We start from the raw sequence: 121,896 nt of genomic DNA on the forward strand, positions 1-121,896 counted from the left end.
AGAGCGTGCGCCGTTCAATTCAGCGTCGATGTCAGGCGTGTCTCAATGGATCTGGACAAAGTTTTGAGCATCTCCTGTAGTGGGCGTCCAATTGTTACATGTGACCAAATCACTGCAACGCCATTTAGTAACCCCGGATCGCCTTTGAGACGCCTGGTTCCTTTGTGATTACTGATCCCTGTTGCATGCCCGATATGTCTTGTCAGGTTGTAAACGTTATTTTGAATCACCCTGTATAATTCTTGAGCACAGTCAAATTTTTTTGCACTGAGCATTAGGTTAATGTTCAGATGTGAGTTGAAAATACTTGTAACTAACCACCGATACATCTTTATCATTAAAAGTATCACCCACATAATCTATCTTTATCTAAAAACATTAATACTCTTTTTCCATTTCTCAAGCTAAGAGAAATACTTTAAAGTTCGTATCGTTGTTTCCACATTATTAGCTAGCCCTTTTTTATCTTTCCACACATTATTCCAGCAGTTTTCATAGTTCATTGTCAAAAGTAACAGTTTATTTTGTTTCATGTTTACTTCTCTTGTACATACAGCAATATGCTTTATGATTATATGAATTGAAATGTAGAAGTTCAAGCTAAACAACTAAGCAATTCATCAACTATAATACATCTGAAATTTCTGCCTTCAACTACTTCACTTACGTGATAAACGTGTCATGACAAATGAAACAACGTGCTAGTCCAAGATTCGGAACCAGTTTTCCGTTTCATCATGAGCAGTTGCCTTAGCTAGTAAACCAATGTGAAAACACCTCCTGCATTAACCCAAACATTTAATGTCATTTATGTTTCCCCTCCGTTTCTCCGAAAAAAATACCAGAGGTTCTTTCTTTCGAAATAGCCCCATCAAAAGGACAGATATCATGGAGGGACATGGCTTATTCCATGAGGTTATACATCAAATGAATATAATTCACTGAACTGAAATTCATGAACTGCTCGTGATAAATAGGAGATCTGGGTTTGAGACCAAATCTGGCACAGATTTAAAACGATAAATTCATTACATAAGCGATTCTATATTTCTTAACAGGTGCAACTGATACCATTTCATAGCACTTAATTTCATTGATTCCTTAGATATTGCTTCCATTAATTTTAGTTTAATGACTTTAGTTCAACTGATGTATAACGAAATACACTATCTGATAAAAAGTATCCGAACTCATATTATTGGACATTAACATGGCGTGTGGCCACCCTTCGCCTCTTTGATGGTTTGAACACTCCACGGGGAACACTTTCATGAGATGTTTGAATGTCTGTGGAGAAATGGCAGTCCATTGTTCCTCAAGAGCCGAAACCAATAAAGATAGTGATACAGGACGTTAGGGTCTGAAACGAAGTCGACATTCTAACTCAGCCCAGAAGTGTTCCATTAGGTTCAGGTCGCAACGCTGGACAACAAAGTCCACTTCAGGAATATTGTTGTCTACAAACCATTCCCTCACAGATGCTGCTTTACAACAAGTTGCATTGTTAGCTTGCGGCCGGTGTGGCCAAGCGGTTCTAGGCGCTTCAGTCTGGAACCGCTCGACCGATACGGTCGCAGGTTCGAATCCTGCCTCGGGCATTGATGTGTGTGATGTCCTTAGGTTAGTTTGGTTTAAGTAGTTCTAAGTTCTAGGGGACTGATGATCTCAGAAGTTAAGTCCCATAGTGTTCAGAGCCATTTGAACCATTTTTTGCATTGTCAGCTACACACACAAAAAAAAAAAAATCATTGTCTCCGAACTGGTCCTCTACTGTAGGAAGTACACAACGCTGTAACATGTGTTCATATTGTTCTGTATTTAACATTTTTAAGCTGAATAAGGATACCACAAACTAACCACGATAAACACCGCCATGTTGTAACACCAACTCTTCTGTACTTCACTGCTGACACTACACATGAAGGCAGGCAACGTTCTCCAGGCATTCGCAAAACCCAAACCCTACCATCAGATTGCCACAGAGTACAGCACGATTCATCAGTCCCAATCACTCGTTTCCAGCCATGCAGTGTCAACTGGCGTCGCTCTTTGCACCATCTCAAGCATCTCTTAGCACTGACTACAGAAATGTGTGGCGTATGGAGAACTGCTCGACCACTGCAACCCATTCTTTTTATTCCCTATCTGGACTGCTGTTAGCACTTCTTAAGTCGCGAGTGATTCCCTCCGCTGATTTCGTGCGATATTTTATCATTGCCCTCCGCAATGCTCGGCGGTCCCTGTCCATCAATACATGAGATCTGCCTAGTCTTGGTTTAGCTGCGGTTGTTAGTTCGCGTTTCCACTTCATAATCACATCACCAACAGTCGGCTTGAACAGCTTTAGTATTGTTGAAATGTCCCTGATAGATCTGATACTCAAGTAACATCCATTGAGTAGTCCACGTTCGAAGTCACTGAGTTCTCATCACCAAGCCATTCAGCTGTTACTTCTCTATGGACAACTCAATATTTCACAACTCCTTTTACACTAGCGGGTCCATCTCTCGTGACATCTAGTGGTCGATTTCGCATACGTAAGTGTAATAATTCTGACCAGATAGTGCACTCTATGCATCCTCCCGTATAACCTTCATGGCTGCAATGTAAGTCTTTATGTTTTCTGAATGAAATGTCGTATACTTTACTCGAATGATCTACTACATTAATTTCTTTGTCCACACAAATTTATCTAATTTATCAGAGAATCATATTAACTAAATCCAAGGGCGTGAAATTCGATAGGAAGTTTGTATATTAACTTCGTGACTACTCATTTAACATGATTTTAATTAACCTAATATGCATATTTTACGTATGAGTAATTTTTTAAGAATCTTATCACATACAGAATAATTTTTAAATTATTGATAACAAAGTTAAAGAGAATTTTTTCAGCATCTTGTATTTTCCTACTTTTTTATTGTAACGATCACAATTTCCAGCTCTTCTTCCGCCAGGAATAACTAGGGATCTGTCAATTAATTTTCTTAACATCATTCATCTACGTATTGTAAATGGGTGTAACCAATTTATAATTATTCCTTGACCGAATGCTTTACTACAATAATCTACATCTACATCTACATTTATACTCCGCAAGCCACCCAACGGTGTGTGGCGGAGGGCACTTTACGTGCCACTGTCATTACCTCCCTTTTCTGTTCCAGTCGCGTATGGTTCGCGGGAAGAACGACTGCCGGAAAGCCTCCGTGCGCGCTCGAATCTCTCTAATTTTTCATTCGTGATCTCCTCGGGAGGTATAAGTAGGGGGGAAGCAATATATTCGATACCTCATCCAGAAACGCACCCTCTCGAAACCTGGACAGCAAGCTACACCGCGATGCAGAGCGCCTGTCTTGCAGAGTCTGCCACTTGAGTTTGCCAAACATCTCCGTAACGCTATCACGATTACCAAATAACCCTGTGACGAAACGCGTCGCTCTTCTTTGGATCTTCTCTATCTCCTCCGTCAACCCGATCTGGTACGGATCCCACACTGATGAGCAATACTCAAGTATAGGTCGAACGAGTCTTATGCAAGCCACCTCCTCTGTCGATGGACCACATTCCCTAAGGGCTCCCCCAATGAATCTCAACCCGGCACCCGCGCTACCAACAACTAATTTCATATGATCATTCCACTTCAAATCGCTCCGCACGCACACTCCCAGATATTTTACAGAAGTAACTGCTTACCAGTGTTTGTTCCGCTATCATATAATCATACAATAAAGGATCCTTCTTTCTATGTATTCGCAATACATTACATTTGTCTTTGTTGAGGGTCAGTTGCCACTCCCTGCACCAAGCGCCTATCCGCTGCAGATCTTCCTGCATTTCACTACAATTTTCTAATGCTGCAATTTCTCCGTATACTACAGCATCATCCGTGAAAAGCCGCATTGAACTTCCGACACTATCTACTAGGTCATTTATATATATTGTGAAAAGCAATGGTCCCATAACACTCCCCTGTGGCACGCCAGAGGTTACTTTAACGTCTGTAGACGTCTCTCCATTGATAACAACATGCTGTGTTCTGTTTGCTAAAAACTCTTTAATCCAGCCACACAGCTGGTCTGATATTCCGCAGGTTCTCACCCCGTTCATCAGGCGACAGTGCGGAACTGTATCGAACGCCTTCCGGAAGTCAAGGAAAACAGCATCTACCTGGGAGCCTGTATCCAATATTTTCTGGGTCTCATGAACAAATAAAGCGAGTTGGATCTCACACGATCGCTGTTTCCGGAATCCATGTTGATTCCTACAGAGTAGATTCTGGGTTTCCTGAAACGACATGATACGCGAGCAAAAAACATGTTCTAAAATTCTACAACAGATCGACGTTAGAGATATAGGTCTATAGTTTTGCGCATCTGCTCGACGACCCTTCTTGAAGACTGGGACTACCTGTCTATTTTCCAATCATTTGGAACCTTCCGTTCCTCTAGAGACTTGCGGTACACGGCTGTTAGAAGGGGGGCAAGTTCTTTCGCGTACTCTGTGTAGAATCGAATTGGTATCCCGTCAGGTCCAGTGGACTTTCCTCTGTTGAGTGATTCCAGTTGCTTTTCTGTTCCTTGGACACTTATTTCGATGTCAGCCATTTTTTCTTTTGTGCGAGGATTTAGATAAGGATCTGCAGTGCGGTCTTCCTCTGTGAAACAGCTTTGGAAAAAGGTGTTTAGTATTTCAGCTTTACGCGTGTCATCCTCTGTTTCAATGCCATCATCATCCCGGAGTGTCTGGATATGCTGTTTCGAGCCACTTACTGGTTTAACGTAAGACCAGAACTTCCTTCCTAAGATTTGGATCGTATATATTAATTCATTACAGTTAATGTATTTTGGTTTTCTCGCACTTGGGTTATTGTTAAAATAAACTGAGCTGGTTAGTGGCGTTTCTTCATGTGTGGTTCCACCTGATTCAAAGAATTTGTAATCTTTAGCATTATCAGTCAGTAACTTCACTAAACCATCTGTAATCACAAATGTCTTATCGTTACTTACAATGTGGTATTTATCAAATTCTACTGCTAATTAGCCCATATAAGGTACGCCAGTTTTAAAATATATTCCAAAATACATTAATATAGTTGGACCTATGTATTTAGATTCTTAATAATATTCATAATTGTTATTTTCTCATCAACTGTAGCATTGTATGTACAGTATTTCAGAAGAAAATTCAGTCATCAGTTGCACAGTTATTTTTATTTTACTTTACCAGTTTCGACAGATTAATCTGTCATCTTCAGAAGCTTAATGTTGGTTTATCAGATGTCAACATCTTCATCACAGAAGCATAATGCCATTACATATCCAAAACTGTACATGTTGCATGTGATAATTATACCCATAGATCGATGATTTACAGTTAACGTATCAAATTTATTACAACCACAGATTGATAATTTACAGTAAGTGTAGCACATGAATGTGAAAAATTTACTGTACATTGTCAATATGTGGTTATAATTATCACACACAATACGTACATTTTTGGACATGTAATGGCATTATACTTTTGTTAAGAAGACATAACTGATGGCTGTATTTTATTCTGAAATATATTTAGGTTGTGGTATAATTTTATTTTTACTCATTCTTGCTTCATATTTCTTTACACAGTGTATTGTATTTCCTCAGGCTGACTGTCTTTATTTATCGATGGTACAGAAACGTTCGAAACGTAAGTATCTTTACAGAAGAAACTCTCTTCGAATTTTCTTTTTGTAGATATTGAAGAGACTGGAATCGTGCCTACAAGAAGTTCTTGATGATGATATGGAAGTAATTATTTCTCAGTCTCTAGATTCTATTCATTTGAATTCAGCATGGTATGCAAAGCTTCACTTTCTTGCTTGATGTGCTCAGCAGTAATTTATAACTGGTTGATCATTTTTTTGTATGTCTTGTACTTTGTCTTACTCAATACCATATCCTTCCCTTTCATGTTGATCATCATATTTGGGTTCATATTCGTGTTTATTTTGTTGTGTTAAAATAATTTTAATCTTGTTATGACATTTCTCATTATTATATTTTCTCTTCTGGTTTATTCTAAACAGTTCTAACTCATCTTTCTAGCCCTTACTGTACATATTCTTTAATTTTTCGGATGATTTAGCAGCAAGTAAAAATTTATTATAGGCATCATTCTGGTTGATCTAATCTTGCTTAAATATGTTACGTAAATGGAGAATCCCCAAGTAAAGTTGTTTCGCACAATGTCTTCCAGAACACATTCATCGAGCGAATCATCTATACGCTGAAGATTTCATATTATCATGATATTTTTTGTTATTATTTCTGTCTTTTGTCTTATTTTTAGTCTTTTGTCTTGACGATCTAATCTCTTGGAGTTTACACATAGGTGTTTAATTTTATTCCAAGTCAATGAAACCAGAGTTGTAATCGCAATTGAGTTCCATCCATGCTGTCTAATTATTGCCTGCTTACTGAATACATTTCGATGGATAGTTCTGCCATGGACCTCAATATCTGACCTGCAATGAAAGTTGTCTGCAATAGCTGTCAAGTATGCCTATCAGACTAGTGATTGGCTTTAGTACCATCTTCACATTTCCCTGTCAAAATAACATCGTTAACTGTGGAACTAGGCATACGTAAGTTTTGTTAACTCCGTCTGACGGAATGCCCGAACTGACATACGAGTATCCCTACCGCTTTAGCTCACTCAGTTTTTCCCGTTGATTCATTGCGACAGAAATTTTTATATGACGTGTCTGCACTGATATTCTCTCAAATACAAAGGAAATCACATCGTGTATCAACATTGGAATAGCAGGAATTGTGTATCCACATTGTGAATATGGACACCCAGTTTATTATCAAGTGACATTCGAGAGCCTGTTGATGTTTTCTGCCAGTATGTAGGATTGTTTCTGAACCTCGGATGGGAAAAAAACTGTGTTAATATTAGTTTTTTTTCACCGTACGTTATCAATGGCTACTTCTCTGTTAACAGACTGTAAATTTAAAACTATTTCATGCAACGTTTTTATTTTATTATTTGACACTCTAATGACTGTTAAAATTTAGCCATCATGTTGCGAAAACCCTTTACTCATCTTTTTTATGTCGTTATAAAATGTTGTATCTAGAAACAAGTTGTCGATGGCTGTCTTATCTAGTTTTAATTCAACTATTTTTTTGAAGAACTCGACGAAGGAAGATACCATTAAATCCAGTTTCTGTCAACAGTGTTCAACCAGTCTGTCACTGTTTCTCATGAGATACTCGAGTACTTTTCCAGACTACGATAGGCACACACATGAAGATAGAGCTCCACAGTTCCATGGCTAACATTCCACATAGAAAACATATATTATCATATAGACGAATCCTTACATAAGCAGATCTTTTGCAGACGGCATTACATAAAACATTCAGTCATAATGGAATTGTTCTAATTGTTCGAATCACTATACTTCACTGTAATAATATTCCTATTGTATTTGTTGTGGTATTTACTAAACCCTGATAGTGTCAAACGTAGATAGTTTGCTAATGAATAGAAGTCTGTCATTCCTAATCCACAGCACAATAAATCAAATATTTTTGTTCCTTTTAGTGCATATATGTGGCGAAGCTATTTCAGTAAGACAAAAGTATATCTAGCAAAACCTGGACCCGCTAATAGGTTTAATGAAATTGCAATTTAAAAAACGAGGCTCTGGCAACACTGTAACTGTGTACAGCGTGGCCAAGATCAGGTAGCATGAACTCGGCGCCGTGTTGGAGCTGTCCCTTTAGCTCAGCAAGTCGAGGCAATTCCGTGCGCAAAGTGCATGCAGATTCGTAAATACTCGAGTCTTCTTCGCGTTAAATTTTTTTCAGTTAAAGCATGACACCGTATCCAGTTTACACCTCCACAATGCGGTGTCTTGTGTATTTCTTACTGTTACTGTTGCCTTTACTTAAACATAAAGAGTCGGCCGCTGTGGACGAGCGGTTCTAGGCGCTTCAGTTCGGAACCACGCGGCTGCTACGGTCACAGGTTCGAATCCTGCCTCGGGCATGAATGTGTGTGATGTCCTTAGGTTAGTTAGGTTTAAGTAGTTCTAAGTTCTAGGGGACTGATGACCTCAGATGTTAAGTCCCGTAGTGCCCAGAGCCATTTGAACCATTTGAAACATTCAGACATAACATGAACTTCTTCCAGAAGTAAACGACCATTTTGTTCCTTCCATAACACAAATAAAACCAATAGAAAATATTAGTGGATACAGCAACATTGTCTGTATCTAATGAGGTACAAAAAACACAACAGGTAGGCTAGATCAGATTGTACATCATGTTACGCGTAATATTTCCATTCGGTACATCTGAGGTCCAGCCTTATCGTCAAAGGACTGGTATCTATACGTAAAAGCAACACTCACTTTAGAAAATATGTTCATTTGCAAACACTTCGCCACTCACTGGGTCATACTTTGCTGGGTCCTATGCAACACACCTTCATCCACCCTTGCAGAAGAGGCATGCATGCGATCTATTAGGCCGTGTACATCCATGGGTGAAGTACTATAAACTTATTACTTTTAGCGTCCCCATAAATAAAGATCTTGTGCATTTAAATCCAGGGAACGTGGAGGGCAAAACATTGGACCTTCACGACCAATCCATTTCCCTGGAAACGCTTCAAAAAATGGTTCAAATGCCTCTGAGCACTATGGGACTTAACATCTATGGTCATCAGTCCCCTAGAACTTAGAACTACTTAAACCTAACTAACCTAAGGACATCACACAACACCCAGTCATCACGAGGCGGAGAAAATCTCTGACCCCGCCGGAAACGCTTCATTTAAATAGTTACACAGATTCATTCCAAGGTGTGATTTGCAACATCATGCTGAAACCATAGCTGTCGCCGAACACCAAAGCGTTAGGCAAAGTGTTGCAAAGAAACGTACCATACATGGGCACATTCAACTCGTCCGACGATAGGTAAGGGCCCTAAACACTCCTCCCACGATTCCAGCCCACAGGTTTATGCCAAAGCGTGCCTGAAAGCCACGTTTACTGGTAATTTGTGGCTTGTGTTCCAACCGGTAATGGCTATTGCGTAGATTGAAAATACCTTCGTGGGTGGAGCTAGATTTTTCAGTCCATATCACGTTATTTATAAAATATCCGTTATCTTCCATTTGATACTAAAGCCATTCACAAAATTGTAGTCGTTTTAGACGGTCTTCTAGCCGCTGGCGTTGTGTTAACGGCGTATAATGACATGGATGCAGTTCTTCGCCGTGCAACATTTCAACAAACAGCCTTGAGGTATTTAGAATTGCCCTGGAATATCACGGGTACTTCACCAAAGTGACTGGTGAACGGTTTCAAGAATCACGCCATCTGTTTGTGGAGTGCGCCTAGTACTTGCACCTCCTCTGTCCATTACTTGCGAATGAAGACGTTGCTCCAGGCAACGAAAAACATTCTTATCGTGATGGCAGCTTTCAGGGCACCGTGCAGCATTCGCACGAGCAGTAGCAGTTGCAGCAGCAGCAGCAGCTTGGTTATCGGTGGAGGAGGAGGAGGAGATTAGCGTTTCACGTCCCGTTGACAACGAGGTCATTAGAGACGGAGCACAAGCTCGGATTAGGGAAGGATGGGGAAGGAAATCGGCCGTGCCCTTTCGAAGGAACCATCCCGGCATTTGCCTGAAGTGATCTAGGGAAATCACGGAAAACCTAAATCAGGATGGCCGGACGCGGGATTGAACCGTCGTCCTCTCGAATGCGAGTCCAGTGAGCTAACCACTGCGACACCTCGCTCGGTTTGGTTATCGGATGCACCCAGCACCAAATGCATATCGACGTATTCATCGTTTGTGTACTCCATCGGGAAGCTGCTTTACATCAACTAGACAGGACTAGATGTGGTAGTGCATTGCGCAGTTAATAGACGCATGTATGCAGTTTAATGGATCCCACTGTCATGTGACAAAATTATGTCCTGCTTATAAACTAAGAGTGCTACAGAACGGATATTAAAAAAATAACCTGACGAGGATTTGAACCATAGCACCACGGTGGAACTGGGTTTGTTGTCTCAGCAGTCTACTCAGTGAGCTACGACTGCCGGTACAGTAGCTTTACGGAGTAAGTGATTCATGTTACAAAAGTACATACAAATTAAAATCAGCACTCGCTTGATTGGGTTTGACCATGCAACTCATTGACTAGTAAGACAGCTAGCCTGAACGAGAACAGCTTATGAAAATGACTCGCAGTCCATATAAGGTTTATAAATAATGTGTGAACTCCATGCGTTTATCACATCACTGTAGATGTTTATAAGTAGCTGGCGTAATCGTGGACGCATTTTTGACGTTATCAGCTGATAATAACTTCTTTCACACCGAACAGCCTGACGCAAAGTACACAATAGCCATGTGCGTTCGTGTTCGCAGGGAGCAATGAACATGTTCCACGTCTATCAGTTTTATCAGCGCGGGGATAACTGCTCGAGTACCTGTCGACCAGGTATGATGGACAACGCTCACCCCTCTGTAATTGTTATTTACGTCAAAAATCCCTACGCTAATGTCTCAGCTGCACATCAATAGCTGCCCATCAACGCTTTGCAGTTTATATCGCACGCGTGAGTTTACGGTTATCTTTATTCAACATCTTTCAGTGTTCCATAATGCAACAATTGCTCAGCTTTATCGCTGAAAACGTAAATGTCATGTAATCGTTCGATGTTCTAAACGAAGAGGACATTAGTTTACCGCCTGACAGATCAGACTAATGGCTGTTGAGGGGATTTAATGTTCTTGGACATAGTAACTATCTCGTTCGACGGAACATAAATACACTTCTTCAGAAGCCAGCATGAATCTCATACCGAAATTAGAATTCAGTCTTGTCTAGCGTTACATTTTCCTATTCCCGTTTTCGCTTTAACTTCTCACCGACATCGGGGTTTTTAGAAACGCGCACTAGCTCAGTTAGAAGGGAAGTAGTAGGGGCTGATTGTGTAGTTTTTTGACACAGGAGCTCGGTTAAATTATTTCGAGTAACCAGTCATCTTAATCAAGATGGGCGGAAGGGAATTCATTCCTGCTCCTAACCAATATGAGCTCATCGTCTTAATCACTCATCTACCTACCTCAGGAGCTCGGTTAAATTATTTCGAGTAACCAGTCATCTTAATCAAGATGGGCGGAAGGGAATTCATTCCTGCTCCTAACCAATATGAGCTCATCATCTTAATCACTCGTCTACCTACCTCGTTATTAATCTTTTCTCCCGGATCGATCTGTTTGTGGCTTTAAAATTACTCAGAATACGTGTATAAATAGGACAACTTCTAAAACCATTTCATCAACTCTCGACACAATTTCTCATCCTTCGAAGCCACTTATATAACAATTTTTTTCAGTATATTTAGATAGTTGGTCATATTAAACGTCATCCGCGTCTAGATGCTCGTTATCTGTGGCAAATTGGCATCCAGTCAGCTGCGATTTCGTTTGTGGAAACAAGACACGGTGTTATTGCACTGAGTAATAAAGGAGCATGTTCAGTACTTTAGGGACTACCACAGCGAAATGTGTAGTACATTACTGTCTTAATCTTTATTCTGGAGCCTTGTCTAGATCAAAGAACCAACTGTCGGATCTCGATGATGGGTGGTTTAGTCATGTGTACAACTGAAAATGGATATTCCTCCTAGTCACTATTTCTAGAGACCAGAGAACCGCATGTTCCATTATTTCTCTTACCTCAAATTTAAAAAAGTAGTCTATTGACAGACCAAGATTTTCTGTCAGTTACTACTGCACACTCCTCGTCATACATTAACACTAATAGTCTAGCAACATGGTTGGAAGACTGTACTAGTGAATTTAGGTATGGTACCCACATCTGTAACAATTCCTATCATATTGCGAGATGTGCCAAGTCGATTTTATTTTTTGCTCCGCCAGACAAGACGCAGCATCAGCTCCTGCGCCAAGAAATGTAGTAACTTCAAATAATAGAACATTCTAACTTAAATGAGGTACTACCAAACGCAGATTAAGGCCTATAAACCGTAGCTTCACTCACATCGGTCATCCTCCACTTGTTTCAACGTCGCAGTGCAACTCTTTAGTGGACGATGAAATATTCGAGCTGAGCGGAGAATATGCTCAAAAATGAGTTACCCTCCTGAAACATATGAACACGATACGACTGATGCACCCAGTCTTATCCACACACCAGGAGACTTTTCCTGGAACCACTGATCCACTGTCAGCCCTCGAGAAAACCTGTGCTGCAGTAATGATCGCCGCTCTCGTTCCCTGCACTACATTTCTTATCCATGTGCACTTACGTACATACACAATATTTCTTCCCCTCCAGTAGAATGAAGCAAGAGAAAACTGTTTGCTTGCATGCCTCTGTGCGAGTAGATATTAGTGTAATTTACCTTCACAGCTTCTATGGAAGCGATATGTTGACTGCTGATGAATGTTCGCAGATTCAGTTCAAATGGTTCAAATGGCTCTGAGCACTATGCGACTTAACTCTTGAGGTCATCAGTCGCCTAGAACTTAGAACTAATTAAACCTAACTAACCTAAGGACATCACACACATCCATTTCCGAGGCAGGATTCGAACCTGCGACCGTAGCGGTGGCCCGTTTCCAGACTGTAGCGCCTAGAACCGCACGGCCACTCCGGCCGGCGCAGATTCAGTGTTGCAAATCTGTTCTCAGAGGATATTAGGCGTATTTCTTCAATTGTCTGCCAGTTGCAATTTTTCAGTATTTCTGTAGCACTCTCTCGCTGGGTAAGAAGCCTGTGGCCACTCGTTCTGCATTTCCTTGTGTAAGTTTGATATCCCCCTTCAGTACGTCGTGATATAAACGCTGAATACCGGCCGTATTTCATTGGTGCTAACATATGTGCTTTTGCTTTCGCAGAGAAAAAGCGTATTCACAGTATCTGCACGAATGGAGGAAGTAACTGCCATGTGTGATGGGACACTAATGTATTATGATGCTCAAAACTATCTGGACGACTTCAATTGCATTCCTCCTGATATGTCTGCAACCCACATAACATAACTTCCTTGTACGTCCTGCAACCTCTTTTCGGTACAGTCGTTTGACTATACAAAATGGCTACTACAAGAGACCACAAGAGAACATTAGTCTATATGCCAGTTAACCCAGATGCAAACTAATACGACGATACAGCAAATATCTAGATACATGTTATTAGAGGTGACACAGTTTTTAACTCTCGTAAAATGAAATTTATTACTAAACTGACATACTGAACCAGAACTCGGGACTCCTATCCAGCAACTATTGTCAAATGGTTCAAATGGCTCTGAGCACTATGGGACTTAACCTTTTTTTGGTCATTAGTCCCCTAGAACTTAGAACTGCTTAAACCTAACTAACCTAAGGACATCACACACATCCGTGCCCGAGGCAGGATTCGAACCTGCGACCGTAGCAGTCGCGCGGTTCCGGACTGAGCGCCTAGAACCGCTAGACCACCGCGGCCGGCAACTATTGTCCCTATTAATTAAAACCAAATACATTAAATATTGTTTCATTCACAAATAACAAAGTGTGTGCATGTTTAAATTTGAAATGATGTGACATAAACAACCGTGTTGGATGGGGATTCGAACCCATCACCTAATCGGATTGTTAACTTAGCACAGTCAAATATTAGATAGCATATTTTTTCACCAGTAGCGACGTGACTGAAGCAGCAATGATGAAACGAAAAATCTTTGCCTTAACGAGATTCGATGCCGGCATCTACCGCCCTTGTTTTCCAGCCACAAATAGACGATAAATATCAATTTATTTCATCAGTAGCGAAATGTGCGCATGACTGAACCACAATTAACGTGATTGAAAGTTACGTGCTGACTTGGAGTCGAAACCTGTATATGTAGTCATCGTTGGCTACACACGAAGAGACGTTAACTATTGAATTATTTTTCACTAGTAGCTAGGAGTAGCATGTATGAACCTGAAATGATGCAATGAAAAGTTTCGTGTTTGACTAGGAGTCGAAACTGGCACGAAGAGACATTAAAAATCGTAATTATTGAATCTTCCTGGCAAATTAAAACTTTGTACTGGAACGGAACTCGGATTCCGAGCCTTTGCGGTTTTGGGGAAAGTGCTCTACCGACTGAGCTACCCAAGGATGACTCAGGACAGGCCCCCTCTAACTCCCCCGTTCACCTCAAAGCTTATTAACTTCCAAAATGCCTTCTTAATCATAATTATTTTCACCAGTAGTTTGGTGTGCAGATACTACAGCTTGAAATGATATAACGAAAATTTTCATGCGGTACCAGGTTTCGAACCCAGAGACAATCCTTTCGTGGATGTCTGCCTGTTAAAATGGTTGCGTGGAGTGGGAATTGAACCCAGCTCTTAAAACGTACTAAAAATACAATTACTCCAACCACCGAGCTCTGTGTACGGCTCACTCATGATTTTATCGCAGTGGAGTACGCGCAACAATGGCTCAGAATCCTGATTTTCCGGAGGTGGATTACAGCCTGTCAAATATACTGTATGCCATTCCTCGTTCGACCACATCGCTATTCGCCAGCTGCCTCGGCGACCAAATGCGTATGTTGCTGCAACACTCCTGTGTGCAGACTTCACAACTCATGGCGAGTTGGGCAAACGAGCTGCCTATGAAATCCTGCTGCCAGAGCTGGAACATTCCCGACTCGCCGCAGTGGCGAGCTGAGTTTGCTCATACTGTCGCCCAACACCTAAATGACCGAAGGTCGTGCCCTATCACAAAAAAAGCTGGGCAGAACCAGTATAAGGACACGCCACTCAGATCCTGGCAGTACCTTCTACATCTATATCTACGTGATTACTCTGCTATTCACAATAAAATGTCTCGCAGAAGGTTCAGTGAACCACCTTCAAGCTGTCTCTCTACCGTTCCACTCTCGAACGGCGCGCGCGAAAAACGAGCACTTCAATTTTTCTGTGTGAGCCCTGATTTCTCTTATTTTATCGCGAGGATCATTTCTCCCTATGTAGGTGGGTGCCAACAGAATGTCTGAAAAACACCTTTGTTTTAATGATTGTCACTCCAATTCACGTATCATGTCTGTGGCACAATCTCCAAAACGAGCCGCCCTTCTTTGAACTTTTTCGATGGCATCCGTTAGTCCCACCTGATGCGGATCCCACACCACACAGCAATATTCCAGAATAGGGCAGACAAGCGTGGTATAAGCAGTCTCCTTAGTAGACCTGTTGCACCTTCTAAATGTTCTGTCAATGAATCGCGGTCTTTGGTTTGCTCTACCCACAACATTATCTATGTGATCGTTCCAATTTAGGTTACTTGTAATTGTAATCCGTAGGTATTTAGTTGAATTTACAGCCTTAAGATTTGTGTGACTGACCGCGAATCGAAATTTAGCAGATTTCTTTTAGTACTCATGTGAATAACTTCACACTTTTATTTATTCAGGGTCAATTGCCACTTTTCGCACCATACAGATATCTAAAACATTTTGCAAATGACAGCATCATCTGCACCAATCTAATAGGGCTACTCAGATTGTCTCCTATGTCGTTAACACAGATCAGGAACAATAGAGGTATCTATAACACTTCCTTGGGGAAGTCTCGATGACTTTCCATCTATTGCTAAGAACTGTGACCGTTCTGACAGGAAATCACGAACCCAGTCGCACAACTGAGGCGATATTCCATAGCCACGCAGTTTGGTTAGAAAACACTTGTGAAGAACGGTGTCCAAAGCCTTCTGGAAATCTAAAAATATGGAGTCAATTTGACATCCCTTGTCGATAGCACTCATTACTTAGTGAGTATAAAGAGCTAGTTGTGTTTCACAAGAACGATGTTTTCTGAAACCGTGCTGACTATGTGTCAATAAATCGTTTTCTTCGACGTAATTCATAATGTTCGAATACAGTATATGTTCCAAAACCCTACTGCAAATCGACGTTAGTGATATGAGCCTGTAATTCAGCGGATAACTCCTATTTTCCTTTTTGTGTATTGGTGTGACTTGTGCAATTTTCCAGTCCTTAGGTTCGACTACTGCTCAACCTGAGACATACTCCGCGCTAGCAGTCGGTCCTATGCGGCCAAACCATCTTTTTCTACATCTAGCCACATCTTCCACTAGCTGCTCGTCTACGAGACAGTGCTTGACCAGTTGATTCTCGGGCTTGGCTTGACCAACAGGAACCACCTCCAGGAAGACTTCAGTCGGCCCCTGGACATCCCCAAGGAGTCCTGGTATTGGCGAATGTGCACCGGCGTGCAATGTGCCTGATCAACCACCGAAGTGGCCAGCTGTTCAGCACACACACTTGCCGGACACCTGGCTAAAGTCTCGCATCTGCATGTCACGGCAGCCGCTGTTAACTCGCTGAGTAAGCAATCCTGTCCGGTGTCCGCGCACTGTCGCGGACAAGCACGCCGCTTTGTGCTGTGCTGAAGTAGCAAGTGCAGCCCGGGGGTCTAGGAATACCACAAGACGCTACCATCAACCCCTGTATGAGCGTCTCACTGAACAACATAGAATGTTACTGCTAACTGAACTCTTCTGATTCCAGAGCTGATAGTACGCAATCCATCGTCCGGCGCACGTCATCCATAGTCGACCATCGTGGCATTAATGGTGTCCGCACCCCCACAGCTAGTACACTTGGTGTCAGAAGAAAAAAAAATGTTCAAATGTGTGTGAAATCTTATGGGACTTAACTGCTAAGGTCATCAGTCCCTAAGCTTACACACTACTTAACCTAAATTATCCTAAGGACAAACACACACACCCATGCCCGAGGGAGGACTCGAACCTCCGCCGGGACCAGCCGCAAGGTCCATGACTGCAGCGCCCTAGACCGCTCGGCTAATCCCGCGCGGCGGTGTCAGAAGAAAGCCAGTGACTACAAGCTACATCGTGCAACAGCAGTCAGCATTGACATCTCAACGTGGTAATCAGAATGACCTGTATTGACTTTTTTCCATCCGAGTGTTTTGGTAAATGTTTGATTGTTTGGATTGGGTTGGATGGTTGACTGGAAGGTGCGACTGGTGAAACAGATTCATTCAGTGATTTGAGTTACTTTACGGGAAGCACTAAAGAAACTGATGATCCAGTTAGGTGTGAGCAGTGTAATTTACTGGGCAAAGTGCACTGTGCGCCCAGTCTATAGCTGTGACCTGTTTTAAATACAGAGGACCTGAGTATTAAGCCACAGAACGTACAAAATGCACACGATTAGCCCTCAGGAGAAGACACTAGAAGTGTCTGTAGCAGAAAGTGTTACAATGATATTAGTATTAAGAAATTTCCTGTAGTACTTTCTTTATTATAATTTTCCTATTGTAGACACAGGCTTTACAATGAGCAAACCAGGCAAACTAGGAATTACCACCACTGAGGCAGTTCAGGCTTTTCAAGAACAGATGGTACAACTGTGGGCAGATAATAAGGATTTGCAGAAGCAGGTAGACGCATTAAGAGCTCATAGATCCTCGTACAGTATGTCAGTACCCATCCTAGATGCTAGTACCACTACCCTAGCTCCTCCTTTTTCGGGTAAAGCAGGAGACGATGTGTTAGCGTTTGTGGACATCGTGACAGCTACAAAGTTGAGATATTGGTCAGAGAAACAATTATTACAAATGGCCAGCTTCTGGAACTGTCATCTGCTACGTTGATGACGAGTCGATCAACAACACGAAGACACCCAGGTGCCGCATTTTCTTCTCTTTTTTATGACTTGCCGTTCTATATCCCGCCAGCGTTCGGCAGTGACATGTGTAAAAGCTGTGTGCTTTAGTTCCAGTATGTCTGGCAGCTTAACAGTCTTGTCATTTCTCGCGTCAAAGCCCTTAACTTGACTCCAGATCAGTTCTGTTGGGTTCATATCGTAATGGTACAGTGGCAAATGTAAAAATGCAACATTTGTGTGGTGTGCTCGGTGCTGTGAAAATGAGTGGAAACATGCCGCAGACACGTCACACCTGTGTCAAATAAAACGTTTATTTCCTTCCATCCACTAAGCCAGCTAAGTGAAGTTCCGCCCCGAAACAAGTTTTAGATGTGCTAAAATTTAATGGGCGCGCCGCTCGCCGTCTCTTAACAGCAGGTTACCATTCGCATTCTTTGCCTTTCTATCAGGCCCCCTATTCGGTCTAGAATTCTGTTCCTCTTGGCTAACTCTTGAACACTTCTTACACTGCAGCCGACAGCAGTCTAGCTGTACGTGGTGTGACTCTGCCTCGTGATGACTGGATGTTGTGTGCTGTCCTTAGGTTAGTTAGGTTTAAGTAGTTCTAAGTTCTAGGGGACTGATGACCTAAGATGTTAAGTCCCATAGTGCTCAGAGCCATTTGAACCATTTTTTTGTACGTGGTGTGACTGACCACATCGATAACATCGATGTCATTGGAAAACATCTTCCTCTTATTGCAGACTCCGGTCACCATATCGATCTTCTCCAATGCTGTTGCCATTCCCATGGCTCCAGCAAAGTTTTTTTAGGAAATTTTGCCGTAAAATTTTTAGACACCGGGTTCCAACCCCCGCAGATATGTGTCTAACGTTCTCTGTTCTGTTACTTGAAGAACGACCTTATTGGGTGGCCCGAGCGAGGTGGCGCAGTGGTTAGCACACTGGACTCGCATTCGGGAGGACAACGGTTCCAACCCGCGTCTGCCCATTCTGATTTAGGTTTTCCGTGATGTCCCTAAATCGCTTCAGGCACATGCAGGGAATAAGCAAGTCCTCAGTACTTTAAATGTCTGAGCACTCCGTAACTCCTCATGATTCATTACATGTCACAGCTTCACGCTGGCGGGATATAGAAAGGCAAGTCACAAAAAAGAGAAGAAAATGCGGCGCCTGGGTGTCTTCGTGGATTCTGTTGTTGATCGACTCGTCATCAACGTAGCAGATGATAGTTCGAGAACTGAAATGTATTTCTCGGATTCGGATAAGGAAGGGGCTAAGAAGAAAATGTTCAAATGTATGTGAATTCCTAAGGGACCAAACTGCTGAGGTCATCGGTCGCTAGATTTACACACTATTTAAACTAACTTATGCTAAGAACAACACACACACCTACGCCCGAGGGAGGACTCGAACCTCCGGCGGGAGACGCCGCGCAATCCGCACATGGTGCCTCAAACCGCGGGCCACTCCGCGCGGCGAAACAGCTAAGAGATTAACAGACGACTGACTGTAATTAACATATTCAGTGCCTTCAGTATTCAGCAATACTGTGGAACACCTGCAGTATGCTTTTGCATCACACATAGTTCGCTCAGAAAAATCACCCTAAGTTTAAGTCAGGAATTTTCATCACTCTTGTTTGTAATTAGAATACTGTGTTAGATCAGAATGTGAGCATTTTATGCTTTCCGTCTGGTGACCTAACAAGCGTGCGGTAGTGCTGGAGTTTTTCTGAATATTATTTCATTCTCTTTAAAAATTAAATGACATTCGAAGCTATATTGTTTTTCTGCTCGTGTCTTTTTACGTCTGAACTGCAACTGCTCACATAAATTGCAGGTTAGTTGGACCAGCTGGCAGGCCAGTGTTGTCCAAGTTAAATACGCCAATGATATTCAAGCAAATGCGGAAGAATACATGGTGTAATGTTTACATAATGTTTATTCTTGTGATAAACGGAGTATAGTAAGCCGTTGGAAAAATTTAGATGAACAGTATAGATCCTTTTCACAGACACCAGCAAAAAAACGTTGTGTGCTGATAACAGTACATCATTTTTTACAGTACTTAGGAATGGTAACTATCTCAAATCATAAATACGATACAGTGGCTCAGGTTCCGGCAAATAATTGGTTGTTGAAGTTAAGTGTTCCATAGACTATGGTTATGGCTCAAGCCATCAACTTCATTTCAAAGTTAATGAAACAGTTTTGTCTTTTACTGCGTAATCGTAAGTTAAGGACAAGCGCGTTACATCCAAAGATGAATGGGAGATCAGAGCTACTTCATCAGCGAATAGGGAAGATGTTCAGTCATTATGTTAAACAGTCATCATAACGATGTTACCATACTTTGTCACAGCATATAATTCTAAGTTTCACGAAAGTACCGGCCTATCACAGTATGAGGTAGTAAATAGCCTGAAAATAGGATCACCGTTAAACATAGTGAAACCTAAAGTAGGGAAGAATTGAGAGTCAGTACGGAATTCCTCAAAAAATTTGTGGTTCGTATGGAAGCGAGTACAAATTCCCAATACAAAAGCCCTCGAACGTCAGGAATGGATAGGACAGTAAAATGCGGAGTTACCTGAATACTGCACAGGACAGTAGTTGATGTTAAAGAGCCCATAAACCCTGGAGGGAGAGAGAAAGAAATTCTTCTCTTATTATCAGGGTTCACATGAAGTGATTGAAACTATTTCACCAGTCAACGTGAAGCTACAACTTCCTCTGTTGTACACTTTATTTCGATCCGAAATGCTGTGGTATCGTATCCCAATACATGAGAGCTACTAGTAAAGTTATGGAGATAACAATATAAGAATCGTTTGCAGGGTTTAAAAAAATTGCTGGAGTAATAAATAGTAACAAGAATTCGGAAGCTCTCCATCGCTGCCAACAGTCATATTCCAGTAGAGAGCATCTCTGAATGCACAAAAAATTGCCAATATATGTGTGATGTATTAATCACTTTTGGGACACCTCAGACTCTTTACCACCATTACCAGTGCCACTCTCAAAAAGAGAGAGGAGGTAGAAAGAGATAGGCAACATAGGAAGAAGAGCAGCCCATCCCTACACAGTCTATGACACGCAGTGCCTTATGCATTAAGAACTAGGGCTAGGCCAATGTAAGGAGAAAGGTATAGAGGATTAGGACTTCTAGCGTTTTGTAATTTCATTCTTTCATGAAGAGTTTTGTTGTTATTTGTGTGTATTTTGGTTGAGATGTTAATTTACAAGTTACAAAGGCTGGATGAATTTCATTCTTGTAATAAGTTAACGGTTATTTGTAGGATATCATGTGTGCTGTTTACTTTAATTAATTTATCGTGTTAGTATTGCAATTTGGGAGTTTATTTTCTTTTGTAATGAACTCTAGATGATACGAGATGGTGTTTGTTTATTTTTGAATAATTATAGTCAATGTGCTAGTACTCTATGTATACCAATAGTAGGTACCAACACGAGATATGAAAATTATGCGATTCACCTGTATCCCGTACGACGGGGGCTTTTACGAAAATTCGTAAATATTGGGATGAAGGAAATTTGGATGATCACAACTAACAGGAAGAGCCAGGCATTGATGTCAGCAGAAGGTATGCAGCAATGCCACAGACAGTAGGTTACGGAAATTTTGGAAATTTGTGGTAAGGTACTATGGGACCAAAGTAGAATACGGTATGCCTTTCCAGGGCAGTACAAAGTGTCATGGAAAAATGCGAAATAGAATTGTTTCTCAGGGGGACTAATATAGATTTCTGCCTGTGGGACAACCATGCAATCTAATCATATTTTCAGAAGACAGGACATCACTGGGTATACTCATTATATGACCCAGTTGTAGTTATCAGCACTTGCTACGAGCAGGAATGTTCAAAGCGAACAGAATGTTCACTACGAGCAGTGGGATACTACTGAATGGGGCAAAGTGTTACATCTCGGGACCTAGGTTTCTGCTTCCAGTAAAAATAATAACGACTACAGTTGTAAACCTAACACATAAACTATCGTATTTGCCCAATAATCCTCTACAAATACTGCCAACTAGGAACCTGACCTACCTGAACAATATCTGGGATCCCACCACACTTGGTTCTCTCGACTTATAGCTATACAGAAGTGGCACATAGGATGGAACAGATGTTCCACCATATTCAACAATACCACAGCACGCACCAGCACAGGGTCATGGTAACAAGAATCTCCTCTTCGGGTACCATCTTAACCCTGGTCTTCACTTGCGTAGCATATGTCCATCAGTGTCAGAAAAGTAGTCACCCTACTGAGATTCCAGTCTATTACATACCGACCGAGTGGATCACCGCTGATGTTTGAACGGTGTGAGATACCAGTCTACATGCATCATGTGATGGAGTGAACAAAGAAGAAAGGTCAGTCAGTATGGAAGTATAAAGAAGAGTGTAAGAGACTACAAACAGTACTATGTTACTTTAAGTACACGTTACGCAGCGCCCTGGTATTTGATAAGCTGAATTCTCATGTGGAGGGAGGAATGTGGCGGCTACACCCCTCCACGCACAGTTAACAACCCATGGGGAGGCGGACTGAGTTTCCTCACGTCAAGGCCCAACGCTATGCTACCTTGGCCGCCTACGTGAACGAAGGTGGGACCCTGTCACAAAAAATCTGGGCAGAGCTACTGTTAAAAAACCACCACTCAGATCCTAGCAGTACCTCGTCTTCGACCATTGCTGATGCTAACACATACTCCCCACCAGCTGTTGATTCCATGTGGGCCAATCAGCTTCATCTACATACACCTACATCAACAGCTAGCTGTTGGTCTATGAGTCACTCCTAGATTATTCCGGGGCCCAAGTGGGTGCCACTGTTCCAGTGTGGCTTCACCTATTCTCTGGGCGCCAGCATCTGTGCACCAGGGCACCACGCACTTGGCCGCCTGACGGAGCTACCGGCTGTCCAGTACACACCCATCCCTGCCTCCTGCTGACTTAAACTTCACATCTTCAGTATCGCAACAGCCGCTGCTTATCCACTGAGGCAGCGATTCTGCCCAGCGTCCTCAGGCAGCTGTGGCCAAACATGCTACCGTGTGCTATGCTAAGGTACCAGATGCTGCCTGAGGGTCGACGGATACCACCGAGTCACTGCCATCAATCTCTGTGCGAGGGTCTTACTAAATAAAGACTGTCGCTGCTAACTGAGTTCTTCTGATTCCGTGACAGCCGGGGAGCTGACAGTACGCAAACCATCGTCCTGCGCATGCATCCAGAGACGACGATCCTGCCATTAATGCTGTCCGCTCGCCCGACACTACTACAAGTACTTCCGACTTTATTTTGTGATCACTGAGCCGGCCGCGGTGGCCGTGCGGTTCTAGGCGGTGCAGTCCGGAACCGCGGGACAGCTACGGTCGCAGGTTCGAATCCTGCCTCGGGCATGGATGTGTGTGATGTCCTTAGGTTAGTTAGGTTTAAGTAGTTCTAAGTTGTAGGGGACTGATGACCTAAGATGTTAAGTCCCATAGTGCTCAGAGCCATTTTTTTTTTTTGTAATCACTGAAAAAATCACTTAATGGTCATTTGCATGAAATAACAACTATGAGGAGTGAAAATTTCTACAGAAAATGTTGCTTTCCACTTGAGCTGTTCAGGTATGTATCTGCTCGTGGTCTATTGGTAAACGCTGCGCAATTTAAATGCAATACCCACGATATCGAGCACATTCCTCTCTTTAAAACCGTAGATTATCGGATATACTTGCATAGGCAACAGCGTAGTGACCATTTCTCATGCAGCATTTTATTGTTATGGTCTTCAGTCCAAAGACTGATTTGATGCAGCTCTCCGTGATACTCTCTGCTGAGCAAGCCTCTTCATCTCCGAGTGACTACTGCAATCTACATCCTTCTGAATCTGCTTAGCGTATTCATCTCTTGGTCTCCCTCTACGATTTTTACCCTCCACGCTTGCCTCCAAAACTAAAATTGTGATCCCTTGATGCCTCAGAACGTCTCCTACCAACCGATCCCTTTTTAGTCACGTTGTGCCACGAAGTTCTCTCCCCAATTCTATTCAGTACCTCCCCATTAGTTACGTGATCTACACATCTAATCTTCAGCATTTCTCTATTGCACCACATTTCAAAAGTTTCTGTTTACTTCTTGTCTAAACTGTTTATAGTCCATGTTTAACATCCATACATGGCTACACTCCACGCAAATACTTTCAGAAAAGACTTCCTGACATTTAAATCTATGCACGATGTTAACAAATTTCTCTTCTTCAGAAACGCTTTCCTTGTCATCGCCAGTTTACATTTTACATCCTCTCTACTTCGACCATCTTCATTTCCTAATATAATTCCCTTAGCATGACTTGATTTAATTCGACTAGATTCCATTAACCTCGTTTTGCTTTTGTTGATGTTCATCTTATATCCTCCTTTCAAGACAATGTCCATTCCATTCAACTGTTCTTCCCAAATCTTTGCTGTCTCTGACAGAATTACAATATCATCGGCAAACCTCAAAGTTTTTATTTCTTTTCCCTGAATTTTAATTCCTACTCCAAATTTTTATTTGGTTTCCTTTGGCGTTCAATGTACAGATTGAATAACACTGGGGATATGCTAAAACACTGTCTCACTCCCATCTCAACCATTGCTTCCCTTTCGTGCCCCTTGACTCTTATGACTGCCTTCTGGTTTCTGTACAGAGTGTAAATAGCCTTTCGCTCCCTGTCTTTCACCCCTGCCACCTTCAGAATTTGAAAGAGAGTATTCCAGTCAACATTGTCAAAAGCTTTCTCTAAGTCTACAAACGCTATAAACGTAGGTTTGCCTTTCCTTAATCTAGCTTATAAGATAAATCGTAGGGTCAGTACTGCCTCACGTGTTCCTACATTTCTACGGAATCCAAACTGCTCTTCGCCGAGGTCGACTTCTACCGGTTTTTCCATTCGCCCGTAAAGAACTAGTGTTAGTATTTTGCAGACGTGACATATTAAACTAATAGTTCGGTAATTTTCACACCTCTCAGCACCTGCTTTCTTTGGAATTGGAATTTTTATATTATTTTTGAACTCTGGGGCTATTTAGCCTGTCTCATACATCTTGCTCATCAGATGGAAGAGTTTTGTCATGGCTGGCTCTCCCAAGGCTATCAGTAGTTCTAACGGAATGTTGTCTACTCCCGGTGCCTTGTTTCTACTTAGGGCTTTCAGTGCGCTGTCAAATCCTTCACGCAGTATCATATATCCCATCTCATTTTCATCTACGTCCTCTTCCATTTCCATAATATTGCCCTTGAGTAGATTGTGAGTTAACGAGCATTTCGCTTTCATTTAAGTATATGGCCGAAAGAGTCAGCCCTCGGGAATTGTGAAACGAACCCTGTCGTCCAGGACCGTGTGCCACAAAGAGCGCAGATTCGCTATGAGATGGGGAAATTCACAGATGTCTATTGTGCTGAATGAGGCTTAAGCACTGTAGTGTGCGAGAGGGACAGACGAGAACCTATGTCATAGGGAAATGCCGTAGAAGCCGCTTGTGGCCACGGGACGTAGCAGTGTGAAATATGGCGGACCTAAGATCAGCCATAAAGGGAAATATTTATGAAAAATATTTAATTCTGTAGTAATTCAGGGAATGAAGCGACAGTAATTTTAATCCACCATCTTTCTTAAATTTTCATGGTGATCCCAAAAACTTGAATATGGATCATATTGATCATATCTATGATAGTTTAGGATTTACTGTTAAAATGAAATTTACAAGTTTTGTAACAAAACCTGAATGCTAAAGTCTGAACGCTTTGGTCGATCTTAACGATCGACATATCATATGGAAGCTCATCATTAAAATGACATGTTGTAAATATCAACTCTGTAACATCATTTGTTAAAAAGATATAAAAAATTTAAATTATCAGTATTTTCAGTTAAGCATCAGATCATCATTTCCTCCACACAAAACACATTGAACGATGACAGCATGACACCTTATTGAATCATTAGGTAATAGAATATTTGTTGTAAAGTTTAGTGCATAGTAGTTACTTTTGTTCTTTATTTATTTATCAGAAAGCACATTGGTGCAAGACTGCTGGCCGTGACATTCAAAGTTAAAAGGAAAATGTATTGGTTTTATGTAAAAGAATTTGCAGTTTATTAAGTAATGAATATTATTGTTACTTTATTTAGAACGTGAAAGTGGTCAAGCTTTGGTTATTTAAATATGTAAAAATGTAAAATAATGTAGAATAAGCTGTAGCCTATCAGATGGACGGCTTCAGAAAAGGGGACTGTCCTAGTCAGTTGAGCGAGGATCTTCGGCGCGCGGGAAACGCGGCCGTAGACGGGCAGAGGGACAGTTCTGGTCTAGACACCAAAGATTACAGTGCAGGTGCAGACGCGAAAGCGGACAGTTCGGCTGGAGACACCAAAGTGGACAGTGCTGGTGGAGACGCGAAAGCCGACGGTGGGACTTTAGGTAACTAGGAAGTGAAACGACTTAGAAAATTTCGCGTTGTGTGGTATCGCGGGAAATTGTCTCTGAGCGGTGAGCAGCCGCGCGCCTGGTGTGAACTCAAAGTTTTCGCGTATATAACTCGTATTTCGCGATGAGATTGTGAACGATCGAACTGTGTCAAATAGATATGCGTTCGAGTGTAATAGTAATTCTAAATACGACCACTTCCGCTATTATTTTGCTTTTTGAATAGACATTATTCTAACCAAATCGCAACTGTATGGCCTACATCATTTATGGGTCGTTAATTTAGTTCCAGATATTATTATTACACTTATTATATGTTATATTAACTTTGTATTTCGCAAACTTGCCATCAGCCAGACAATTTAACCAAAGGGTCACAAGTGTCTAATTTAGGGCGTGTAATACGACACGTTCGGTTCAACCCCTAGACAAGTTTCACCCAAGACAATACGACGAAGGGGAACCATACACGAGCCCGAAAGTATTGCGACAACACCGCTCTCACCCCGAAATACCGTTACCCAAGATGGCGGCGAAGATGTCATCCAACCCCAAGGGCCGGCATCACCCCAAAGTAGGTCACTCCAAAGTACCGATATCCAAGATGGCGTCTGTGACGCCAGATAAGATGGTGGATTTTGATGGTAAGTTTGAATTTTGGAGGGAAAGTGCCACGCCCCCTCCCCCAGAAAAATGGCGCGAAGTTCAAATTCCAACATGATGATGTGTCACACCACACTTATCTCTACCAAGCAAAGAAAATGGCGGGAAAAAGGACTTGTCTTTATTATTTAACCAATTTCAAGCTTGCGTGTTCTCCACTGGGTCTGGACTCCAACTGGCTTAATTCATATCGTCGCCACTCAAGTACCGTTATTCAAGAAGACGGCACCCACTGTGTTCACCGCGAGCTCCAGAGCCCAACTGACTTACTTCATATTATGCCCACCCGACTGCTTACATCACAGCCTCAAGACCGCACCATTATACTCGCGCCGGACATAGTCTTCTGTAAATATGCTAACTAAAGTAACACCCACAGAGCACATCTAACCTATCAATTACATAAGTACTTAATTCCATTTCAATTTTAATCATATTCAATAAGTCAATTTTCAAGATCAAATCAGTGCGGTGTTCATTCATGACCTAGAACCCCCCACCCCTACAATGCTGCACTCCTATTGGCTACTGCATTAGTCACGTGATTCAACTTCATATAGGTAAGAAAAGGGGTTCACTATACTTTCAACTACCTAGTCTCAACTACTTTTCAAGGTCCAGACAGCCACCTCTTCCTAGGAACCAGTGCCGAGTTTGAATTCTGGCCATAAAGAAAGATCACTTGGGCTTTCGCTACCAACCTAAGAAAACTGTTACAAACAAAGCTCACCCCCACTAACCTAAGCCTCCAGTGCGCAACCACTTCCTAGGGGGTGCTGGTAAAAGGACTCAGCGCGCACTAGGCTGATGGAGAGAGGTAGGAGTATACTTTCTTTATTTGGGATGGAGTATATGTATCACAGGATGGAGTATATGTATCACAGAACACACGCTCTGACATGCCCCACAGCATACAGACCTGCAAACTACTCCTACATAACTCATGTATAAGGCTCCACACACACTCTTGCTAATTGTAAACCGTCAAAAATAACGCATTGCACAGCCTACAGACATGCGAACCACTCATAAATAACGCAATACATTTACATCCAGAGAGCCAAACAACTCGTAAACTGTCAAAATAATAATCCATCTAAAAGACTCTAGCTGCTAATCGTCAACTGTCAAAATCATACACCAGTCTTTATTTAAACAATTAGAGGCAGCACCACCACCAAGTGTATTCGCCACTGAGTCCATAGCCCAACTGACTTATTTCATATCGATGCCACTAGAGGACGCTGTAGTTACGTCAGGTGATGTCGCAAGTACCGTAATCTAAGATGGCGCCACCTAGTGAGTTCACCACGAGATTTTTTTTTAATATAGTGTGGACTGAAGAGATCATCTTTGATGACTTATTCTTCTAGGATGGGATGTAAGGATAAAAGGAAAACACTTTATTTATTACACATTCAGTTAGGCTTGGGCACGCAATGGGTCCATTAGCCTGCTGTCTTTGATGATGTCTATCTCCTGTGGAGGATGAAATGTGTCAAGGCTGTTATGTGTGACTGCTTCCTCGTATTATGACAGATTGCCTATGGGAGGTGAAACGTTATTGACTACGGTACTCGATACTTGTGCCATCTTGCATGGTTTACCGTTCCTAGCGATTCTAATTGTCGAACTTCGTCCCTAAGGGCATCGATCTTGTCAAAAACTCGTAGAGCCTTGTCATGGACCTTCTCTTGCATAGTGGTCTCATGTAGTGCGGTGCTGATGTTGACGTTTCTTGTCCACCACGGAGCTCCTGTAGCCCGCATCTCGTGGTCGTCCGGTAGCGTTCTCGCTTCCCACGCCCGGGTTCCCGGGTTCGATTCCCGGCGGGGTCAGGGATTTTCTCTACCTCGTGATGGCTGGGTGTTGTGTGATATCCTTAGGTTAGTTAGGTTTAACTAGTTCTAAGTTCTAGGGGACTGATGACCATAGATGTTAAGTCCCATAGTGCTCAGAGCCATTTGAACGGAGCTCCTGTGATCCATCGATAGCAAATGTTTTGCAGCGCTTGGAGTTTGTTGTAGTTGGAGACGCACGTAGTTCCCCACGAGGTGGAGCCATACAACATTGTGGTTTCCACCGTTGCCTTATACAATTGGAGTTTAGTCTTAGGGTTGAGACCCTTACTCCTCAGGAACGGAATCAATGACCTGGCCATCTTCTGGGTTGCTGTCTTCTTGTCGTCAATATGCTGCGTAAAGAGTAATTTTTTGTCAAGGTAGACACCGAGATACTTTACTCCCGGGAACATAGAATAAATTGGTCAGCTATTTGGAGTCTGTCGTTCAGAACTGGTTTCCTCCGTGTGAACAGAACGGCTGCCGTCTTCGTCGGGTTGATCGTTATCTTATTTTGCAGTGCCCAACGTTCCATTACAGCAAGTTGCCGTTGCATCCTAGCGATTAGCTGGTCCAAGTGTCGTCCAGTTGTCAGAAAGGCCGTATCGTCCGCATAAAAACTCGCCGTAACAAGGGGGACTGTTGGGGTGTCATTTATATATAAGTTGAAAAGCAGAGGCGAAATGACAGAGCCCTGCGGAATTCCTGCGGAGATCAGTTTCATTTCGGAGTTTTTATCGTCGACTCGGACATACAGTTTCCTGTCCTGCAGAAAGCTGTCTATGAGTCTAATGTAACAATCCGCAATAGGGGTAGTGCGATGCAGTTTGACGATAAGGCTGGGCCGCCATACCTTATCGTAAGCTTTTTCGATGTCAAGGAAGACACCAATCGTGAAGTGCTGTTTGTTGTATCCTTCTTGTAGCCGTTCGGTGATCCGTAGAAGTTGAAGTTCGGCAGATAACTTGTCCTTGGAACCGAATTGTTCGGGTCGTATAACATCATGCGCTGTAAGCGTGTCATGGAGCCTCATCACTCGTGATGGCAGGGTGTTGTGTGATGTCCTTAGGTTAGTTAGGTTTAAGTAGTTCTAAGTTCTAGGGGACTGATGACCATAGATGTTAAGTCCCTTAGTGCTCAGAGCCATTTGAACCATTTTTTGAGCCTCTTCAACAGCACTCTCTCGAGCACCTTGCCAAGGGTCGGCAAGAGACTAATTGGCCGGTAACTGTTGGGTTCTGCTGGATCTTTACCTGGCTTGGGTATTGGAACTACTCGAGCCGTCTTCCATGCCGTAGGAAAATATCCCTGCAGAAGACAGCTGTTGAGAATTCGGGTAAGGAGCACAGTTGGCTTCCTAGGCAACTGTTTCAAATCGGTGTTGCTTATGGAGTCGTTGCCCGGCGCATTATTCCGAGTCTTCCGGATAATTTAACGGATCTCTGCTGGTGTGGTGAGTTGTGAGCGGCTCTGCACAGGCGCAGCACGAAAAGCAGTCCAGTCTGCTGTAACGACGGCTTTCTGTTCTTGCAGGCGGACGTCGTTCACGGGAGTCGCTTGTGTAGACATCTGTTCTTGGTAAGTCGTAGCATAGAGCTCCGCCTGGGCGAGTTCGTCATAGAGGAGGCCGTCTGGTCCTCTGATGGCTCGTTTAGGTGGCCGCTGGTGTCGTATGTTCTTGACTACCTGCCATTCGTTCTCGGTTCGAAGTAAAAATTCATCCATCTTATCTTCCCAGACCTGCTGTCACCACTCGGCCACTCTCCTGTGCAGTTCTCGTGTTAAGACGTGTGTTTCTCGTCGATAGATCGGGTTTCTATAGCGGAGCCAACGTCGCCTGATCCTGTTTCTCTGTGTCTTCAGTTCTTGGAGTAGAGGCAGGAACTCGTCGAAAGCTACTACAGGGTAGACCGTGTGAGTAGTTGCCCTCCGTTTGGCTACCTTTATCTTCTGCGTCAAAGTTTGTACCGCGATGTCGATGGCTTCCGGTGTTGAAACGTCCTGTGTCGGGCAGATATTGTTGTCAAGATATGTCCGAAATTGATCCCAGTTCAGAGTTTGTGAGGTTGGGGGCGGAAGGTTGGCCGTTGCGTTTTCTACTATGCTGATAACAGGTCGGTAGTCAGACGAAAGATCGTCGACGGCGCGGAGCTGGAGGTTCGTCTCAATATTTTTGATGATAGCAATATCTAGGACGTCTGCTTCTTGCCGATCGACGTAAGGAATCCGTGTGGGCTCTCGTGGCCCACAGACTGTGATGCCCAGTACCACGAGCTCCAGACCCCACCTAGCTTAGTACATTTCGTCACCGCCAGAGGACGCCACTGCGACACCAGCTGATAATGCAAGTACAGTTATCCACGATGGCGGCAAACAGTGTGTTCTTCATGAGGTCTAGTACTCAGTACCACCAGCAGAGGACGCTATCGTCCGTTTCAAGACGTAAACCAAGATAGTTACGGAAAATGGTGGCAAGACGACTCAGCCTGCTCTGGGCTGCTGGGGAGAGTAGGGATTGACTGCACTCTATTTATTTTGAAACATCTTATTTAACGATAGAGTATATCTATCACACTCATACAAAAGATCCACCCTGATGTGCCTGTGGCCATGTTGCACAACCCATCCCGCGCCCGGGTTCGATTCCCGGCGGGGTCAGGGATTTTCTCTGCCTCGTGATGACTGGGTGTTGTGTGATGTCCTTAGGTTAGTTAGGTTTAAGTAGTTCTAAGTTCTAGGGGACTGATGACCATAGTAGTTAAGTCCCATAGTGCTCAGAGCCATTTGCACAACCCACAGACACGCAACCAACTCCTAATTTCAGTACACAGTAGCAAACTGCTCCTAAATAATTCTTCACACTGATGGATACACACGCTCAGTACTCGTAAACTGTCCAAACAGCACATAGCATAGCCTACAGAGCCGCTCGCGAAATAATGCAATTAACGCGTGAAAGCACAGTCCACCGCCCCTTTCCAGTAGAATACACAGGAGGTAGCGATAAGCGACACATCCCTTACATGTCAAAGCGTGCACAGCACCTGCTTGGCTTCCGCAAGCATGAGGTGGCGACACCCCCATTGATACATAACAGATGAGAAATTCCTATCCGCTGGACACCAATGATGACCGCTATCCCACGTATGGTCAACGAGGCCACCAACGCACAGGCCCCGCACATGTCCCACAAGCAGCGCCATCTCATTCATACTTCATTTTTGAGAAATTCCTATCCAAATACGTGTTCACTTAGACACACGTGCTGACGTGATTGGGCGAGAGCGCAGCCACGAGCTGTCCCTGCAAGCAGGCGAAAGTTGTATGTAACCATCGTTGATGACATGACCGGACAGGGGCGGGGGCTTATTTTCATAGCGTGCACTCCAAGCAGAACCACATGCATGGGGCTTTCCTAGCTACCCTTACTCTAACTGCGGTCCGACGAGGACGCTGCAGAATTCCATTCCACAATAGCAAAACCTGCTTTCCCCTTAGCGATTCTAACGGACCGTAAGTGACGTTTGACTGACACTGCACCGCGCGTAGCTACATACCAACACGAATTGAGGCAGCCACAGCTCGGATCCTCCGTGCTCTGTCACAGTCCCAGAGCCGGCGTCGTCGAACACTAGTGAAAGTTGCATGCCTCTATACAGTCACCGTTATACTGTCATAGCATTCCAAAGCCCGTTCACGCCCGTCTCATATTCGACGCATCTCCAGGCGCCACTTGTCTTTACCATTGAAGGCAGAATAGCACAGAGCATGCTGACACACGCGTTCAACCGCACGTACCTGCCCAGAGTGACTGACACGTCGCCATCTAAAACATTCTCAATGTTATTCCTACGTCACAAGTCCAGCTCTGCATAATTTTATAGTGCCCCAGAAATAGTTAACGCTCGCTTTCTTGTTGTCTCAGCTTCTATGTGCCAAAATTCCTACCCTAACAGAACCTGTTTACCAAAATATCGCCTAATCCAGTCTTTCTACTGGACATAACGTGATAGCCTTCCTGCTCTCAACATACGCAAATGTTCTCACCGTTCCTATATCCCACCACAATCAATCGAGCATTCTCATTGGCTCTTATCGAATTTACCTGTCGAATTACTAAAGCCGTCGGTATCGAAGCACCATCCACCTTTTCTTTCTGGGTCTTTCTGTCGTTATTTTGCAAAGATTGCTAAATTGCACACACAGTTCCCTCAATTTATACACCCCCAACCTGTTCTTTCTTTCTACAGACGCTACACTCAGTGGTAATAAACTATTTTACGCTGATCACCATTTTGCACCGACAACTAAACATCGCAAAGTTGTCTACAGGTCATCAAATACAAGCGATACTCGCAAGGATATTGGAGCGTCAAACCGATCTCCAACCAGAGAATATATCGCCGAGTACCGTCTAGATCTAGTAAACATGCAATTCATATCCCCCAACATACCAAATCATCTCCTTTACATCAGCAAACCGAAGTCACTCTCAGAACTGATGTGCAAAGACAGGCACAAACGCGTTACTGTTTCCGCTTTCTTGATCGCATTTCTGCAGACATCTCCAGACTCGTCGATTACAAGAACATCTGTTTTTTTGGCCATAATATTATACAATTTTCGCCGTACTTCTAGATATCAAGAACACAGCACTAGCATCCCCATCGCTAACGCAACATAATGTACAAGATATAGACTGTAAATTATTTCTCCACAAACGCCAAACTTTAGTGACGTGCAGCGTGCTGTAAACCATTGACTAATTAGAAACAAGTAGAGTAAACTGATATTCGCACTCTCGAATACCGAAGTCGGTGATGTAACATATTCCAGATGATCAATATTATTTACAAACCAACTATGGCCTTTCCCACCTCTAGAGAACAGGCAAACGTGTGTCCAACACACCACAATCGATCTTCCCTCAATTAAATAAAGGTACCAAATGTGCAGAAGCAGTCGACCGGACAATTTACATGGGAGGGAATAACGCTCCACGGCAAACGCACCATCTTCTCAAACTTGATCACGAAAGCCGCCCAGCACATACTAAGTATTAGTTCGCTATTCGGTCGACTAGAAGATGGTAAAGTTAACTCTGATACATTCCTACACTCCTAACAGGCCTCTACATTCGGAAGGCAGCAACCATTAACATGGGACCCCGAATCAATACCACCACAAACTTTGCATACACCGACACATTCTATAGAACCCCTAACATATATCTTCTATCATTATACCTACAATTGAATCTTATGACCGCGGTCTCAATTGAATGGTATTCGGCAATGACCGAAATATCGGAAATACATTCTGTTGACCGCTGAAGCTCTGAAAACACCTGTACCTTCCTTACGACTAGACATACTCTTCCCTTCGCTACCACAGTTCTCCAAGTCAAATCCTTACCTTCCCTACAAGAGCAAATCGACATTTCCTTTACACAAACACATATACTTTATAACCCTGGTTCTCAAATGCGAACATATCACGCACCCAGCATTAATACTAAGTATAATATTACCTCGTCAATAATTGGATGCATACGATACCAAATAATACTGACCGAAAATCAACGATCCGTGTGCATGTCTCTTACGTTCTTCCTGCGAGTCATACCACCGTGGCATAGACGTAATCGAGCAGATGTTGAAGAAAAAATCCCGATCCCAACAACTACTGCATGTTACTCTCACAGGCGCTCTTGGTTCTACAGGTGCATCCAAGTATCCATCTTAAAACCTATAACCGCTTTGCGAATCGAGGGACGACATTACCTCTGAATGAGGTGATGTTTTCCGGACAAATACTGTGACGGCGATCGTAGGAATACGTATTATCAGCCAACGATGCAGCCGAGGGATAAAATCACTGAACTTTGAAAGTGATTTGGCTAAGGAACGTGGTATCCACGCGGTATTTGCGACTCCATCAAACCACACCCAACTAGATAATTCATTAGTTTTTGCAACGCATTCTGTCTCGAGACCATATCAGAGGTTCCGCGATATATCCACCGAGTTATAGGCGATGACAGACAGTAGTAGTAGATGATGTGCTGATTAAGGTTGTAAGGAGAAAAATATACACTAACTTCTCAGATCTCTAACGTTACGCTATATGTTAAAAATTACGTCCATTCAAACATATACTTGCATAGGCTCACACCCACAAGTCAATCATATTTCACGCACTCTCATATCTCTAAACGAGTCGCCTTCCTCGAACCTGTTTGCTACAGTAAAACTACAACCTGGTTTTAATCACACCCTACACATCTTGCAGTCACGCCCATTTCTACAGCTTTCCACAAGTGCTCATTCCAATTTAAGTCCGAACTGAGCAGAAATCGGAGAAAGACATATCCAACACCTTCTGCAACCCCTGTAGAAACAGATCGAGCTGATTTACTGCAACAGGACCGTGTTTTGACCATTCGGTGGAAATCCGTGCAATGTAGTACGCCCGCAAACTAGATACAAGCACTACAGATCCACGTCCGTTCAAATCAATCAGCCCAAGAGATAAAAATTACGAACTATAAAAGCTCATGCGAATTAGAAGACACCAAGGCAGCTATGCGGGGGCAATGACACATAGCTGCGGTCGGCCTCCAGCACGAAGAAAGAGATTTCACAATACGTCCCCAGAATAGCGTAGCGTGTTGCCATCGAAGCATTCCTAGCAGTATAGCCCCTTCCTCGCCGGCTCTCACCTCAAACTGCTACTGCTACTCCTGCTGTGTCTATGACACGAGTCTATTAAATATACAGACATTGCATAGACCACTTTAAAGTTTCATCACCCATACTCTAAGCGAATTATCGTATGAGACGCTCCCTCTGGTCCTGATTCAAACTGTTTTCTAACGCGCTTTTGTACATTGCCAAAGATTTCGTTTTCCGCCACGACTTCGAGGTCTGTGTCACATACTAAACTCATATTAAGATGCTCTGATCCATGACCTCTCACAGAAAACTAGACATCGCAGGGTGTAAATAATATTCTTACGGCCGATAGCATAAGAATCGATCATTTTTAAATGAAACACACTTACAACATAAGGAAACTAGAAGAGATTGGCAGCGTTGTGGAGAGTTTCCAAACTACTGTCCGAAAGTGATAGATGACACTTACAACATAAGGAAACTAGAAGAGATTGGCAGCGTTGTGGAGAGTTTCCAAACTACTGTCCGAAAGTGATAGATGACCTCTACATTTAAACTCATATGCCACAGTGACAGAATAGATGATGGCTCCGCGTTCCATTTCCACTCATACCTCCTGTTGAACTCATGTACGCGATCACTGTTTCACTGCTAACAAGCCCCGGATGTTGCCGACAATCCACGAAAACTTTTTCCCCAACTCAAACAAGCCATATCAGTCAATCATTGTCTGCTAACCAATGCAGGGATGCGATGGAAAATACACCATCCATGTACTCTAATAATAAACATGAAACTTGATAGCGTGAACAATTTTAAACTAACTTCAACACCGGCCAAATATGTGACAGCATGTTTCCTCAATTTCACTATCATAACTAAACCATCCGTTCTCTACTTGGCGGGTATCATTGCAAACATAGATAGATGACTACTCAGCACGCCCATTCACAGTTAATTCTCGAACACTTAAATCATCAAAGTACGTATACAAAACGGCGCTCTACATATTTCTAAGACCTCGAGCATAGTACTTAATTTACGATCCTTCTCCCTGCGTATGGGAGTAACAGAGCATTCTCAACTCTAAATTATTGTCCTCGGGTCTAGGATCTGTACGTGGAAGGTATTGGTAAGAGAGAGAGAACACAAAACACACGCACTCCTAATACTACAACGTTCTGCACTTAAAAACCGGCTATAATGTTAGATCAAATACCTTTCCGACCTATCAGACATACATCGTCCTTCACAGTTTCTCTACACTGAACTATCTTATCGAATGGCAAAACGAAAACACTACTTCCGTAAAACATTTACTTTGCATCATACGAGCACAATATAGCTTTGCGTAGACGTATAGTGGCCGCTGTTCACATCCGACCACAGTTCAGAAACTATACCACGCCTGCATCAGGCCTATGTAAAATGATAGTAGCGGTGGATACATCCTACAAGGAAACAGATAAATACATAGCAGCAGCGTCCGGCATGTGAAAATTACGTCATTCCGCCACTAAATCTGTAAACAAAACATATGTCAGGCAAACGTATACACAGGGATTGTAGCATGCCACAAGCTCATACCGATAACTTAGTTATGACGCTGAAGTCTCGATTTTACACACACAAGATGTGACAGGGGCGATTGCATAAATCAAAGCTCGTTTAGAGGAGTGTGTCAAATTTCTTCATACATGAGATGGAAGTCCTCTGATGACAGACAGGTTTACCGTTAACGATCGCAAGTAGACAGTGCTTTAAAACACAAACGGAACGGCGGCTCTGCCGTGGTCTGATGGGAGCAGGATTGGGACAACAGGGGTATGAGCGCAAAGTACCGTTATCCAAGATGGCGGCGATGACATCATCCAAGATGACGGCTGTGACGTCAAAGACACACTGCCTGTGACGTCATCCAAGATGGCGGCGGTGACGTCATAGACACACACCGAGTTCGAGCCATATTCAACAGATCTCAATCTATCGGAGGCAGAAGAAGAAGAGCGCATTACGATGGCAGCAACTGTGTACCACCACATGAGACATCCTTCCGGGCTCTTTGGTGACGATGGCCAAGATCCAAACAAGTGGCCGAAGGTATATGAGCGTAGAGCCAAATTTAACAAATGGGATGACACCATGTGTTTGGCTAACGTATTTTTCTACTTGGAGGGCACTGCCAAGAAATGGTATGAGAACAACGAGGAGAAGTTCACAACCTGGGAAGTGTTCCAGGCGGAACTGCGCAAGTATTTCGGCGACACACAACGACAAAAGTGCATGGCTGAAGATAAATTAGTGCAGGGCACAGCGTCCAGGAGAAACTACAGCATCCTACATTCAAGACGTCTTGGAGCTGTGTAAATTAGTGGATCCTAAAATGAAGGAGGAAGATAAGGTTGCACATCTCATGAAGGGTGTTGCTGAGGACATGTATCAACCCTACTCCTGAAGAAGGTTGCGACAGCAGACGACTTCATAAAACAGTGCCAGTATATCGAGACAATGCATCAAAATAATTACATGAAAGAAGTTTGAACAGCTTCAAAAAGTTGTATCGATGTCTGTGTGAAGAAGGTTGCGACAGCGGACGACTTCATAAAACAGTGCCAGTATTTCGAGACAATGCATCAAAATTATTACATGAAAGAAGTTTGAACAGCTTCAAAAAGTTGTATCGATGTCTGTGATGGAGGAAGCAACTGATTTTACAAGTGTTCTTCGTCAGATAGTGAGAGAGGAAGTTCAAAAGGCACTTGTTTTGCACGGCGAGCAAAAAACCGAGACATTTCAAGAGGTCATAAGGGAGGAAGTGGAACAGTCATTGAACCCAATCCCTCGCCCTTCATTTCCCTTTAAATCGGTGAAAAAGTCGAGACCCAGGCGGAGTTACGTTCCTACAATGTCCCATGAGGAACCTGTTTGGGCACCAAGGCAGACTGACGTTTGGAGGACCGAGGATAACAAACCAGTATGTTTCCACTGAAGACGACCGGGACATGTACTGCGCTGTTGTCGAGAAAGGCGGCGGATATTTGATGACGCCCGCGCCACAAGACAGCAGACCGACGCCAATTCCGGGACGACGAAGATGAACAAGAAGACGTGGATGCAGGACGGTGTAGGTCACCATCGCCGCAAGCTAGCCGCTGAGAGGACGCTCCCCAACACGTCGATCAAGGTCTCCATCGCCGTTTAGAAGCTCCAGCCGATCACCTAGCCGCCACAACCTGGAAAACTAAAGGGTGCGACCTTCCTTGGAGGTGAGGCCGCCGAAGAGAGAAATCCTCCGCCGTCGATCAGTACAAAAATGATAGGAAACTACGTCGATATCCTCATGGATGGCTGACCAGGCGAAGCTCTTGTGGACTCTGTAGCATCATATTCAGTCATTTCGGAGAAGTACCGTCGCCAGTTGCAGAAAACCGTATTCGTCGCCAAAAAACATCTCTGCTGAAGGTGGCTAATGGGAATATGTAAAACCTACAGGAAGATGTACCATCCGTGTGGGTATAAGTGGCCATACACAGCCCTTAAAATTCATCGTCTTACAAGAGTGTAGTCATGACGTCATTCTCGGATGGGACTTTCTGAAAGCTTCTCAGGCAATTATAGATTGTGGTCACTCGAAGATTATGCTAGACGAGATGAGATACTGTGGACAGGAAGATGCGCATCCGAGTGTGTGGAGACTATGTGTGCTGGATGACGTGATCATGCCTGCAGTCAGCGCTTGAAAGGTAAATGTGACGTGTCATGCCATGCATCAACCCATGGATCTTGTAGTGGAATGTAAGAGAAGCATACCACCGAAGAATAACTTGGTCATCCCAGCCTTTGTCGTCTCGTTTAAGAACGGATTCGGTGATTTGTGGATCGTTAACTGTCGCCGAGAACCTCAGATCTGTCCAATACGCATGTGCGCAGCAAACGCTGAGCCGTTAATTGAAGAACAGCTGAGAGTCATAGAAACCTCCCATGCCGAGTCTGTGGGTGAAATTAGTGCTACCACTACGAGACAAGACCTTCTAGCTCGACTATCACCAGATCTCACTAAGGAACAACAGAAGAAGCTACTTGCCATTCTTAAAGAGTTCACTGAATGCTTCAATCCACAGGTGAAGAGCAAATTAGACAAATCGACGGTGAAGCACCGGATTAGCACTGGAGACCATCAACCAATAAGCCAGAGAGCATACCGTGTGTCAGCAACGGTGTGGTATCAACGTTCGATACCACACTTGTTACGCGTTGCAGTTATCGACCGCGGTCCGTATTAGTATCGTTCGACCCGCGAGTCGCGATCAGCGCCGCTAGCGCCGCTCCGCGGCTTGTATCAAGTTTCTAGAGAGCTTTCGTCCACTCTTGCTCGAGACATCAAGTAGTAAAGTAGCATAGCCTTGAGCTGATATGAAGCAACCTCTAACAAGGCGCTTAGTAACGTATGGCCTATGTGAGGCCTCAACAGCTACCTGTTTACAAATTATATGTATGCAGCCAAGAAGAATCCTGTATAACCAATAAAGTACAATATATATTATTTTTTACCAACGACTTCTAATTATTTTAGTCGTTGCAGATCCAGACCATGCAGCCAGCACCTTATCGATGTTACTGACAAACCTGCTGTGATTTATGTGTTTCTATTTAACATTGGCCACCAGTCAACATTGGCGACGACTAGTTCGTCGTCATCATAACAAAAATAGAACGTCGAATAATTTCCGACGAGGTAGAAAAAATGATGAAGAATGACAATCATTCAGCCTTCGCAGAGCCAGGTTGTCACCAGTGGTCCTCGTCAGAAAGAAGGATGGCATTTGGCGCTTTTGTGTTGATTACAGGAAGCTTAAGGGGAAGTTTACTGTCTTTGGCCCGAAAAAAGCATGTTCTTTGAAAATTATTTTCTCGGGACGTGTTATAGATATCAATGTCAAACTTGGTCAAAATGTTTACTGATATTTCCTCTACAAACTGGATATTTTTCGACCGGAAATGTGGAAGAGCAAAGGCGGAAGTGCCGTCGGAACGAAGCAAAATTTCCATGTAGACCTCCACGCGCGGTATGTCACAGGTCAGCCGGCTCGTCTGAAATCAAAATTGAGTTGACGTTAGCGAAGTATATAAGATTCTTTAAGAGTTGTACCTCGCTTAAGTTATTTGGGCCATAGCAAACAAAATGGCGGCCATTTGAAAAAATTGGGTTTTTTTCATCGATTTTTCGACTTCGTCGGCCAAGTAAAAATATTTATAGTTGATGGATCGGAATAAAAGTGGTACAAGTCCTAGACAATTTAGTTAGCTTTGTCGGAAACAAAGAATCATCCCAGTCGGTTCAGTATATTTGAAGTTACCATACCGCGCGATAAAAAAAACGTCATTTCGAGAAAAACGCATTTGAAGTTTTGACTACATATAAATACAACTTATTTTCAATCTGCTATTCCGGGTCCATTAACTAGTCCTTCCTCTTCCTCACAGAGGGAGTTCTGCTCGATCTGGACCATCCTGCGCTGCTCCAGAGCCGCTCGTACGGCCGGTGACCAACGGTTTTCGGCCGCTTGAATCCGGTGGTCGTCCGAATGCTTGGCGAACTGCGTCGAATAGAGTCCCAGGGTGACGTCCATCGTTGTCATGGTCTTCAGAATTGCTGAATACCCTTCGTTGAAGCTGCTCACTGCCAGGAAAGTCGTAATCTCCACAGTCTTCGCACCAGAATGCAAATGCTTGGGGGCTAACTTCCAAACACACGCGTTCAAACTTCCATTTGAATTTTGTGTGTTTCCTCCCAAACACCGGTACAATAACTCGTCCTCCGAAAGAAAAAAATGGTGAGTGGAAAAGGACGATTTCAGGCAGGTGCATTTTTTTGCTCAACCGCGAATAACAAATATTTCCGTTCCGTATTCGGGAAAACCGTTTCAGAGGTGGTTTCTAAACACTTTTATGGATTCAAAAATGCAATTTAAAAAAATCTATTTTTTGAACCAACAGATAGTAAACCTCCCCTTAATAAGATGACTAAAAAGGACGTTTACCCTCTTCCACGAATTGACGATACACTACGTTGTCTGAAGGGGACTAAGTTTTTCTCAACCATGGACATGTACGCGGGATAGTGGCAAATCGAAGTAGATGAGGCTGATCGTGAGAAAACTGCATTCATCACCCCTGATGGCCTGTATGAGTTTAAGGTAAGGCCGTTTGAACAGATGATGGATAATCTTCTAAGGCACCTGAAATGGACGATGTGTCTTTGTTATTGAGATGACATTATAGTGTTCTCAGAGACATTTGATGAACATATAAAAAGACCGAGGGCCGTTCTTAAGTGTCTCCAACAAGGCGGACTGAAACTTAATCTAAAGAAGTGCCTCTTCGGAACAAGAAATCAAAATATTTTGACACCTTGTGTCAAACGAAGGTGTGCGGCCACACCCAGAAAAGGTGAGATCTATAACGGAATTTCCTATTCCTAAAAGTATTAGAGATGTGAGAAGCTTCCTCGGATTATGTTATTATTACCGTCATTTTATCAAAGACTTTTGTATCAAAGCCAGGCCACTCCAGAGTTGTTAAAAACTGACGCTAAATTTATCTGGGGTGGTGCTCAACAAGATTCTTTCGATGTGCTGCGAAAATCTCTGACGACTGACCCTGTACTTGCTCTGTATGATGAGAGGGCACCTACAGAACTACACACAGATGCCAGCGGGTATGGGATCGGTGCTGATCTGGTGCAAATTTCGGATGGAAAAGAGAATATTATAGCCTATGCTTCTAGGACACTTACAAAAGCCGAGAGAAACTACTCAACTACAGAAAGAGAATGTCTTGCTGTGATCTGGGCCATGTGCAAATTTCGACAGTATCTCTATGGAAGGCCATTCACAGTTGTTACAGACCATCATTCACTTTGTTGGTTGACAGATCTTAAGGATCCAACAAGACAACTCGCCAGGTGGGCACTATGCCTTCAAGAGTATGACATTATCATAGTGTACAAAAGTGGAATAAAACACGAAGATGCCGACTGTCTCTCAAGAAACCCTGTGCAAGACCATCCAAGACTTTGATGAAGATAGTGACTGTCTCGCTGCACTCCGGGATGTCTCTGCCGAGCAGAAGAAGGACGCCAAGAGATCTCAAATTATGCTTGCCTTAAATCGGTCAGAGGATGTGAAAGGACAATTTAAGGTAGTGAATGGAAAGAGGTGGCTACCAGTGATTCCTAGACACATGCGGTTAGATGTTCCGCAGAAATTCCATGACACACCTGAGGCCAGACATTTAGGATTTGTTAAGACATACAATAGAATCCGCAAGAGATTTTTCTGCCCATGTTTATTTAGGAGAGTCCGCCACTCTGTGTCGCACTGTCGAGAGTGCTAGAGGAGAAAGGCAGTTCCCTAGAAACCACCTGGCCGACTCATACCAATTCCACCAGCCGAAACGCCTTTCCAGAGTGTTGGGATTGACCTCCTCGGACGATTTCCAACGTCTGCTAGTGGCAACAGAAGGATTATTGTTTGCACTGATGATCTGACACGCTATGCCATTACAAAAGCCGTAAAAAAGCAGAAGCATCCGAAGTAGCCAAATTCATCGTGGAAGACATCGTATTAAAACTCGGTGTCCCAGGGTCGTCAATTACGGATCGAGGGAAAGTTTTTCAGTCGAATCTTGTGACAGAAATGAACTGTCGGTGCAACATTACTCATCACATGACGACTGCCTACCGTCCGCAAACTAACGGGCTTAATGAACTCCTTAATAAGACCTTGGCCGACATGCTATCAGCGTTCGTCAATGTTGAGCAGAGCAACTGGGATGAGGTGCTACCTTTCGTGACGTTTGCCCACAACACCGCCAAACAAGGCACCACAGGATTTACGCCATTTTTCCTGGTGCATGGGAGTCAGGCGACTACGACGATGGACACTGTGTTTACGTTACATCCTGATGACGTGGACGACGCCTACATCGGCCAGGTGCGTCAATCAGAGCTGAGGAAGCTCGGCAGTTAGCTCGACTCCGCACCCTGCAGGCTCAAGAAAACGATCGCCGAAGGTATGACGACAGCCACCGCCCTGTCGTCTACCGGCCTGGTGACCTCGTTTGGATCTTCACTCCGATTCGGAAGGTTGGTCTCTCTAAGAAGCTCCTCAGGCGCTACTTTGGACCGACAGTTGTCTGATGTTACTTATGAAGTTGAAGATTTCGATCCCGACACAAGACGACGAAAGATCAGAGATGCGGTCCACGTCCTTCGAATGAAGCCTTATAAGGATCCTGCAACCCAGAGTAAATTCGAAGCTCCAGCGACAGGCAACAAGCGGAAAGGTGACGAAGAGCGTAGCGACAAAGGAAGTTCTAAGAAGATCACCGCCAGGGCGAGAATCAGTCATCGGAAGTCAAGAGTATGCAAGACCGATGACTCGTTCCCGGACTAGGACGACGTAACACCGAGACGTTGTTTTCTCAAGTAGGGAGCAATGTCGCAGAAGAAGCTGAGTAGCACCATGGTGTAGTGGTTATCTGTTGGATGGAGGGTCGTGAATACGAAACTCACCTAGACTGTACAATTTTAGTTTCTATATTCGGTTCGAGTACATTATAGAAGTATCCACAAATGTCAAGAATCATTGTACTGGAATGTTCTGTAGCTGTATATATATTGTATGAGTTCTGGCCGGAGGCAGTTCGCTCCGTGCTGTTGTATGTGCAACTGCTGAATAAACCTTCGTTAAGTGACGTTAGCGTTCGTCATTTATCTAATTTCACCTTTTTCTACGTGACAATTTTCTTCCTGCTGCTGGTCTAATAGAGACTTAGCAACATTGTAGAACATGTTTGGCAAGTATGTGACCATCGAATTACAGCCTCGCGGGGTAGCCGTGCGGTCTGGGGGCGTCTTGCCACGGTTTTCACGGCTTCACCCATCGGAGGTTCGACTCCTCCCACCGGCATGGCTGTGTGTGTTGTCCTTAGCGTAAGTTAGTTTAAATTAGATTAAGTAGTGTGTAATCCTAGGGACCAATGACCTCAGCAGTCTGGTCCCATAGGAACTTACCACAAATTTCAAATTTTAATCGATTTATTTCCTGGAGTGGTTCAGAATTAAGCTATTACATTCACTTGTTATTTTCTTGTTCTTTTCGTGAACTAATCTGAATGATTCTCACTTATGTTGCTACACTGAACTATCAAATTTATGATTTCATTCCAGCAATGTCGTATCACACAGAAACTACACTAATCTTATATTTTACATTGCAAATTATCTGTATCATCAATCACTAGGACAATAAGAGTGTATTGCAGGCAGCAATGGCTCCCTTTTCAAAGAAGACAGAGACACTTCGTAGTCTTGTTTGCCTTTTCTCTTACCAATTAGAAGCTCACAGATCGAAAATCCATAAGTAAATATTAACTTCTCAAGTCTTCTCGCAATCCCAGTTTAGTACCCCTAAGTCTAAAGATGAAAAACTTCAGAAATTGTGACTTTTACTGTGTCCAAACTTACAGCCTTCTGCTTTTTAATCGGGTTTCTTTTTGGGCATAGTCTCACTGCCAAATTCACATTCTTCGTGCTAGTCCTAAAATCTTTCTTGGGTGTGACACAGGACTTCAAATAGACAAAGACCAATTGACGTCTTACCAACTGCAAAGTTTTGGGCAGCCTCATGTTACAATACTTTATTTATCAAAGTATACTCTTCATTTATTGAAGCAAACTTTCATGGAAAGGTTATCATGGTAAGTTATAATTGATATGTATAGAACAGAGCATATTTCGTTGCATTTCTCGTTGATTTATTGAATACAAAGGACTATTAAATAGGAAAACGTTTCCTAGTGTTCAGCAGATTGTATTTATTTGTTAACAAACTGGCTTCCGACTCCTTGGGCCATCTTCAGGTGACAAATGAATGTCGCAAGCGGAGACAAAAATGGATAGATATTATTTGTACAGAACAGGCAAAAGTGACATAGATTGTTTGTATAGGAAAACATTACATGTCTGTCACACAGCAATGGCTATAGCTATGCCCTGACCGATAACATGATACGAAATATATGCATAAAATTACTCCACGTCTAAACGCTGCGCAACAGCAATCAGTCTGTAGTTACAAAGTCTGGTGCAAAATCCCGTATATTGGCCACATTTCAGATAATCTTGCAAAAGAAATTGAAGTCTCGCAACTACAGACCTGCATTTTATTATATCAACAACATATTAAAAAATTTTATTCAGTTGTAAGGACAAATTGTAACCCTTAGCTCAGAGTGGTGTGTACAAAATCACATGCGATCAGTGGGAAAAGTATATATCGGTCAGTCAGTCAAGAAAAACTGTAGCAGTTAGGTTATCTGAACGTGACAAAAGCTGTAGATTAAGAAATATTTATTCAACTCCTAAATATTTATTCAACTTTTGCTGATTATTTTTTTACAGAAAACCATTCATATGATGTAGAACGTAAAGTTTTACATTCTGTTAAGAAAATCAGAAGGTGACCCTAGTGGAAATTAACAAACACATGACACAGAATGCCAGTTTATTTTTAAATGATCGGACTCAGTTTCCTTTTTTTATCTTTGTTAAGTTTTCGTTAGAAGTGCTAGCTTCAGATTTTAAATTCGTGTTAGTTCTCATCGGCCGTTGAACTTATCTCAACTTAAAAACTTTGTTTCACGCCCCCACCCCCTCCTTTGTATAATGTAATTATTTCTAACTAAGAAAAATGTAATGTTTTCCTATGTAAACAAGTATTATCTATACAAATAATATCTGTGTTAGACACAAACCATTTTATCTGCGTTTGTGACATTCACTTCTCACCTGAAGATGGCCTAAGAAGCCGAAAGATGGTTTGTGACGAAATAAACATAATATTGCAGAACATTAGGAAGCGTTTTCCCATGTAATATTATCAAGTTCGGCCAAGCACCGACAGCAGTTAATATTAAGAATATAAAAGATACTAACTAAAACAGTTTCATGATCCTCAGATAGTTTATGGATTCCAAGCCCTTAGAAACCAACTGATTCGGAGATAAAGATTTTGTGAGTCTAAGTTTAAAGCGTATTTTCGCCAGCAGTAAAATACTGTTGATAATTGTCCGATAAGGAGCGAGAAAGATACCCGTTTGAGGCTGCACACTTAGAGGAATAAGTATGACAGAAATAGCTCTCCAGTCAAGTTTCCGGACAGATTCTTTTGTGAAATCAGCAGAGTGCAGACGAGCGTTTTCTTACAATACCAAAGTTTGATTCAATTTCTTATATTGCGACTGCAAGGCATCTCAGTAGTTGATAACAGGTGCCAACTGCTATGGAAACACACCTATGATGCAGGTCCTAACACAAAACAACTTCTTTGTGACACCAGGTGTGTGACATTACATTTTGTGGAGTCATGCTTGCCTTCGCTTCAGGTACTTTTAGATAGTGCTGACCATTATTTTCTTTTTATGAAGTTAACTCACAGTAGTTCATATCCCTGTCTAGCCGTTCTGATTAAGGTTTTCCATAATTTCCTTAAGCCGGTTAAAGTCAATGCTGCGATCTTACTTTTAAAAACGCACGGTTAGTTTGCTGCTCCATTCTTCCCAGTCCTCGCTTCTGCTTCGTTTGTAATCATCTCGTCGTCGATAGGATGTTTAACTCTAATCTTAATCAATTTCCTTTTTCCCTAACATTACTCATTGACTGCAAGCGTGTTACAAAGGTAAAATCATCACACTTTATTATATTTTCCATAGTGGTAAACTGCAAAAACCTCCTTCATCAAAGCTCGTTGGTCTTTTTGAATGTGGGGCATAGTTCACATTAAACAATACTACTTCAAACGAGAAAACTATTTTCTGACGTGATTTCTTCGATACACGTATCCCATAAACGGCACAAATGTTTCCAGCTACCTCCGCTGCCTGTATCACAATATTAAACGAAAAGGGAACAAAATGTCACAGATGTTAGACTTTCTCCTTTCCGTTTTCTAATGCTTAACCAACGTTCCCGATATCCTTCAAATATGAAACATACAGTAAGTCAATGCAAGAACACTTCTAAAACCTCAAATAAAAATGGTAAATGATAAATACAGGGTGGTCCATTGATAATGACCGGACCAAATATCTCACGAAATAAGCGTCAAACGAAAAAACTACAAAGAACGAAACTCGTCTAGCTTGAAGGGGGAAACCAGATGGCGTTATGGTTGGCCCGCTAGATGGCGCTGTCATAGATCAAACGGATATCAACTGCGTTTTTTTAAAATAGGAACCCCCATTTTTTTATTACGTATTCATGTAGTACGTAAAGAAATATGAATGTTTTAGTTGGACCACTTTTTTCGCTTTGTGATAGACGGCGCTGTAATAGTCATAAACGTATAAGTACGTGGTATCACGTAACATTCCGCCAGTGCGGACGGTATTTGCTTCGTGATACATTACCCGTGTTAAAATGAACCGTTTACCAATTGCGGAAAAGGTCGGCATCGTGTTGATGTATGGCTATTGTGATCAAAATGCCCAACGGGCGTGTGCTATGTATGCTGCTCGGTATCCTGGACGACATCATCCAAGTGTCCGGACCGTTCGCCGGATAGTTACGTTATTTAAGGAAACAGGAAGTGTTCAGCCACATGTGAAACGTCAACCACGACCTGCAACAAATGATGATGCCCAAGTAGGTGTTTTAGCTGCTTTCGTGGCTAATCCGCACATCAGTAGCAGACAGATTGAGCGAGAATCGGGAATCTCAAAAACGTCGGTGTTGAGAATGCTACATCAACATCGATTGCACCCGTACCATATTTCTATGCACCAGGAATTGCATGGTGACGACTTAGAACGTCGTGTACAGTTCTGCCACTGGGCACAAGAGCAATTACGGGACGATGACAGATTTTTTGCGCGCATTCTATTTAGCGACGAAGCGTCATTCATCAACAGCGGTAACGTAAACCGGCATAATATGCACTACTGGGCAACGGAAAATCCACGATGGCTGCAACAAGTGGAACATCAGCGACCTTGGTGGGTTAACGTATGGTGCGGCATTATGGGAGGAAGGATAATTGGCCCCGATTTTATCGATGGCAATCTAAATGGTGCAATGTATGCTGATTTCCTACGTAATGTTCTACAGATGTTACTACAAGATGTTTCACTGCATGACAGAATGGCGATGTACTTCCAACATGATAGATGTCCGGCACATAGCTCGCGTGCGGTTGAAACGGTATTGAACAGCATATTTCATGACAGGTGGATTGGTCGTCGAAGCACTATACCATGGCCCGCATGTTCACTGGATCTGACGTACTCGGATTTCTTTCTGTGGGGAAAGTTGAAGGATATTTGCTACTGTGATCTACCGACAACGCCTGACAACATGCGTCAGCGCATTGTCAGTGCATGTGCGAACATTACGGAAGGCGAACTACTCGCTGGTGAGAGGAATGTCGTTACACGTATTTGCCAAATGCATTGAGGTTGACGGACATCATTTTGAGCATTTATTGCTTTAATGTGGTATTTACAGGTAATCACGCTGTAACAGCATCCGTTCTCAGAAATGATAAGTTCACAAACGTACGTGTATCACATTGGAACAACCGAAATAAAATGTTCAAACGTACCTACGTTCTGTATTTTAATTTAAAAAACCTACCTGTTACCAACTTTTCGTCGAAAATTGTGAGCCATATGTTTGTGACTATTATAGCGCCATCTATCACAAAGCGAAAAAAGTAGTCCAACTAAAACATTCATATTTATTTACGTTCTACACGAATACGTAATTAAAAATGGGGTTCCTATTTTTAAAAAAAACGCAGTTGATATCCGTTTGACCCATGGCAGCGCCATCTAGCGGGCTAACCATAGCGCCATCTGGTTTCCCCCTTCAAGTTAGACGAGTTTCGTTCTTTGTAGTTTTTTCGTTTGACGCTTATTTCGTGAGATATTGGGCCCGGTCGCTATCAATGGACCACCCTGTATACTTATAGCTACCAGGATGAGAACACGACAAACAAAATCTCCACAAACTCACGAAAGAACCAATTTTTTCGATAAATTTTACCCACAGTGGTAGATTAATACTCCAGCACTCTTTGTGCCATGCGCTGCGTGAGCAATGGTCACTATGCTGTTGCCTATACAGTTACATCAGCCGAACTGCGCTTTTAAAATGAGAAGTGGGCTCAGTATCTTGGCTTTGCATTTGCACTGCGCAGTGTTTACCTCTACACCACGAAAAGATACAATAGCTGAAAGCGGCACTTCCTGTAGAAATGTTCGTATCCCATAGTGTTGTTAGTTGGTGCAGATGCCCATTATGTGATTATATTTCGGTGATTACTAAATCAAGTCAAAAATATTCACTGAGTATCCGAGGCAGCTGGTGAAAGCTGGCCAGTCGAAGAAGGAAATGAATGTTTTGGACAGCCTGTAATCCTCTGCCATGGAGTCAGAATTCCAATATGCCCAAACAGCCACGTAACCTAATTTTATAGTGTAATATGCAGAGCCGTCTGCTACACATCTCCTGTGCAGCAAGCTACGTAAATTTAAGTATTAACTGTGTTTTTCTTACTTGTCACTTCTTTTTCCGTGTGTTTTTGCTGTTAGGAAGCTTTAATTTTCGAGTACTAGTAATAGTGTTCCATAGATTTCGTGTTCGTTTTAAATACAGTCCAGAGACAGTTAGTGCTTATTTTCATTGTTTCCAACAAGAAGTGTCTAGTAACCACAGTTTAGTCAGCTATCAGCAGCCTTTAGTGAATTAGAAGTTTGGAAGGTAGGAGACGAGGTACTGGCAGAAGTAAAGCTGTGAGGACGGGGCGTGAGTCGTGCTTGGGTAGCTCAGTTGGTAGAGCACTTGCCCGCGAAAGGCAAAGGTCACGAGTTCGAGTCTCGGTCCGGCACACAGTTTTAATCTGCCAGGAAGTTTCAGTCTAGTTAAAAGTTGATTACTTAACTCTCTTCAGTAAATTGTTGATTTCTTAAGAGGGATAGAATGTGTGACTGCTGTGTACGGACGCAGGAGGAGCTGGCCACTGTTCGCGAACAGCTGAACGTGCTGATGGCCACGGTCAGCCGTCTTCAGGCTGCTGCCTCGGAGTGTAGCGGCAGTGGGGAGTCTGGTGCGTCGCATGGTACACCCAAGGTGTTATATGCTTTACTCACGGTCCCTGCTGTCGAGACATCTTCGCGGGTACCGGGCGCCGTTGGGCCACCCTCTCCCCAAGAGGAGTGGCGGGTTCAACGGCGTTCGCGTCGCACGAGGTGGAGGGTCAATGTGGAGGCTGGCCGTGTGGCGTCTCCCGATCTGCCTGTGAGTGGACATGTGACCGCTCCCTCAGCAAGGTCCGAGCAGGCACATTGGGTTAGGGGTTTATTAGTTATTGGGAGCTCCAACGTTAGGCGGGTGATGGAGCCCCTTAGGGAAATAGCGGAAAGGTCGGGGAAGAAGGCCAGTGTTCACTCTGTCTGCTTGCCGAGATGTGTAAGAGGCCCTGCCGGCGGCGATAGAGAGCACTGGGTTCACCCGACTGCAAATTGTTTCTCATGTCGGCACCAATGACTCCTGCCGTCTGGGTTCAGAGGTCATCCTCATTTCATACAGGCGGTTGGCGGAGTTGGTGAAAGCGGAAAGCCTCGGTCGCGGGGTGGAATCTGAGCTAACTATTTGCAGTGTCGTTTCCAGAACCGATCGCGGTTCTCTGGTTTGGAGCCGAGTGGAAGGCTTAAACCAGAGGCTCAGAAGATTTTGCGGAGATCTGGGTGCAAATTTCTCGACCTCCGCTATCGGGTGGAGAAATGTAGGGTCCCCCTGAATAGGTCAGGCGTGCACTGCACGCAGGAGGCGGCTACAAGGGTACTGGAGTACGTGTGGAGTACACATGTGGGTTATTTAGGTTAGAGAATTCCCACCCTAGGCCCAACAAGACGCCTCCTGAGACACGACAAGGTAGCAGTAGGCGAGACGCAACAGGGAATGACAATATTAATGTGGTAATAGCAATCTGCATGAGCGTCTGTAGAAAGGTCGCAGAACTGCTCTCATTAATAAACGGTCACAATGCCCACGTAGTACTAGGGACGGAAAGTTGCCTGAAACCAGATGTAAACAGTAATGAAATTCTAAACTCAAATTGAAATGTATACCGCAGAGACAGGCTGGACAGTGAAGGGGAAGGCATGTTTATAGCGATAAAAAATACAACAGTATCGAAGGAAATTGACGGAGATCCGATATGTGAAATAATTTGGGTGAAGATCACTGTTAAATTAGGTTCAAACATAGTAATTGGATATCTCTATAGGCCCCCTGGCTCAGCAGCTGTTGTGGCAGAACACCTGAAGGAAAATTGGGAAAATATTTCGTGTATATTTCCCGACCATGTTATAGTTTCGGGTGGAGACTTTAATTTACAGGATATAGACTGGGAGACTCAAACGTTTATAACGGGTGGCAGGGACAAAGAACCCAGTGAAATTTTTCTAAGTACATTATCTGAAAACTACCTCGAGCAGCTAAACAGAGAACCGACTCGTGGCGATAACATATTAGACCTTCTGGTGACAAATAGACCCGAACTATTTGAAACAGTTAACGCAGAACAGGGAATAAGCGATCATAAAGCGGTTACAGCATCAATGATTTCAGCCGTAAATAGAAATATTAAAAAAGATAGGAAGATTTTTCTGTTTAGCAAAAGTGACAAAAAGCAGATTTCAGAGTAACTGACGGCTCAACACAAAAGTTTTGTCTCAAGTACAAAAAATAGCATCAGTGGACAAAGTTCAAAATCATCGTACAATATGCATTAGATGACTATGTGCCAAGCAAGATCGTAAAAGATGGAAAAGAGCCACCGTGGTACAACATGCGAGCTAGAAAACTGCTACGGAAGCAAAGGGAAATTCACAGCAAACATAAACATAGCCAAAGCCTTGCAGACAAACAAAAATTACACAAAGCGAAACGTAGTGTGAAGAGGGCTATGCGAGAGGCGTTCAACGAATTCGAAAGTAAAGTTATATGTACTGACTTGGCATAAAATCCTAAGAAATTTTGGTCTTATGTCAAAGCGGTAGGTGGATTAAAATAAAATGTCCAGACACTCTGTAACCAAAATGGTACTGAAACAGAAGATGACAGACTAAAGGCCGAAATACTAAATGTCTTTTTCCAAAGCTGTTTCACAGAGGACTGCACTGTAGTTCCTTACGCAGGGGAGTGTCGTAGGACCGTTGCTATTCACAATATATATAAATGACCTTGTGGATAACATCGGAAGTTCACTGAGGCTTTTTGCGGATAATGCTGTGGTATATCGAGAGGTTGTAACAATGGAAAATTGTACGGAAATGCAGGAGGATCTGCAACGAATTGACGCATGGTGCAGGGAACGGCAATTGAATCTCAATGTAGACAAGTGTAATGTGCTGTGAATACATGGAAAGAAAGATCCTTTATCATTTAGCTACAATATAGCAGGTCAGCAACTGGAAGCAGTTGATTCCATAAATTATCTGGGAGTAGGCATTAGGAGTGATTTAAAATGGAATTACCATATAAAATTAATCGTCTGTAAAGCAGATGCCAGACTGAGATTCATTGGAAGAATCCTAAGGAAATGCAGTCCGAAAACAAAGGAAGTAGGTTACAGTGCACTTGTTCGCCCACTGCTTGAATACTGCTCACTGGTGTGAGATCCGTACCAGATAGGGTTGATAGAAGACATAGATAAGATCCAACGGAGAGTAGTGCACTTTGTTACAGGACCATTTAGTAATTGCGAAAGCAATACGAAGATGATAGATACACTTCAGTGGAAGACTGCAAGAGAGACGCTCAGTAGCTCGGTACAAGCTTTTGTTGAAGTTTCGAGAACATACCTTCACCGAGGAGTCAAGCAGTATATTGCTCCCTCCTACGTATATCTCGCGAAGAGACCACGAGGATAAAATCAGAGAGATTAGAGTCCACACAGAGGCATACCGACAATCTTTCTTTCCACGAACAGTACGAGACTGGAATAGAAGGGAGAACCGATAGAGGTACTCAAGGTACCCTCCGCCACACAACGTCACGTGGCTTGCGAAGTATGGATGTAGATGTAGATGCAGATATTCAGTGCTTTAAATCTGCCCGAAAACTGCAGACAATATTCACTACCGCCTATGATTGCACTGCTAATTACTTCTTCACCTCTTTTCATCTTCTTACAGGGCGTTTCAAAACGATTATATGTATTTCGAACGAGTAGATTGATTAAAATGTAAGGAATACAGCTGTGTAGCTTTGGACGCATATTTACGAATCTCTCAAGTTTAGGTTACAGGCGTTCAATATGATCTCCACCGGTGACACGAACAGTACCACATCGACACTCGGCATCCTCCCACACATCTGGGAAGCATTTCCGTCGTCACTGATGTTCAGCCCCGGATCTACAATATTTCCGAACCGGGGCAAAAACTTGATAGTGGCGCCCCCCTCCCACTCGAGCATTTGAGATAGGACGTCAAAAAACAACCAAAAAAATTGCAAAACTATTTTCATTTTGTAGTACACATCTTTCTGAAGAGTTTGATGTATAAAACGTTCTGCTACATGAAAAATCAAAATGTCGTTGTATAATACTGAAAAAGCTGTTAATACGAATAGTACCCAAGACTGATGTCGTTTCTCGATTTGATTACGTCTGTTTTGTCATTGTCTGTCAGATAAAACGAAATAGGCCTTTCTAATAATGCAGTAACTGTAACAGACGCCAAATAAGCGAGACTCTTTTGGCACAAATAGTTATTTTTATCTACCTCATTTACATAAATAACACGCCAGAATGTAATTCACGAAGTACCAATGTCAAATGCCTGCTAGGCCTAGTACAAGCAAAAAGTTTTATGTTAGGAAATAGTTTCACATTTCATTTATATGCTCCAGTTTCTCAAGCATGAGACCGACAAGTGGTAGTAGTACAAATTTTTTAATATAAATTAGGAATCGTCACATTATTCCATATAATTTGTTTGATGTCCCCATTTATTCTTCTTCCTCGTACTCACAATCATTCTTGTCATTACTAATTCTGTAACTATTCCTGCCGTTGTCAAAACTTATTCCCCGGTTAACTTCACTGACACAGTCAGAATCACCGGTTTAGTTATCCCACATTTATTCTGCGGTTAGCCATTGTTATGTGTTCATACAATCCGTTTTCCGTACTATTCCGATATCCTCGGAGTAGTAAGCAACTTAAATCACCCAGTAAAAGCAAGTCTTCCGGTCAAGATTGTATATCAGTTAGGTTCCTTTCAGAGTATGCTGATGCAATAGCTCCATACTTAACAATCATGTACAACCGCTCGCTCGACGAAAGATCCGTACCCAAAGACTGGAAAGTTTTTCAGGTTATATCAATATTCAAGAAAGGCGACAGGAGTAATCCACAAAATTACAGGCACATATCATTAACGTCGATATTCAGTAGGATTTTGGAACATATATTGTGTTCCAACGTTATGAATTACCTCAGAAATAACGGTCTACTGGCAGGTAGTCAATACGGATTTAGGAAACATCGTTCTTGAGAAAGACAACTAGCTCTTTACTCACACGAAGTGTTGAGTGCTATCGACAAAGGATTTCAAATTGTTTCGATATTTCTAGACTTCCAGAAGGCATTTGATACCGTACCTCACAAGCGGCTTGAAATCAAACTGCGTGTCTATGGAATATCGTCTCAGTTATGCGACTGGATTCGTGATTTCCTGTCATAGCGGTCACAGCTCGTAGTAATTGACACAAAGTCATCGAGTAAAACAGAAGTGACGTTTGACGTTCCCAAGGTAGTGTTACAGGCACTCTGCTGTTCCTTGTCTATATAAACGATTTAGGAGACAATCTGAGTAGCCGTCTTAGATTGTTTGCAGATGATGCTGTCGTGTATCGTCTAGTAATGTCATTAGAAGATCTACGCAAATTGCAAAACGATTTAGAAAAGATATCTGTGTGGTGCGAAAACTGGCAATTTACCCTAAATAATGAAAAGTGTGAGGTCATACATATGGGTGCTACAAGCATTCCGTTAAACTTCGGGTGCAGGATAAATCAGTCAAATCTAAAAGCCGTAAATTCAACTAAGTACCTAGGAATCTCAGTTACGAACAACTTAAATTGGAAAGAACACATAGAAAATGTCGTGGGGAAACCGAACGAAAGACTACTTTTTATTGGCAGAACACTTAGAAGATTCAACAGACCTACAGTACTAAAGAGACTGTCAACACTACGCTTGTCCGTCCTCTTTCGGAGTACTGCAACGCTTTGTAGGATCCTTACCAGATAAGATTAACGGAGTACGTCGAGGAAGTTCAAAGAGGGGCAGCACGTTTTGTATTATCGAGAAATAGTGGAGAGAGTGTCACGGACATGATACAGCATTTGGGGTGGACATCATTAAACTACAAGCGTTTCTCGTTGCGGCGGGATCTTCTCGCGAAATTTTAATCATCAACTTTATCCTCAGAATGCAAAAGTGTTTTGTTGACATCGACCTACATAGAGAGAAACAGTCATCATAATAAAATATGGGAAATCAGAGCTCTCACGGAAAGATATAGGTGTTCGTTTTTTCTGCGCGCTGTTCGAGAGTGGGATAATAGAACCTTCTGCCAGGCACTTAAGTGTGATATGCAGAGTAGCCATGTAGGTGCAGATGTAGATGTAGATGCTACTCAGGTGACATTCAGTGACTGATACTCATTGCATAATGATTGACCCCTGACTTGGAGCTCACATTGTAGTTACTCTGTGTGACGAACACCGATGTGTTGTACCTTGCCGGAATTTTGGAAATGCCTAGTTTTATTTGGTGTATGAATACTACAATTTAGTTGAAATTCGGTTAACATGAGCGACAGTATTTAAGAAAAAGCGTGCTTTTTCGAGAGTTTTATGGTAAGCGTCAACTTTGGGAGTCATAGGAGTCAGACAGTAATTAGGAGGAAAATTTTCTTTGCACAGTTTAAAGGTGCAACTATTCTCAGCTTGCAGGCGAATTTTTGTTGCTTTACTGTTAGTCATTTTGACCTAACAATTGTGGATGTATATTACCGCACTCCGCCTAACGGTGATATGTATTAACAAAGATGAAAAGTGTAAATGCAAGCTCTGTTGTTACCTTTCGCAACTGTTATATTTTTTTGCACACAAACCTACCTAATGCGCTAATGTCACACCTTTAATTTATTTGCTTTTGTGTTTTTATGCTCCGCGTGTTTGCATATGTCCTGTTGCCGGATCTCTGAAAATTATTCCCATTTCACTGTTCATTGTTGCAGTGTTTACATCGGGGCTTTCCGTCAGATAGAAAACAATCGTCCACCCATTTGTTGTTATTAACTCTCGTGAGACAGTCATCATAACATAATCTCTTGTCTTTTATGTGTGTTAAACCATGCAGCAGTTACGAAACTGTGAAAAGCCCATGGGCATTGTGCACGTGATTACATTGAGGCTGAAGAGGGACATGGTGCGAGCTGTTCCGTATCACAGCCATTAAAGAGATCTTCCGAATTTTTCGGTATTATTGAAAGTACTGTGAGGCCAGTTTTGAGAGAATATAGAGAAACTCCATGTTTTCTATCACCACAAAAGAGTGCTGGCAGGCGACAGATACACAGGAAGTCATAAGAAGAGAAAACCTACAACTTCTATGTAGAAAAGTAGTTTCCAACTGTAGCAGCCGTATTGGAAAAGTTTAAGACTAAAGTGGAAGACTTTCCTGATATGAGTGAAACAACTTACTGGCGTGCTGTTCGGAAGTTGGGGTTTATATACAAAAAGTTTTAAAAAACTGTACTGGTTAAAAATAACCGGATAGCGGGAAAATGATAAGAGTTCTTGCGGAAAATAAGACACTTGCTAAACTGTGTTGTGCAAATAATTCCAGAAAGTTTAGATGACAGAAATAAAAAATGCCTTACGGATCTACAGTCTGGAACCGCGCGACCGCTACGGTCGCAGGTTCGAATCCTGCTTCGGGCATGGATGTGTGTGATGTCCTTAGGTTAGTTAGGTTTAAGTAGATCTAAGTCTAGGGGACTGATGACCTCAGATGTTAAGTCCCATACTGCTTAGAGACATTTGAACCATTTTTTGCATTAACACTTCAACATCACGTGTTTACATTATTCCAAAACAAAACAGAGCCCAGCAGACAATACGTACAGGACAGTACTGATGCATTACAACAGCGGCTCGATGTGGTGACCATCAGTGTTGTTACAGACATAGTAACTACGAAGCATGTTCTGGTGCACACTCTTCATCCCACCTGGTGTCCCTTTAATTTCTAGTTCCGTGGCTATGCCAGCAGATCTTCCTCTGTCTCTACAGGAGTATCCTAAATTAAACTTTGCATACGACGTAGTACACGTCATCTTGTCTACCCTATTCCATATCACGACAAGCAACTCAGACCTCTCTCTTTCCCTCAGCGGACGTGGACGCGTTACACATCTGAACTGAACCTGTCGAAGAACGGAAACGGTACGTCTCCGAAGATGGGTTCCTTTTCAAAATACGCTGAAGAGCCAAAGAAACTGCTACACCTGCCTAATGTCGCGAGCGCGCAGAAGTGCGGCAGTACAAAGTGATATGGACTCGACTAATGTCTGAAGTAGTGCTGGAGAGAATTGACGCCATGAATCCTGCAGGGCTGTCCATAAATCCGTTAAGAGTACTAGGGGGTGGAGATCTCTTCTGAACAGCACGTTCCAAGGCATCCCAGATATGCTCAATAATGTTCATGTCTGGGTAGGTTGGTGGTCAACGGAAGTGTTTAAACTCAGAAGTGTGTTCCTGGAACCACCCTGTAGCAATTCTGGACGTGTGGGGTGTCGCATTGTTCTGCTGGAATTGTCCAAGTCCATCGGAATGGACATGAATGGATGCAGGTGATCAGACAGGATGCTTACGTACGTGTCAGCTGTCAGAGTCGCAGCTAGACGTATTAGGTGTCCTACATAACTCCAACTGCATACGCCCCACACCATTACAGAGCCTCCACCAGCTTGAACAGTCGCCTTCTGACATGCACGGTCTATGGATCCATGAGGTTATCTCCATACCCGTACACGTCCATCCACTCGACACAATTTGAAACGAGACTCGTCCGACCAGGCAACGTTTCCAGTCATCAACAGTCCAATGTCGGTGTTGACGGGCCCAGACGGGGCGAAAAGCTTTGTGTCGTGCAGTCATTAAAGGTACACGAGTGGGTCTTCGGCGCCGAAAGCCCATTTCGGTGATGTTTCGTTGAATGGCTTGCAAGATGATACTTGTTGATGGCCCAGCATAGAAATCTGCAGCAATTTGTGGAAGGGTTGCACTTCTGTCACGTTGAACATTTCTCTTCAGTCGTCGTTGGTCCCGTTCTTGCAGGATCTTTTACCGGCCGCAGCGATGTCGGAGATTTCACGTTTTACAGGATTCCTGATATTCACGGTACACTCGTGAAATGGTCGCACAGGAAAATCCCCACTTCATCGCCACGTCGGGGATGCAGTGTCCCATCGCTCGAGCGCCGACTATAACACCACGTTCAAACTCACTTAAATATTGATAACCTGCGATTGCAGCAGCAGTAACCAATCAACAACCGCGCCAGACACTTGTTGTCACATATAGGCACTGCCGGCCGCAGCACCGTATTCAGCCTGTTTACATATGTCTGTATTTGAATACGCATGTCTATACCAGTTTCTTTGACGCTTCAGTTTATTGTTTAGTCACTCCGCCCTTCAAGTCCCACAAGTTTGTAACGGGATTTCCGAACATACTGTATATTGCAGCTACTGACGGAATTGCTTTACGAACTCTTAACTGGCAAACACGGGGTGTATTCATTAGTATTACATACGATGTAACCAACAAAAGCTCAAGTTATATACCGATGCTTTCTCTTCCGCAGTAACTACAGCGATAAGCTCAATCTCAGCGTCTTTCATTTAACTTCATAGCGCTGAAACGGCTAATCAGAAAATAACGAAACTCCTCCTGCAAGTAGAACATGGTTGTATCTTTAAACTGAGTAAAGGAAATTCGTCTCGTAATTACGGTATGACTTCTATGACTACTCAAAGCTGACACTTGCCAAAAATGCTCGAAAAAGCACGGTTTCACGTAAATATTACCACGTATGTCGCTCCCATTTCAAATACGTTCGCAGCCACTGAGCTTTCCTGTCTGGCCAATTCTACTGTTCTAATTCTCTACTGGCGACACAACGCAATACTCCCAGCCTCCCTTTATAGTTTCGAATCCGCGACTCGTGACATCTAGCGAGCGATTCCGCTTTACGTAGGTTCGCTGGTTGATTCGGGGAAGAGGACCAAACAGCGAGGTCAACAGTCCCATCAGACTACGGAAGGATAGGGAAGGAAGTCAGCCGTACTTTGCGCAGGAACTATCCTGACATTTAAATGAAGCGATTTAGGAAAATCAAATGAGTGTGAAATCTTATGGGACTTAACTGCTAACGTCATCAGTCCCTAAGCTTACACACTACTTAACCTAAATTAACCTAAGGACAAACACACACACCCATGCCTGAGGGAGGACTCGAACCTCCGCCGGGATCAGCCGCACAGTCCATGACTGCAGCGCCTTAAACCGCTCAGCTAATCCCGCGCGGCCGAAGCGATTTAGGAAAAACACGGAAAATTTAAATCAGGATGGCCGGACTGGTGTTTGAACACTTGTCCTCCCGGATGCTAGTGCAGTGTGCTAAACACTACGCCACCTCGATCGATTATTACGTAGGAAGTGTCTGGATACTTTTGACCGGGTATTGTACTTGTAGCTGGGCCAGCACTATTGTTAAATTTATTCGGATTGCCTCTTACGAATAACAAGTATCTGTATCACAAACTGGAATAAAATTTTTGAACCACTACCTATTTAGACTGTGTATGCACAGGAACTGATCAAGGTGTCCCTGCTTTTGTTGAGGGAAGAGTAAGGTAAGGTAAATAATCTTCCAGGTCTTTTTTATTTGTTTACTTATATGCAACATGCGCCAGTACAATATTTGTCATACTACATGTGTGTATTGTGTGTGTATGTGTGTGTGTGTGTGTGTGTGTGTGTGTGTGTGGACTGTAGTGTAATGTTTGTGTTGAATGATGATGAAAGAAGGGAGAGGGTGAAACCCGGTGCAGTTCGTAGGCTATTCCTCGTGAAAAGCACCAAGGGGGCCGTCAAGCTTAACGTCTCCATCCGACAGACCGACCACCATCAATTGTGTCACATGCCCTCACTTGATGAGACACTGCGGAGGGGTTTGGTATTAAAACCATGACATTGGCGCAAAGTCTGGTGATCAGAAACTATACGTTGCCACCTCTCATTCCCTTGCCGACCAAATACAGGCAGTGAAAATTTTTTTCTGCCAACAGCATTCGAACCGCTTCATCCGCGGATCGAGCGCCAGCGCACAAATGTGCGTTACCGATCCCGAGCACGGAGACGGATTTTTCCACGCCTTCCTCTTCTTTCGAATTATCCTCATACAGAACTCGCCATTTGAGACGCTAGCGTGTACAAACGGTCTCCAAATTGCGGAGTCTCTGAGACTGCGACTGCTCTGAGACTGAGACTGCTACGTCGATAGATCCCTACCCGTTTACGAACACGTGCCTGGCACTCATGGCTCATACAGCCATGTGTAGCCCGAAATATTCGTTTCTGACTATTCGTTCCTGATAATCCAGATACTCTCTTTAAGATGCTCTATCATGTATAAAATTTTGACCTAAAAGTGGGGGACACGCTATATAATAAGACAGATGACGTAACATATTTTAGTTTTCCATAATCGTCGTTCTCAGGTAGTTCTCTAGTGACTTTTGCTTTCGCTTGTGAGTCATAGGCATTTCCAGGCTATGATAAGCGCAGTTCGTGTTTTTTCATATTTGCATGACTGAAAAAAACAATTTATGGCTTTCGCTGGGAAGCGTTGCAGAATTATTGTTGATGTTGGTTTTAGAGACTTGAACTACCCTGATTACGAGTTGCAATCACAATTATGCTCAAATTTTGAATACAATACATTAGTATGGTAGGCTAGTGAAGGCACTGAACTAACAATGCGTAAAATAACGCTTCAGTGAAAAGCTACCGTATCTATTTCGTTCACTTTCCGTATCTTCAGTTTTGAAGTACTGGAAGACAAGATACAGTTGCTTGAAAACGACGTGTCAGTTATCAGTATTTTAAAATGTCGCGCCTGTGACAGGGACTGGTCTGTTTAGCGAGGACTACCTTGCGCTTATCGTCAGTCAATTCACTGCGTGCCGGGTTTCCTTGCAGCCGAATTCTGTTGCGCTTATCGTCAGTCAATTGTTTTCACTGCGTGCCGGGTTTCCTTGCAGCCGAATTCTGGCCCCGGGGCAGTGCTCCCGTAGTGTGGCAGCACTGCGTCGCACCTACTACACGTTGTAGGCTACCGGTGCGGTCAGTTGTCGTCTGTCACAAGATGATGAATGCGGTTGTAATAGCCCTGCTTGCAGGCACTTGCGCTGCCTATCACTACGAAGTAAAAAGATTCACCGTACCGGTATGAAATCACATGCAATCAATAAGTTTCGCTAACACTGTTCGCGTTACTGTACTGATCTGTAATGTGAATTATTTACTATCCTAACCTCTTTTCTGTCTGCCTTTTGCACTCGGATCAAATATGTATGTCAGCTGATTCTTTGCAACAGTTCTAACTGTTCTATCCTTACCTGTATGAATTTTACCTTTGTTAAAGAAAAGAAATGCATACATTATCAAGTACTTATTCATTTATGAAGAGGTTGACAAGGATGATTGAGTTTGTCTAAGCGTTTATTACATATAGTAAACTGGTAGTGCTAAACCACGAGTTGTAGCTTATTGTCTTGTGCGCATGTCACATGATTGTGTGTTTTACAAGAAAACCATTGTGAGTGTTACCAACATAACGTGATGTGGGATGAAGTCCATGCGTAAATCGAATATTATAAAACATTTTTGCGAGCTGCTAATAATATAGAAACTTCCAAAAATATGTTCTGATAAATCCCTTCAGCATTTCATCGAACTTTTGATGGTCGAGCTTCATACCGTTACTGATGCCTTTTTTACACAGACTCGATTAATTTTCTTCTGTTTCCCATCGATGCGAAGTTTACTGATTTTAAGATATATGTGTGTCAGCAATGAATCTGACACTATTTCCCGCGTTAGTGCAATGCAATGCTTCAATTTTTTTCTCTCCACACTTATTTTTCCAGTAACTTGAACTAGTAAGTTATCTATAATTTTCAAACATTGAGAGGCAAGATAAATTTTAACTAAGTACTCTTAAAACTCAGTCCAGAAGACAGCCCGGAATTCCGAGGGCGAACACAAAGTAACGAGAAACGATTAAGATGGTAACTAGATACAGGCTTTCGAAAATTGATGGGTGAAGCAATGTGCAAAAACTGTTGAACATTCTGAAAGGACAGATGTTCCTCAACAACTAGTGGATTTTCAGTTCCTCTATGTTGATACTGCCGTAATAGCAATATTGCCGCTACTGAATATCGAAATCCAGTGGAACCGAATGAAAGATTAAAGGTACAGTAAGAGAATGTTGATCCTCACGGAGGTGGCGTTGTATGATGTTATGCAGCGGAGTAATTTTTGTGTCATGCATTAGTACAGAATTAAATCAAAGCAGACAATGCAAATTGGTAAGGGCGCGTAGCCTACACCTACAGAGGACCAAGGGGACATTCGTCTAGCAATGTTTTCTCTGCCAAGGGCTGGGTGTTTGTGTTGTCCTCATCGTTTCATCATCATCATCATCATCATTATTCGTGACAGTGGATAGACTGGCTTGAATAACAATTGGACTCGTCAAAAATTGGGACTTGGTAAGGGCGCTGATGACCGCGCAGTTGAGCGCCCCACAAACCAAACATCATCATCATCCTCTAGCAATGTCCGCCCTTAAAAGTGCGTGGTACGTCGACACGGTAGCTCAGTGTGTTCCGTCAGAGGGCTAGCTGCCGTCTGCAGGAAAGAAAACTGAGTGAAGTTCTTCCAATTCATATACGGCATACGGCAAACCAGTGCATAACAGTAGTTGCAACCAAGACTGTTTTTAACCACAACTGAGTGAAGTATTCAACGATGAACTTGAAGGGGGTGTCAAGTGACGTCCACCCAGACCAAATTCCGAGAACGCTGAGGAGAAAAAAAAAAGGGTCAGCGCGTCAGACTGGCATGCAGCAGGGCGGGTTTCGATTGTGGGTCTGGTCGGACAATTTTCTCCACTCGGGGACTAAGTGTTGTATTATCCTCATCATCATTTCATCATTATTGACGCGCAAATCACATAGTGTGGCGTCAACTGAATAGACTTGAAATTCGGCGGTCGAACTTCCCCAGATGGGGACTCCCGGCCATCATTGCCATACGATAAATTCATTTCATCTAGTGAATGATCGCCATCGACGACATTCCCACATTACATGCGATATTGCAGAGAGGATTACGATATAACCCAGACAGTGGCTTACAAACTGGTGTTCAGGAACTGTATGCCACCACTGCTTGTTCCCCGTGGCAGTCAAGTAGGTACTACTGATGATTTTTTTTTTTTTTCCGCGAAGATTCGAATTAGGCTCATTAGGGCCGACAACTCTGAATGGACAGGGTTCTCAAATTGCTTGCGTGTTGTTCACAATGGTATCAGTAACTGTTTAGCTAAAACAAGTGGATATTTTCATGTGTGTGTTTCTTGCACAGTGTGGTTCAAATGACTCTGAGCACTATGGGACTTAACATCTGAGGTCATCAGTCCCCTAGAACTTAGAACTACTTAAACCTAACTAACCTAAGGATATCACACACATCCATGCCCGAGGCAGGATTCGATCCTGCGACCGCAGTGGTCGCGCGGTTCCAGACTGAAGTGCCTAGAACCGCTCAGCCACTCCGGCCGGCTTGCACAGTGTGACAAGTTAATGTACAGGGTTCAAGCCCCTGACGATCCTTCTCACTTTTTAAGTTAACGAACCAGTCAGAGTCATTTGTGCCTGCGAAAAAATTTCAAACTACACTGTGGTAGGTATTGCGCACTGAACTGCAGGTCCTGTTAATAATTAACTGGCTGAGTAAATCAGCACTCAGTCCTCAAGTAGGTGAAAGTTAAGGACATGTTATTTCCAAGAGGACCACACTTAGTAGATCAGTGTGGTGCGTTAAACCAACTCACAATTTGAAGCCTATCTTTACTTATTCCTCATTCAGTCAGCGACACTGTTTTCAAATTGACTGATACAACGGTGTTGCTAATCTGGTTGGCCAGATATTCATTCTTAGGAATCTCCATACTCAATGCATGATGTATCGTGGATTAGATATTATGATCATATTAGTAAATTGCATATGAAAACTTCAGAGAGGACTACTCAAAATGCCAAACTGAAAGACTATACATCACATACCTAGTATCCAATAGCCTTGCCATGTTGGAAACGCTGGTTCCCACCCGACCATTGAAGTTTAGCAATGTCGGGCCCAAATAGTATTTGGATGGGTGACCACCTGACACACCAGGTGCTGCTGATTGAGTGTCTCTGAAGTGATGTCTTTTTGGAAGTCTTGCACCAGGCCATTGCTCCATACAACATTTTTATCATTATATAACCTAGTAAAAGACAATATTCAGTAGAGATAGAATACAAGTTGAAGAAAATCATCCATGAACTTTTCAAACGAAACATCCCCATATTCCCAGAATGAGATTTTCACTCTGCAGCGGAGTGTGCGCTGATACGAAACTTCCTGGCAGATTAAAACTGTGTGCCCGACCGAGACTCGAACTCGGGACCTTTGCCTTTCGCGGGCAAGTGCTCCCCATATTGCCGTAAGTGACTGAGGGAAGTTACAGAAAATTTTAATACAGATAGCTGGATGGTAAACTAAACCACTCTCCTTACTTGACCACTGCACAGTCTTAGTTGCAGGTTAGTTTTTCTGCTAATTATTGCCTTACTGCCAACATAAAATCATCTGAGATGAATTTCACAGTGCCATTGCTGGTAATAAGGTCTATGAAATAATTACTGGCAATCACCTGTTGAAACACAATTATAATTTACTGTTGTTGTAAAATTATTACAATATAAGTTTGATGATCATGTTGTTCTACATGCCTTAATTACAATTATAATGAACCACCACTGGCTGCGGCCAGCCCAAAATCATTTTTCCACACAAGCTATTTATCATTGGTGCCACCCCCTGCCCCCCTCTTCCTTCATAGACTTTCACCCATGTCAGTTTTTGTTACTAATTGGGATATGCACAGTATACAAACCTTGGACTTGGCCACCAGTCTCAGCTTGGCGCCCCAAGCAGCTGCTACTAATTGCATTCATCCTATATAGGAATTTTGCAGTTGTGGTGCTTCTGGCAACCCACTCAGCATTGTGCTCCAAGCAGCAGCTTGTCGCTTGTGCCTCAAACAGGCCATGGTTAGAGCATTATACAGAAAGGAAAGAAAAGAAAATTTTCTTGTCTAATATGATGGGACATATATATGTTGGGATACAGCTCTGGTGGCATGTTTTAATATGTGATGGCATATCAAAGAATTGTTACCAATTCTGTTTAGGCAGTTATGTACATAATGTCAGTCATATGTTGTCTACTTGGTTTAACACACACAATGTTTTTATTTTATGATTTATTGCATGATAAATATACAGCTCCTTGGGGCTCATGCCATCTGTGGAACCTCATTCTCTTGCACTCCCTTCCCCTTTTATTCCTTACGGCTCTAGTTCCTTTGACCTGTTTGGATGTAAACTGCTGCTATGCAGATGTAATGGTCCTGCTCCTCTCCAGGGGTAAAACTTGTCTCTGTCTTCCTGTTTCTTTTACCCTCTTAAAACTTTTGCAAATTTGCCTCTCCACCCATATCTTTCACTTCTGCTTCTTTTAATATGTGTCTTATTGTTTGTTCTCCAAATTCTCATTTGGGTCACAATCTTTCTGCTTGTTCTCTTTTGTTCTGTATCTTTTCTCCCTGACTCAATACAGATTCTGTACTTAATCCAAAAAAATTTGTTTCAAGGTAAACTTCTTGGAAGCCACAAGAGAAAATCATGGAACCTGTATTGATAATATAGTAACAAATTATAAATTTGATGATGCAAGGAAGCTATGTGTAGACTTATGACTTTCAGACCACTCTTCTCTGTTTATTGAAACAACTAATGCAAATTAACCAAGCACTAAAAAACTTATAGCAAAAGACATTTTACTACTGAAAATTTGAAATTGTTCTGCTGTAAATAAGAAGAGGTGGTGTGGCAAGTTCAAGATGATATTCCTATCTGTGTGTATTTTAATGCATTTTTAGAAAAAAATGTTCATGTATTTAAGTAAATATTTCAACTTAGAGTACGCCACACAAAAGTTTGAAGTAAACTAAAGTGTATCATTCTTGGAGTAAAACTGTCCATTGGAAAAAAAGACAACTGCACAAGGAATGGAAATACAACAAAGACCCTGTTTTCATTAATTGTGTTAAATAGTACAAAAGCATATTTAAAAGGACAGTGAAAGCAGCAAAAGAAATTGTTAACAATAAATTCGTCTTGGCTCCTGGACACAAATCAAAGGGATTGTGGCCTGTCATAAAATCAGAACTGGGAATTAGAGCTGACAGCAAAGATATTTCCAAAATTAAGAAGGGAAATAAAATGGTAACAAATCCTGGTCAATTGTCAGAATCATTCAATTTGTTATAAATGTAGCAAAACCAGATGTCGATGTAGATGCTTATACAGAAAAAGTACATTTAGGTCAGAGGACAGAAGAATACTTAAACAAATTTGACAAAATTTCAGCCAAAGATATAGAGAAAACTATATTACAGCTAAAAAAAAAAAAAAGGAAGAAAAAACAAAGGAAAAAAAAGAACAGAAATTCTACAGGCTGGAGTGGCATACCACCTAAATAGTTGAAGCAGCTGTCAAGATAATAGCTCACCCCTTTTGCTAAATAACTGATAAATCACTTGAAGAAGTTCACTTTCCAGATGCCCGTCTGCCTGCTTAGCTGAGTGGTTACATGTTTGCCTTCCCTGCTGCGGGCCCGGTTTCAATTCCCAGACAGGTTGGAGATTTTCTCCACTCGTAGACTGGGTGTTGTGTTGTCTTAATCATCACTGACATGCAAGTCTCCCAGTGTGCCATTGTCTGAAATAAAACTTGCAACTCGGCAGCTGAACTTCCCCGGATGGAGCATCCTGGCCAACAGTGCCACATGATGATTTCATTTCCAGATGCCACAAAGTACTCAGAGGTAAAACCTTTATCTAAAAAAGGCTCAAGAGAAGATATGGGGAATTACTTCCCAGTCTCTATTTTTCAAAAACATTTGAAAAAGCGATGGTAATGCAAATTAAAATATATATATATACAGGGTGTTTCAAAAATGACCGGTATATTTGAAACGGCAATAAAAACTAAACGAACAGCGATAGAAATACACCGTTTGTTGCAATATGCTTGGGACAACAGTACATTTTCAGGCGGACAAACTTTCGAAATTACAGTAGTTACAATTTTCAACAACAGATGGGGCTGCAAGTGATGTGAAAGATATAGAGGACAACACAGTCTGTGGGTGCGCCATTCTGTACGTCGTCTTTCTGCTGTAAGCGTGTGCTGTTCACAACGTGCAAGTGTGCTGTAGACAACATGGTTTATTCCTTAGAACAGAGGATTTTTCTGGTGTTGGAATTCCACCGCCTAGAACACAGTGTTGTTGCAACAAGACGAAGTTTTCAACGGAGGTTTAATGTAACCAAAGGACCGAAAAGCGATACAATAAAGGATCTGTTTGAAAAATTTCAACGGACTGGGAACATGACGGATGAACGTGCTGGAAAGGTAGGGCGACCGCTTACGGCAACCACAGAGGGCAACGCGCAGCTAGTGCAGCAGGTGATCCAACAGCGGCCTCGGGTTTCCGTTCGCCGTGTTGCAGCTGCGATCCAAATGACGCCAACGTCACGTATCGTCTCATGCGCCAGAGTTTACACCTCTATCCATCAAAATTCAAACGCGGCAACCCCTCAGCGCCGCTACCATTGCTGCATGAGAGACATTCGCTAACGATATAGTGCACAGGATTGATGACAGCGATATGCATGTGGGCAGCATTTGGTTTACGGACGAAGCTTATTTTTACCTGGACGGCTTCGTCAATAAACAGAACTGGCGCATATGGGGAACCGAAAAGCCCCATGTTGCAGTCCCATCGTCCCTGCATCCTCAAGAAGTACTGGTCTGGGCCGCCATTTGTTCCAAAGGAATCATTGGCCCATTTTTCAGATCCGAAACGATTACTGCATCATGCTATCTGGACATTCTTCGTGAATTTGTGGCGGTACAAACTGCCTTAGACGACACTGCAAACACCTCGTGGTTTATGCAAGATGGTGCCCGGCCACATCACACGGCCGACGTCTTTAATTTCCTGAATGAATATTTCGATGATCGTGTGATTGCTTTGGGCTATCCGAAACATACAGGAGGCGGCGTGGATTGGCCTCCCTATTCGCCAGACATGAACCCCTGTGACTTCTTTCTGTGGGGACACTTGAAAGACCAGGTGTACCGCCAGAATCCAGAAACAATTGAACAGCTGAAGCAGTACATCTCATCTGCATGTGAAGCCATTCCGCCAGACACGTTGTCAAAGGTTTCGGGTAATTTCATTCAGAGACTATGCCATATTATTGCTACGCATGGTGGATATGTGGAAAATATCGTACTATAGAGTTTCCCAGACCGCAGCGCCATCTGTTGTTGAAAATTGTAACTACTGTAATTTCGAAAGTTTGTCTGCCTGAAAATGTACTGTTGTCCCAAGCATATTGCAACAAACGGTGTATTTCTATCACTGCTCGTTTAGTTTTTATTGCCGTTTCAAATATACCGGTCATTTTTGAAACACCCTGTATATAGAAAATCAAACATAAGTTCAGAAAATCAATATGGCTTTCAAAAAGGCAAAAGCACAATGGCAGTCATTAATGTGTTTGTAAAAAATATCAGTTCTGCCTTAGACAAGTCTAGAAAAGTTGCAGGATTATTCTGTGATCTCACAAAAGCATTTGATTGTGTAAACCATCACTTGTTCCTGTATAAAATGGAAAGATCCGGAGTTGGAGGTTGCGCTTTAGAGTGCTTTAGGGCATTCTCACAAACAGAAAATGAAGCACAGTTGTATCATCAAGCAAGGGAAATTCCTTCTCTCAATGGATTATTTCACAAGGTGTTCCACAAGATTCAATTATGGGTCCAATGTCATTTCTACTTAATACGTACAACTTGCCCCTAAACATATATTCACACTCAGTTTTATTCACCAATTATACTTCTGGCCTTGTTGAAAGCAATGACTTGGAACAAATTCCCTTAACTGTCACAATTCTACCAGATAGTTTAGAAAATTAATTCCAGCTAAATGGATTGAAATTGAATTTTTGTGAATACACATATACTGCAATTTAAAACTAGACTGTAAGGTAAAAGAAACCCACATTAATCATAGAAACCAAGAACTGAAAGAATTGGGCTTTGTTAATTTTTTAGGAATGCATCTGGATCTAATTGTATCCTGGTCTTCACACAAATCAATTAAACAGCCTGACCCCTGCAATGAAGATTCTGTCATATTCAACTAGCATGGAGATGGGAAAAGTAGTTTACCACAGCTATTTTGAACCATTTATAAGGGGAGGCATTATTTTTTGGGGTAACACAAGCAAAATGATCATAATATTTAAATTACAAAAATCATTTGTTAGAAATATGTATAATGCAAAACAAAACAAATACAGTCACCCCAAGTTATTCATAGACAATAATTTTAAACATTGATATAACACTAGGAACAAGGGCAATTTCATGCTTCCCACTCACAGATTAAAGCTATATGCATAAACCTAAGAATACATGGACATGAAAATTTACATAATTTTCAAAAAGAAACAAATCCACAGCTTGGAACTAGGGCACCTGAAACAAAAGCTACAAAAGTTGTTAGTACAGAAATTCTATTATTCCTTAGAAGAATAGTGATACTGTGAAAATCTGAGCAAGAAATCAAATGGTTGATGCATTTTGTTAATTAAGCTTAGCAGTTTTATGTCAAATAAACGACTGTAATAGTTATGTTCTTTATACTAAAGCTACTCAACAGTTCATTTCTGATGTTAATGGTTCCCTGCCATAATCATTTTATTTTTCTGTCCAGAAATTTCTGGATTATAAGAATCTTTTTAGCTGAGCTTCTACAACTATGTTTTGCCATTCCCCTGTTTCACTTGATTATGTTTCTGGATTCTTATGAGTGTTTTATTCTGCATCATTATTTCATAATACAATTGCTTTCTGTGCCTTTACAGGTTGATCATTTCAGTTTTGCTAATTCAGACACATTCACAATACGTTACTTAGTGAACAATTCATACTGGGACCAGAAACGAGGATCCATATTCTTCTACACTGGAAATGAAGGTGACATTGAAATGTTTGCAAACAACTCGGTGAGTTCAGTATAAGTAATTTTTGAAACAGAATTTCATAGTACACACACTTATTCCAACCACAAAAACATTGTATGTATCTGGATAGAGAGAAACCAAAATACTTAACAAAATGGTGATAGTTAAAATGATGATTACAGTATTAAGATACACCATAAAAGAAAGATACTTCTTAAAAGAAATATTAAAACTCAAGTTTCCAGCTGTTATTCTAAAGTATTCAGAGTGTCTAACATGCCATAGGGAGAGAAAATGACTCAGAATCAGTTAATTGTAGAATGCCAGTCATAAGGAAGTACATGATACCAGTGGCACACAATACTTTTACTTGTATTCCCTCTTACTAATTTTAAACTGGACACACACACACACACACACACACACACACACACACACACACACACACACACACACACACACTCAGAGAGAGAGAGAGAGGGGGGGGGGGGGGGAGAGAGAGAGAGAGAGAGAGAGAGAGAGAGAGAGAGAGAATATCTCTGTCCTTTCCTCGTGCTGCAGCCTTATACAGTAGACAGTTATTTGTAATAAATAAAATTTAAAAAATAGCAAATAAAGCTTTAATTGTGTCTCACTTGTGTACTCAGCAAATCCAGTAGTATATAATACCAATACCAATCCTCACATGATTTGAGGAAGGTTTCAGAACAAAGTTATGCTTGTGCTTGGCAATACAGAATAGTGGAAGATGTACTGAACAGCCTTCATGTGCCATATTTCCTAAACAGATACTTTCCTTTTAGTAGTAATAAGAGTTCATTTGTAGCACAAGTGCAAAGTGGCACATGAACTAGGAATGTAATCAGAAACTGAAGTAAAAGATGCCATCTAATTTTTGTCACAGGGAAGTTCTTGTTTCAGAGAGACTCAATTTGTTATTGACTGTTTGCCACCATGGTCTAGGACAGGTAGTGTGTCTTACTGTGCCCATTCTTCTTAAATGTAATGTTTAGATGTTTTTGGAAGACATACCTATTCTGGAAGTATGGGGGCTTTGTATGCAAGTCTGTTGGTTGTACTGTATTTCTGTGCCAGATAATGACAGCCGGAGACATGTTCATACATATGGGATTTTGTGGGCTGTCTTTGAATTCTACATTCATCTAATCCACTATTCTTTTGTTTAATCAGAAAGTCAGTAAATGGTAGTTGTCCATATTTTTCTTGATCAATGGTGAACCTGATCTTAGACTGTGTATGGTTAAGATAATCTAAAAACTTATTGAGTTCCTCTTGCACCAGTGGCCACAGTACAAACATATGATCTATAAACAAACAGGTCAGTTTCAGTGGAAATGACTGCCGTCAAAATGGTTTCTATTGGCAACCACAGATAATGAAGCTAATGAAGCTCAATTTGTTGATAATATGCACCATTGAATAGAAAATAGATGGATGTTAACACATTTTTGAAGAGATCGGTAATATATATTCCATTCAGTTGTGGCATGCATCAACAGTAGATACGTGATTCAAATGAGCAAAAAGTCTCTGTTGCAATTATGTAACTATATTAATTCCAAGTATGCATCTCACATGGTTAGCACATCATAAGACTGGAACAGTAAGGAAATAAATTACAGCTCAGACATGTGAACCTAGTAAGCAGTGGATACAATATCGTTAAAAGTTGAATGAGTTTTAAGAAAAAGCTCTAAATCTTACTTGGTTAGACACTGGAAATTTTTTGTATGGGGCCATGTCATCATATAAAATGGCGGTGGGGAACAGCCTTGTCATAAACTACAAGTTAATGCAGGGGAACCCTAAAAAGAGGTAAAAAGATAAATATAAAAAATATTGAGTATAACAAGTTGGGTGAGGAGTGGTAAATAAAATATAATCATAATAAAAAGAAGATGTCATGTAATTAAAACTCACCATGGTAGAAAGAAGATCTGGTGACAGTGGTAGATATGCATTTACAACCATCAAACTGAATAGGTGGAACTGCAGTGTCCTGCTGCCCTCACTGACTGTAAACACAGAAGTGGTATAGCATATAGTGAGATTGCAGATGGGGAACTGTGTGAATTGAGGGCCAGCAAGTGGAGACGCTGGAGGAGCGGGAATATAGAGGAGGAGGAGATTAGTGTTTAACATTGCCATTTTGAAGGAATCATCTCAGCATTTGCCTTAAACAATTTAGAGAAATCACGGAAAACCTAAGTCTGGATGGACTGATGCTGCTTTGAACTGTCATCCTCCCGTTATGAGAATATGAATGACGTGTGAAGGCATGCGGAGGAGGGTCAGTGGGGGAGAAGGATGTAAAGGGGATGAGGTTAAATACACAGGGAACATTATGTGTTAATATCAAAGAAAAGGGATAAAGGAGGGGGGGGGGGGGGGATAAAAGAGGGGGTAAAAAGAGGAAATGGTGTGATAGAGGTTTGTGATTAAGGAAAGGGAAACTTATAATGCTGTTACATAATTACAACAGAGACTGTTTACTCATTTGAAATCTGTAATGATCATATCAAATTTCTGCGGAATTAGCTGGAATGAGTCTACCACAGCAGTTAAGTGAAAAGTGACACAATGTCAAAACTGAACATGACAAATCTCTTCTGAAGCTGTAATCCTTGCAAATGTTGTACAAAGTCAGTGGAGTCCCATTTATGGTGTTCACATTTCCTAATGGTTGAACTGAGAACACCCATAAGGCATTTGACCAGGTGATAACTAGGAGAACCCAGATTGATGGCCATCTCATTCTCATGTATCTTATGGAGACCATATAATCTTGGTGAACTTGGGCCAGTCATTCTTGTTGGTTGCTTTTGTAGACAACCTCCTTGAGGTGCCTTAGTGGCTTCATGCTTCAGTGAAAACGTGGAGAACATAATCCAAAAAGTTCCTTATTGTGCTGTGATAATAAGGATAAATTTCAGCTTACCATTTATAAATGCAAGACATATATGCTTAGAACATATGGTACAGACAGGCATAATGTAATTACATATGTATTACATATGTCATTAATGCATGTATGTAAAGTAAGCAAACTTCCAGATGCTTTCAGCACCAAAATCTAGTCTCGTGCAGAGCACATTATATGTACAAGGTGTACTACTTTGCTTCCGCCATTTTTTCCCCAACATTTTAGGCTTTAATGAAACAAACTGGTTACACGTGTATTATTCAAAGTATTTTCCATTGCTGGCCACTACTTTCTCCCATATTTCGGGCAGCATACAAATCCCACGTCAAAAAAATTGTTCATCTTTTGAAGCGATCCACGAATCGATCCAATTTGTGACTTCTTCATGAGATCGGAAGTGTTTGTCAGCCAGGCCATGCACCATTGATCTAAACAGGTGATAGCCAGAGGGAGCAATGTCTGGAGAATACAGCGGGTGGGATAGGACTTCCCATTTTAACGTTTCCGAGTACATTTTGACCTCTTTCGCAATGTGGGGTCGAGCATTGTCATGTTGCAAAATCACTTTATCATGCCTCTCGCTGTATTGCGGCCGTTTGTCTTTTAATGCTCTGCTCAAATGCATTAATTGCATTCGATAATGAGCACCTGTGATTGTTTCACTTGGTTTTAACACCTCATAAGGCACAATGCTGAGCTGGTCCCACCAAATGCTGAGCTTGATCTTGGAGCCATGAATATTCAGTTTGGCCATCAACATGGAAACATGGCAGGGATATCCCCATGATTTTTTTGCATTTAGGGTTATTGTAATGAACCCATTTTTCATCCCCAGTCACAATGTGACACAGAAATCCCTTCTGTTTTTGCCTCTGAAGCGACTATTTACAAAAACACAAACGCTGTTCAACATCTCGTGGTTTCAGCTCACATGGGACCCAAGTTCCTTCTTTCTGAATCATGCCCATAGCCTTGAGACATTTTGAAATGACTTGCTGTGTCACTCCTACTGATCGTGCCAATTCTTCTTGGGTTTGATGCGAGTCTTCACTGAGCAATGTCTCCAATTCTGCATCTTCGAAAACATTCTCTCTTCCACCACTATGCCAGTCTACGACATTAAACTCACCATTCTTGACACGTTCAAACCACTCACGACACATCATTTCACTAATAGTGTCCTTACCATACATACTTGAGAGCATTCGATGAGACTCAGCTGCTGTTTTCTTCATATTGAAACAAAACAGTAACACCTCCTGCAAATGACGAGAATTAGGCTTGTAAACCGACATTTTCAATCAAGAACAAATTTATGATGCAGACACAAATTTACTAATGTTTGAATGAGGTTAAGTTGACCGAGGTCCAAGCTAACTGCCTGACGTCTGCGATCAGTTTCTTTCGACCGCTACATACCGTTGTCACCACCTATCAGCAAACAGCGGAAGCAAAGTTGTACACCTTGTAATATGTTTTATCATGAATAATACAGGACAATTATCCAATGAAGGAATAAAATATTAATGCCCTTGACACTTTATGACATTAAGTTTCTCATCTCTTATCAATCCTTGTTTTGTTACAGGGATTTATCTGGGAGTCAGCACCTGACTTCAAGGCTCTTATCATCTTTGCAGAACATCGTTATTATGGTGACTCCCTGCCTTATGGCAATAAATCTTTTTCTGTAAGTGATATGTTCATATGTGCAGTGCTTGTAAAATTAATGTAACCTGATCCTGTGAAGAACATTTTTGTTAGATATACAGTTTTGGTGTGTTACTTAGTGACACATTTTTCTGCACTACAGGACCCGAAATATTTAGGCTACCTAACATCACAACAAGCATTGGCTGACTATGTGGATCTAATACAGCATATAAAATCCAAACAATTATCAAGACCATTTAACCGGCAGAATCCAGTTATAGCTTTTGGTGGGTCGTATGGCGGAATGCTTGCAGCGTGGATCCGCATGAAAATATCCACATATTGTTTCTGGGTAATTATTTTAATATTTAATCTCTTGTTAAGTGAGATATTGCTTGATTTTTAATTTAACATTCATTTTCATTAGCCTTTAAATAGTTTTTTTGTAATTTTCTCTGAATTTTTTTTTTTTTTTTTTTTTTTTTTTGTCTTACTCAGATTTATATTGTTTGTTTAGTTATCCTAGCAAATCTCCTTAATAACTTAATTTCTACATTTCTTTGTCTGTTTCTTCTTGCAGTTACAATGGTTCCCATGTCCTGGGTAACTGATATTGATTATCAGATAATGATCCAATACAATAATATTTTTTTTAATTTCTAGTCCAAATTCTTCTCATGTAACATTTCATCAGTGCAGCTAGTCTGAAATGTGCTTAAACATAGTTTTAAAATATTTTCAGGGATTGTTTACATAGTCATATCTTTGCCAGGCATGGACCCAGGAGAGGGGTCATTGGGATCTTGAACCCCCCCCCCTCCCCCCCCCCCCCCCCCCCCCCCCCCCCCGCCTTTCCCAACCCTCCCACAGTCACACAAAAAAATTTTTTTTGTACACAAATTTTTATTTTTACATAAACTAATATTCAGAGAAAAAGTGGCATGAAAACTAAGAAGTCTTGAGAATGGCAAGAAACTCCAGAACTCGCTACATTTTTAACACAGGATACTTTTCAGTTGATTGTACGAGTGCCTGATCACATGGGTGGCCTTGTTGCCTGACCACTAACATTCCAGTTAGGTGAAGGCTGACTGTGTCTGCTGTCAACAAGAGATCAGATATGGCTCATGAATCCACAGGTTGAACTGGCAAACTACATAAGGGTCTACGCGTTGCACGCAACCGTACGGTACGTTAACTCGCGCTCACCAACTGACCTGTCTGGAATGCTGACCATTTGCTTGGTCAGTAGACGCACGTCCGGCCACACTGTGACGGAAAGTATGCGACTGGCCGCTGTCCGCAGCGCGCAGTATTAACTAGTGCGGCCTCGGGTGCGAATATGTCTCTTTTCTTAGCTCACCATGGAGCCTTACAATATGACCGTAATTAGCCAGTGTTAGGATGTCAGACACAGTGATGATGGGTGCGTGTAGCGTGCGTGTTTTATAATCCACGTTTCTTAATAAAACTGTTTAAACTTACTTCTTGTGTTCGCGTATTGCCATACCTCAAGGACCCACCGCTTATAAATCCTGACAAAATATTCGTGTAATCACCATCTGGGGCAACAACACAAACTACCCCCTTATTGGAAGTTTAGCAGTTGGAGACAAAATGAGACATACCCCACTAAGAAAAAATAAGAGGAGAAGCAACTGAAAGAAATGGCATCCCTCTCATTTACATGCTTGCATAACCATAATTTGTAAACAGTCATGGTGCTTAGTGAAATACTGATAATTTTGATTGCAAACATGTATTTTATATTGTTTAAATTATGAAATTACTGAAGTTGTGAGAGTTCATTGCTATTATAGTTCATAAATTAATCATGTGACACATATACTTCTATACTTCTCAGATTTTCAGACGTATACCTTTCAAAGGATGCATTTTTCTGAATTGCAGTTTCTTGCACATTATGGTAAAGCAATGATTAAATTATTATTATTACAGTAAAATATTTTATGGTAATTAAGCTATTTATTATCATTCAGCTTGTATTCAGAGACAGTAACAAACCATAATCACCACAGAACCTAACCCTGGATCCATACCTATTCTTTGCTTCACTCTAAATACATTTTGTTCCTTAACCTCAAGTTATTTTTCCTTGCTAACATACTTCTATACTTGAAATGTTGCATTGCTGGTCCACATTTGACATCCTCATTTCTCACTTCATATTCTGTGGTGGCTCTGAACTGACATAATTCTGTATGTTCTATTTTCCTAATTGTTATTCACGCTTGTTGGTCTCTTCAGAATTTCTGATTGCATTTGCTTACTCTATGATGAAAAGCAATTCCCAATTCCATGAGTATAGTATTCTACAGTTCCTGGCATTAAAATAGTCACTGCAAGAATGGTACAGGTAGCTGCTCAAGAAATTGTTTCAATGTATTTTTCTTGACACAATCCTTATATTTACAGAAGTTTTCTTTCTAAAAGGAGTTCACAGAAATCAGAAAAAAATCACATTCCATAAAACTGTTTTGTAAGAGGGGTCAGGATGGCAATGATGTAGTGAGCAGGTTGGCAGGGCAGCAGGTGTATGGGAGACAGATGGTCAACAAACAACAGAATGCAGAAGCAGTATATAGTAGTGTGTTTATTCAATGCATAAGGTACAGCAGCCTGAATGTCATCTTGCTGTGGTCAGCATGCAGGGATGTAAGCTGGCCCTGGAGTGTGGGAAGTTTGCAGAGATCAGTGCGCGGCCTTCATAAACACAACCAGCTCACAGTGTCGCCCCACATAACAGATCGTAGCAGTGCGGACTCAAGTGTCAACACTCTGGTGAGCAAAGTGTGGCATCATGCCCCAAGCAGAAGCCCAGCACACAGGGATGACAGGCCCTGGAGAAGGAGGTCATGCCAGCTCATGTAGAAGTGTGGCTAAGCGCAGATAACCCCCGAGTGCAGAGGCGAACCAGGAGGCCCCAGCACATTATACAGCAACAGTGGCCCACAGAGATAAGCCTGCAGTATTAGGATGTGCCCACAAAGAGCTGATGGTGGCTCAGCAGCTAGTTAGGCCCAGGTGCACATTACGGACTAGAGATCTGAAAAAGAATAAGTATGAGTCCAATGTTGAGGGTTGCATACATTAGAAACCAAGGTGTCACTGTAACATCATTGTTATGCTGCCTGTCTTCCTTCCTTCCTTGCTTCCTTTCTTCCTGCTGCAGTTCTACAAGTGTGATGAGTCTCAGAATGGTGGCACTGTGGTCTCTTACTACTTGCTGATCATTTCCTCTAACTGAATCATGCTGCACTGTAAGGCTATTCGTGACTTAGTAAAAATGTTGATTGCACGATATTGCTGTTGTAGTGTAGCACTGACAGGGCAAGAATGATCGATTGTTGCTATCAGATGACCTATAATTAAACTGTGTTTTGTGAGACTGTGGAGGGTGTAAGAAGAAAATTAAATGATGCAGTGTATACAATTGCAAATATACCCCATAACAGGAAGTGTGAGGCCTGGAAAAAGTTCGATGTTATAGTCCATGTTTCAGATGAGAAACATAGTGTTCATCCAGTGTAAACAAAATGATTGTGTTCTTATTTATGCCACAGTCACCATGAGAAAACATTTGTGCACTGACAAATGAAAACAAGGTACAGAGCAGTGTCACTGTTCTGTACCTGTGACCAAAAAACTTGTTATTTGTGCATTCTGTTGCGTGGCAACTTGCATTTGTGGACTAATAATGAGTTGTGTAGCTTATAATTCATTTCTGTAACTTTTCCAAAGACTTTTGCAAATTTATTTTAATAATTAATCACCATTTAGAGACTACAGTTCATCCTCAAATTCTGTTTTCATTTACTGTCAACACAGACCCAGTAATGTGTTGAAAGAGTGTGTATGTGAACATAATTGTTTGACATTGTCTGAATAGAGACTAAATATTAAAGTAAATTTACAGCTGTCTTCAAAACAGTTTTAAGCATATACATACATACAAACATAAACATAAATACATACAGGCATAAAAACATATATAAATATATAGCCATACATATGAATCCATCCATACATACATACACTTAGGTGACAAAAGTCATAGGATAGTGATATGCATGTACACAGATGGCAGTAGTATCATGTACACAAGGTACAAAAGGGCACTGTCATTTGTACTCAGTGACTCATGTGAAAAGGTTTATGGTGTGTTTATGGCCACACAATGGGTATTAACAGACTTTGAATGCAGAATGGTAGTTGGAGCTAGGTGCGCAGGACATCCCATTTCACAAATCATTATGGAATTCAATATTCGGGGATCCACAGTGCCAAGAGTGTGCCGGGAATACCTAATTTCAAGCATTATCCCTCATAATGGACAATGCAGTGGCTGATGGTCTTCACTTAACAGCCGAGAGGTGTGGTGTTTGTGTAGAGTTGTCAGCACTAACAGACAAACAACACTGCATGAAATAACCACAGAAATCAATGTGGGATGTATGAAAAATGTATAAATTAGACCGGCGTGGTGACGTTTGGCATTAAAAGACTGTGGCAGCAGATGACCAATGTGAGTGCCTTAGCTAACAGCATGACATCACCTACAGCAGCTCTCCTTGGCTCATAACCATATTAGTTGGGCCCCAGATGACTGGAAAACCATGGCCTGGTGAGACAAGTCCTGATTTTCGTTGGTAAGAGGTGATGGTAGGGTGTGAGTGCTTTGCAGACCCCACAAAGCCATGGACCCAAGTTGTCAACAAGGCACTGTGCAAGCTGGTGGTGGCTCCATAATGGTGTCGGCTGTGTTTACATGGAATGGACTGGTTCCTCTGGTTCAGCTGAACCGATCATTGAGTGGAAACGGTTATGTTCGGCTACTTGGAGACCATTTGCAGCCATTCGTGGACTTCATGTTACCAAACAACAATGGAATTTTTATGGATGACAGTGCTCCATGTCACCGGGCCACAACAGTTCACGATTGATTTAAACAAAATTCTGGTCAGTTCACGTGAATGATTTGGCCACCCAGATCATCTGACATTAATCCCATCGAACATTTATGGGACATAATCGAGAGACCAGTTCATGCATAAAATCCTGCATCAGCAACACTGTCACAATTATGGATGGTTGTAGAGGCAGCTTGGCTCAATATTTATGCAGGAAACTTCCAACAACTTGTTGAGTTGCTGCAGTATGCCGGGCAGAAGGAGTTCTGACACAATATTAGGAGGTATCCCATGACTTTTGTCACCTCAGCATATACACCTACATCTATATACTTATGAACAAAATAACATTCAGTGCTAACCAATCATTCATTGTGTTGGTATATAATAATCATCAGACTGAATGTTTGCATTGTAGGAACAATGCCATGAGTCCTTGGTTATACTAACTAACCCTTGTACTCACTACCTCTTCCATGCTGCTATAGTACACTTGCCCTTGATAACAGACTCAAGTGATGAGTTTTTGGTTAAGTGGGCAATGGTGGAGTCTGATGAGTCAAGGCTTTGAGCATATAGAGATGGTGAATTCTGAGGTGATGTCATAGGACCTTCTGGGGATATAAAGCAAGTTTACAGAGCTCATTCCTGCTCTCTACTGTGGACCCCAAGGTAGATGCCCTCAAGTTGGCAGTGGTCAACCAGCAGGTGGCCATCCAGCTGGGAGACACCATTGTAGCTGCTGGTGGCATCTGGACTGAGGCATAGCTGCAGTTCCAAAGTTAGCAGAGGTTGTGTCTAGTAAAAGCAGGCTGGATGACCCACATCAGGTCAATGACTGACATGGAGTACCTCTCAGAGCTGACTGCAGATGATGACTGACACTGCATAGCGGAAACAGGCAGTATTTATTGTGGCTCGCTACACCCATGTTTTGACATGACCTCATTCTTCATCACATAGGCCACAATAGTGATGCAGCATGTGGTAATCCAGGTCATTACTACTGCAATCTCGTTCCTGTACATTGCTGCACATTGTTGTGTCAGCAGTATAGCAGCCTCAGCAGTGGTGTCAAGGCTGAACATGTGCTTACTCTTCCTATTGTAAGGCCCAGGTGGCGATTCTTACTGTCAGCATAGCCCACCTGTAACTTCTTGCAAAAGAACATCAACCAGCACCCCATCTAGTTGGCATCTCTAAAGCTTCTTGCATCAGCTTGCAATGATAGCTGCCTCATATGGAGGCATACAGACAGTTGTTTTTCTCTCACACAGGAAAGGAAATGAGTAGTAGCGGTACAGGGTACCCTCTGCCACACACCGTATGGTGGCTTGTGGAATGCATATGTAGATGTAGATGTAGATATAGAAATGAAGGAACCAGTTCATGTAGCTGAACAGTTGATCAGTCAAAGTGCATCTTATTAATATTTATAAACTTGAGAAATTTTATGCTGTGAATCTTACTTATATTTATTATTATTAATATTTACATTTAAGAGTCAAAATTTCTGTGATTCTGTGGACCTTTAGTGTCAACACCTGCCATAAGAGAGATCTACCAAAGAAGAAGAAGAAGAAGAAGAAGAAGAAGAAGAAGCATAGTATGTGCTACATTGGCTGTATAAAGGAAGAAGCCTGCTTTGGCACTGTGTGTACTTTTGTAAGGCACCATATGTCACACTTTATCCTGGCCTAATCTATAAAATACCATTATTTAATAAATGCATTCATCAGCTCAGACAGAAACAAAACTATCAATACAATAATACATAATCCTTTTCAGAATATTTAGTATGTTCATATTCTTTACAGGAAACGTTAAAGTATTAATATTAACAACTAGAAATATTAAATTTATCCTAGAAGAACAGAATGAAACTACTTTTTATCATTAATGGATTCATTTGATTCTTCTGTTGTATTCTCATTTCACAGAGCAATTGCAGCCTCGGCTCCTATTTTGCAATTCCCAGGGCTTGTTCCATGTGAAGCATTTTATAGAATTGTTACATCAGATTTCAGCTCAGAATCTAAAGAATGCTCTAATACAATACGTAAATCATGGGATATCATCAGAAAGCTAAGCAAGACAGGTATGAATAGACTTTACTTCTTGTGATTGCATCATCGTGAACTATAATATTGCTGAAATAAAGTTTAGTTTCCGCATTTTATATGTGTTTTCTGATTTTTTTGATGTCCTTTTTCTTTAGTAGTGGTCATACCATTAAAGTAACAGTGTTTTAGTTAATGCAGTGTTATAGTTACTGGTACAGCAAAATGAGATCATTGTATGATTTAACTAGTGAAAAATTTTGCTCCCCATAAATATAGTACACCTTGTAAAAATGATTTATATGACCAGCAACATGTATAAATACTACACACACAGGTGATGCAGTTGTTTGCACACTGGACTTGTATTTGGGAGGACGACGGTTCAATCCCGCATCCGGCCATCCTGATTTAGGTTTTCCGTGATTTCCCTAAATCGCTTCAGGCAAATGCCAGGATGTTTCCTTCGAAAGGGCATGCCGACTTCCTTTCCCATCCTTACACACACACACACACACACACACACACACACACACACACACACACACACACACACACACACACACACACACACAAATGGATGCAGACAGTTGTATTAAGAACCTCTGGGAGTGCACACCATGAAATACATCTCCAGAATGAGGAATAATCAGTACATGCATACTGCAAAGATAGATATTTGGCAATCACTCTTGTTTTTAGTATATAAAAATAATCTTCCATCATATATCCAAGAAGAAAAAGTAGTTCTCTTTGATACATTGTAAGTATTATAATCAAACCTAAGGGAGTAACTGCAACACTTGAAAAAGTAAATAACATTTTCTTGAAAATTAATAACTGGCTCTCTGCAAACTGACTGTCATTGATTTTATCTTTGGCAGTGAGGATGTAAAAAAATGTTACTTACTTTCCCTGTTTTCATTCACTAATGTCTTATGGCATCATATTCTGAGATAACTTGTCATTTAGGAAAAATGTACTCGTTGCATAGAAGCACGTAACAAGAGTAATATATAGTGTCCCCTGTAGAGCCTCTTGTAGACAGCTCTTTAAACAGTTAGGCATACTTACAACACTACTACAGAGTATTTACTCCTTTATGAAGTTTGTTGTCAACAATCAAGCACAGTTTGAAAACATTATCATTCCTAAATATAACACTGATTTACACTTTCCATCACTTTACCTTAGTGTGACACAGAAATGAGTGAGGTATTTATCTATAAAAATCTTTGGTTGTCTACCCAGTGATATAAACAATTTAACAGATTCAAATAAAAACTGAAATGATATCTTCTTGACAATTCCTTCTACTCCATAGAAGAGAGAGAGAGAGGGGGGGGGGGGGGGGGAGGGGGAAGGGAGGAAGAGAGAGAGAGAGAGATATTGAACATAGTTAACTATAAATTATGCAGGGAAAAAATAACTTAAATCATTGAGATTCTCACCATAGTGCCATATTTTTTGTTGATAAAGTGTACTATAATTGTAAAACTGATTTGTTCCACATCTTAGCAAGGTGTTGCAATTATGGTCAACAGAATAATCACGGAACTATAACTCATGGCTACACCGCTGCAGCCCACTGGTGTGAAGGTTTATGTCAGGTAAAGTGGGTGTGAAACAAGGAGGGGAAAGAAGCATGAAGAGAAGAGAGAGTTATAGTTAGGGATGTAAAGATGACAAAAGGTTGTGGCACTGATGAGAAACGATATTGCAGTGCCTGTGTTGTTAAGAAGAATGATGCAATGTTCTTTCTGACATGCATCCATGTGCAAAGGAACATTGCATCCCTGTTCTTAACAACACAGGCACTGCGATATTGTATTTATTGACTGATATCAGGCAGTGACTTTTAATCAAAATGTCTTCCGCTGAACGGGAATGACACAATGTGTGTATTAGTACAGATTTATGACACAGGAATGAGAACATATGGAAGTTTGGGAATGGCCATGGGTCATGCCTGGATACCCAAAGCAGTTAAGGCAACCACTTGCATAAAGTGAGAAATCCAGGTTTGAGTCTCGGTCTGGCACAAATTTTCACTGTCATCATTCCATTATAGAGCTCATAGTTGTCAGTATTTGCAACTGTGAATACATTTCATGCACTGTTGAGATAGCATTGGTGTAAGGAGGCAAGCTGTACATGGTACCAGATGAAATAGGAGGAGTGGACTAGGGGAGGGAGGAGGCAGGATAGAACAGGGGGAGACTGCAAAGAAAACAATGTCAGCATAGTTTAATAGATAGATGGATCAGCTAGTGTGAAGTACGGCAAGGGGAGAGGGGGAGTATGGTGATAGTGATGGAAGTGGATGTGGGACAGGGTTGAGCAGAGACTAAGGCCCTTTTTGCATCCCCCCTTCTGTCCCCTAACTACCAGCCTCCACTCCCTTCATCCCTTCTTTCCCCTTCGCTCTTCTTCATACTCATTCCATCTAAGACAACACCTCACCCCAGTAAGGCTGCAGCACTGGTTCAATGTAGCCCTGTGTGTGTGTGTGTGTGTGTGTGTGTGTGTGTGTGTTTTAGCTTCAAAGAAAGTCATTGCCTGAAAGCTTAGCTAAGCGTTTAATTTATTGTGCATGTCTACCACTCAACAGTTCAACAATTCTGGTGAGTCATTACCTTTATTCTTTCTGTTGTGTCCAGTCCATTATTATTTAACACAAATATGAATATGAAAAGTTATCAAGATCCTTTTTCTAACACCTCTACTGTTACCTTTCAGGAAGTGATTAGGAGCAGTAACTTTTCCAGTAGAATGGCCGCATCTACCTTACTTACCTCTTCTGAGTGTTTATTTTGAAAGCAGCCAAACAATATTATCACAAGCATGTTTCCACAGTTTCTTACACTTTATATCACAATCTGAAAAATAAATGTCATTTGTTGGTTGTGCATATTTATACCTCAGTAGTGAGTTATTCAATTTTGTGTGGCACACTTGATTTGTAACCTTACACACTATTATGTATCAACTGCCTTTAACTAACTTATTTATTAATATGGAAATGGAAAAATATTTTTGAAATATGGATAATGGAAGGAACAAAGGTAACTACTCACCCTACAGTTGAAATATTGTCTAGTTAAGAGGCACCTAAACAAGAATGAAAACATTACCAAACTTGCAGATGATGTCCTCCTTTATACACAACTAGTACATAAGAAAACACACACACATTGCCTTTGTTGAATGCATATTGCAGGTACTGCAGCTTAACTGCAGTGAGTGTTTATTTCAGATAGGATGGGAGGCGAGAGCCAGAAGAAAGTTGGGATTTAATGTTCCATTGACCATGAAGTCATTAGAGAGAGAGCACAAGCTCAGATTGAGAAATGATGGGAAAGGGAAGAGGTTGTGTCCATTTCAAAGGAACAGTCCATCAGAGGCAAACCTCATCCTAACAAAGGCAGGGCCACCTATGAGAGCAATCACATCATGTATCACCTCTGTCACAACTTTTCCACAACCCTTTATGCAGGCAAATCTACCAACCAACTGTTCCAAATAAATGGACACCACCAAACTGTAGCCACAATGAGAGTTGACCAGCCGTTTGTGGAGCGCTCTGCTGAGCACAATACGCTCAACTTAAATGGACGCCTTGCAGTCTGTGTCATGTGGATCCTCCCACCCCATCCCCAATATCAACTCCTTCATTTTTTCATCATTTCCATCATCAATTTGCCTTCATTAGTTTAGGGAAATCACAGAAACTCAATCTGCATGACTATATAGGGAATCTGAATTGCTGCCTTCCACAGTACAAGCCTCGTGGCTTACTGCTGTGGCACCTGTTTTGGTGCAAGGAAGAAAGGTGGCAGAGGGAATGTTAGCAAGCATATGAGATACAAAGTGGGAGTTGAGTGTGATGCACAGTGAATAGATGGAGATTGAACAGAAAAAGAGGGAGTGAAGTGGGGAGTATGGAGACAGGAGTGAAAGGGGATGTTGCACAGGGCATGTGGAGATTAAGGCCAGGAGGATTGTGGGGTACAAGGATGTGTTGCAAAGACAGTTCCCATCTACACAGGTCAGAGGAGTTGATATTGGGGATGGGGTGGGAGGATCCACATGACACAGACTGCAAGGCGTCCATTTAAGTTGAGCGTATTGTGCTCAGCAGAGTGCTCCACAAACGGCTGGTCAACTCTCATTGTGGCTACAGTTTGGTGGTGTCCATTTATTTGGAACAGTTGGTTGGTAGATTTGCCTGCATAAAGGGTTGTGGAAAAGTTGTGACAGAGGTGATACATGATGTGATTGCTCTCATAGGTGGCCCTGCCTTTGTTAGGATGAGGTTTGCCTCTGATGGAACTGTAATAGTATGTGCTGGGTAGGTGCATAGAACAGATATTGCATCTGAGTCTTCCACAAGGGTGTGACCTATGTGAAAAAGGATTTGGAGTATGGGTGGCATGGCAATGGTAAGAATTTGAAGCCTGGCAAAGAATATAGTTAAACTTTTCCAGTTTGTGGTGATATTGGCTTAAAGGGGAGTAAGGAGTTTTCATTTGCAACTGGTTCATGGGGATGGTTGGAATAGTAGGGGCATGTGTGGATGTGGCACAAGAGATCTGTTTGCTGACTAGGTTTGGCAAGTAATGCCTGTCTGTGACCTTTCTCATTCTGGATGAGGGATTGTCCATTATTTCAGATGCACTGTCCACAGGTGGCCAAGATTTTTGAGAGAGACTTTTCATTATGGATTGATGGATGCCATGAAAATGGAGGTACTGTTGATAGTTAATGGAATTTATATTGACACAGAGGTTAACACCCAGGAAGATGGCATAATGGGCTGAGAAGGACCAGTCAAGTGAATGGGAGAGAATGTGTTAAGTCTGTGGATGAACAAAGATAGAATGTCTTAATCTTGTGTCTTCATAATAAACCTGAACCAAGCAAATGGTTTGGGATCTTGGGTGGTTGGGAAGGTTTCCTGTGGCCCAGTAACAGGTTTGGTGTTGGAGTGTGCCAAGCAGACGTCCATGGCTGTGCCATCTATTCATCTGTATGTCTTCACCTCAAAGGAGAAGTAGTTATGGGTAAGGGTGTAGTTTTCGAAGTGTGTAAGGAATGAGATGATGGGTATGGAGTCAGTAGGACATTGCTGGAGGTTATGAAGGGGACATGGGCATGGAGAATATAGGTGCATAGAGATCTAGTGTCAGGTGTTAATGGGGTAGAGGTGGTCTCTCAAATGGCATTCTATGACCCACCCATCTATAAAATATGTGAGGAGATCCTGGGGGCACAACTACTCCCAACCTCCAAACTGTTGTCAAGATCAGAGTTCAGCACTCAGTAGCAGAAAACACTGCCGCACACAACATGCTCAACTTCAATAGTTGCTTCACAACCCGTGCGATATGGGTCTTCCACTTCTCCCCCCTCCCCCTCCCCCCTCCCCCTCTTCCTCCTCCCCCCACTCCCACACCCATAACATCAGCTTCTGTCACCTACATAGATGCAAATTGTTCTTAATACACATCTTTCCATCTTCAATCCCACAATCCTCATTGTCTCTATGTCCATTAACTCCTGTTCCTCACCCATATCCACCACTACCCCATGGCTTCCCCCCTCCCCCCACCCACTTCACTCATTCTACTCTGATACCTTCCTGTCTGCAGTCTTCCTCCTCTTCTGTTTTGTCTTCCCCTCCCAGTCACTTCTCCAGGCCATTGTGCACCGCACACACCCTCTGCTAGCCTCACACACCCTCTGCTAGCTATACCAGAGCAAGCTCACCAACACCACATTCCTATCCAATGGGCTTGCTGCCTCTCCCTGCCAGCTATTTGTCATCCCTTCGTACATCCCCCACTCCCCCTCCCCACATCCTTTCTCACCACAAACTGAGGGAGGTGTTGCAGTGATAAGACACTGAACTTGTATTTGGGAAGGCAGTGGCTCATATCCCCATCTAGCCATTTAGAGTTGGTTCTTTGTGATTTCTGTGAATCACTTATGACAAATGTCAGCATGGTTCCTTTGAAATGGGCATAATCTATTTTCATTGCTATCCTTTCTCACTCCAGTTAAGCTGCAGTGCCAACATAGTGTAGTCAGTTATAGCTGTGTGTGTGTGTGTGTGTGTGTGTGTGTGTGTGTGTGTGTGCGTGCGTGTAAAAGGTTAGCAACATTTCCAGTCTTGTATATGTGCCTAGTGGCCACTCAGCACCTCTACTTTGTCTTGTTTCATTACTTTCACTCCTTCCATTTATAGTATCCCCGAGTGTAGGGAGGGCAATGAGCCAGAATGGTGCAAACAGGTATTGGAGGTGTGGGGGAAGCCCAGGAGGCTCCAGAGAAAGGTGGCCGCAAAGTTAACAGAAGTTCTCTATTGAAGCATTTGCACTGTGTAGCACACTGGGCTAATGACCAGCTGACCACTGAGTCCTGCTGGGCTGGCTGCTTGAATTCCCCATGGTACCGAAACAGAGACTCCGCTGTGCGCTTGCAGTCTCATTATGTAACCTGGCAGCAAGACTTCCTTGCCAGCTGCATGTACACTCACTGATGCCATATCTGTTGCAGCCCCTGGTGGCACCTCGGCTGCATCACAATGGGGAAACTCCACCACAATGAGGCACTAGTCCTGCAATGGTGGAAGATGGCTGGTGTACACAGGAAGTGACCCAAGGAGTTGGATGTGCTACTGGAGTAGACCTGGGATAGCCTGCTGTGCCATGACACTAAGTCCAGATAGTTCTTAGAGCTGTTGCCCCATCATAACCTTGAATCAGTGACTTCAATTGCAGTTCCGTGTGTCAACCTTGCCTGGCACAGCTCCTTCATCTTGGTAGAGTTGTGAGACTGAGGATAATTTTGTTACAAAATGGTCACTATTTACGCACTTGCTGCGCATATGCACCACTCCCAGTCACATAACATTACCGCCACTGCCATCGTGGAAACCTGTCTTGCCTCTTGCTGCACACATTTATGCAGTACTACTGAGTCCACTGTTTCAGCCAGCTCACATGTCTCACAAAATTGTGAAGGGCTCGTTGAATTATTACGGTAACATCATCCCATGCTCAGTTGCTGTCAGCTGCTGCAATATGCCACCCGGGCTCACAATAATATGCCCATATATGGTCGGTGCACAGAACATTATTTAACTTACTAATTATGCCTTTTTGAGTTATAATATTTAATTTTTGTTTGCGTGTTTGCAGGTACTGCATTATTTGATTGCTATGTATTCATATAAAACACCTGCTGAAAATTAACAAATATAATGTTCAACTATGTTAGTGAATCACAGAGTATCACCTCTAGATGACTGTCATTCCAGATGAAGGTCGAAAATGGCTGTCAATGAACTGGACACTTTGTAAACCACTTCAGTCTGAAGCTGACGCAGATCTTCTAATGTCTTGGCTAACTGATGTGTACACAAATCTAGCAATGCTAGACTACCCATATGCCACAAATTTTCTTCTTCCTCTTCCAGCTTACCCAATAAAGGTAATTCTACATTCAGTGTACATTCTGAAAAAAAAGTTAAGTTTCTATTTATTATGTATTTAACATGAGCTACCATGTAACTGATTAACACAAATTAGTTAAAGTGTTTGTGAAGAAGCAAATATGAAAACCATAATATACTCTCAACAGATTATGCCTTTCCTCTTTCTGTTCCCCATTGTGTTTTTTTGGTCTGCTTGCATGTTATTATTCCAACATTTTTGCTTCCTTCCCTTATGTCACTAACTGGTTTTATTTCTTTTCTCCCATATATTTTTGTTACCTGTCATTTTATACTTCCTTTTTATTTGTCATCTAAACACCACTTCCATTGTATTTGTTATTACTATTATTATTATTTTATCCAACTAATGACCACATCAAAATAACTATTCATTTCTCTTTTCTTTCTTCCGTATATAAAACACTTTCATTTTCTCAGAATTAGCTCTTTTCTTCTCCTCTGACCATTTGACTCCAGTTTTTCTTCTGTTTGGTTTGTCTTCCTGTCTTGACTTCTGGTCTGAATTTGTTTCTGTTGAATAAGGTCTCCTGTTCAGTCTGTATTTCTTCTAAACCCTCTCTGGTCTTGCCTCCCCACTCAATTTCCTTTCCTGTCTTCCCGCTTTGGGAGAATGTGAAGATCTTCTTTGTTAACCTGTTAAGTGGTTAGTTCATGTGTGTGCACCTCATCCTCACTGGGTAATTTGCACCAGCCCATACTGTCATGGTGGTGCTGTGTACTTTTCTCATACATAAAAGTTTTCCGTCATGTTTTCATTTTTTAATTTAAATTAATATTGGTTGGGAATGAACAAAATATATTGCAGAAGTCAAAAAAAAATTATTTTCATTGTTTCACAAGACATTTTCAGTGTGAAACATTTTAAAGGAAACTTAGCTTTCTGCACACCAGTGTGAAGTCTCTTTGTGAATGCCTTTTCTTGTGGACATCGTACACCTCCTTGTGTGTCTTTTATTCTTTGTGGGTGGCAGAAAATCTAGAAAATGCCTGACTGTAAGGCATATTGCTTTCAGTGTTAGAGATGGGCATCATACTGATGGCCCTTGTTGTGGTGAAGATATGGCGAGTTGTCGACCAAGACTAGCGATGCAGCTCATTTTACTTTGTTTGCCACCATGCATCTTGTACAGAATGTCTGCATTGAATCATGCAGTGTCGAATGTGTGGTGGAAAACCTTCTGATAATATTTTTTCAGCCTGCTCCTGGCCATCTGGTAGCTGTGCAACTGAGAATCGCAGTTATTGAATGATACCATTCTTTAGGTTTACATTTAAAAATGTATCATCATGGAAAGTGCTGACCATAACAACATATCTTTTGTCCCATTTCATTACCATCTGCTTGCATCTGTACCCTGTTATGTACTCTCCTTTCTTCAGTTTTTCATTTTTTATGAAGTTAGGGAACCCCTTCCTGTCTTGTCCCATTGTGCCAACATTAGTTTGTCCACCATATCTTGACTGGTGTACTAGTTGTCTAGATAAATGCTTTGACCTTTCCCAAGTAGATCATGTGCCAACTCAAAACAGGTTTAGAGGTTATTGTTCCTTCTGGATAGTGGCTACCATAATTAGTGTCCTTTCGAATGTAAACAATGAAGTCCCATACATACTCGGAGTTGCTTACACAGCAGTGTAGAATCTGCTGTACTTTGTTGGACTAAATTGCCTCCATCTAAGCCATAATTTCCAAAGTAACAACAATTCATCATTGGTGTTGTTCCTTTCTGGCAAGTATAGTGAAATGAATTTATGGTGCACATACTCCATAATCAGGTGAATTTTGAGTAGTTTTCTGCTGACAGTGCGTAATTGTCTGAGGCTGTGGTTTGTGGAGAATTCCTTGAAGTGTGAGTGTTCCAGTAAGTGTTTTTATCTCATCTCTTGTAGTATTGTGCGAACTGCAAACCCTGAAGCATGCTGCTAAATTGTGATAAGAAGCTATGAACTGTTGTGCATATAAGTTTGTATGTTCATTTATTACTTTGCACAAAGCACCATCCACGAAACACATAAAACAACTCATCACACCATATTGTTTTAGAAGCACGCATGTACCACTACTACCACTGAACAAATATTGATCACAAACTGAACTAGCATGCACAAATGCACTAGGTACCACGTGCGGCAACGGTGTCTTGTCGTCTAATGTTTCTGAATAAAAATCACTTGCTGTAACGTCAATGTCCATATCTCGAAAACTTTCAGAACTGTCACTGAAATTATCACCATGTCCTAAAAGCAGCTGTCTCTCTCCAAATATGCTAAATGATTTCTTTTCACTATTGCAAAATGTAATTCACTGATGCACTGGTAAACAAAGACAAAAAAGTGGAAAATATTGTAACTAGCCCAGAATATGCTTTAGTACCTGAAGAGAGCTATGATATAGTATACGAAGCTCAACTGATACCACAGTTTCAATGGCAGGCTAATAACTCATCATTCCCCATCAGCTACTAGCCACAGAATCCAGCGGATGGATATATCCATCCAACCCACTGTGAATTTGCAGTGTGTGGCTGGATATATCCATCATTCCCACTTAAAGGGTTAATATGTCTTCCTTCATTCTCTCTAGATGTTCATAGAGTGTACCATGACTTTTCCCGATCTCATCTGTTACTTTAGAGCAAAATGAGTTTATTTCTTTATTTGATCTGAAAACATAATTGCCATCTTTGTTCTTGGCTGTACAAATTTTTTTCTTTCTCTTCCAAATCATCATATGGAATTTTGTATACAGATAAAAATAATGTTTCCAACTCAGAGGACTCCCAGTTCTAAAACTGTAATGTGATGCCTTAATTTAACATCTCTAGAACGTAATTTTTTTAGTGTGCAGGTTTCTCACTTTTAAGTATGCTCTTTTCAGTTTCTCAGTTCTGATTTTAATTGCTTCTTTTTACTTTTTTTCCCCAAAAATTTGCAGTGGTCTGTCTTCGTGATATTAACATACTTGATTTTTTAAAAATTTTGGTGAGTTAGTGTCATTGGTCATGTATTCTGTCTTTTCAAAAGCTATTTGTAGACCTGCCTTTTCAACTGTCTTCTTCAGAAGTTCTAGTCCTTTCTTTGCATTCTCTAAGGTCCCTTCTATTATTATGAGGGTATTGGCAAAGCCCAAACAATTTATTGCTTCTTTCAATTTACTCAGCTTAAAGTAGTTATTAACTTTTTTGTTTTTTCCCTCGGTTTTCCATTCTCTTACAGCGGTTTTTCCAACACACAATTGAAAAATAGAGGTGACAGACTATCTCCTTGTCTGACTTCCGGTACAGGAACTAGAACTTGTTCCCAAAAATTTAATTTTAGATACTGTGTTTGTAAAAGTGTGTTTAGTTATTTTCAGAGTTTCCCTGTATGCTCTAAATTCTTTCATGATTCTGAGGAGAGAGTCTCTGCCTGTCAAAACATAAGCCTTTTTAAAATCAAATATTGACCCTTCCTTTTTATTTGATATTTTCTTCATGTACTTAATTATTTGTCTGGGGTTTAGAATTTTCTCTGGACAGGATCTGCTATTACTAAATCCAGTTGTATGGTCTCCAGCTTGTTTATTTAATTGAGGCTTTAATATGTCCAGAAGAACTTTTGATAAGATTTTATATTCTGATGATAGTAATGAAATTCCTCTGAGATACGGGTAGTACCATTTCAGTTTCTTCTGAAATAAAGGTAGTAATTTTCTCAAGGCTTCTTCTTTCTGTTTGAGATACTGGAAACCTATTTTGTTGTCTTTTTGGTGAATTGTATGTGTATTATTATTATTGTTATTATCGTTACCATTATTATTATCACTGTTATTATTGTTAACTTTGTCATTTTATTTCTTTCCGTTTATTGTTCCAATGACTCATTGTTGCATTTCTTAGTATATTTTGCTACATTTTCCTTATAATCAATTGATGTTCTGTGATTAGTTGACTTCATTCTTTTTACAATGTAGTGCCCAATTCTCATGATTTTGAATTTCAACTGCTTAATTTCATTGTGTGCTTCTTTCATCCTCTGAGCTTAGCCATTCTGCATGATTTCTCCTCCCATTTACCATCTATTATCATTATAAATTTGTATGTTAAAAATCTAGAATGTAGTATAAAACAAGGTTAATGCATTGTGTCAGATATATGTAGCTGATACATCATCTAGCAACAGAAAAACTCATGAACCAGCCATTCTGTGTGACATGGTGATGCAGAAAAGGCCTCTTAGAACAGAAAATTTTTAAAAATGGTACCCATTGCTTTCTCTTTTGTTATGGTATAAATGCATTCAGTTAAAATGTGAAACTTTGAACAGGTATGTCATAGCATTATGTAATGAGATAGTTGTACCATATCAGTAACTGTGTTAAGACTTCTTTCTATTTGAGAGACTAAAAAGCTGTTTTTAACTATAGAATAACATTTTACCACTCATTCTCCCATTGACACACCAGCTTTATTCTCAGTTGCAATGAAATACAAGCATACAAGTTACAGATAGCTTTTTTTGTTGTTGAGGGCAATTGCACCTGAAGTATCCATGCTTTAGAAATAAACTGCTTTAGCTGTATATGATCTTTTATTTACAGGAGCATGACTGTTTTTGTAATATCAAATCAAATCTACAAGATACTAAACATACAATCAACATTATGATAAAAAAAACAGATACCTATCCTAATAATCTAAGCTCTGTGACAACCAATATGAAATACTCACATGCCAGTAAAACATTAAGCTCATGATGCAGGAAGAAAGGGGAGTCAACCTTCTCAAAATAAAATACTGTTACCCACAAAAAGCAGGGCATCAGATTGGCCAGTTGAAAAACTGACGTATTAAAAGCGTGTTAACCTACAATGAAAAGAGCAAAATAAGACAACAACAAAAAACCTAAAAAGGCCCAGCTAGTAATGCTGAAAGCCCAATGGTTAAGAAAACTCACTTCATACCAGGGAGCAGTGCACAGCAAGCCTCCAACCATGTTGCTGTGCAGGGGCACACTGCTAGCCAGTATGCTCACGTGTGTCTTGGAGGGCACTAGTGCCACCCCACACATAGCAGGGAAAGCTACAAACATTTTTGTGCATATTGAAGTATGATGGAAATGATTGAGGCCCCCATTACGCAACACGACCATATAAACTATAGAATACTTGAGCATATAAAATAGATAAAACCATAGACCAGACACTAGAGTGTATAACATCAAACCTAGGATCAGTAACCAAGCAGACAGAGAACTATGACATTATTCCTTGAAAGGCAAAGTTGGATAGTACATTGTACTGTCTTAACTCCACATGATTATTAAGGGTGTGTTAATGGTATAGCTTTAGACTCTGTATAGTTCCAATCTCTTCCAGAATGTTTAAAGTGCCCCTTTACTTCTCTGGGTAAGGCTTTTAAATTATTAGCTAACCTGTTATGGAGTATCCAGAATCACATGAGTGGTTACTTAAAGTATAATTTGAATTCCTCAGACTTTGGTGTCCTCGGAACTTTATGCCAAACCGTCTGTCAGTCTCCCCCACATGCTTTGCAAGACAGTTGTTGCACTGATGCAATATACACCAGTAGCGTTATACTTTTTACAAGCTACCTTCTCTCTGTGTACAAGTCTTTGGCCAAGATTCTGTGGAATAAAGAACACTGGCTTCATCTTTTTTGTCATTAGCTTTTTGTCTACTTTCTGTGAAATCGTGCCAAAGTATGGTATCTTGTGGCAACCAATGAATTTGTCTTCCTCCTTGTCCAACCTCAGTAGTTTGAATTCATTACCATTTGACCTCTGCCTATTCCTAGCAAATTCTTTCTTGCACAGTATACATTTATTAATATCTAATTATATCATTAGAATCACATCTGTTGACATATACAACATGTAGAATACACTAAAATTCTCAATCATACACCTTGTGGCACAAGGGTACACTGTGAAGGCATTGAAACATTGATCTAAAAACTGCTATCTTGTATGCAAGTGGGGGATTATAACTACAGTGTATGAGAGTATCCATCATTGTAGCCTTTCTAAAACTGTCATACCCAATCCTTGTATCCTGTAATGAAATTTTGAAAAATAAATAAATAAGTGGAGGGTCTCAACCAAAGGCTTTGTCAACTCTGTGATGTTGGCTGCAGATTTCTAGATCTGCATTATCATGTGGGGATTTGCAGGACTCCCCTTGACAGATCAGGGGTGTACTACACAAAGGAAGCAGCTACTCACATAGCCAAGTACTTGTGGAGTGCACATAAGGGTCTTTTAGACCAGGCAATAGTTTGAGGTGCTCTCATGAACACTCGCCAATCAATATGCAGCAAGGGACGTCAAAAGACACTTGGACTGCCATAATTTTATCAGTAAACTGCTGGAAGTATTCGTAATAAATTTCTTGGGTCTGAGAGCTGTAAGAACCTGAGTTGGAAAGCTATGAGATATTTAGTGAGTCATGAAATGTATATTGGAAAGACCATTTAGAGACCATAAGAGGGGGAGTGTTTCATTACATTTCACAAAAATATTGTCTCTAGTGAGGTCAAAGTTGAGTGTGACAGTGAAGTTATCTGGTCACATAAAGCAGGCGAGGTGAAACCAAATTAATTGTTGGAGATTTTTACTGGCCACCCAGTACCGCTGTGGCAGTTCTAGAGTCATTCAAAGAAAGTCTAGGGTCAATAGCATGTAAATACTCAGAGCATGCAATACTAGTTGGAAGCTGCTTTTACCTACTGAGTATAGACTGTGATGTCTATGGATTCATTGCAGAGGGTACAGGCAGACAGTCATGTGAAATACTTTTGAAGGTGTTTCTTAGAACTGTCTTGAGCAGATAGCTCAGCAGCCCACACGCAATGGAAGTATATTAGACCTTGTAGCTACAAATATGCCAGACCTTACCAACAATGTCAGAATAGAACAGGGATTAGTGATCATGATATCATTATAGCAACTATGATTATGAAAGTTAATATATCAATTAAGAAGTCTAGGAGAGTATTTCTGCTAGATAGAACAGATAAGCAGTTATAGTATCTCACTTAGATAGGGAACTGGTATCACATGGTTCCAATAAGATGGACCCAGAAAAATAATGGGCAAAGTCAAAGCAGATTTTAAATTCTGGTCTGGAGAATTATGTGTCTAGTAAGTGGATAAAGGATGGAAAAGACCCACCGTGGTTTAATAATGAAATTTGGAGGATGCTGAGGAAGCAGAGGCTGTTGCACTCTCGGTTCAAAAGGGAATGCACAAATGATAAGCAAAGCCTAGTAGAAATTCAGGCATCTGTGAAAAGTTCTATGCGCGAAGCATATAACAACTACCACCGTCACACCTTAGCAAAAGACCTGGCAGAGAACCTAAGGAAATTTTGATGTTATGTAAAATTTCTAAGTGGTTCTAAGGCTTCCATTCAATCCCTTGTTGACCAGTCTGGTGTGGCAGTTGGAGATAGAAAAACGAAAGCTAAAGTTTTAAATTTTATATTCAAGAAATCATTCACACAGGAAAATCATACAGGCATACCATCATTTCACTATTGGACAGACTCCCATATGGACAACATAGTAAGCATACGTGGTGTAGGAAAACAACTTAAAGATTTGAAAGTAAATAAAGTCTGGATGGAATACCAGTTCAATTTTACAAAGATTGTTGTACAGCATTGACCCCTTACCTAGCTTGCATTTATGACCCCATGCCCCTCCTATCCACATTCTCCACCGAGGATGACACGGCAGTCGGATGGTCCCGTAGGCCACTCGCGGCCTGAAGACAGAGTGCTTTTAGCTTGCATTTAGCATGAATCTCTCACCCAGCACACAGTCCTGAGTGACAGGTAAAAAGTGCAGGTGACTCCAGTATATAAGAAACGTAAAAGAATGGACCCGTGAAATTAAGACCAATATCCCTAACTTCTCTTTGGTACACAATCATTGAACATATTCTCAGTTCAAATAGAATAAATTTTCTTGAGACTGAGAAGCTTATGTTCATGAATCAGCATGGTTTTACAAAGCATTGCTCATGCGAAACTCAGTTTGCCCTTTTCTCACATGATATACTGTGAACTGCGGATGAAGGGCAACAGGCAGATTCCATATTTCTAGATTTCTGGAAAGTGTTTGACAAGGTGCCACATTGCAGGCTGTTAATGAAGGTATGTGCATGTGGAATAAGTTCACAGGTATGTGAGTGGCTCAAAGACTTCTTAAATAATAGAACCCAGTATGTTGGTTTTGATGGTGAGTGTTCATCAGAGACAAGGTTATTATCAGGACTGCCCCACAGAAGTGTGATAGGACTGCTGTTGTTCTCTATACACATAAATGATTTGGTGGACAAGGTGGGCAGCAATCTATGGTTGTTTGCTGATGATGCCATGGTGTACGGTAAGGTGTCGAAGTTGAGTGACTGTAGAAAAATACAAGATGACTTAGACAAAATTTCCAGTTGGTGTGATGAATGTCAGCCAGCCCTAAAAGTGGAAAAATATAAGTTAATGCAAATCAAACCTATAATGTTCAGATACAATATCTGGGCGTAGTGTTGCAAAGCGATATGAGGTACAACAAGCATGTGAGAACTGTGGTAGGGAAAGTGAAAGCTCAACTTTGGTTTATTGGGACAATTTTAGGAAAAAGTGGTTCACCTGTAAAGAAGATCACATATAGGACTCTGGTGTGACTTATTCTTGAGTACTGCTCAAGTGTGTAGGATCCATACCAGGTTAGATTAAAGGAAGACATCGAAGCAATTCAGAGGTGGGGTGCTAGATTTGTTACCCATAGGTTCAAACAATACATGAGTATTACGGAGATGCTTCAGGAACTTGGATATAAATCCCTGGAGGGAGGGCGACTTTCTTTTCGAGAAACACTGTTGAGAACATTTAGAGACTACCACCAACATACATTGCGTGTAAGGACCATGAAGATAAGATACAAGAAATTAGGGCTGATATGAAGGCATATATACAGTCGTTTTTCCTTCGTCCTGTTTGCGAGTGGAACAGGAAAGGAAATGACTGGTAGTGGAACAGGGTACCCTCTGTCACGCACCATATGGTGTCTCGTGGAGTATCTATGTAGATATAGATGTAGATGTAGGTGTAGTCAACCTCCCTCACTGTATTCTATGATAAACTGTACCTTCTCATGTACAGCATTAATTTTATCAACAAAATCACAGCATTCCACCTTAGAACTGTTGTACAGTAGAAATTTGGCATGAAGATATGTGGATCATAGGACAATATTATTGGCATAGGTGGGAAGCAAAGCACCAATGTCACTTTCAGATTTAGTCATAAATATATTAGCACTGCCATATTACAACAGAGAGCCCATGCTTCCGACTGTAGGTATGATCCCTAAACATCCCTAAACATGAAATAATGATAGCTGAGCACTGCACGCAGTAGCTTGGGGACATCATCAACCTCATCTTCAGGCCATGTTCTGTAATGCCTCAAGTTTTGATCAATGTACAATGTTGACCAGAATGTTGGTATACATGTTTTTTTTATATCTATTATGCCATATGCTTATTGATTAGCTGTTCTCTATTATGAATACTAAAGTTACACGGGTGAGAATAATGTTCATTTATGTGTTTTGCTAGTGCTTGCTTACTCTGATACCCAACTCTCCCTGCCCCCCTCCCTCTTGTTTTAACAATAGGTCTTACTGGAGCCCACCACTGTGTACCTTAGATGTGGCTCTCGGCCTAGGTGGTCCAAGGTTCATGAGAACTAACTTCTTCATTTTAAACTTCCGAGGGAAGACCTTAGGTTCATGGGAACTAACTTCTTAATTTTAAACTTCTGAGAGAAGACCTTAGTATTCTTAAAGTACTTTTTTTAATACATCAGCATGTTTAGCAGTTGGGTCCCTAACACATTCCTCAATCTGATTGTTCGTGAAGAACTTACAGGTTTTCTCCACATACTGCCTCTCTTCTTTTTATCATAATATCTATTGTATGTTTCCTATCTTGTAGATGTACACCTGAAGATATGACCTGATATCATGAAACCAGTCAGGTTCCTGTAAATAAAAGTTTGTATATTGCTGAAAGCAGTTTATTTCTGAAATACGAACAAACAAGTGTTGCATAATTGAAGATTGTGTTTCCTGCAAGCATATTTTACTATTTCTGTGGTTTGTTCATTTGTGTATGTTTCCTTTATGCCCTGGTATGGAGAAAAATAGAATTTATTTCCTTTACGACAGCCTAGGTGGTCCAAGGTTCATGGGTTAATTGTCACTGTGTATATAACTGCCAGACAATAAAAGAAGTATGTACAGGATTCTGTGGATTGTTTTTATTTATTGTGCCTTAGGATCTTTGTTCAGCAGGTGTGACAGCACATATCGGGATTGAAATTAGCCAACAAAATACCCCTTGTGAGCAACGTTTATTCTAATGCTTGTAAGACTTTGATGAAGTATACTAAATATTATTCTTACATTATTCTGGATTACTATTAATGGAAGTGACAAAGCAGACTAGGGTGCCTCATAATTATAACCATCATTGAAGATTACAGTAAAACATAACTGTTCAGTTGACTGTTACAAAATGGGGATTTAGAGGAATATGTGGTATAGATTGCCACATTCTTTGCTAATTGTAAATTTAAAATATGCACTTCCGAAAGTAATGAACTCCAGCCCTGTTCCATTAATTTTTGTTTTGTCAGGATGTTGACTTGCCACAAGATGAGAATGAGTGACTTGCTAGCCTAAGTAAAGGTGCTGGAAATAGTCAGTAGGCCAGAGGTGAAAAGCACATGTTAAACTACTTTTGAATACATTATGGGAACAGCAGTGATCAATGTCTTGTAAATAATTACTATTAAAAACAGTCTTGATCACGATTTATTTTATAAGGTGACCGGTTTCGACCACTACTGTGGTCATCTTCAGACCATTGAGTGGAAACCCCTTTCTGTTGGAGAATCACAACTGATTGTGATTCTCCAACAGAAAGGGGTTTCCACTCAATGGTCTGAAGATGACCACAGTAGTGGTCGAAACCGGTCACCTTATAAAATAAATCGTGATCAAGACTGTTTTTAATAGTAATTATTTACATGTTAAACTGTCATATAGACAGTGTATCTGTCCAGTACTTACCTGCATGTTATGCAACGAGTGAGGCAGCACTGCAATTGAGGCACTGGACTTCCATTCAGGAGCAGCAGGATTACAATTCTAATCTTGTCATCAAGCTTTAGGTTTTCCATAGTTTTCATAAATTAGTTATGGTGATGGTTCATTTGTAAGGGATGTCATTGATCTTCTTCCTCATTGTAATTATATCCAATCTTATGCCCTGTGTCTAATAATCTCAATATTAACCAGACATTAAACTGTATTCTTCCTTCCTTTCTTTCCTCCAGGAGGCCCATCTTCCCGTAAATACTAAAATTTTTTGTCCATTGTGGTTGTGGAACACTGTCACTATGACAAATAAAGGTTTTCAAAAATGACTTCAACCAGCTACCTTTGGTGATGGTAGAATTTTTATTTTCCCATTACCAATGTCAAGGTGCTAGTGACTCATCATCATACAGTACAATTCTTAGTGACCATTTGTAGCATTGTGGGTGTCACTGTTTAGAATTATTTGATTCCATTGGATTACTCCTGGTGCATAAATAACTTTGAAAAACATTGTTTACGTTCTTCAGTTATGTTAATTATACAACACTACAGACACCTTGCCACATTCAACAACTTCAATTTGCTGCAACAGAAATTTAAAATGAAATGTAATCAACAATTTTTTGTACTTGATAAAATATCATGGTATTTTTTCATTGTTTATCCTATTTTCTGCTGAACTGTCTTTTTGTTACCTTACAGACTATGTGTAGCAAGCTGTATAATTCATCTTTACCAGATAAACCACTTCTGCAAATGCTATTCAGTGGTTTGAATGTGTATACCGGTAAAGAGAAATGTTTGAATATCAGTGTAGATGCTTCACCAAAACTTGGTGAACTTGGCTGGGACTTTCAGGTATGAATTACTTGATATTTTCTGTTAAGTATTTTAAAAAATAAAAAGAGATAAAAATGGCTAAATACTCTTGTTTTGAAATGTATCTTTCACCACTGCTACAATGTTATATTATTAAACTATTACCAAGAACAACTTCATGTGTGCTTTTAAGGTAACACTCACTAAAATTTGAAATATACCAAACAATATTACATTTGTACATATATAAGAATCTCTCCCACTTCCTTTTCTAATACTATTTTTCTGATATTCTGCTGATGAGATCTGTTGTCATATAATATTTTTTAATTTGGTATTTGAAAGCTCTGAACTTCTGTCCAGTATATCTGCCAGCCTCATTCCCCCTTCATTTACCTTTACTCTCTTGTCAATTGCTAATATCCTACGTCTCTTTCCATCATTTGCATTTTGATATAGACTCCCATCTCTACCGTCTCTCCCCAGATGAATATAAAAAATTTTGTCCCCCATTTTTCTGAGCTTTTAGCTGATTTTCATGAACAGATGTTTATGGAGTGGGGTATTAACAGAACTATCATGCAGCATATTTTATGGTTGTGAGCTTGAGAACAAGCATATGTTCATTTTCAAAAATCCACTGCTCAGCTATCAAAATACAAGGGCATAGGTGAGCTGAAATAAAACAGTTTGAAAAACAGCTGAGTTTTTTTAATAAATTCAACACAGATTTCTTGGCATATCAGTTTTGGATGTAATATCCAGCTTTTGATGACTTTCTCTGTTGTCATCATCAGGAAGCCACGTGGTACTTCATTAGTTGCTCCAATTATATCATGGAGCCGTCAAGTAACGGAACTTCCATATGCTACCAGAGATTTGTCAATGTCTGTGATGGAGGAACATTGGTAGTGATGCTGATTTTGTTAGATGATGTATTAGAAACTTCCTGGCAGATTAAAACTGTGTGCCAGACTGAGACTTTGACTCAGGACCTTTGGCTTTTGCAGGTAAGTGCTCTACAACTGAGCTAGCAAGACCCACCCTCACAGCTTCAATTCTGCAGTATGTCATCTCCTACCTTCTAAAATTCACAGAAGCTCTTCTGTGAACCTTGCAGAAGTAGCACTCCTGGAAGAAAGGATATTTCAAAGACATGCAGAGCACTTGCACACAAAATGCAAAGGTCCCGAGTTTGAGTCTTGGCCCAGCACACAGTTTTAATCTGTCAGGAAGTTTCATTTCAGTGCACACACTGCTGCAAAGTGAAAATTTCAATCTGGAAACATTCTCCAGGCTGTGGCTAAGCCATGTCTCTGCAATATCCTTTCTTCCAGGAGTGCTAGTTCTGCAAGGTTTGCAGGAGGCTCCTGAGAAGTTTGGAATGTAGGAAATGAGGTACTGGCAGAACTAAAGCTTTGAGGATGGGTCATGAGTCATGCTTGGGTAGGTCAGTCAGTAGAGCACTTGCCTGCAAATGGCAAAGGTCGTGAGTTCGAGTCTCAGTTAGGCACACCATTTTAATCTGCCAGGAAGTTTCATATCAGTGCACACTCTGCTGCAGAGTGAAAATTTCGTTCTGGAGATGATGCATACTTTAGGTTATTTCTCTGTAGCCTTTTGGGATGAAATGTCCACTTCCATACACCACTAAAGATATAGCTGCTGTCCTGGCTAATGTGTTTGTTACACATTCTGATCTCAGTGGCTTCTTTGATGACAGAATGTCAGTAGGTGGGTGCATGGGATAAACATAATCATATGTTTGTTATTGTGGCTGTCTTCAGCAATAGCAAATTTGTTGAAATTGTGATATTTAATGTGGTATTGGTGTTCTGTGCAGCATTCTGAAACTGCTTGTATTGGTTGACCAATGTAACTGCTTCTGCATTCACAAGGAATTTTAAAAATTCCAGGAACACTGCCTTTTACTGGTTCTGCATCTCTTTAACTCTCATGGGTGGTGAGAAAATGGATTGAATATCTTATCTGCTGAGGACTCTGCCTTTTTTATTTGTTACAGCTCTAAAGAAAGTAATAAACGTTTTAGGCTGATCATCTTGTGATGATTAAGTATTTCCATGTTTTCATTTCTTCGAGATGACTAAGATAATAGCTTGTTCACAGTAACAAAGACAGAGGGACTCTGTACTTTCAGGAGAAATAAAGATCACATTGTGCTGCCTGCTGACAAGTGAAATGTAATGTTCATCATTAATGACATAACATATCATGGTAGGCACCACTACTTTTGGCAGACACTGCATACAAAACTACAAAATTGTGATCCTACTTTATCACTTAACACAAAAATGGTGAAAATACTGACAAATGCTGGCCTACTGGACAATGTGATAATCTGCAAACGTGATATCCTAGGCTCTAAGGCTGTATGGTTTGCCTGAAATCCACAAAGATGACATTCCCCTGTGACCTATCGATATTATTGTAGGTTTTCCCATGTATAGGCTAGTAAAATATCTTACCAAGTTACAAAACTCATCATATTAAAAACTCTTAAATGTTTGTAGACATAATTAAACAAATCATTACAAATCCAGACGAAACTATGGGCAGTTTGGATATGTTCTCTTTGCTCAAAAACATCCCTGTCCGAGATACATTAAAGCTATCAGCAGGCCACTTCTCTCCTGAGAGTAGCAAATTGTTTCACCATACTTTGACAACCACCTACTTTTTGTAAAGTTGTAAATTTTATGAAACAGCTGATTACATAGTCATTGTCTCTAGCAGTGGATAATTTCTTTATACAGAATTTCAAAGAGTGCATGTTAAATTCAGCTCCTCTTCATCCATCTTGTGTCTGTCATTATGTTTCCTTCACATTTGTGGTCTGGCTGCATGGGATCAAGACTCTTCACCTCTTCATTAATCATATATACTGTATGTACACTAATTTCACAAGAAATAAGCATCACTACCAATCTTGTTCAATCATGGAAGTTCTGTGACTTTGTGATTTTCCATGATATAATTTGGCAAATTAAATAAAGTACCACATGGCCTACAGATAACTCTTGATGATTATGACAGAGAAAGTCATCAAAATCTTGAGATTACACGCAAATCTGACATGGCAAGAAATCTGTAAAGCATTTATCCAAGAACATTGCCACAAAAAACTACATTCTCAAACTGAGTTAATTATTCAACAGCAATAATCAACACCCTGTTGAGCCTAAAACTTAATTCTTGGATTCAGAACACATTACACTGGCTGATACTGGGATCTGTGTCTGAAGATGTAACAAAATTCACTACTGACTTCCCACAACATTTAATCACAATCAACAATGAGATTAACATTACTTGGGATGTAACACTGTCAGTTAGATTATTTAGGAACAAACCCTCACTCTTTTTCAAAACACGATTTATTACTCATTAGCCTAAACACATTCATCTCACCAACATCAGACTTCTGAAAATTTTCCACAAAAACGAGTACTTTACCCACTTGTGCATCAAACTGTGTGTGCATACTCAACATCTCTGGCGTCAGATAAATGTACAGAACATAAAGGGATCAGGACTTGGGAGAGGGCTTCCAGAATGGCTATTTCAAATAATAAGAAAAGGATTTGCGATAAAGAAAACATACATTCCACAGTAGGGTTACACAAGGCACACCCTGAGGAGAAAATTTCAGGTTGAAGACCAGTCTAGCATATCTGAACCAAACTACAATCAAATAGGAAGAGGAAGAGATGGCAGCAGTTCATTTCGATTTCTGCTGGTCACAGAGTGCAGAGCCACAGACTCTGTCTCCCGAGAGAGGCATCTGGCCTGTTTGAAAGCTGGTTACTAAGAGTTCCACAGTTGTGTTCTGCTCTCGAAGACTGCCCAGCAGCCACATCCATGACTCCTCCTCAATCTTCCCATCGGCTAGGTGGTAATGTGGATATGCAGCGAATCCAGCAGAGGGCTGAAAGGATGGTGTGATACTATCTTTGGCAACTGACAGGAAATGTGGTGTGATACCAGTTCTACAGTTTTTGGCATGTGGGCATTGTAGAGACTGACATTGGGAGTATGTTTGAAAGCCTCAAAGGAAAATGTCAGTCTGAAATTAAAAGAAAAATAAAGTAACCACAAAAATTTTGTTGTTCCTAGTTGTTGGAAATGTCATGGTAGATGTCTAAAAATCTCATTTCACAATGAAATTGCTAATGTTTCAGAACGTTTCAGTCTAAAAGGTGATTATAATTAAAGTTCCAGTTTCAAAATGCTGTTAAAAATAACCACTACTCAGAATGATATTCAGTTTGCGTGGAATATTATTGAAGGGGAAACAGCATGGAAAAAAATTAATGAAAATTGTACCACTAGGTGGTGCTGTAAGCAGAAGAATATGCAAAACAAAAGTCACAGGGTACATGGCTAATCCTCAGTTGGCATCTGAGATGCTCGGCATGATTGTATCAGTGCAGATGTGCTGCTGGTAAAGCTCTTTTACAGGAATGGTGACCATGCACCGGTAGTTCTGAAATGGTAACTGTGCACCAGTAGCTCTACAAAAGTTCTGGACACTCGAGAATATGAAGAAAGGCACTGGTCCGATGTCTGACAAGGGTCTGAAGAAAATGATTAAGAAATTCAAAATGCAATGTGGCAGAGGGAGGAAAACAACTTATCCGCTGTCTGTAGATGTGGTCACAGCATTTCAGGAGGTGTCGAGCAGTAGTGTGCAAACTTGCAGTGCGTGGGGAATTGGCTCAACTATGGACATGCCTTTGAGCATGGTGCATAAAATTCTAAAAAACATACTGCATTACAATCCATACAAAATTTCCCTTGTTCAGCAGTTGCTTCATGCTGACCTGTTAGTAAGACAAACATTTGCTCTAAAATTTCTGGCTCACATGGAAGTGGACAATGAATGGCCATGGAACATTTTGTTGACAGACCAAGCACATTTTCTTTTCCAAAGAGATGTCAGTACACACAATTGCAGAATATGGGCAACAGAAAATCTGCTCACACAGCTTCATTTTGCAAAGGTATCTGTGTGGTGCAGATTGATGACATTGTTTATCATAGAACCATATTTTTTTGAGATGTGTCTTGCAGGTCCTGTTACCAGCTGGTACTATTAACCATCGACATGATTCTAGGTGCACATTAAACAGAATAAGACATTGTTGTTTAAGAGGAGATCAAGTGTAAATCCTCAAAACTAGAACAGCTATTAGTTGAGGTGGAATAATTAACACAGTAAAATCGACGTTGTTGACTAGAATACTCTCTTTCAAATTCTGAAGGTGGCAGGGGTCACATACAGGGAGTGAAAAGCTATTTACAATTTGTACAGAAACCAGATGGCAGTTATAAGAGTTGAGGGCATGGAAGGGAAGCAGTGGTTGGGAAGGGAGTGAGACAGGGTTGTAGCCTGTCCCCGATGTTATTCAATCTGTATATTGAGCAAGCAGTAAAGGAAACAAAAGAAAAATTCAGAGTAGGAATTAAAATCCACTGAAAAGAAATAAAAACTTTGAGGTTTGCCGATAACATCATAATTCTGTCAGAGACAGCAAAGTATCAGGAAGAGCAGTTCAGTGGAATGAACAGTGTCTTGAAAGGAGGATATAAGATGAACATCAACAAAAGCAAAATGAGGATAATGGAATGTAGTCGAATTAAATCAGGTGATGCTGAGGGAATTAGATTAGGTAATGAGACACTTACAGTAGTAGATGAGTTTTGCTACCTGGGGAGCAAATAACTGATGATTGTTGAAGTAGAGAGGATATAAAATGTAGACTGGCAATGGCAAGGAAAGTGTTTCTGAAAAAAGAAATTTGGTAACATCGAGTATAGATTTAAGTGTCAGGAAGTCGTTTCTGAAAGTATTTGCATGTATGGAATTGAAACATGGATGATAAACAGTTTAGACAAGAAGAGAATAGAAGCTTTCGAAATGTGGTGCTACAGAAGAATGCTGAAGATCAGATGGGTAGATAAGAAATGAGGAGGTTCTGAATAGAATTGGGGAGAAGAGAAATTTGTGGCACAACTTGACTAGAAGAAGGGATTGGTTGGTAGGACATGTTCTGAGATATCAAGGGATCACCAATTTAGTATTGAAGGGCAGTGTGGAGGGTAAAATCATAGAGGGATACCAAGAGATGAATACACTAAGCAGATTAAGAAGGATGTAGGTTGCGGTAGGTACTGGGAGATGAAGAAGCTTGCACAGGATAGAGTAGCATGGAGAGCTGCATCAAACCAGTCTCTGGACTGAAGACCACAACAACAACAACAACAAAATTTCATCTTTACCCTTGTGACTCAACAGGCAAAACAAATAGTATGAAAGCCTCAATTTGAAACAGCAGATGATGGAAATAAGGTGACGTATTGTATCTCTGTTTTAAGTTCTGTATTTTGGATCAACAATACCTATTTCGCATCAGTTTGAAATGCAAATAATAGAAACAGAGTGCACAAATTTTAAATTTTATGTGGTGCCTTTGCACTCCTGTGTGTTGAATTTCACAGACCAAGATTCAAAAGATAAGACGCTGGCTATCTATTTTAGAATCCGTCATCTGCATAGAAAATGCAACAGGTTTGTTCGAGATGACAAAAATTTTATAACGAAAGAACCAAGGTGCACAGATAGTATTTTAACTTAGACTTCCAATAAATTTACACTAATTAGAGCAGCAGGAACAGAGTGCGGATTAGTTTTAATGAACACCAGGCAGGAAAATTTTATAGAAAAATGCTGAAGGGAAACAGTCAGTTCAGCGGATATACGACTTAAAAATGCACAATTATTTTAACTCATGACTGATGCCTTGAATCTAACGTAAGATAAACTTAGCTCATCTGCAGATCAGTGCAACATTAGTTACAAAGAATAACATGAAATTTTAAAGTACAATAGTCCACTGAAAAATAAAAGCAAACAGAATAAGGAAGGAAAATTGTAACACATAGTACCGTAGAAGTACTTGGGTAGCAATACATTCTTCCATTTCCCAAAATAGTCAAAGAATTATTTCCCTGTGGAGTTAAACTTTCAGTATTGACTAAGAAGCCACCTCTAGAAAAAGACAAAGTCTTCTGTTCATTCTCAGTGTTCACAGTACAAGGTAAAACAAATAAAGTAACAGTTATCACTGCACAGAAATCAACTTCTAAAAGATTTCTCCTCATTAGCAGTGCAGACTGGAATTCTACACAACTGTATGATGTGACTGCTTAATAGAACAAAATGGCAAACTCCTCCCAAACAGGCCATGAAGGACCAACAGTACCGACCAGCCACCGTGTCATCCTCATCCCATAGGCATTACTGGATGCGAATATGGAGGGGCATGTGGTCATCACACCACTCTCCTGGCCCTATGTCAGTTTCTGAGACCAGAGCAAACTACTTCTCAATCAAGTAGCTCCTCAGTTTTGCCTCACAAGGGCTGAGTGCACCCTGCTTGCCAACAGCACTTGGCAGACCAGATGGTCACCCATCCAAGCTAGTCCAGCCTGACAGCGCTTAACTTCAGTGATCTGACAGGAACCAGTGTTACCACTGTGGCAAGGCCATTGGCAAAATGGCAAAGACCTATACAATAAGTGACAGGGGGGGTTACCTTTTCACATCTAAAAACACTTATGAATTGATCCTTCATTCCAAAAAGATTATTAATGTTTATAAACATTTAAAATCTAAAAATATAAGAACAGACTATGTAAGTTCACTGATCTGTATGGGTTCTTAAAGCTGGTTTCTCAACACTGTCAGCTACTAACTGGGTATTGCACAGAAAGTTAACATTCAAAGCATTTCTGTTCATTAGCATGAAACACCAAAAGTGATCCAACTGAATCAAGAGGAGCTGAGTACAAGTTGGAGATTTCAATATGTAACCAGCATTTATATTTACAAAGTGGGTAGTTGTGTTAGTTAACATCAAAAGTAAATTCATTTTGTCAGTTCCGAGGAATCGCTAACACAGAGCTAACAAGTGACTTGGTAGATCTTTGCTGTCCTCTGTGGTAAAAGTGGAAAATAATTCACTTAATAATATTCAATACAAGTGCACTTACATGTCTCACAGACTATATAATCACGCGTCACTTAACATATGGTAGTAGAGGTATTCTTCTCAGCTAAGGCCATGTTCCAACTAAACATATCTTTCTCTATAACATTAGAACTGCTTGTTGCTTCAGGATATCGACATTTGACCCTGACGTGACTCAGGTAGCAATCACTTTTATACATTTCAGATGGTACCCTGACTTGTCACCTGGCAACTTCAACTTTTACCTACATCAAGATCAGTATACATCATGTTTTGGTTGGCAGGAGAGCCAACACCGTGTTACTAGAGGAAGCCGAAAGGCAAGCGTTTTAGTTCATGCAGGCTGGCGTGAGGTCTGGAACAGGACAAGGAAATTAGAATTTAGAAAAAACGGACGTAGCTGGTGGAATACTTAACTTTAATCCATTAATGGTGAACGTCGCTCTTGACAGTACATGATTCAGTATCAATAGTAACTGGTAACGGCACCTTGCTAGGTTGTAGCAAATGACGTAGCTGAAGGCTATGTTAACTATCGTCTCGGCAAATGAGATCGTATTTTGTCAGTGAACCATCGCTAGCAAAGTCGGTTGAACAACTGGGGCGAGTGCTAGGAAGTCTCTCTAGACCTGCCGTGTGGCGGCGCTCGGTCTGCAAGCACTGATAGTGGCGACACGTGGGTCCGACGTATACTAACGGACCGCGCCCGATTTAAAGGCTACCACCTAGCAAGTGTGGTGTCTGGCGGTGACACCACATTCCTCCCCCGCAAATCGGCATACGGTTGTGGTATAAGGCTTCCACCCACCGTGGGGAGGACCCCATGTTGATGTATGTGATGAGGTGGGGAGCCTAACAACAGGCGAGGCTGTGCCACCCACATCCTGCAATTCGGACCGTGGGGAGCTAGGAAATGCCTGAAAACCTGCTCCAGGGTGCACACCAACATGCGGTGTATGCACCCGCAGAGAGACAGGAGAGGCCGAAGGGTCGACCTCCATTGGGCCGGGGCACCCGACGGGCGAAGACGACATACAGTCTGGAGCGGGCAAGAGTTCCATGTCGGAGGACAACTGGTCATGGGAAGCGATCGGCGGCACGTGACCCAGGGAGGCGCCCGGCGGTTGCAGCGACGCATCCACTGCGGGCGTCGCTGGTGGGAGAACAGGCGGCGGTGGTGGGGGCGGCAGCGGCGCGTCGCCATGGGGCAAAATGGAAAGCAGCATCCGTAACACCTGGGGCCGAGGCAAGCAAGTAGATGGGTCCCCAGGGCGCTGACCGGACGGCATCGTCGCTGAAAGCAGACGAGGAGCAGCAGATCCCGTGCGACGACAGAGGCGCAGCTGATTGAGATACCGACGCACCTCACCAGAGGCCCCCAAAACCAGATACATAGCGCGGCTGAGGCAGCGAAGAATGCGCCCTTCGAGCCAACGCCGTGAACCTCGATAGTGGCAGTAGTAGACAACGTCACCTGGGGCAAAAGCATGTGTCTGCCGCTGCACAGGAACCTAATGTGGCGGATGTAGCAAAGACATCAAGGTTCAATGAGGACGATCGTGGAGCAACTCAGCCGGCGAGCGACCATCTCGGGGCTGAGAGCGATACGAGGACAAAAAGAGCAGTAACGCGTCCTCCCGAGAATGCGACTCTTTCAACTTCAACATCTGTGACTTGAAAGTCCTGACCAATCGTTCAGCGGCACCGTTTGACTGTGGCGAAAACGGCGAGGACGTCAGATGTTGAATACCATTGGCCTTGCAGAATGACTGAAATTCTGTGGACATGAATTGTGGGCCATTGTCGGAAGCAATAGTCTGTGGAAGACCTTCAATGCAAAAGATAGCAAATAACGCTTGGATGGTGGCAGATGATGTCCTGGAAGACATCCGGACAACAAAAGGAAAATTACTGAATGAATCTACCACAACCAACCATCGAGCATTCCGGAATGGACCAGCAAAATCGATGTGTAAGCGTTGCCAAGGGGAAGTGGCTTTCGGCCATGCAAAGAATGTCCGCGGTGGTGCTGATTGTTGTTCGGCACATACCATGCAAGAAGAGCACATATTTGTAATCGCGGCATCAATTCCGAACCACGTACAGTGCTGACGAGCAAGTTGTTTTGTTCTCACTATACCCCAATGTCCTTGGTGGAGAAGCTGTAAGACAGAGGACTGTAACGAACGTGGGACCACGACCCTGGACTGATCATTATCTGAATGCAACAGCAAAACACCACGTCGTACAAAAAGTCTCTCCTGGTGAGCAAAAAATCGGTGAACCAACGGATCCCCGATCTGTGAATTTGACAAGGGCCATTGTGTAGCAACAAAACGCAGAACGGTAGCAAGGACAGAGTCAGCAGCTGTGGCTGTAGCTACACGACGAAAATCAATCGGAAACGATTCGACCACGTCATCGGTTTCCGAATCAATGAACATGCAAGCAAGTTCGGAGGAATTGAATGCTTTATCCTCAGCAACAGGCAAACGGGAAAACGAATCGGCGTTTACGTGCTTAGCAGTGGACCGATACAAGATATCGTAGTGGTACTGCAAGAGGAAAATAGACCAGCGAATGAATTTCTGCGCTGTACTTGGAGGTACAGGCTTGTTCGGATGAAAAAGCGATGTCAAAGATTTGTGGTCTGTGATTATGGTAAAGTGACGACCATACAAGAAATCATGAAACTTTGTAACACCAAATACGAGAGCCAATGCTTCTTTCTCGATCTGTGAATAATTTCTTTGTGCAGACGAGAGTAATTTGGACGCAAAGGCAATAGGGCGATCGTGCGATCCATCTTTGTGCGCAAGCACAGCACCGATCCCGAGATCTGATGCATCCACCATCAACAAAAGGGGCTTCTGGGGATCGAATGGTGTAAGGCAAGTATTGGAAAGCAACGCCGATTTCAACTGGCGAAAGGCGCGTTTGCATGCCGTCGTCCAGACGAACGGAACACCTTTATGGTGTAAGCGATGAAGCGGAGCTGAAATGGAAGAGGCATGTGGAACATATCAGTGATAATAGTAGATTTTTCCCAGCACACTCTGTAGCTGCTTCAAATTCTGCAACGAAGACAAGTCTTGTATGGCACGGAGGTGTTCGGGACTGGGATGTATGCCTTGAGCATTGAAGTACATGTCCCAGGTAGGGCAAGTCACGAGCAAAAAACACACATTTGTCCTTCCGCAAGCGAAGACCATTTTGTCGCAAGACCTGAAATAATGTTCTGAGATTGGCGAAATGTTCTTCTGCTGTCTTTCCGGAGATCACAATATCGTCCAGATAGTTTGCTGCAGTAGGGAACGACGCACAAACAGTTTGTAGATATTGCTGAAACAATGCAGGGGCGGATGCACACCCGAATGGCAGTCGTTTGAATTGATACAAACCAAGATGCGTGTTAACCATCAAAACGCGCTGGGATTCTTCGTCCACCGGTATTTGCAAGTACGCATCTGCTAGGTCCAACTTCGAAAAATATTTACCCGGGCACAGTTTGTCAAAAAGATCTTCCGGGCAGGGTAAAGGAAAAGTTGCATTCAGTAGTTGTGGATTCACTGTTGCCTTGAAGTCCACACAAAGTCTCAATTTTCCGGAAGGTTTTGGCAAAATTACTAAGGGTGATGCCCAGAGAGAAGCCTGCACATGTACAATTACACCTTGTGATTCCAAATCATGTAATGTTTTTGCGACCTCATCACGCAATGCGTGGGGAACATTGCGCGCTCTGAAAAATTTCGGTTGCGCGTTTACTTTCACTTCCAAATGTGCTTTATAGTTCTTAGCGCAACCAAGGCCCGGTGCAAAAATGTCTGCAAATTCTTCACATAGACGAGAAACACTGTCTGAAGGCACAGTCTGGTTCACTGATAGGACCTGATTTACTATAGACAAGTTAAACAACTGAAATAAATCGAAACCAAACAAGTTCACTGCAGAAGAAGAACGAAGGAGTAAAATGACACAAGTTTTGTTTGTCCTTTGTATGTTGCAAGAAGGCTGCACTGTCCTAATACAGGGATATCTTGACCTGAATAACTAGTTAACTTAACATTTGCAGCACGCAACGGAGGTGTGCCCAGCTGTTTGTACGTGTCTTGATTGATCAGTGAAACTGCAGCTCCGGTATCGAGCTGGAATGGTATCACTTTGCCGTTAATGTCCAAGTCTACAAAAAGTTTGTTGTCCTGCTGACAAGAGCGACTGTCTCGTGCAACGTGAACTGACACTGGCACATAATCACTTGCGACTTGACGGGATTTCCGGCGATGTCGACGCACACTATTTGTGGGACGAACATAGTCACTGTTAGAGAGAGTGGCACTGGGCGGAGTGGAATGAACTACATGAATTTCCATGGGCAAAGTTTCATGAGCCTGAGTATCCTTGGTTCGAATTCGGTGCAAAGCAAAGGTTGTGAGTGTCCGATCTGAGCTTTTTCTGGCAAACACTCTGAACATGTCCTTTTTTGTTACAGAAAAAGCAAATAGCTTGGCGTGACGGGCAATTCTCACGCGAATGTCTAGTAGCGCACCGCGGGCATGATTTTAGCACTGCATTGGCTTTCCTGCACGACACATGTGGCTGAGAGCCTGGCGGCAGCGGCGCGGCCAGGCGCGAGGGCTGTTTACTGCTCCGTGCAGCTCGCCCGGCGGGCCGGTTAACCTGACACATGGCTGGTCAAGTTTCAAATGATGCCTGAGCAAAGTCAAGTGTGTCCTGCCGATCCAATATGTCCATCACCTGTTGAAGGGAGGGATTGACTTGTTTCAAAATCTGTTTCCTTGTACGAACATCAGAAACATTCTGTGCAATTGCATCACGTACCATAGTATCTGTATAAGGGAGTCCACATTGACACTCAAAAGCACAATCCCTAGTAAGGCCTTGCAAGGTTGCAACCCACTCCCGATTAGATTGACCTGCCGTACGTTTTATATGAAAGAAGGTATACCTTTTCGCAACAACATTGACTGATTCTTTGAAATACGCATCTAATGCAGACAAAATTTCATCGTAGGACAAAGTTGCTACGTCGCGTCGGGGAAATAATTTGACTATCACACGGTACGTTTGTACGCCGACCAAAGACAACAAAAATGGCTGCCGCTCGTTACCTTGAATTCTGTAGGCGGCAAGATGGATTCCAAATTGGCGTGACCACTCCATCCAGCTTTCCAGTGCAGCATCAAAAGGTCAAAAAGTTGATGCAACAGGGTGTTGTGGCTGTGTTAGCGGTGGAGCGGTGGCTGCCGCATCATTTTGCATTGCCCGTTGACCCTGGACGAGCTGTCCAAGGGCATCCAGTAAGGCCTGCGTCTGCTGATTCTGTAAGCGATAAAATTCGGACAGTACATCTGGAGATTGTGGCGAAGCCATTACACAAATAAATCAGGGCAATATCGATAAGAACGTGGTTGTGCCTCGTCGCCAATGTTTTGGTTGGCAGGAGAGCCAACACCGTGTTACTAGAGGAAGCCAAAAGGCACACGTTTTAGCTCACGCAGGCTGGCGTGAGGTCTGGAACAGGACAAGGAAATTAAAATTTAGAAAAAACGGATGTAGCTGGTGGAATACTTAACTTTAATCCATTAATGGTGACGTCGCTCTTGATGGTACATGATTCAGTATCAATAGTAACTGGTAATGGCGCCTTGCTAGGTTGTAGCAAATGACGTAGCTGAAGGCTATGCTAACTATCGTCTCGGCAAATGAGAGCGTATTTTGTCAGTGAACCATCGCTAGCAAAGTCGGTTGAACAACTGGGGCGAGTGCTAGGAAGTCTCTCTAGACCTGCCGTGTGGCGGCGCTTGGTCTGCAATCACTGATAGTGGCGACACGCGGGTCCGACATATACTAACGGACCGCGGCCGATTTAAAGGCTACCACCTAGCATGTGTGGTGTCTAGTGGTGACACCACACATCACATATTAACCTTTCATAAGAAATGTTATAGCAACCATTGTGTTCACCCATTACAAACAAAACCATCACCTTTTCTCAATGACATGTGGACAGGTATGCTGAATGTTAAGATGCAGAAGGAAAGACCATCACAACAGGAACCTGTATCTTATATCATGTACTTGTAGTACTCTACTCAATACAAGGGCACTTCATCCTTATGATGTGTATTGAATTAATCAGTTTACAGTCAACTACCAATTGAGAAGAAAAAGTACAGACAGAAAAGGAATACAGCCTGGGGAGAGAAAATGTAGTGAGATGCAGAAAGAAGAGAAAGGGAAGATGGAGAAAGTTTAATACTGTCATCTTACAAGGTCGACATTATAAAGCTTTCTAACGTTCTCTATGGCAGTAGATCCTAATTACCTTTTAGTGGCTGTGTACACATATGTAGGCCTAAAGTCATGTAATCCCATTATCAGTCTGATAGACACAGTGGAGATAGAAAAACTTAATCATATGTGGCTTTTCTTCCAAAACCTAAACAAGTGATTCACATCTGTCTACTCTGAAACAAAAACACACTCCTGCCAATGTTTAAAGCTTCAAGCCACTCGCTGTCAAACCATTACTGATGTTTCTGATTCTCTGCTAGAAGTGGTTCAGCGGGAAAAGAAGGGTAAAACCCTGTAGAACCTCACATCAAAAGGAACATTCTTCCATCAAAGACAGTGGAACGGAGTTAAGTCAGTTTACCCAGCACGGTGTTGAGTTCATTAATGTTCCTAGGAGCTTGGACGTCCTGTTTGACAGTGAAGTGTGACTGCAAAGGTTGGATCCCCTGATTTTTAACCATATGTTCTAAGTATTCAGTATGGAAGAAGGAGAACTTGACTTTATTACACTTTAATCCAGCATCTGAGAGCACTTGACACAATTTCCTGAGATCAGAAAGATATTCATCAGGAGTACAACCCAAAACAACTATGTCATCCAAATATTTTGAACAAGAAAGAACTACAGTAGTCAACTGTGATGAATAACATTGAAAAATTGCAGGTGCAGATGCACTGCTGAAGGGCAGCCTCAAAAACTTAAATAACACCATATGGGTATAGATCACAAAAACTTGTGACTGTTCATCCAAGGGAAGCTGCAAAATAAGCATTGTGAAGATCAATTTAGTAACAGAAGCAACGTGTTTCAGCTTTATCCATAAGCTCCTCAGGCTGTTGCAAAGGAAAAGGGTCAGTCACAGTCTGTGGATTTATTGTTGCCTTTAAATCTGCACATAAACAATCTGCCTGAAGGTTCCTTTATTATCACCAATGGTGATGTCCACTGACTAGCTGCAACAGGGGAAATCATACCATTGTCCTTCAAAGATATGAGTTCTTGTGTCACCTGATCTCTGATAGCATGAGAGACTGGCTGTGCATAGCAAAACTGTGGTTGCACATTGTTTTTCATGGTAATGTGAGCCTCATAATTATTATCTTTGCTTAGGCCATCTTGAAAAAGTCACTAAATTCATCACAAAGTTGAGCTACCTTGCCTGTAGACCAGAAGAGTTCACAGAGGGAACAGAGGGAACATTATCTTGAATGTGCAAACCAAACAAATCAAATGAATCCATACTAAAAATATTTTTACTGTCACATGAGCACAACATTGTGAATGAAACTGTTTTTAAATGTCGCAAAAAGTGGCAGGTAAGCTGCAAATACCTAGCACAGGAATGTCATTCCCACAATAACCGGAAAGAGATGCCTGTGACTGATGTAGAGTAGGCTTGCCTAACAGTTCATAAGTGCTATTGTTCAACAAGGTCATTGACATACATGTGTCCAACTGCATACATGTTTTGCCACTGGCAATCTGCAAGAGTGACAAACAGCATATTTGCCTGACACTGAACACAAAAAGTGTGTGAGGTATTCACTGTTGCACTTGATTTGAACTGTGTAACACTGGAGTACGAAAAAATTATATTGACATCCATCCATTGACTGAAACTTGTGAGAAAATGTGAAGTGAATGTTGCACTTGCAATTTTGCAGACAGCTTGAAGGTGACTTCACTTGCCACAGTGATATTGCTTAGCATCATGGCAAGGACAAAAAATGGCTCTGAGTACTATGGCACTTAACATCTGAGGTCATCAGTCCCCTAGAACTTAGAACTAATTAAATGTAACTAACCTAAGGACATCACACACATCCATGCCCGAGGTAGGATTTGAACCTGCGACCGTAGCGGTCACGCGGTTCCAGACTGAAGCGCCTAGAACCGCTTGGCCACCCCGGCTGGCCTGGCAAGGACATGCCTGCTGCTTGTGAGCCATAAAACAATGAGGACAAGATTTAACACTACTAGTTTTCTTCATAGCACACTAAGTCTGTTTACATTTCTGCCCTTCCTGAGACTTGGCATGCTGCAGTGCATGAGCTACAGTCACCACCTGTTTATTACGACTACTACTCTGTAGTGCATGAGTAGGAGTGAAATCAAAGTCTACTATTGCACTGTCATATGAATCCTGATGCTCCACTAGTTCCAAAATCTGTTGCAAACTAGGTTCATGATTCTTGAAAAGTCATGACTTGTAAGCCCTTATAAGTCTGCTACCCACTGCTTATAGGTGTGATTATGTTGTCTCCTCACCTGAAAAAATTGGTAACATTAATCTGCTCATCATAGTACTTGTCTAGAGTGGCAATTTGTTTGTCATAAGGAAAATATTCAGGGCAAATGGTAGGGAAGAGTTTGCAGGCAAGCTGGTAGACAGACACTCTGACTGTCGCAAGAAAATGAGATTTCTTGTCCCTACCTTCAATATGACGTGCCTTCAAGAGGTTGTTGAACTGTGCACAGTACTAAGATCATTCCAGTACTGAGGAATAGGTGAATGCTTAGGCAGTATGCAGAAATGATTAGAAGCACACATGATCTGAATGGTACTATAACTTTACTTTACTTGAACAGCAAGTCTGAGAGATGGTCTTTTGATCAGAGCCTAATCCTCATAAACAATCCCAATACAGAAACCCTACTATAAACTGTTGAGGCTTTAGCTGACTCTGCTTTTAGACTGGTAGTCAACTGGGCTGGCCTTGTTGTGGTGTCTTCTTATTCTGGACTGGTGGTGGTTCTACATGCACATATAGGTGGAGGTGTGGCTTCAAGGTGGCTGTGGATTAGTGAGGGCATCATGCAGTTTACTACCAACCTTGGGATGTGTTGTGACTGGTGTAGTATTGATATTGTATGACACCACAATTCCAGCTCTGTGATTCTGGGCTCAAAGGAACTGTAGAGACTGGTGCTCTAGGAGTGTGTTTGAAAGTCTTAATGGAAAATGACAGTTTGAAGTAAAAAAAAAAATTGCGACCAGTTCCCTAAAGTATTCTTCAACTGCCTGCATTCTGTACATGAGAGAGCATTTAGATCACAGGTTGGTACAATCAATATCAGCTCCCTTACAGCATTATGTCAGTTTTCAAAGTTTGTAATTTCAGTTTTTAATGAGTCTCATGAATCTTAATCATTTTGTTTTTTACAGTGTATTTGTTTGTTACTTTATCTGATTTTTCTTTAGATTTGTTTTTATTATACTGCTATTCAGATTTTTTCTTATACATTAAAAAATCTAAGCATACACTTGATTTTCTCCATTTGTTTATCAACATGAACCATGCTTCTGTTCAGCAACTGCAACAGGCAATACATCTTTCTGATTCTTTGGCACACTACTAAACCTAGTTGGAGGACCATGCTTTGAAGTTCATAGGCTATCTCATCTACTTCAGTTTTGCCACATATTACCCCAGTTGTGCATGTCAAATTATGCATTCTCTTCTTTTTCCCTTGCTATTAATTAGCTCTCAAAATGGATTAATTATTTGGATAATCATTTCCATTCTATACTGAGCTTTTTCTTTAACACATCATGTTCTCATATTTCATTGAGCTCTATATTTTGATACTGACTATTGCATTTTTCTTTCCAAGTGTTGTCCTATTATTCCACCTGTGACATTCCACACTATCACATTTTGCTGTCTTGTAAGAAACAGTTAATCGGAAGCTCTGAACTTCATATTTTCAAATTTGAAATTTCTAATCTTTCATTGAGTTCTTTAATTAATTTGTCATACATATTACTGTTGTGACAACAATAAAAATGCCTTCCGTGTGTTTCTTTAGCAAGTAAATGCAACCTGTTCAGTCTGTGTTTCTCTTCCTCAGGCATGTACAGAAATGGTGATGCCAATGTGTTCCAATGGAGTTACAGATATGTTTGACAAAGTGAAGTGGAATTTCACATCATTTTCACAGTCTTGCTACAAGAAGTGGAAAGTATATCCCCAAGCAGACTTAGCTATAAAAACATATGGTGGAAAGGATATATCCACAGCATCAAACATTGTGTTCAGGTAGCCTTATAATGTATTTCATATCTAAAATACTTCTATGTCAATGTCTTTTAAAACATTTCGAGCATGTCTGGAAATTTATATCATATCCTTCTGCTTATACTGATCAAAATTTATTTAGGTAACTGAGTATTAATAGATTTTTATAGTAGTATTTGACCAAGTAGTATTTGTTAAAATTTGTTAATAAAAATTTTTTCTGTGGAAAACAGCAATGGTCTCTTGGATCCATGGTCAAGTGGTGGTGTTCTGAAAAATGTCTCAGAGACTGCAGTGGCAGTTCTTATTCCAGAAGGTGCTCATCATCTTGACTTGAGGGAATCCAATGAAGCAGATCCTTCCTCTGTGAAGTGGGCTCGACGGTTTCATCAACGCTCAATTAGTTCATGGATAACTCAGCATTATAAGAGTTGAAAACCACTTTGTACTTCTGTTTTGTGTGTTAATCCTGAAAATTAAAGTGATTTACATGCACATTAATTCCATTATGTGTCATCGTTACTCATTGTACACTGATCGTTGCTGTAGTGGACTTTGTAATCGATGACTTAAAACAGCTTAATTAGTTATATCTAAATGATACTATAGATTATATAAAATTAAGACAAAATATTATATCTACTGCAAGTAAGAAATGACAGTGTAACAATTAACAGCATCAGTAAGTTTTCCAATCTCTTCCTTAAGAAACAACTTTTTATTTATCATAACATCATTCACAACTTTTGTTTTTACATGAATGTAATATTTGTTTGAAAATTTGGTAAATTCATAAAGTCTTTTTTTTAGTTTATTGTTAATAAATCCTTTTCTAAATGGCAATCAATTTGCCCCACACTTTTTTGATGGTGATCAACAACAGTGCCATAAATGAGATTGCTAACACATGCCAGTGCAATGGAACTTGGTGATTCCAATTCTGGTAATGTTAGAAACTTTCATCACCACTATTTGGCTGGCAAAGGGAGAAGAGATGATAGAGTACAGTTCTTGATCACCAGGTACTGTACTTATCCTTGATTAGATGGTTGAATCCCAGACCACTCCACAGTATCTCAAGGAGTGAGGCATGTGACACTCCTGATGGTGATTCATTCTTCAGATGGGATGTTTAACATCATGTGTCCATGATATTACTCAAGAGGAGCTAGCTATGTGCTAGCATCAACATTCACCCATTATCCTTCTTTCTAAATCAGCAACATAAACTCAACATTACACTCAACGTACAGTCACAATAGTGAGCTGCACTAAACAGCTACACTTGTAATGCATTTCTACATTCTGTGGTCTGTGTTAAATGAAGTGAGAGAAAATGCAACAAAGAGCAAACTTAATAATGTA

At 41.5% G+C, this 121,896-nt stretch overlaps 1 protein-coding gene across 1 annotated transcript; it reads left to right on the plus strand.

Moving 5' to 3' along the window:
* The first annotated feature begins 61,870 nt into the window (after positions 1–61,870).
* On the plus strand, positions 61,871–121,032 carry LOC126470209 (lysosomal Pro-X carboxypeptidase). Its single transcript, XM_050097885.1, is given in 10 exon segments — positions 61,871–62,063; positions 70,956–71,096; positions 75,587–75,688; positions 75,812–75,979; positions 75,981–76,003; positions 82,523–82,680; positions 89,964–90,136; positions 102,029–102,184; positions 120,365–120,552; positions 120,765–121,032. Coding segments are annotated over 10 exon segments (1,392 nt in total). The 5' UTR covers positions 61,871–61,982; the 3' UTR covers positions 120,967–121,032.
* The last annotated feature ends 864 nt before the right edge of the window (positions 121,033–121,896 follow it).

Source organism: Schistocerca serialis, chromosome 3 (assembly GCF_023864345.2).
Source record: "Schistocerca serialis cubense isolate TAMUIC-IGC-003099 chromosome 3, iqSchSeri2.2, whole genome shotgun sequence".
NCBI lineage: Eukaryota > Metazoa > Arthropoda > Insecta > Orthoptera > Acrididae > Schistocerca > Schistocerca serialis.